The 137,681-nt window shown below is 46.0% G+C and overlaps 5 protein-coding genes across 5 annotated transcripts; 3 read left to right on the forward strand and 2 right to left on the reverse strand.

Annotated features, from left to right (window-relative positions):
• The first annotated feature begins 9,427 nt into the window (after positions 1–9,427).
• Positions 9,428–99,440, forward strand: LOC128717907 (protein winged eye). The gene is made up of 15 exons (XM_053811583.1): positions 9,428–9,522; positions 38,840–39,168; positions 71,240–71,370; positions 72,470–72,595; positions 73,557–74,546; positions 77,468–78,068; positions 78,566–78,718; positions 92,025–92,144; positions 92,767–92,987; positions 93,080–96,523; positions 96,591–96,813; positions 97,745–98,430; positions 98,501–98,686; positions 98,784–98,945; positions 99,027–99,440. Exons 2-15 carry the CDS (start codon positions 38,856–38,858, stop codon positions 99,438–99,440), a joined length of 7,770 nt encoding a protein of 2,589 aa, XP_053667558.1. The 5' UTR covers positions 9,428–9,522; positions 38,840–38,855.
• Positions 99,441–102,409: 2,969 nt separating this feature from the next.
• LOC128708273 (proteasome assembly chaperone 2) lies at positions 102,410–103,141 on the reverse strand. The gene has a single exon (XM_053803233.1). It carries the CDS (start codon positions 103,139–103,141, stop codon positions 102,410–102,412), a length of 732 nt encoding a protein of 243 aa, XP_053659208.1.
• Positions 103,142–103,569: 428 nt separating this feature from the next.
• Positions 103,570–104,552, forward strand: LOC128707753 (dnaJ homolog subfamily C member 17). The gene is made up of 2 exons (XM_053802711.1): positions 103,570–103,647; positions 103,716–104,552. Exons 1-2 carry the CDS (start codon positions 103,570–103,572, stop codon positions 104,550–104,552), a joined length of 915 nt encoding a protein of 304 aa, XP_053658686.1.
• Positions 104,553–104,718: 166 nt separating this feature from the next.
• Positions 104,719–106,998, reverse strand: LOC128707713 (conserved oligomeric Golgi complex subunit 2). Its single transcript, XM_053802672.1, has 3 exons — positions 106,897–106,998; positions 105,100–106,829; positions 104,719–105,034 (listed from the first exon to the last, which is right to left on the reverse strand). Exons 1-3 carry the CDS (start codon positions 106,996–106,998, stop codon positions 104,719–104,721), a joined length of 2,148 nt encoding a protein of 715 aa, XP_053658647.1.
• A 1,565-nt stretch (positions 106,999–108,563) lies between these two features.
• On the forward strand, positions 108,564–110,970 carry LOC128719579 (WD and tetratricopeptide repeats protein 1). The gene is made up of 7 exons (XM_053813205.1): positions 108,564–108,878; positions 108,957–109,346; positions 109,445–109,699; positions 109,785–110,062; positions 110,143–110,434; positions 110,497–110,609; positions 110,679–110,970. The coding sequence occupies exons 1-7, from the start codon at positions 108,564–108,566 to the stop codon at positions 110,968–110,970; spliced, it is 1,935 nt and encodes a 644-aa protein (XP_053669180.1).
• The last annotated feature ends 26,711 nt before the right edge of the window (positions 110,971–137,681 follow it).

Genomic DNA, 137,681 nt, shown 5'->3' on the forward strand with positions numbered 1-137,681 from the left:
GATTTCCATAGGAATTTCGTTTTTTTTCGTACAGAAGACAAAATGAAGTTTCTTAAAGGGTGCCTTTTTTCGCCACGTTTTGCTTGCGTCCATATTATCCCAAAAAGAATGGTGATAAAGGGAAGCCAATTTACCAAAACAACCCATTGATTCGTTTGAAATGGGTAAAGGTAGCTGTAATAATACATTGCTCAGCATTTGCTTTTCGGAGAATAAACCCCGCATTTGTATGAGCATTTGCTAAGAACTCTTTTAGCTGTGATTGCGTAATTCGGATAAATGGACCCCATAAATAGTGTTCTATCAATAAATGATTAGCGCTTTACAGCGAACGAAACACAACCGAACAAGCTTCGTGCGCCGTGTATTTGATAATCCGTTTTACCCTTAAACATACCCATTAAATAATGCTCGACAGGAACACATTCCATTAATCACTTACGGGCTCAACAAAATGATGAGAATAACCGTCATTAGTTAGTTTGGTTGCGTCTTTTGCTCTCGTCCGGAAGTTTTTTTTTCTTACGAACTGCAAAGCTTTGTCTGTCATAAAAGATGCTTTAATTGGTCGTGTCGCCTAAGCGTTGGACTTCTTTCCAGCGTTCCCTCCGAATGACACTTTTCGCGTCGATCGTTATGTGCACTCAAAGCTATAGCGACGGAAGGTACTGCTGTACATGTAACTGTACGTAATGCGCGCGTATCTGCTGTTTGCGTTCCCAAACGCACCCAAACCCACCCCTAGCAAAACCCGGGTCTCCATCCCGTTGATCGATAACGTACCATGCGTCCCGCGTCCGTTCCCTCCATTCTCTGTCCCCCGAAGCGTCATCATCCCCCAAACCCGGGCGGGGGGGAGGTTGGGTGTGTTGTTGCGTAGAATGAAAGAGAGAAATAATGAGGGTCGAGCAACGGGAGGAGTACTTTTTCATGGAACGAGTCTCCCGAAGTGTGCTGTCAGTCAGCAGCAGCAAGGGGGGGGGGAAGAGACCACCGATGGATGATGGGACGCGAAAACCGGGCAAAGCTGATTGCCGTGGAATGCCGCGGTACTGAGAGAGGGTGTGCATGCGTGCGTGTGTGTATGTGTGTGTGTGTAATCAGTAAGCCAAATAGATGCACACACGCACGCAGTGCCGGGGCCGTGCACACTCTCGTCGGGGGCCTTATTTGACTTTCAAAAACTTGACACAAACCCACCCAACACCACCGACCCATTGCCGCCCACCGAGGTGGGGTGTTAGCCGTCATCATAGTCGTCGTCGTCGTCGTCGTCGTCGTCATCGTTGTTGGGCGCAAACCTGTTCCTTTGCCAACTGTCCTGCAATGAGAATGTTGTTAGAACCGCACGAAAGAGAGGCCGAGAGTTTGTGCGTTGGAAGGAATTGGCAATAGCCAGCGCGAAAGTGTGGCCTGTCAGTCTACGGTGAGCTGTATCCCTTGACCGAAATTTCTACGCCCTTAACAACCCCCGAAACCGGACCGGTTGTGTCTGAAGTTCACTTCAGTTATTCGCACTACTCCACCACTCTTGGCCGACAACTTTGGCCAAAAGGAGACCCGCAAGGTAGAATGGATCGAACGGTTAAAGAAAACCTAGGATCGTAAGTCGTTGTCCCGTGCTTTCCGGGCTATTCGAGGAGGTCACTTTAGATTCTGGCTGAAGTTTGCTTTCAAAGAGGGTAGCGTCGTACGCGTTTACATTGGGTAAAATATTAGTCTCATCAAAGTTCCTCAACTCATTTACGATCCAAAACATAAATTTATGCTTATTTGAGACTGTGCAATAGTGGCCCAACATGGATGGGAAAGTCAAGTTCCCCAAAAGCTAGCTGATTTTAGACGACTGCTAATCGAGCAGCCGCAATCTGTCCGCGTTCCGGCGAGGGAAGTTTTACCGACGGCTTTTACTAGAACTCGCGTACAGTCTTGAATGTTTTGCGCATCGGCGATGAGTCGGTTGCGCAGCGGCAAAAAGAAAGGCATGTGTCGTTGGGAGATTATGTTTATGAAATTTTATTACACTGTTTTCCTTGCGTACATCCTGCGACTGATAACGGGTGCAAACGCACATCCTCTCGAGGCAGTGAAACCTTGTTTCCATTTATGTTGACGCTTCCTAAAGCTGTTTTCAATTGATTTTTTTCAATTCAAGGTTCACATTTTTGTATCTCCGACAAGGGACGAAATGGGTAGAATGTACGTTTTGGTGCTCGTAGTACAAGAAAAGCGAACTCCAATCCATCACCTGGCACAATGACGACACCCGTAATCCCTTCGTAACAACATTGCAATACGAGGGTGTTGGGGATTTCACTTGCCCCGGAGGCTGAAGAACTCGCGGGAAGGAATTATGAGACACCACGCTTGTGTAGCATGCGATTATACGACTCCGGTAGGATAAGAATTTGTCTTGCAGCAATATCAGCAGCAACAGTGTGCACCCCTGTGCTGCTTGTATTTTTGTTTGTTTGTTGACGCACTAGTGACAATCCTTATTGATTGCCATCTTTGTCGGAGGCATTTGTCGGATAAGCGTTACAGCCGACCGAAAGGCAATAAAACAATGTGTATCGGGTGGTGCACGGTGAAGGTGTAACATTCTAATGGCGTAGAAAAATGGTGACTTATGCGCAAATCATAAGACACATACATTGCTTCGCCGTTTCTTTCTGTCCCAATCCGGTTCGTTATCGGACGCCGAGAAAGTGTAAAGTAAATACGTATCGTTTTTTCTATAAAAAAAAACACAACCATTTTGATAACCATCTGCGTCTCAGTACATCTGCCGCTGGTGCGTCAAGCTTAAAAAAACCGATAAGATTAGGAGGACTCAGTTTTTGAACTCCGCTAAGAGGAACATTTGAAACTGGAGAGCAGTATACATGTGAGTTTAGACAACTTGTTTTGAACGGCCATTTGCACCTTCAGCCAACGCTGTAAATTAATTACGTAGCGAATAGATTCTTCTGCCTTATTGCGCCGAACAACAGACAAGCACGTGTTATCACGCAAAGGAGGAAGAGCGTGGTAAAAACTGTGAAAACATTTATTTGACATTGGACCCCATGTCCAAATTGTCCATGACAGTTATTAGAGCGCGGGCTCGGGGAGAGACACTCCCGGTGTGTGGTGCCGCCAGAGTGCAATTCGCACCCGTAGCACTTTAAAAGCCATTCATTAAACCATTAGCTTTAGCCGAGACCATCACACACATCGCCAGGTTGCCGGGGGTCGTGGCGGGGAAAACGGGGTCCCTCCGATCGTGGGGCGAAGCAAAACCACCAAGAAAACAAAACCACCGAACCCGGGCGAACTTTGACCACGTTCTCTAGCAAAAGGGCGATCTGTCTTCTGACCATCCAGCGCAACCCACCCAGCACCACCTTCTTCGGTGCTTTCCGTTTTCTTGCACTGGTCGAGGCGTTGTTGCGGGTGGTAAAAGCAATTAATGAGCTGCTAGCTGAAAAATGACCTTCGCGCGCCACATGCGCAACCCCTTGGAGAATCGATGCATCCCCCAAACCGGTAAACTCGGACGAGCGAAGCAACATGCAGCACCCGCAAGCAGCAGCATAATAATGTTCCAAAGGGATATTAATTTACTGCCCTGCGAACGGGATTTGAAGAAAGGGTGCAGGGGGCCAGAATTCTTACACGCGCACAGACACCCTAGACCTTTGTCTATGCATTGAAGGCTAAGGTAGCCGTTCGAATGGCTCGGAACGGTTGCTCTGTTTTGGAGTTTTGTTTTGACCTCGGCGGAAACTACATTTCCTGCCGAAGCCATATCCTTGTTGCCCTTTGCTTCGTGTGACTCATTTGGTTTGCCCTGGGCTTTGCCGGTTCAACCGGCGGAGAGGACATATGTGCGCATCTCCTATGCATTTGCCCGTTTGCGCTTGCCGTTTGCTGCATCAGCGCATGTGTTGCATGATGAAACAAGCGAGAATGCAGCATGCAAGCGCAATATGTGCATCTGATGTACACTTACAGATAGAGCCCCTTTGCAAGTTTAAATTACGACAGTCTGTACTTTTTCCAACACACGAGAAGAAAGTGAATCGAAAATGGTGAGCTCTTCTAAAACAATACTGCTGCTCATTGTTCATAACCTGATGCCGCCTTTCGGAAAATCCTGTCCGAAAGATTAGTTTCTTTTCACTGTTGCACACTGATGAAACCTGTCCGCCAGGAAGATGAGCACTCGGTTTCTCTATGGGCCTCCCCTTCGTTCCGTATTATTACTGGAACGCTACATTTAATGCAAATAATGTTAATAACAATAATAAGAGTCACGTTAATAATGATAATAATAGGCCGTCGGAGAGAGAGCCCGCATTTGAAAAAAAGGGGTGCTTAGTAATATGAGAAACGAACCAGCGTTGTGTGTTCTGTTTGTATGGGTGGCGAGAAACACGACGCAGCATTAAGCAGAGCATACGTATACGGGCCCATATGTAGGGTTCCGAGTGGTTCTTTCCAGTTGGCAGGAAGGCATGCAACGGAACACATCATCTCCTTCAACGCACACACATACACACAAACACACCAACGTTCCGTCGTCTTCTGTTCGCGTAGAATGGCAATGTCGCGTCGTAAACATGCTTTCTGGTTTTGGGATCGTTTGCTTGTGCCTGGCCGATGGGAAAATGTGCAGGCCTTGCGCTCGCTTAGGATGCAGCCCACCGGCCACACCGTGGCTGATGAGGCACAGAATGAAGGGGGTAAACTATATTTTTATTCTTTCGTGTTCCGCGGATCACGTTGCGCGTTCCACGGGGGGCCACAATGCTTATCGAATGCCTGCCATCGGTTCGGCGAGGGGTTTTGCCCGCGTTTGCTCCCATCCCCCAGGCGAACTTTTCCTGCTTTTTACGCGATCCGCTCTCGTGATCTTCAATGCGATCGATGCGATTGCAATAAAGGAAGGGTTCTTTAACTATTTTTTGACTCGGTTGAAGATCGCAAGAGATCGCGCGCGGCTTGATTGTCGGATCTCTCCCGGCCGACGTGTAGTTGCATATTTATTTTAATCCAACGCCAGCATAGAGAGCAAACGGGGAGAAGGTCAATAAAATATTGCGCCAACCGATGGGTTCCACTTATTCGGTGCACAAGGCGTGCGTGCAAGTGCTTATGAGCGTGAGAAAACGTAAAAAAACCCCCAAAATAAAGGCAAATAATGAACGAGAGCATAAATGGAATCAAAATTAGTATCATTCGCCTAATAAGCGAAACGATCAATAGCCGTGCATGTGATGCTACCGTTTGGAGAAGTTTAAAATCGGCCAATCGGCACTCTTTTTACATGGGAAAATATGTTATGTACACTCCCATCTATGCCCGCCCCAGTAATGAACGCAGTGAAAGAAGTTGGCAGCTCGTTTCGTGTTACGCGCGCGTAGTTAGTACAGACGCACGCATTAAATCGATCTAAACATCCGATGCCCCCGTGTCTGGCATGTTTCTAATTTTTCTTTAACACCCTTCACGACACACACAAAAACACCCACGCCTGGGGGTCGAATGTCGTAAATAAATGCAATCACAGGTCGCTTTCACACGGACCGGGTTGGTTGAATCGCATCGAGAGCAATGCTGCCAAGTGATATAAACCAACATGTTTCATTCAAATAGGATTTTTCCTAGCGCTCGTGGCCCAAGCATATCAATGTGCTTCTATGCTTGGAAAAGTGCGTTAAATAGAGAACAGTTTTGCTATTTTTGTTTGATTCCGAGCCTTCCTTTTCGACGCTGGAGCTTGTTTTCTCTCCTGTCACTCAGCCGACGCGTACGAGCGATTGTCCGAAAGCCCAGCAAAGCCCCGATCGATACATGTCAATTGGGAAAATGGCAAGAAGGGAAAGGGAAAATGTGTCATTGATCCTTTCTAAAACACACCAGTTTCATTGTGTGCTTGAATATCGGTAAAGTGCAAGCAAAACACCTTAAAAAAAAGACGAAAAAAAACCTTACTCCAAGTTTGGAATCTTATCCACCGGACGTGACAGCAAGGGCACTTCGATTCTTCATGAGTTTCCCCGAGCAAAGTATACCCGTCCGCAACCGACGCACACAGGCTCTCGAAGGTTTTGCTTGGTTGCCGCCGGTCGCACCCAGTACACCTTCCCGCGCCCAACCCGAACCAGCCACATTCCACGCAGCATAAAGCGGGACGAAATATATAGCAGTCATTAGAGCACTCTCGTGCCTTTTTCCGGCGGCAAAAGAGGAAAATTTTCCTTTCGATCGAATTTTCTATTATCTCCTCCCTCGGGGAGGATTTTTCGTGCCGCACCAACAGCAGTGTACACACACACACACACACACACACACACCCATCCACAGCCATTCGACATGCAACGCTTTTGACGATGCTGCTGGTCGTACACATTAAAGCACAAGGAATTACGAAACCAGCTTTAATGGGGCAGCGCGAGGCCAACGTGTCGAGCAAAGGCGAGTAGCCGAGCTCTCTCTCTCTATGTGTGTGTTTGCTCGTAGGCGCCTGCATTCTAGCGCACGAGATGGGCAATGTTGTTCCCCGGGACCTTTTTTCGAGAGAGTGTGGGGGGGAGGGGGTATTTTTCCACCCACCGGCGGGGCGGTATCCCGGACAAACGATCAACGGGCGTCCGTTGGTGCAGTGACGCGACGGCTCGGTGCGATATTACGGTCTAATCCCATTAACCGAACCTCGCCTCGCTTTTCACCGTCCCGGTTCCGGCGCAGTTTTTGCCAAGCTTTTGCCAACATTCGCAGGCCCTTTTTGGGCTTAAAGAACTTGTTGGTAAACAGCCGGGAATAAGGTGAAAAAACAAGAAAATCATCACATGCAGAATGGCAGTGCAGCCAACAGCAGCAGCAGCAGTAGAGACGGGTCGGTGAAGAGAGGATTTCCGATTGGAAATGTAAACCTCCCCTTCCCAGCGTAATGGAATGGGGCATAAGGTCGATCCGCTGAAGAAGAAGCGCGTTGTGAGGCGTGAATTGCAACCATTTATCTTTCCGCTTGCCGTGTGCGAATGTGTCCCCTGTCGCGTCATTCGCACAACGCCGGTCTTTTTTGTACTAAAATTTTCGAAGGCGAGCAAAAATTGCATCTGCTCCGGTCGACGGATTGGCGCTGCAGTACAGTCCAGGTCGTGGAGATGCGTGGGTAAAACCTTACTTACATCGTACCGGGTTAAGCCAACGCGGTCCATTGCCTGATGAGCGGCACAGTTTGAGCCGAGAGTGCGCGCGCGCGCGCATGTGCACTGAGCAATGAATAATAGAAACAATTTGCATCGTTAATTCACGAGCACTGCCCCTGCGCGGGGCAGAGACCACTCGCGCAGAAACCGTCACGGGAACGATTTTCTTGCAGCGTGTGGGACACTACTCCGGGCTCAAATCTGCAATCGCGCCCCGTTCGACTGCAACTGCGGAGAGGAAATTGTGCATTCATCGTCGTGGCCGAGTCATCGGCATCAAGGCCGGTCCGACCTCGGTGACCGTTCTGTGAGTGTGGTATGTGTCAAAAATGACATCGGCTTATCCCTGCGTAACACACACAAACACACTTTCGTTGCGGGAACTTGTCGTCACCGGCAGTACCAGCGATTTGATTTATGTTACATGCCCAGAAGCTGACAATCACCAGCAAAGGCCCACGATATTCCGCCCGGGGTACACACACGACGCAGTACACGGGACACTTGCAGAATTTATTTGTTCAATGAAGTTAAAGCACAGTTTTATTGTTTTTGTCTCATTACCGTTTAGTTGTTTTGTACCGAAGGACACAAAACGACAGCGAACTGAGATGACATAAATGCCTCAACGTATTAGATCACCTCTTTTCCTTTTCTGCACCGTTCCGGAGGTGTACTTGATTCTTACAAACAGCGCTACTTCAACCTAAGCGAAGAATTTGCATTGAAAGTTGGAATGTGTGCTTAAATTAATCTGAGAGGCATTCATTGGAATGGCGAGTGTTTATGAGATATGACCATGTGTTATTATCGTCGGAAGGTGCTAATTATTCAATATTTAAAAGAGCCTTGCCATTCGCTGAACAAAAGACGGGAAATGTTGATTCCTGAAACAATAGGTCAAAATTATGGTACATATTGGGAGCTTGGAACTCGTACAAAGCTGTGAAACCAAACGAATAAGCAAATTAGTATTACGAACCGTGGTTGTAATAAAAGCTTCTTTATAGAGATATCAGAAATATTCCTATACCTATATCTAGCCGTACAATACAAGCGATTCAAATTTAATTGCAGAGTCGTTCTATACATTAATTTATAGACATTTAAAATAGACAGAATCGTTTCATAGAGCGCAACGTGTAAGTTTCTTCATAATTCAAATATTACATTGCTGCTACTACTGCCAAAGAAGCTTCCCGGAAGTGTTCAATATGTACCATTTGCATATCTTTTATTTATATTGCCCTATTTTCCTATCTCTCCGACGGGTTATGATGCAACCCAATTTTCTTCAGGTGACCCTCAGAGAGCTCCACACACTGTGGTTGTTTACAAGTTGAAAAAGAATTGCCACAAAATCGATTGGCATACACAACAACAACCGAGTCGAAGCAGTGGGAGACCCATCATCAAAGCATAAATCAACACACAAACACAGCGATATCGATCGGGAGATGCAAGAAGGATGCAGCAGTACTGGAACTACGGTGAACTAGCATCCCGTACGGGTTAGCGCATGAAAAGATTCCTGGAGGTCGGATATTTATTACCAGTCGTTCGACAAAAACGGAAATTGCATTGATTGCATCTGTTAAGTGATTTAATTGTGATTAGAATCTTGCTAAGTGCGGTGATTAAAGTGCAAAACGTGCCCGCTGATAAATGGGTGAGCAAAGCGTTTAGGGGGTGCCACAGTGTGAGAGAGTAGCCAGCAGCCAGCAAGGGAAAAAAGTGAATAAAATTCATCGAAGGTGTGTGAAAATTGTTTGCGGACGTGTTCCCATAGTGCAAACGGTCAGAGCAAAATCCATAAGTGAGTCAACGGAAAACGAGAGCCCCAAGAAGCAAGTGGTAATAGTAGGAGTAAGAAGCAAAAAAAAACATCCGGACAGTGATTTGTCCGTTCCCGTAACGTTGACGTCGTCGTCGGTGGAAAAGCGGAAAAAATCAAATTTAAAAAATTGATCCTCGTCTCTAACGCAAGAAGCAAAACAAAAAAAAAAACCCAAAACGGTCCCAGTGAAGCCAAAACCGTTCGTTCGTGTGCGGGTAAGGGTGAGTGATTTGCTGCAGTCACTTCCGGCGGCTTCCCAAGCGCGACTTTCGCGTCGTAAATTCAGCGTCCACCTTCAACAGCGCGCGGTCGAAACGAGGAGAACGCCAGGGATTTTCTCTGCTTTTTACCAAAAAGACCCGACGCGTTTCGCAACGGAACACAGATTATTCGTCCAACCCCGGAACCAAGACAAGACAGTTTCGCTCAGCATGAACGGATACATTCGTGGCAAAGCGTCCTTTAAGCATCTTTCTTTTGTTACCGGTAAGAATCGCTGCAATGCTTTTCCATTTTCCATGTTTTTTTTTTGTTGGTTAGCTTCTTTTGTTTTCTGGCTTTTGCTCTCTGGATGCTGAAGTTTTCGATATTTTATTGGATTTCACAGAGCGTCCTGCCTGGTTTCGCTGTGATCTTTTGCTTGAACTTTCCAATCGACTTCTCGAATCCACTCTTTATCGATCTCGGACCCGGCTTGACTAGTTTCTTTTGACTTTCGGAGTATTGGTTTTTGTTTGTGCTCGTATACCTCCACTCAAGCAGTGGGAAAGCTGACCGGGATATCAATGTACGCTGGTAGCAAACACGGTGCAGAAGTTGACAATAGTGGTGTGGAATGGTGCACAATTTAGTAGCGTTTTCCCAAATAAGAATCAAGATCTGCTCGCTGAGCGGTGCTGTTGGACTATGGTGAGTCACGATCCGTGAGCCACATTTGCTTGCATGCCAACCCTCAGACGAAGATGTTTTTCGATTTCTGTGCAAATGCTCCATTGGCCGGTTCAATCCAATTTCATCTCTTTCCCGGTGCTTGACATTTGCCGTGAGATTTTCCTTCGTGCGAGAGTGTTGGTTGTTTTGCTACGCTTAGAATACGATTTCCACATGCAAAGCACAGCAGTGTTCCATTTTATTACTGTATTCTGAAGCTTTGAATCGTTCCGTTGTTGTTGGCGTTTATTTCACCTTGTGCTACTGAAATACCATCCTTCCCCATTGATGGCGCACCGACGAGGGCATCATTTGCAATCAATTGACGGGACGACATAATCCTTTTCCTGAGTATGCGCTCCCCTTGTGTATGGCCGGTTCCGGCCATTTGCATGGTACGCTTGCCCGGAACACGGCGGAAAACAGGACCCTTCCACACTCTAATACATCCCTCCCTGCACCGACAACCCGTTCCAAACACAAAGGCTTCAATTCTCCGATCATCTTCAGCTTCATGCAACCTTCGCATCCCGGAGGCAAATAAAACACCTTCTTCACCCCTGGCGCAATAAAGAAAAAGGGAGTCGTTATGCTTTTGTTGTCCAGCTGGGGTCGTCCCCGGGAAATGGAGCCCGAACACAGAAGGGTAGGGCCTTTGAACGACGTGACAATTGAGCAATCTTTTTCCAAGAATCCTTCACCCCGTCCGGAAGACTTTTCGAGCGGTTAAGGGAAGAGAAAAAAAACCGATATTATTCTTCACCAAACACGAAGAAAGCTTCTTCCTGTCTCGACCGTGTGCCAACCGTGCTTAGCTGTTTAGTCTGGCATTAGTCGTGTATTTCCGATGCTATCCGGTGATTGTCTCTCCCGCATTGGGATGTGTATGCGAAGGCTTCGCACACCGGAGTTTGCCGTCTGCCGAAGAGCAAAACAAACCGCAAATATATAACAACACCGATTACCTGAACGAATCCTGCCGGGTCAAATACCAATCGTCCCATTTAATCCGTTGCCGCTGCTGGTGGACTATTGAATTTGGTGACCCATGTCCCAATTCCCCCTGTCAATGTGTTTACGGTTTTGCACCGTGTTTTTGCTCTCAATGCTTGTTTGCTAAATAGGATTTTAGGCAGGTCTATAATTGATCAATTTTATTGTGCCTGTGATTACCAGCTTCTGATGATAGACCACAAATTATGTCGCTTCCACCCTCCCCCGGATGGCCAGATGGATGTGTCATTTTTAGCAAACCCCGTGTCCCGAACATTAAACACCGAACATCACGTCAACTCCATGATTCACTGTTTCGGATTCCCTTCAAAAAGGCAAACCCATTAGCCATCTTCCGTGTAGCTTTGGTTGTGAATGCGAGTCTCCATCTGCTGGGCTGATAGTACACTACACGTTCTGGAAGATTACAGACCCAGACAGGCAGACTCTTCGGTAGAGTCAATTTTGGACTTATGCCCGTTAATTTGAACTCGTTCCGTTTCATTATCTTTCGTAGACAGTTGCACAAAATTGGACAGATGTTCCGTTTGGCACGTTTGGCCAGCGTAGCTTTGAGGGGTATAGCAAAACCAAAAAAAACATCATTTTCATCACATTGTTATTATGACCGGTTAGAAGTGCATAACTCCTCTCCTCTCACAGCTGGCAAGGGAGGTGAAATTTTGCGAAACTATCAAACCGATTGTCGTACGAACGGTTGTGGAACGTTCTAATCATTGCGAGCTGATAGAATGTAGGCAAATTAACTTTTCCGCTTTCATTGCTGACGGCGTGCTTTTGCTTCTCAAGTTTCCTTCCCGCACCAAACTCCAACTCCCACTGCCACAGTGGAAAAAGGTTCGTTCGAGTATTGGGTTTCGTTCTCGCACAAGCTCGGATGCCTTTTTTTCTACCGAATTTTTATGGATGTTTCAGAAACTTGTTTTGCTTTTGACATTTGATTTTAAGATACTGTGTGGAACTTTGCCCAAGGCTACAAGGGGTAAGAAACAATAAAGACCACCGAATTTCAACGAACGCTTGTGTTTAGTCTGCTAAATTTCCGCACATCAAGATTTTTTTTTTTTTCTCAGCTAAGTGGTTTCTTCCTTACGGCAAGCGAGTACCGTACGCAGCTTTTAACTGGCGACTGTTGGAAAGTGAAGGAATTGTTTTATTAAGCGTAATAGTAAACGCGCCCTGTAGTGTCATTCGCTTACGAATGACTGGGATGTATAAACCTAGCTAGCGGCTGCTGACTTAGCGCCGAATGAATAATGCAATTCCCAAAGTTTTCCCGCACCAGCAGCAGCAGTGGAAGTGTGTACACATGTTTGAAGAATGCCCCCGGGCTGATAATGGGTGGAAGAATTTATGTTTATTTCTCTTGGACGCATTGAATATTCTACGACCGTAATTGATGTGCTTCTTTTCGCCTCAATCACTTTGCGTTTCGCCTACGCTTCCATTCTCTCCGTCCAGCAAAAAAAAAAAAAAAAACCGAACCCGGTTCGATCACTTTCATGCAATCTAATAGCGATTTAAGCATCACTCTCCGCCATAAAACCATAATCAGTATTACAAAATCAACTTATCTGCCCGTCCGCAGCCATCCGCACGCTGCTAGGCTAGGCTCAAACGACGAGGCTGAAGGTGGTAAAAACATGGGAAAACCAGCGACGGGGAAAATGAGAAGCAACATTGGGGATAGGAACAGCAACTGCACAGAAAAAAAGAGAACTATGTCGAGTCATTCGTTCCTTCGGAATTCACACCGTACGGTGTGCTTGGTGTGCCTCATGGCTCATCGCAACTCTCCAGCACGCGGAAACTCGGCCCTGTAGAGCACTCGCAGCACACGCGAGGGAAGACCCGAAAGAAGCAATATACATACAACAACAAGAATACAAAAAAAAAAACGTATAAAAAACATAACAAAATAAAATTGCTAGGCAACCGTGGCTCGAATTTCGAGAGGTTAACTTTTTATTGCCTCCCGCATTGGATACCACCCCGTGTGTATACCCAGGCCTGGTTGGGGGTAGTCCGCTACCCGGCCGCGCGTTGGTCTCCGTCTCATGTTCGTTCGACAAGCGGTAACCCCTTCTGGAACCTGTTTTATGCTTCTACTGGTGCTGTTGTTCGTGTTGCTTATGCTGCATCCACCGTCGTAATGTTGAATTCCTTCTCCGCCGTGCTCGTTTCTACGCAAAGACCTTCTTTCCGTCTTTTTGTAGCGTGCTTAAACTCTTTCCCGCGGCGCGTGTTTTCCTTTAGACAGCAGTCGTCGAGTCGGCCGGAGGATCATTGGCGAGACTCGTTTTGGGTTCTGTTCCATCGGAGGGCCCGCGATCTTGGGAGGCGATGCTAGAGCAGCGAACCTACCGCTGCTATCTGCTTGGGTGAATGAAATCCCCAGCGCGGTTGAGTAAGATAAATTTGAAAACAATTTGGTTTAGTCCCGAGGCACAAACGAATGGTTCATAGTTGTGCATTTTACTCTACGCGATGTGTAGCAATTGTTTGATGTCGTTAAATCATGGAAATATTGCGAGACGAATTAATCTCCTGCATTTCAAACGTAATTCAGGAGGAGCAAAAGCAAAATCCTAATGTAAATAGAATACAATTAACAAATAAATTAACTAAAAAATATAAATGTGAAAAGAAATTAAACAGCATTTAGCAACCAAAGGAACCAAATGACAGGTCAACGAAGAATAAAGGCATCTTAAAATTTGGAACATTGCTTCCGTTCGTTAATGCCGGTAGTTTATTTGGATCGCTAGCAACGGAGCACAGTTACATTAAAAGCACATTGTAAGAACGGGATTTATGGTCAGTGCGTAGCGTAGCAGAAAGATATTCAGCTCCAGAATAGCTGCCAAGCTCAGTTTGGACGTGAAGTTTTCAACCGTTTGACCGAGGTATTTTACGTTGCATCACCAGCAGAACTAATGCTATTCTTGAACGAATTTATTTCCCAACGTTAATCGGCTTAGGAAAGAGTTACCGAAGTCGGTTTGTTGACGTGTCAACGGGCACCGGGGGGTGTGAGGGAGAAGGGGTGGCAGAAAAAAAGGATACCACTGGCCGATGCCAACGTTAATAATAATGTTTTCATCCTGCGCTACTGGACGACATGTCATGGTGTGCTGTCACTGCCAGTAACGAAGGATTGCCCGGATACCTCAGCTAATACCCGTATTACTTATCCAGCGTGGTTTCGGGCTGAAACGGTAACAAGAGAATGGCACTCTATCCCTTGCATTATGGTCACTCATCTTCTGAAGCACTGGAGACAGCTCGTGACAGCTATGGTACTCGTGTTCAAGTTTCATCCGCTCAAATGGCGTGGTGCGAGAAGCAAACCGGTGGTGGTAGGTGTTTGAAAGTTTTCTATCTTTTGTTTTTAGATGTACTTTGTTTCGTTTTTGCTCAAAACTTTTGGAAGCAGTCCTTCATCTTCCGCTGACCGCGGTTGGTCATCGGCGCGCTTCTATCGCTCCCTGCTGCAAAACACCGCGAAGGGTGACACGAAACCACAACCGGACAAGGTCGGATTTGTCGTTTTCGTTAGCTTGTGGAGGTTTCGTCGTTGTATAAACATCAAGTTGGTTGTTTTGACGAATTAATTAAGCCGACCTGGTGCTGCTGTTGCTGCTAAAACCTGTAACTGGGAAGCTAGCATTGGGTTCGATCGAACCGGTTGCGAAGGTACGTTGGGCCTTCACCATGTGCGTCTGGAAGTGAGTGGTAAACTTTCTTCTTCGCGCGATAGATCTCACGACGAGAGTTTCCAGCCGTCTCGACACTCCCGCTTCGTACGCGAAGCTTCCATACTTCGTCCATACTCCGTGCCAGTTCGTCGGAACGATTTAAAGCGTCGTAAAACTCGAACACAGCCAAGATAGGACGGACCGGGCACAAGTCATTAGGTCTTGGGGCTTTCGTACTCTCGCATTTCAGGCCTAGGTGCTGATTAAGGACCATAAAAGCAAAAATTTTAGGACCACCACAACCAGCGAAGAAACGCTAAAGAAGGGTGGAGGCAAATAAAATGGAGAAGATATATCGGAGAACCTCGGTTGTGCGAGCCTTATGTCGAGCCTGTGTATGCTGAACCAGGGGAATACAATCGTGGCGAGGCAATAGACTCAAGGTTTTTTTTGTTTTCGGAGATAAATTTCATTGCTGGTCCGGAATTTTACTGCACCAAGTTAAACAAAAAAAAAATTAGAACAAAAATACCAACATGTTACTCATGATGACCCTGTGTGCATCGGATTAAGCTGGCTGATGGTGTTTAGGAGGCTTTTAAAAAGAATTGCCTATTTATATGCACTGCAATGTTATTCTTTTACGTTTGTGCCTTTTGTTCGCTATATATAACAGTCACTCAAAAGCTTGTTGTAAAATACAATAAAGTTATGTTTCAGTAGGAAAGCTACACCGGAATGCTGAACCGTCACTGTTTTCCCAATAAATGCTATTCATATTCAAATTGATCCTGCCCACATGCGTTGGGGTACAAAAGATTTATGATAGACCTTCATCAAGGTTTCGGAATGCTCTTAATGATTCGCGAATGCTATAGCCCTCCGAGAGGCGCACGCTCTTTGTTGCTCTTTGGGCAAGAGCACAGCTGCTCCATGCTTCTTGCCACTTCATCACTCCATCACGAGAGATAGAAGCACCCCATACATCAATCATGTTCAGTGATGTATTGAGAACGTAAAGAGAACGTCCTATCTAATATCGGCATCGCCATCTCGCACGCTGCTGTCCTTGAACCTCGCCGTTGGGACTCAGCCCACTTTACTGGCGTTATTGATTGAAGCTTCAAAAATGTCCGCTTCACGATTCCAGCCATTGAGGATGTTTAAATAAGGCTATTTCTTAAGATCTCTCACCATAACCGTCCTGACGATTACATCCGGAAACTTTAATCAGTACAACGAAATAATGTGAAATAGAAATTTAATTCTACCAGCGTATTATGCATGCAACGCCGCATAGTGATGCTTCCCCGTCAATGTACCAAACCATTTGTGCGACCGGGTGGATCAGTACGCACAACACCAGCGCCACGACGCAACAACCGCCGCTGATCGCAAGAATCGATCTATTTAAGAAGATAAAGATAAAATAAATATGATTAATTGCATGCTATAAATCATTCAGCCACCACCACCACTACCACCAGTGCATGCGCGTGTGGTGCAGCCATTGCCGGCTGGGTAGGGTGGTAAAATTGCCGGCCCTTGCATGATGGTGGTGACCGGGATGGGCCACAGGAAGGATGGAAGAAGAACAGCGGGGCCTTTTTCGTGCGAGCCAAATGCACGAGCAAAGTTTTTGTTTATGACGGTAATGGAAGAGTTTTTGAGTGTTTCTTTCACGTTGAAAATTTGGTTGCACTTTTCCTGTGGAATAGTTCCCGTATTCCCGCAGGGTGGACGGTGGAAAGGTCGCGATCTAAATGCATCTAAATGAAAACAAAATGTTAGTAATAAAGCTTCGGTTGGTGGATGTGAAATAAAGTTGTCATGTGAAGGTGTATCAAGAATTTAATAGATAGAGGAGATATTTTAAATTTGAGCAAGTTTATTATTATTAAAACATTCTCATTAAATTCCTTATATACGCTAGTTGGATGTGTTTCGTAAATAATACCACGTCAAAACAAAAACGGCTGTGAACTTGAGGGCCTATAAATATTGTTTTACATATTGATTAGCTATTAAGAACGGGGCTTTATTAGCTCATCTATCAGTCAGCACGCAGTGTGCGTGTTCCTTACCCTTCGGTTAGGCCATATCGTTGCTTTGTCACTACATTAATCGTGTGTTTTTGTTTTTACCCCCATTTTTCTCCACGACAATTCTTCCAACGCATGGCTCCCACGTACCACCGTTCGCTTGCCCCCGATGTTATCTGATCCTGCCCGCCCTCGTAGGTGCTTGAATTGTTCTTTAATTCGAAAAAGAAAGTAAACTGTCGCACGGGTTTTTTTCTTCAAAATATCGCCTTACTTTAACCACCAACCACCGTCCCTCCGGAGGACTGGTGGAGGGAAAAGTCGTGAGATGAATATTCAGTTCCACCAGTCCAGACGAAACGACACATGAATTACGGGGACACGTCTTCGGCTAGAAGCTGGTACACCCTGTTCAGAAGCGCACGTCTTGCTATGAATGTGTCTACGATCATTTCTTTAAAGTTGACGTCGTTTCTTTGTTGTTTTACGCTGTTCGTTGTGTGCGCGTTGCTCTTTCTCCACCAGTTACGCATCGACGGTGTGGTTTCGGATGAGAAAAAAAGCCATAAGAAGATGGGAAAACAAAAAAATAAATGCTGGAATAGGAGTTGTGTTTCCCCGGCGTACGCTTGTGGCGCGTTTATGTTGCATCGACGATTACGGGGAGTGCATAAATTTCCGGCTTTTATCATCCCCCGAAACTGCTCATGAGATAGCGGAATGAATCTTGCCCTCCTCATAATGACGATAATTCTCCGTCCCCATGCTCACTACCGGGCATGATGACACCGGGTCGGGTGATCGGTTGGTGGTGGAGAATAAAACAAAAGAAAATTGATGACGCTGTATTATCGGCAGGCGCTTGCCGCCGGTTTTTTCCATTAGACATCGTTAGGATGCCTTGAACGATGGGCAAAACGCATGCCAAGTGGAAGAATCGTTGGGTGTAGACTGTTGGTGGAAGTGGCGGGGTAAAGGATACGGTTGGGTCTCGTTTTGCTGTGGGATATTGAACGATGGATATTTAGGATTCATTCCTTGAAGAATGGTAGGAAATAAATCTATATTTCCTTACAACGCATCACAACCAACCGTCCGCCTTCGGGGAAGGCTTCCGTTTTGAGCGTCGTTTGATACCGGCTGCTCCTGAGATCAATCGAAACCTCGCGTTGAATCGTTCGAGGCAAGTCCTGTTGAAAGCTTAACCATGTTTATAACACGTGCTGTAATTCGCAAATGTTATTAGGCGCGTGAAAAATACAATCACTCGAGCGAGAGGGGTTAACACACACACCCACCCACGTGGACAGCCGCGAGTGGCAACAACATTGATGTTTATGGAGTGCAAAGCGCAAATATGTTTCTGGGTGGAATATGGGTTGGTATTTGGCGTTCTCCTCCCCAAACCATTGCGATCGAGTGGGTTTATGTGACATCAAGCGAAAGCAGTGCACCAGAACAGAGGGTCCGTGTTTTGCCGTTCTTTTCCAACCCAATGCAGCCAACGGCCCAGTGCGCTTAATGGTGGAAGCTACTAGGGAATTGGTGCGAACAATTTATATTAATTGATTTATCATTATCATTTTATGCTGCGCGCGATGGGATGCTACCTCGGATGTACCTCAGCAAACTTTCCATCATCGTCTGTGGTTGCTCAAAATTTTATTCATTACGATGTGCGCCTGTGCCCGGTAGGGTTTCTACCAGCACCCGAGGCTGTGTTTTGCTCCCGTTCGTAAACGTCCTCACCTTTTGCCGGAAGCTGAATCCCATAATGTTCCAAACTGGACGATAATGACGTACCGCATACCGCAGCGGAAATGCACGGATTCGAGCGCTCTTACGTAGCACACGACTGGCAGGAGACGCCCCAGCCCCCCCCGAATAGGTGGATTGGGTGGCCTTTCTGTCAGTTAAGCAAACTGACAGCACATCCCCGTAGTGACAGTTTGCCATCGAATGATGGTGATTGATTTTTCGGGATGTGAAACCGGCGCGCCACAGGCGTCGGAGTGTGTGTTTGTGTGCCATGTGTATTTGCATGTTGAAGGCAAACCGAAAATGTGTATATTATGTTTGTGTCTGAAATGGAGATGGGGGGGGGGGATTGGAATCTGGAATGTACGCGGGTGTGTAATGAAATTATTTAGTCAACGAGCCTTTTAAGCTCTAACCGCCAAGTTCCTGCAGCACCGTCGTCCGCTCGCATGCGTACCCACCATCGGGTCGACACTATCGGGCTAATCAATCACTTTGGAAAATGCGTTGGTCGCTTAAAAAATAAACCCTCCGACCGCTCGTTATCGCCATTTCCCGAGTTGGAGGTTTCAAGGGGAAGGGGGGGGAGGGGCAGTTTCGTGTGTTTGTGTATGAGTGCCATCATTAGGCAGGATGGAGGAAAGTGGTTTAGGTGGCCGGAACGGAAATGAGCCTTGGAACCTCTCGTATCCGGTGGGACTTCTGTGAGCGATTAGCCGTGATACGCTTGTGGTAAGGCTGGAGTTTCACAAAAAAATGGCAATGAATTTTTTTTTCCTATACCACAAAACAGATTAACAAACCTAGACATTTGAGTGGTTTAAAGGTTTAAGGCAGCTTTAAGAACTAGGATTTAGGTAAGCAAAACAAAAAATGTTTTTCTTGGGGGAATGAGTTCATTCTACGAGTCTCCATTAATTGAGTATCAGAATGTTGGAATCTTGAGTCGTACAGTCCGTCTAATATATGTTTTTTTTCTATGTTTTCTGTAATATAAATTTAGAATTGGAAAGCAAATACTATTTCGGGATGTCACATCTAACGCGTCCCAACTTTGACTGAAAAAGAAAAGCCTTGAGTGCTTGATAGAATTTCGATTAGATATTTGGAGGACGCACAGCCTAGGTCACAGGAAAATGGTCAAACTACTGTTGTGAATAAATAAGCCGACATATCTCGCCTTGGGATCTTTTACCTGGAAGAATGAAAAAAACACGAACCACTAACATTCCGTCCGATCGGTTCCAAGTAATTCCCTTGGGGGAACTGCGTGCAAACTCGCCGGACTAACTCAAGCCATGCGTCGTTACCATCGGAAGCTTTATTGAGTATGGTTTTCCTTCTAGCCAACTGGATGACCCAGCATAAAACATAAACACACACACACACATCCCTCCCATCAATAGTCGATTGGAAATCCGGTTTTTGTTTTGTCACTTGGCCGAGGTCGTTTGTCTGTGAGATGGGCCCCAATTGTTGCTCGGACTCGGCGACCAGCTCTGTTTCTCTGCCGTCGATACTAGCGAAACATTATCGTGGTTCAGTATCTTCCAGGCGTATCGGTCACTTCGCTCGGGTGTCTCTGCGTTGCTTGCATGTTTCGTTGGTCATCAATTTAATGAATGTCGTATATTTTTTATCACAACTCTAAACGCTCTGGTGGTGTTCGGGTCTCGGGTGAAGGGGATACCGATGGTGGGAATCGGATCGGGTCAGCAATGGTCAGCGGGCCGTCGAATTCAACAGGCAGCGATTTGCAATAAATCACCGAAATTTGACAGTTTCGATTCTGTGCCGCGGTTAAGGGGTGTGTCAGAGGTGACGATTTTCTTCCACGAGAATAAATACCGTTCCGTCGGCTATAGGTGGGGTGTCTCTTGTATGAGTTCTCTTGGTCTATGAGTAACCTTTATGAGAAGTTTTTTTTTTTTAAGCAATACTCTACCATGCATGGTTGTGCTGTGTCATCCTTTATGTGTCCAATATATTAATTTGAATAGTCAAGAGTCATTTTAAAAGGTTTCAGCGAGAATATTAAAAAGCTGACAAACCGATAAAATATCTCCACCAATTAACAGCAGCATTACTGCATCACGTATTGACAAAAGGCGTAGCTGGAGCTGCAACTCGAGCGGTGTGTTTTTGCATGGTCATTTGCAGTATGGTCATGCGGGATGGCACTAGCATTGAATTATAATGGGTTTGAACAATTTATTACCACTCTTGATGCCCATAAATTTACTCTTTGGTTTCTGGTTCATCTTCCACGTCTGCTCCCCGTATCATCCCCGCACAACGTTCTAGCTTTCTAGTTCCTCTCCCGGGGATGCTGTTGAATGCTCCCGAGACGGAAGCATATAACGCTAGCGTTCAAAATTTACGATCGAAATAGGCAAAGCATTAAAACTAAATTTACTGTCCATTCTCTGCAGCGCCATTTTCTCGCCGTTTGTGACATCGCTGTATGTTCCCCAGCCAAGTGGTCGATAGCCATGCAATGCGATGAATTGACGCCATCATTGTCGCCCTTCTCATCATCATTATCGACCGCTGGGTGTGTGCATTGCACTTATTGCGTTTACGGGCCAACTCCTAACAAACTTCCGCAATGCGATGGTAAACATCTCAAAACGAAGAATATAAATTCCCCCAAAAAAAAGGGACAAACTTTACACCCTTTCCACTAAACTGTGAAGCGGCCAACGGACGTCTGGGAGGATTTCCTGGTAGCATTCCCACTCGCGTACACAGCGATGCTTTCCTATGCCGTCTAAAATGCCACCATGACCATCATCATAATTCACTCAACCGAATGTGCCAAATGGAATGGCTAAGATCGTACGGTTTGTTTCGCTTATTCGTATCAGGAACAGGGGGGGAAGACCTTTTGGCTATTTTCGCACTCACTGCGCCGAACTGCATTTGAGACGTATCGCCGTTTCTCGAGCTTAAGGTTACCACTATCCACCGAAATGATGGTGGTGAGCGAGTGTTCTTGTGTGTCTTGTACGCTCATCGCCGAGGGAAGCAACTATTCCAACAAACAACACATTTGTTACAGCGCTGGTCCTGCACTGTACCGTGATCCAATCCGTCAGGTGGAAGCAGGATTGGGTGGCAACAGTTACTTAAGCACTTTTAAGACTGATGTATTTATTGACGCCCGGATCGAAAAGGGTGGCCTATTCCCATCCTGCCTTTTACCGTCCCGATGGTTCGCAAGCAACCATTGTAGCATATTTATGGCGTCAGGCAGCAACAATATTTACAGCGCCACTATCTGTGTAACGGCTTGACCCCCGCGTAACCTCTTGTCTGGCCGGACAAGCCAAGCCGCCTGCCGGATCGAGTGACGGGCATTAATCATGTTGATTAGATATCAAGCCGATTGCAGACCGTCGAGGCATCGAGGGAAAATGACAGCAAGGGAGAGCCGTGAGGATGGTTTAGATTTTATGGCTTCAAAAAAAAAAGATCCCCCCTCACTCAACAGGCAAGAACGAATTGCTTCGGGTGGTTCCAGAGATCACCACCGACATTCAAACCGTCTTCCTTCTGCTCAAACACTTCCGCCAGCAAGAAAGCGCACGCCATTACGCATTCGGGCAGTCGTGCACTAAATTTGAAATCTGATCCCAATCAGGCTGACCAAACCGTCATTTGCGAGAGAACTTTTTGATAGACATCCATGGCGTAAAAAGCCTCATACAGCGGTATGCTATCGAGAACGGGAACTGCTGCCAATCATTGTCGGAGTTTGAAACTTTGACAACTGAGAGCGCGTTCCAGTTCGAGGCGCTCGGCCAGACACCATAAAAGTCTCCCGGAATGTCTAGATGTACTATCACAAGCACTACACTACGACGGGGCCAGCATGCAAAAAACAACCCCCTGTTCAACATTATGCATCAATTAGGTTCATCTACTGCGGAGCTGGAGAACTGAGTCGCTCCGACTGTCGAAATGTGTTCCCATCTTTGTGCTATTTGCCGTTTTTTTCTGTCTACCGTTAAGCGGGTCCTTACATTGTGTGGACGAATTTATACAGTTATACATATATCAAAACCCCAGCATCGTGTCACTCTGCTTGTTTAGGTCGTTTTTCAAATGTGTTTTCCGAGAAAAACAGATCCGTTTTGACAGGTGTTAGTTTCAACATATCTCTTGCCGTTCCACAATCACTTTCTTCTTCGTTGCGTCACCCATCCGTACGCTGATGCTGTTTGGTCGATTGTTTTCCGACACTGTGTTTTGTTTTTTTTTTTTTTATTTTGTTTTGGGTGTTTCGTTTTTCCCAGTTTTGTTTTCACTGTTATCTGTTTTGTGTGAGTCTTTTACTTTCACAGCACGCTTCTTCACGCTACTGCCTGGCATGGGGATGGGGGGAGACGAGTTGTGCCGGTTCCTCCGACTGATGACGTTTTTCGTTGGGTTTTATTATGCTGCGATCAACTGTTGGACATACCAGTTGTAGCAACAGCAGCAGCAGCCAAACGTGAACTTGTTGCTTTTTCCGAAACTGTATCTTGTTTATTTGCCCAAGCACAATGTTATCGGGTTGGCGAGAATGGGAGAACGTGTTACGAGGGTTACTGTTTGCATATTAAGGTTAGTTTATTTGTGTGCACTTTTTTTTTATTGAACCTGCTGCATAGCTTCATGTTCGTTGCTCGAGTTTAAGTTGCATGTGGGACAAATATTCTATAAGATTGAAAACGGTGGCTTGACCAGCTGGATGGTCAATAGTTGTAGTCATTTTCTTCTCCATAGCGCTGTTAGAAATAATCTAAAAGACTTTAATAAACAACACTTTTGTTTAACTATTGTTTAACGAAAAATCAACTAACTTAGTAACTTAATTTGTTTGTAGCAGAGCGATGAAAGAGTTTTTTCTAACTTTCCCGACTCAATGTCTGCGTATTATCATAGTCCCTCGACTTAGCTTTCATCTGTTTTACTGGTGAAGCTGCGCCCTCTAATGCGTTCCATATGGTGCAAAAGGAACTGTGAAAGATTGTTCCACCAACTCCGCCCTCTGCCCTTTTGGTGTGTAAAGCATCGAGTACATATGGTACGCGCTTGCTCTCTACAGATGTAATTAGTGAAAAGTGTTACCAAGACGTCAAAAGGTATGAAGCAGAAAAGCAAACGAATGGAAGCAAAACTGAAACTGTTCTAACGTGGGGCTGTGCCATGCCGCTTCTCGTACACATACACGCTCCGGTATGCCCGATTGAAAAGGCCCGATGTCAAGTAGAACGAAGGCAACAACGGTGAACAAAAAAAGTAGTACGGATCTTAACAGTTTCTTCGCCAAAACATATTTTATGCGGCCAATGCAATTTCGTAACTTTGCTCGAATTACGCACTTGAAAAAGTTTTGCACCATATTTTATCGTTGCATGGCTTTTTTTTTGCCGGACTACGCGCCGAACGGGAGTTTTTGGTTTTGCTTTTGTTTTAATGTTGAGCCATGTTGCCTATTTGCTTGAGCACATTTTTTTTGCTGGTCGCTATGTTCTGGCATGTTTGGCATCGGGGGTGAAAAGCAACTCAAAAAAAAGCCTCTTATCATCAGTACGACAGACGGGTGAAAAATTATTCACCCAATCATGAAGTTAAGCATGATTGTGTGGACGCTTCCCCGTCCACGTTTTGTCCGATGATTTACAGTTAATTTGAGTTTCGCAAACTTTTGCGCCGTTTCATGATGTCGATCATGCGATGTTTTTATCAGTACTTGAAGGTACTTCCTCCGGCTCCCACAGTCTTCCTTTCCTTCACATCCATTGCTTTGGTGCGCACATGCGCATAGACGCGGAAAATCTTTAAAGTTTTGACGACAGAAGCGTCGAAGGTGAGTAAGATTGAAAGCCCATTTAAAGGCACCGACAGTTCTTGCTCGACAAATGGTTTCTCGTACTCATGTTCCGGATTTGATGATGCGTGTTCGGTGCGTTGTATGGAGCGAGAGAGGAGGGTCAACGCCGACAACGTTCCGACAGAGAGTCGGAAGGAACATTGCATAACAAAACGTCACCGGAAGCGGACGGCTTGTCGACTGTGACGGAATGATGACTGTGACGAGTGTGGATTTATGTTGCACGCCCCCCAACCCCCCTCGCTCCCACCGGACGGACATTTTCCGGCACTCGACGAACGAGCGCATAAAGGACATATGGCCTATAGATTTTCCAGCTCTTCTTGTTGTGGGTTAAGGGAGTGTATGTGTCTGTGTGTGTATGTATAATTAAATCAGAAAGTTGTGCGATTAAATTTCTTTTCCGGACCATTAATTTCGAACGCGGGCCCCGTTGATGGAGGCTAGACTTGGGTCCCTCTTTCGGGGGACCGAAGCGCTCAACACATTTGCACGTTCGTCCATGTCGCGAAACTGCAGCCTCTCCGGTGGTAGCTCCTGGTCTCCGCTTTTGGGACGAATCCTTTAATCTCGGCAGTTTTGCCTTTTCGCGGCGCCTAGCGCCAGTACAATTCCCTACCCGGCGGTGCGTACTTTCGCAAAAGGGGTTGAGCTTTAATTGCTGTGACGCAGTATGACAGTGGTTGCGACAAAATAAGCGCTCGCGACAGCCCCAGTAATTGGAAAATAATATCCGTTGTCTTTTTTTTCCCCTCCAGTTCGAGCTTGCTGTCCTCTAGACCTTTCGTTTGATCGTTTTTGTTCCCAGGTTCTGTTTGTTGAAGGAAATTCTTCGCTGAGAGTGATATGAATTAAACTGATTTTACTTAATAAAATATTTTTTTTTACTCTCTTAATGTATAACGTTGGTGTTTATGAATATTTCAACTGACTTTTATTTAAATATTCGTTTTCCATTCAATTCCGCGCATTGAATGAATCTCAACAAAAAAAGCAAAAGAAACATTATTGGATTTACGTTGCTTGTTTTGGCCATCCTTTCCTTCATTATTGAGATGGGATAAGTCCGGCGTTGCTGTACCGATACTGCACTGGGTGGATGGAGATTGGAATCGTGATCCGGATCCCATTCCACTTCGGGGGCTCGCACGTGCCCACACATTCGGGGTGCCCCATGGGTAATGTAAAAAAAAACAAACGATCCAAAAAAAACCTGTCCCTGGAGCACACATGAGAGCGTATAATGCTGATGGAGCGAAGGTAGTAAGGGCTGTCGGTACAATTTTGATAATTGGAAAAAAGCTGGTTACTGCTGCGACAGAAGCCATTCACTGATGACCATCGTTGTAGTGCTTTTTTTCGCCTTACCCGTGGGTTTGCCGTGTGTTACAATTCACGATCTTTTTTTTCTGCTCGAGTCTTGCACCAACCCAACATTCCCATTGACGTAGTTGGGGATTTTGTGTGTGTGTGTGTATGTACTTTATATTTTTGTACTCATTCTTCTTGCACATTTTCATCAGTCACATGCTTTTGCATGCTGTTTCGTATTATCATTGCGATCATAGTTGGGCAAGCAGTTTTTTTGTTGGTGACCCTTTTTTTGTTGGAGATCAATGACGACAGTGGGAAGGAACAGAATTTGTTGAAGTGAGGGCACTGGGTAGTGTAGTTCAATTTTAATACTTTTAAGAATGCTTTTCGCTTGATTTATTTTAGCGCTGTACGTTATTATGTGTGGTCAACGAAAGCATGCGCAAAAGTTGCTCCTATTTCAATTTCTTCTTTATGTCCTTTTTCAAATGCAATGAATATTCGATTTTCGCTACAAAGAGACATAGGGGACACTTAGCCACAGTTAAACGTAATCAAACTCAAAGATTTAAGGTTATATATTTTTTAAATTACGTTTGATTTCGATTTTGTTTTACATACGTTTTGATTCCGTCTCGCAATAATATGTTCGTCCAACCTTTAGACCACAGTTCCCAATTATTCGCCAACAACATCCACTAAGCTTGATGAATTTGTCATAAAAGTCAAACATCGTGAAAAAGTATCGTACGAATTACCGACCCACCCACATTTAGCCCAACGCTCTTTCATCCGAACGGCACAGACGTCGAATGTTGTGGAAAATTGATTTCATCCGCATCGGGGGCCGGCTCTAAACGGGTCGATTCGTTGAACGTTGGCGGCAAACTGTATGCGCGACAAACAAGCACAACTTTCGCTGCCCGCGTCTGTGAGGAATTGCTAGACACCCCCCTGTACATCCGGAAGGAAACACCCGGACATGGTTGAAAAATTGGTGGAAAAAAACCCATAGCATCACCATTTGGTCCCGAAGTTGGTGTAGCTGGCCGTGACATGGATGAATTATCTCATTCCCCTCGACAGCTCTATCGTGGCAAGCTTTAAGGAAAATACTGCATCAGAAAAAAAGCATAGTACAAGCGTGCAAAAAGTAATCCATGTCCGAAGTACAGCGAGTTCCCGAAACGTATGCGGCGAACGTGGAACGTTTCAAACCTGGCGGCACCCACCGGTAAACCCCACAGCGCGTTGCATGAGGTTATCTTGGGCGAGCGATTCGGAAGCCAATTTCCTCCGTTTGACTTCCTTGTGATTTCAACGATCCAGTGAACCAATCGTTCTAATTTTGACCGAAGCTAAGAGAACTTTTTTTTCTGTGCCGGGTCCAGCTCTGAAATTGCCCTTTTGCCAGAAAGATCATCTTTGACTTTCGCTTCCTTGCTTCTCGGCTTCGTTGGCTTCCTAGGGATACAAGAAAAAAAAGGTAGTCAAACTGTTACGGAATCAATTTGTCGCACTGCCGCCACATACGTCCGCCACGCTTTTGTTTCCCTAGCGTGGAGCTAATCCCTCGGTTCGCTTGCCGGGCTGGCCGTGGATGCATCTAGAACAATTCGCTTTGGCGAAGCAGGAGCACCGAGATAAAGTCACATGCCCACAGTAATAGGCCATTTGTAACAGTTACCGTGGTCTGTCGTGCTATTATTACCGGAGCAGGCCGGCAATCACATTTGCTTTTTGGAGGCACGATCATGTCCAACATAATCTCGTTCTTTATGATACTGCCATCATGGTGCAGATGGAACTGCAAATCAGACTAGGCAAAGCAGTATCAGACGAAGATAACAGCGGCTCATATACTGGTTACGAACCATAATCCAGGAACGGTTCGCTGCAGTGTAACGCAACGTGCAGAATCACGTCTCTTCAAGGAGGGTCTCTGTTTTTTTTCCTCTCTGTGTTTGTTTACCATATCTTGGTGTACTTTTTTTCTTCCAGTATATTATGGTGGAAGTGCCCTTATTAGGCGAGCAAGTCGACCATGCCCAGGGACTATAAATATGAGCAAATGTTTGTACATCACGGTCCGTTCGTTCTCTGCTCCTAGGACGCCGTTATCCTTCTGCTGCTGCTGCTGGCCACTGCTGGCACTGACAGCCATTAATTTGTGATACTTTGGAGATCATTATATTCCACGAGTTCGTACAAACATTTTCGCAAATATGAACCGACGATGTGTGGTTGTTGCAACCCTCGCCATTTCGTTGTTTGTTTTCTTGGGAAGTTTTGCGTGTTTTTTCTCTCGTCTTTGGTCCATAGTCTGTTCGTCCTTTTTTTTCGAGCCAGAGCCCTGCTGCTCGTTAGATGCGCTCTGCCATATGGAAAATGAAGGGTCGATCTTATCATGCTGTGGATTCAACTTCTGTCGATAGCAATAAAACAGCAAGAACAAATCGCCCTTCCACACACAGGCGCGGTACACTGATTCTGGCCTCATTTATGTCATGTCATGTGTGTGTAGCTTCTCTCTTTCACTCTTACTGCCCCTGGAAGTCTCCGGAGGGTAATTCTTTTTCCGTGTTCTGCTCTAGTAGTTCTTCTTCGCCAAGCCGATATGTCCTCATCTAGCCTGTCTCATACTATGTGGCAAATTTACATACAAATTTTTCGTCCAAAAAATTGATTGATGAACCATTGCGAGACCCGTAAGAAGAGAGCTGCACGGCAGATGTGGGATGCGTTGGAAAATTATCACAAAACACAAAAACCCGTTTGAAGTTGAACCCATTCTGACGATGCTTTTCCGGTTTTCATATCCGGCCAATGGTTCATCGGTTGAATTTTTCATCAGCCCCTGCTACATTGATAGTATTTGCTCTTGATGGACCCTTCCACGGTTGACACCTGTTGTTTGATCACACCATCGAAATGTGTGGAGCGGCAGGTTCACGTCCGATTTGTGTGACGGCAATCAAAACCGTGCCTCCGCAGGACACTCGTCAGGATATCCGGGTTCGATGATAACGGAAGAACAGCAGCAACAGAAACATACAGCAAGAAACAGACAAACGGAACATGGTTGTGTGTTTGTGTGTGTGTGTTTTTTTCCTTTCTCTCGGCTACGGCTGATGTGTTTGCCATTGGGAGGAGGCTAACGTTCAAACGGGCAAGCACGAGAAATGGAGGCTCCCAGCAAACTCACCACCACCACCGCCACCACACTGTGTTTGTCACACCGTTTTCGACCGGAAACTTTTTCGATCTCAATTTTATTTGTTTTTGATGTCGATTGTGTTGATTGCGAGCAGCGAATTGTGTTGATGCTGCCGGTCGGTTGTAAAGTGTTATCACTCGCCATGCCTCACTGCAAATGGAGCTCGGCACCGTATCCGGAGGAAATATCGGATGCAAAACGAACGCGAACCCGTTGCGAATTGGCAGCAAGGAGGAGGGAGCACAAACGTTGCGTGGGGAAGGAATCACACGCGAGGAAAATAATTTCCATCCCCATTTACACATCGTTGTTTGCCACACACACACACACACACACTCCCGACCAGGGCCTCTCGTGTGTTTGCCTTGCAATTGGCAAGCACGGTAAATATGGATTAAATGATGTGATCGTACAGGAGGTAATGGCGAGAGCGTATCCTTTATGTTCGCTTTAGCCTTTTCGTGCGGTTCCGTTTATTTTTTATCAAAATGTCTGCATCTTAAATGGATGTTTCACCCGTTCGGCATGATATGCCGATGATAAATCGTCTAATGATGAACCATCAACTAAGTTTAGCGTTCCGCCTATTCTGCCCCGGTCTATTAAAACTTCCACCATTATGCAGTTACCCCAGCGGAGCGTTGTTTTTCGCAGTCAATTGTATGAAAGGCTTATGAAAAGGGGAGCCAAATGGGGAGTACGACAAGAAAAAAAACCCAAAACAACCCACACACATTTCCTTCGTCAGTCGAACGAAAGTCCGGGACGTTCTTTTGCGTTTGGCGTCTGATGAGACATCAAATTTGGTCTTGAATCGTTTTGTACCATCAATGAATGGACAGTTTTCGGTGTGCGTGTGTGTCGTTGTGCCGGTAGATGACACAATGGTTTTCCCCATTGGAACTTGGCTCGGATGGCGTTCGAGTGTGAAACAAAACGGCAATATAAATAAGGGATATAATTTGGGGACAAATTCGCTTTTGACGATGACAAGTGGATACAAATTGCAGGGTTTTGGCCGGCGTGTAAATATGCTTGATAAGACTGAGTATGTAAAAGGAGTCGGAACCGAACACACCTTCTACATGTGGCGAAAGATGAACATATAAAGTAGAAAGTGTGTTACGGGACACGGGCCGCCGATACGTTGAATGATTGTACACTTTTCACTTTTGTGTTTTTCTTCACTACTCACGTTGTGCGTTTCGTTTCGTGTGATTCTTTTGTTGTTGTCTACTCTTGATATTTCTTTATTTGTTATGTTTGTTTGTTTGTTTGTTTTTTTAACAGCCCACAACTTTTTTTCCACATATTTCCACAGATAATTCACGCGTTCGCGGATAAATCCTTGTGTTCTAGCTATGTAAATGCTGGTAAGCATTTCTCTTTTTTTTACGTTTTGCTCCTTCTTACTCTTCCTCTTGGGCACTGTTTCAAGCAGACTTTTGTAGCTTGTTTGGTTTGTTGTGGTGTGGTGTGTGGTGGAAACTGTTTAAAGATTGTGAACTAATTTTCTTTCTCCTTTTTTTGTATATTAATATGTAGTACTTTTAGTTTAGGGTTACATTATTGTGATAAAAGCATAATTTATTTTTTCATACAAAAAATTTAATCATATTACAACCAATTTGAACCGTTTTCAGCTTTGTGTTGTTGTATTGATGTCGGTTTAAAAAAAATAATTAAGTTTTTCACACAACTATTTAATTAACGTCGTGAACGCCAGGGAAAAATGGAATATTGTTTAAAAAGTAAATTAGTTTAACACATCGAATAGTAGTTGATTCTATTTGAATATTTGCAATAGTTTCGCAAAAGAATGTAAGAATATTGTATGCTTTCAATCGATAAAATGGACACTGACATGGCAATGTGTACCGACTTTTTTGGTGTTTTCAAATCAAACATTGGGACTATTCGGTCACTAGGGACACCGCGCAATTGGCGTAACAATTGAAGCATCAATGCGCCGGCAACAATTGACAATTGCGCGCCATGTGGCAAATGCGCAACGCCATACTATAAATCGGGACCTCGCATTCCGACAAACAAATGCATAAATAAAACGCTCATTCTACAGCACCACCATTGCCGATCCCGAATAGGCGAACGGTTGTTGATTGTCGGGAGCGGTAAGCTTTAAAACGGCAGGATCGAGATGCACTTTTGGGTGTGTGTGTGTTTTTTTTTTTATTCTTCGGGCAGTGTTTTTGTTTCGTCTAATACATGCAAGTTTTCATTTCATGCTGCTGTGGCAAAAAGCTTCCATTCGGCATATGTTTGCACGCGGAAGATTGCGCCCTGGCACCGGCACGCGCTTTATGCTGCTTGCAATTTATGCGCAGCCAATTCGCTTGCAGTTGTGGAACCAGTTGTGATATGGCTGGCTTTTTGCCAGGCGTAAATAAATAATTCATATTTCGATTCCGGCCCGGTGTACGGGCGGTGGCCACGTGTGCACTTCGAATGATGAAAACGGGGAACAAACACGCAGGACAGTGACAACCGATGGGAGGATAAAACAAATTACTAAAAAAGTATTAAAAAAAACAAAACACCTAAAGAGAAGTGGGTTTGACTGCCCAAACCGGTTTGTCTATTTTTAAATGTTTGATTTTTGCCTTAAGCCTCCCGTCCTATTAGTGGCAATGGATATATAACGGTTGCTGTATGCGGGAAAGCAGAGGTTGTCTTAACAAAATGCATTAAAGTTGAGATGCAACCTAAATATGACTTTGTTTCTTACCTACACCAATCATGCCTGTTTGGCGTCTCAATTCATGTCCTCAACGGAAGTCTACGTACCGTGCTCGTCCGAAGACACCAAATTCTTGCAAGTTTTCTTTAACTTGTCGTTTAACAAGTATGTAGCGTCGTTTTGAGAATTTTTTTTCTTGCAAAGAATCCGATTATGTCTTGCACACGGAAGCTTCCTACAGTATGCTCATAACGCTCATGTCGAAACGAACCGCTCTGTGCATCTTTTTCTTGTTGTCTCTCACAGCAGATGCATGTTCACGAAATATGCAACCAGAAATGGTCAACATAACCACTTCGTTTTTTTTTACACGCCATCATAAATGTGTGTTGCTTTTTTTGCGAAAATCCCCCCAAAAAGGTGATACCTTAAGCAGCGCAAAAATACACACACAAAAAAAAATTGGTGAGTGGAACAGCAAGGCATCATCGTTGCACACTTCGACACAACATGCTAAACAATGGCATGATGGCGACAACGCGTGTACATTTTTGTAGAATCTTGCAGACCGAACCGATTTCCACCAGTCATCTTGAAGCGCCAAAACCACAGCGCACACCAAGTACGGCAGCAAGTATCCCGCGGGACTGATTACTGTGGAGAGGTACTTGTAAAGCAAAGAACGAAAACGACTACACTACACAGGAAGCGTCAAGATAGCCCGTCATCATCAGCATGCCATTATGTTGGCACATTATGTTGTGCGCGCCGGGCGATAAAGGGAGAGGGCATTAGTGCGGTAAGAAATTCAAGGAGCAGGGCGACACGACACCGATCGGTCGTTGCGAAAATAAGGACATTCGCAAGGATTCGCCTCGAGGCGACGTTACCCCCTTGAAGATAGGAAATGTGACATGTACATGCTATATGGATTGTGCTGTGCTGTGCCGGGCGCCCGGGGCATGATGGCGGAAGTAGTTTGTTGAATGGGGCACTACCGGCATGACGCCGCGCGCGCCGTATGTGTGACAACCGTTGGTCGGACATGTTCGTCCTGTGCATGTTCTGTGGTTGCGACGAATTTTCTGCTGACGCACAATTGCCACTGCATTGATCTTTCATTGAGTGGTCGTTCGGTTATTCGGTAGGCAAAGCGCCCAGCCCAATCACCCACCAAAAGAAGTCATTCTCCGCATTGAAGTGACGATATTTTCTATCGACGATAGTGCACCGAGCGAAGGAGACGTTTACCGTGTATGCGGGTAGTTTTACCGAACGAAGTTATTGCTTTTTGATGCGCACGGAAATGAAGATGCTTCCCCACAATGCCAGGTTTTCGATGAGTTTTCATCGGTACGCTCTTGGTACGTGTTACATGTTTGTGGTTCTTGGTGTTACATGTAAAGGGACGAACCTTTCGGCATGTGCTGATGCTTGTTTACGCTGCGATATATTAAGCACGTGGAGCACGTCAAGGTACTTTGCAGGGGTTTTGAGCTCCAACGACAAAGAGCGAGCTATTTGTGGATTCTTTTCAAGTTGAGCCAGGTTGCGGTAGATGTGGAATTCTCTGGAACTTTTACTCACAGGAAAAGCTTTGCAACATCGATTATCGACTTGCATAACCTCTGTGGGGGTAATGTTTGCCAAACGCTAAAGTAGGTAGGGCTACAAATTTTCTCTACTTATTCCTCTTAAACTTCCTTAAATTGTTATAAAATTGAAGTATTTTGCTACGAATTTTTTTATTGTAGTAATGGAAAGCAAACAATGAATGATTTGTTGAATTCTGTGCTGGTATTGGTTGTTTACTGTCCCATTGATTTCATTATAATTGATCGTTTTGATATCATCGCTCTCCTGGGTTCCTTTCCTAGTACCAAAGTCAGTTAAAACCAACCACCCTCCTCCGACCGGTCGACTGTTGTGCAGTAATGCTATTGATGCTAATTAATGCCCCCCGAACATCCACCAACACGGGCGCACAGTTTGATTCGACCGGTGGAGCAAACTAATGAATAAATATAATGAAGAAGTACTTCAAGCGCATTAGAGCTGTTTTGCACATTGCGTGATTATTGGAAAACATTCACTGTTGCAATTAAACAATGAATGAGCTCCACTATGTTGAGGCCATAAGCTGATGATGATGATGATGATGCGGATAGTGTTGTTATGGCTAATAAGATACCATAGAATGTATTTAGCAGAAGCGCACATCGAATGTTGCATGTTTTTGTTGCAAGGCAATTGCAACGAAAATGTATCTATTGGCTATTGAAGCTTTAATCACTGCTCGCATTAGCTGAAGTTTGTTACATTTTCTATGAATATCTGTGTACACCCTAGTTCACTTGAATTATTAAAATGTCAAGGTTCAATTACATGAACTACACTAATAGGCAAGTTATGATTATGATCGCGAGCAATGATGTTTGTTGGGAAAGAACTCAACAGAGAACTCAACATGTTTTTCCACCGCGCTCTGCATATTGGCAGATAGCCCATCGGTATTGTACTTTAACGAACTATTCGTAAAGTTCTTTCTAGCTTTTTTTTGTTCTGCCCTTAGTTCAAAGGTTTTGTGGTACGAGTTGAGGCAGTACTTGTTTGAAGTTCCAACCATTCGCTAAACCTCATCTCAGCTTAAGCCTTCCACGCTTTCGCTGCCCCGGTTCGGCGGGTCCTCTGAAGATGTCTCGTACCGTGGGGGAGGTGGGATTTTCAGAATTTGCATTTTATCCGCTGCGGTCACGGTCCCTTGTGTGTGTGTGTGTTTGTGTGTGGGGTGCGGTGTGGTTCAAACATATAACAACAATAAAAGAAGGGAAAGGGCACCCCGGTAAGAGCCCGGTTGATGAGCCCGGCCGGGTTTGCATGTAGAAAACAGTGGGCTTTTGTTTTTTCTTTCGGTTTTCGCCGCATTCCACTACCATTTGAAACGAGTCACCCACTCGCCCAGTTTTGCCGGTACGAAAATTGTGCACCCACTGGAAAAGAAAGCAAACATAAATTTCAGTGCTAACCATTATGCAAAAAAAAGATAACGGCCCTTCGGGAAGGAAAGCGATTTTAATGGTCCTATCCTTGCCTTGTTTTTACCCTCCGCTCCAACCCACCGAAAGGGTGAATGCGTTCTAGGGAGTGGAAAAACACAGGCAAAATGAGGTTTAGTCACGATTTTCTGCAGTCAATGGCGTCCGTTTTTTGGGGACTAGGGATGGGTGATGGTTTTTTGTTTTGTTTTGTTTGTTGTTTGTTCGCTATGTGAAAGCATTGGCCACCGTAGCCACCGGTGGTGCATATTGGTCTCAAACCGCAAATATTATCATCGGTCTTGAGATTAGACGATGGCGATGGTAGATAGCGAATTGTGGCTAGTTTCTCCGGGGTCTGTAATTTACTAATTAAATTAGCTATTGCATCGTTTTGTTCTTTAATTTCGATTCCTCATCCTGTTCCCATTGAATTGAACATTAAGTTAATGTTAAACTTGTACTAAAAATATAATTGTAAGAGCAACATCACAATAAGCAGTATGTCTACCATGTGTCATCTGTACACGGAACAATTAACTGTCTAGCCCTTTTGTATTTAAAAAAAAAACCAAGAGATTATCAAAAACCGACCCCGAAGTGTGTTGTTTAATTTCAAGCAAGATGTATGCGGGATGCTCCCTTCTTAATACATTCAATCTTCAACCGTATCGTTGCGCTAGCGAAACAATAAAAAATGCATCCATTGTTTTTAACCTTTTGTGCGACGGTTCCGATGGACACCGGTGCCTCTTCATCCCATGATCCTAGAGAGCGTGTTGCGGGTTTGGCGAAAAGGCGAAGCCGAAACACACCAGATTGCATCGCACCGTTGTGCATCCTGGGGCGATGTTTTGTTTTATTTGAAGCGTTTTTTTATTTTCCTCTCCCGTGCTGCAGATGATGATGATTGCAGATAATTCGCAAACATCGCAACAGACGGGGTCCGCCCGCACACCCACGACGTTGATGAGCTTATCTGCCGTTTTGCTATACTTGACCGCCGCCGCCGGATGGAATGAAAGTGGATGGCATTGGAAAAGCAAGTTCCGCTGAGGGCTACAAACATTTCCACGAGTCCACGAGTTTGAACCCGAAAGGGTAAAGAACCGGGCCGGTTTTTCTTCCCCGAGCTCCAATTAAACCTGTCCCCGGCCTGGCTGTGGGCCACAAAGAAAAGGTGTGTGTGGACATGGTAGAAACCGCCTAGGGAAAGGGGGTTTCCCTGTCAGCATAATGCGTGAGTGGGTGGAACTTTTCTTTGAATTTTCATTATAATCCCTAACCTCAACCAGTAAACGCTAGTGCTCCGCCCCTGTCTATGGCCCCCGGATCTTATGTTTTGCACTGGGCGTTTTTCGTACGTATCTGGTGTGTGTGTGTGTTGTGTCTGGAGGGTGACCTGTTTCTTGGGGTTGCTGCCCAAGAAACAGATGGCAGAGCGTATTTGGCGAACGTTAACTAACGAACCTCATCCTCCATCACATAGCACGCTCGCCGGGACTGCAAGATGCCTGTCCAGGAAATAGCTTGCAACAGTTTGTTTGACTTTCTGCCGGGTTCTTTGTGGTGTGTTGTGTGTGTGTGATTAAAAACACGATCCAAACTACGAATGAACCACCACCTTGTCATCGATTGCAAAACCCCTTTTTCGACATGGTGCAAATGAGGTTTGAGGACAGGATTTGTTGATTACTAAAAACAAACTATGATTGATCGTGGGAAATACCGTCACACCTGCGTGTATGTGTGTATAAATGTATCTATTGCTCAACTTCCTTGCCCTTGACAATCAGAAAAGAAAGCAGATGGCGGTGTTAATTTAAAGCCATATCGATCGGTTTGCGGGAAGCATCTCACCTTGGCAGCCATCAGTGAGGAAAATATCTGTTTTTGAATTATGACTCCGGTTGCGCTCCGAGCGAAACCTTCCCCCAAGGCTCTCGTCCCACATCCGACAGCTGGATTCGACTTAACGTTAATGATCGAATTATGTCATTTCCACCCTGCTTTTGGACGTAATTGTCGTTGCATCCAGCTGTTTTGCAATCAATTTTCTTCCCGACGGTTTTCAATCACAGATTTTCGGTTTTGCTTGAAAGCGCTTCGATGAAAGTGCAGATCGCGCTGCCAGTTAGCCAGCCGTGAGAAGCTGCGGATAACGAGCGTCAGCCTGGTGAGGTTAACCAACAAAACCAACGCGTTCGGCACTGAGCATACAGTTTGCTTCGACTCTGCGAAGGTTTCAAGATAATGATGGGTGATGGTTCACTGTGGCTGTGTTTTTTGTATCCTTCATTGTTCAGCCGTTTTCGTTTTTGAATTGTTTCTAGAGCTGCTATCTTTTGCGGTTGGCAGAACCTTTTTTTCATCTTGTCGAGTTGTTGGGGTTTTGCTTTGTCAATCATTGTTTGCTGGTGAATGCTTTTCTTTCTTTTTTTTTTGGTCGATTGATTATGGACGTAGGTTTCATTTTTATATTTTCGAAAACTTTACACGGGTGTGTGTGTGTGCGTCAGTTGCAGCTTCACCGTGGGGTGCACCATGCAAGAAATATCCGTCGCAAGGAGCTGTGCTTTGAATCGCCAAAAAAACCTTTCCAATACAGACGTCACAGGCAGACAATGAGGAACCTTTTTTTTCTCCCCTTAACGATTCTCTTAGGTTTGATTGAAGAGATAAATAAATCCAGTACGAGGACTGATTCAATATTGATCACGTACCGCCGGGCAGCTATAGAACCACGTGTGTCGGTTAACTAAATAATCAAAATAATGAATTTGGCTTGGGTTATTTTTTTCCCCTCCCTCTCTCTCTCTCTCTATAAAAAACCGTATGCCGCGTGCCCTTATGATGTGTGTATTGCATTTCATTTAGTAAATGTTGTTCTCAACTCCTTGCTTACGGTATGAAAGTATTCCCTCTTTCACGCACCGTTCGCTTGATATTTATCAGCTTCTTCGTTCGATTGCTTCCCACATTACGTTTAAGTGGTTGTGTTGCTAAGTAAAATAGCTTTCGGTAGCAACCACCCCATGGTCATCGCAAAACTGTCCTCAGGAATATCTCGTCTTTGTTCTGTTCGTCGCCCATTCACTTCGCTTCCCATTGCCCACCGCCGGCGCCCGGTTGGTTCCGCTCGTTAAGCGATCCATTACTTTAATTAAACGTTAAAACTGCCCTCAGGACGTCAGTGCGCGGCTTTGGAGCGTCCGACTGAACAGCTCAGAAAATACCGAAAACAACATCTTTTTTCACTTAAAGGTAAACGCTGAGCCAAAGGCAAACAGAGCCACGAGTCCCCTTTCTATGGAATGAATTGGAATGCCTAAGAAACCCCTTGGACAAGACCGAGTCGAATGTCCTGGGCCGGTGGAAGTGTTTGAATACATTTTCCTAAAAATGATCATTATCATGTGCAATATTCATCATACTAAAATATAATGAACCTTCGGTCTCTCCTTTCTCTCTCACCTTTGTGTCATAAACATAGCTCTAGCCGAAAAATCCTACACCCTTTAAAAGAAAGCTGCCAAGAGCATGCGAACAGCGGACACCTTCTCTTCTGGTTCTTAAAACCCGTTCGGGGCGGGAACAGGTTCTTTCGCGGGTGGGCAAATGGAAAAACTGGTGCAAAACTCACGTTCGCACGCGAAAGAAAAACTTTACTTCCCCGAAACCTTCCCCGTGAAGGGACACAAATAGGGCTGCTGTTTGTACTTTCGAAGACATAAATTCATTGTCAAGAAAAGAATCCAACCATCGGTGGATGGTTTTTGTGCTGCTCGTATCTTAGACTACGCCGTGCAGATATACAGCTTAAGTACAAGTACAAATATTTGCTCCCAGCGTTAGAACCAGTCGACGCAATGTTGGCAGAAATGTGTCCTCACTCGCTTTGGAGTTGGAGTACGTACGAGAGTTGTACGATACATTTAAGCTGTTCAGCTGATAGAAGGTAGAATATTGAGAGTGGTATATTTTTCAACATCACCGGGACGATGTGACTTTTGCGATACAAAACCCACAGTAATTACACAGCGGCATGCAAAAGGTCCCGAGGAATGGTGTTGGGGCTGTAAATTTATACTAACATTTTGAGTGGATTGTAGATGTACATGGCGCAGCGCGCCTTGTAGATATGTGCGATATTTCGAGTTTTTAATGTGTTTTGTTACCAGTTTTCATGAAGTTTTTATTCTCGATTTCATTTCAGTGTGCCTTGCAGAGGCATGTTGGGCTCTACTGCTAATGGTCGTTTAATGGGCCCTGGTGTTGGTTCATCAACGTCGTCGTCATCGTCGTCGTCGTCACTATCTGCCGCTGCCGCACTGCAACAGCAGCAGCAACACACGCCGCCACAGCAACACCAGCTTGCCCACCATCCGTATTCGGCCCTGCCGTCACACCACCATCACCACCATCCGCTGCAGCCACAGCATCCTGCACTCGCTGCCCACCATCATCATCGGAGCATATGGCCATCGTTAGGTGCAGCCACCGGCAGATCTGCATTCGAGCTACAAACCGCAACCAATGGCGAAGGTATGTGCATGGTTTTTCCTAATGCAAATTTAACCTCTGCTCTTTAACCGGGGTGCAAGATTTTATTTTGCTGTTAGCTGAATATATTGCTATGAAAAATATTAAATGCATTAAAGTTTGGTGAAGCAAAGCAACGATGCCTAACGATGGCTTTTTTTTATTGATGCATTCAACCAGCTATCGATGGTCCATAGACAGTCCACAAGAGTCACTCTAAACGTTAGGTGAAAAATTAATTGGCTCTAAACGTTGCGAGTTTCTCGATGACTTCTACCCGTCCGAGGAGGTCGTTTTTAGATGTTTTGTTTTATGCCTCACAATGACAAAACATATTAAACCTTTGCAGAGGTGTTTAACCCTCGGTACTGGGAGGGGGCCAGTCACGATGCATTCGGAGCGTGGTGTGGATAGAAATTTGAATAATTGTACCGCTTATGGCCGCGCCAGGTGCTAACTTTCACGCCATTCCGCTAGATTTCGACCTCGACGTTTCGTACCTGAGTGGCGGCAGTTTCCTTTTTTCCCCCTCGCCGATGCCCGTAGTCATGGATCAGCAGGAGCATGAAGGTTCAGCTGCCGGTCATTGCTTGCCTTCCCTTTTTTTTCTCGCTGGCGGTTCGATCCGTTTGCATCATCGGCATCATTTCCGTCGAGAATTGCATTCCGTACACGACCATAACGAATAGTACGCTTATTTTCCCTTCCTTTTTCCATTTCTTTTTTGTGTAATAGGTTCTGTGTTTTCCTTTTTTTTTGTTTGAAGGTTGCTTTGTTTTTGGGGCACTGCTCTATCGATTCCCTAGCACTCCGGTTGGCAATAGTTCGTTTTTATTTCCAACGTCGGTGTGTAGAAAAACGTACATTTTTCTCCCCTAGCGGGGCAGGGTTCGACGGGCAGCATGATGCAGCAGGACATTCAACGGTCCGTTGCATGTTCATTGATGGGCGAACGAGCCAGGGCGAATCACTTTGGGCGAGGGTGTAGACAGATTGGAACATTTATCATGGGTCTGTTTGATGGGTTCTCTACGTTCGAAATGCTTCACTGCTGGCCGGTTGTTACCGATGCGCGTACATTTGATCTTGTTTTCGTGCCTATGACTGCTTCACACTGCAAGCAGTCGCTCAGTTACAGCAGTTTGTCTGTTTGCTAATGATGGCTTTAAAAAATGCACATTTTAACATGGGACTATTTGTCTACGAATTCCGTTCTTTACAATTGAATAATGTACCTTTGAACAAACTGTCGATTATTTCACCTCTTTTTCGTTGACGTTTTGTGTTCTTTTTACCATTGCTGTTCTCAACCTTGGTGACCTATTCGGTTGCATGTATTTTCCATTACATTCAGTAATGCTATATATTGATTAGCCGGGTATTAAAGCTGTAAACTATCGATGGAGAAAATTGCTTCCCAATGTTTGGGACAGTTCAAGATTAAAAGTAATAAAACTTGCGTCCAAAGAGCGATTGATGGATGACACTGTTCCCGATTATCCTTTTGAATTTGAACAACTACCGGTGCATCGGAAACGACCTTCTTTTCAGCATTTCTTCTATGTCACGCACCCTTGCCTGCAGTGCGCGGGGTAGAGTGTAATGCGTCACGGCGATTGAACGAAATTTGTCCAAGGAAACCATTTTCGGATGGTATCGGAGAGAAACGAGGAAAGCCTACGATTAAAGTGATTAGAATGACTGTGATGTTTTCCGTTTCGTTTTGCATGCCACTTCCATTAATCTGCTGTCGAGTGTTGTTGTGATGCCGAACGGCCCGGCTAGCCCGTCAGATGACTGCGCTTTCTTGGAAACTTTGCCGTAACTGTGGGAAGTCCTTCCGGTGTTGCTTTGGCAATACATCACAAAATCGACCGAATGTCTTTCCAGAGGGACTTTTTTTTCTCCCGTTTCCCTCTTTCGTGCGTTACACGGCGTAGATATTCTTATATTCAATCGGCGTAAATGTCGACGGCGTCGTTCGTGTGAGTTCATAAATCAAACTCGTCCGGCGACGAATGGGTCATCCCGGGGAACGGTGCGGTGCGGATGTACTGTATGTCCCCGGTTGAGAATCCCCACTCTAGCTATGAGGGCCACGTTGTCAGTTTTTTTTTAACGAATGCTAACAGTATGATGGAGAGAAATTCTGTTTTAGCACCCCCAGGCTTTGCTAAAATGAATATTGATGATCTCCAGACCCAGAAGCACTCAGGCCTCAGTTCGGAGACACATCCGATACTGGGGATACTGTACGTTTTTGTCCACCGTCCTTTGCTAGCTTCTGTTTGTCACTGATCTCCGTATTTGCGTAACGAGTACTGGAAGTATGTCTAGCATTAGATCACGGTCATTCGGAGTTGCGAGCAATTTTACCAACCATAGAGCACGACCAACCGTGCCCAAAGTCCCTCCAGAGTCATCGATTACTCTAAAGATTAAATTGAATGATCTGTAGCACTTGAGAGACGCAGACCGTGTAGGCCCATTTGCTCCTATTTTGCGCTTTTGTTTTATTGTTTCGCAAGAACCTAACGAAAATGTGCTTGAAAAACCGCACATTTTAATAAAGAAAAACCAAATTAACCCTTGGGTAAACTGATGAACCGTTTCACACCGTTCGCTCGTGATTGGGTCCGAACCCACTTCTGTCCACTTTGTACGAATTTTAATGCATTTCCCATTTTTACGATACTGAGGATATACTTTTTTATTTTATGTCGTACAGCGGAGCTGTGTTTTCCTTGTGAAAACAAGTGTGAGATGGAGATAAATAACGTATTGGTAAGCAGTCTGAGCAGTCCAGAAAAAGAAATCCATTTTCAGGCCCTGGTGGACCACCACAGGACGCATTCAATGATGATGATGATGAAGATTTAACCACAAGCTCGATGGAAAACCACAGCCTATGTGCGACGCTTTTGCGTACGGTTATACGGTCTTTGAACAAACGGCTATTTTCAGCTTCAGGTTCTGGTTGCTTGCGGTATGGAGATCGACACAGTGGGAATTGGGTTCTACATACCGAGCGGCGGTCGACCGAATCCAATCGAATCGTGTCCTGTTGTCCAATGGTTCACCACCGTACCTCTGCGGCTAAAACATCCAGATGCGTGGATGGTGTTCCTTTTTTTGCATACTTCTGCTCTCTTGGGTAACAATAATCAACAACCAAACATAGAACCATGTCCAGACAACCAGGTGCACACAGATAGCTGTAGGTATTTCGAAAAAAAAAAATACCACCGAGACGGTATTGAAGTCGAAGTTTTGTTAGTAAATCATTTTTGTTCATTGATTTTAATACGATTCCGGTGGTTTTCCGAGTACGGTTGCTGATGTATCACTTTTCCGCTGTGTGCCAGGTGCGCCTGGGCAGAGCATAGTGTGAAATGGTCATTTGCCAACCAGAAGGATGTAATTTTGTGGTTTAGTTTTTGCGCCCTCGGCCACGTGAGTTTTATATCAAGTAGATGTCTATTGGCCGAACGTATTGCAGCAGGCCGAATGTCGATAAGTTTTGTGAACACTTATTGCTAGAACTATCTATTCTACAGCGGTTCCAGACATGATTCTCTTGTTTTTGTGGTTTTGTGATTCATAATTTGCTTTGCAGGCTATTAACCATTCGAAGTCTTGATCTTAATTAACCCATCACCGGAAGTGTACCACAATCCTGAAAATACCTGCCCATCAATCCGTTCGAAAGAGCGTTACCAATCGATAGTAAAAGCTGCCAAGATGATGTACCACAATGGGGACGCGAGTGAGGCAACCAAACCGAATCTATGACGAAAAACATCCCGGTTCTGCTTCATGGCAGCTTACTCCGATTAAATGTGTGTCCGCACCACCCTGCCTGACCGGTGTCGTGACGAATAGGCCGGGCTAGATTCTTTCACGATTCGATGACTTGTGGCTTTGCGATGCATTCTTTGGAGTGAATCTATAAACTGACCGTCTCTGCAGCTTTAATTTTACACAAATGGGTAATGTGAGCTTTTATATCAGGTTCTATTTTAATACCTGCGATAGTGCTATTTGATACATTTTACTTTTGTACCATAACGATAAACAAACGTAAAGTGTGGTGTAGGTCATTCGCTGTCGGTTTCGGGATTGGTTTCGCTTGTTTACCATAACTGACACCGCGACGAAATCGGACATGGGATGTGCATCTCGTACTTTAATCTTTGATATTCCCACTTCTCAATAATCCTTGCAGTAAATACTGCTAGCGCGGAATATGCCTTATGCAATGTAATATTTTATGCTACAACGTAGTCTCAAGCTGACTTGGGGGAGCACAAACCGCCGGTTCGTCCGGGCAACAGTGCAGTGCATTAATTAAAATACGATTTTGGAGGATCAATTTTTCGGCAGGGGGGCATGAGTTTTATCCAACGTTACAACGGGAACGTACGGTGGTATGTTGTGTCTAATATACACACAGCCAAGGGCGCACAAAATCCGCACACATCCAAATGGGAATGAAGAGCGTTGAACATTGGGGCCACTGGCTGATATGTTTCGGTATATTGAGTGGATTATCTGGAGATTTTTGTCTAACCCATTGTCCCAACCTGTCATCTAACGAACGGCGCTCTGGTGTACGGTGGGATTACTGGACTGGAGAATTGATTGGCTTCGAAGGGGGTTGCCGCTGCCGATGGAAGCCATTTGATGACGGTTTTCGTGATGATTTAACATTAATTTGGGATGGTGATGAGGTAGATCTGCAGCTAACGCTTGATGAGATTTCCTATCGTATCCATGATGTTCTCGTCTTATGTAATTCATTTAAACACTAATCCTGCACATCCGGAATTGAGATACAGGGACCCAATATTCTACTGATCATATCGAGTCGAGAAAGATACCAATGATATGGTTCAACTTCAACTTTAATTTTTGCAATTATGACCGCTTTAAAGCACGTAAATGTATTTGGAAACGAATATTCTTAAACACATTCGTAGATGTAGAAGGCATTCCGTAAATATGGCATCCTATTCGTTTGGAATTTGCTAAAATTAATATGGAACTTCATTGTTACATAATACGGTCCATTTTAAAATCAATTAAAATTTTTATTTTTTCCTTTTGAAAAGTTAACAAAAGTTGAAATTGATTTTTTTATCTCTTCACGAAACATTGCGCGCTGGTTGCCAATTTATAGCCGACAAAATTGAATCATCCAGTGCGATAAACTGCTGCAGCATAAACGACACCAATTTCGAATGCATCAGCCTATTTTCAGATGCATTTCTGTAACCGATGAAATCTGCAAACAAATAACAATAACCGTTTGAAGCAACAGAGGAATTTCCTGGCCCTTTTTTTGCCCACACATCGTCCCAAAGGGGGAGTATCAATTCGTGGAAGTGCATTCTCTAGGGCTGTAGATGCCTCAACTCGTCCATACGCGTACCCCCGTCTGTCGATTTATGGCAAACCATCACGGCTCAACAGCGCGATGCATCTACCGCAAAATGCATCCGAAATGCGTCCCATAGTCGCCGAAGTAAGTTTTCGCGCAATACCGTATGTGTGTGTGGACCACGGACTGCTGAATGTTGGCAAAATACAAACGATTATCGTAAACTAAATAATAAACACTTGTCCACTTTCATCGGTTGTGGCCCCGGTTAAAAGTGCAGTGAAACGAAGACAGAAGCTACCCCCGGTTGTAGATTGGATGTTTGCAGTGTTGGTCAGGTTTCAATTCGCCGGTCAACAGCCATCTGGTCGTTTTCGGCAAACTGCAGCTGCAATCCTATGCGGAAATGCATTGCGCAACCACACGCACACACACACACACCCACACTGTGAATGCACAAAATAATCGTTATTCTAATTTTATCGAGACAGTTTAAAACAATCAATCGATCGACCGGACCGGACCGACCGGAGTTGGCCGAGTGTTGAAGGAAATTATGTTATTGATATTACGGAATTCTCGACCCTCTGAGTTTGTTTGTTTTATTGGGCGATATTGGTAAGTCTTTTAATGGCATTTTGGTGCTTGGACATCTCGCAATGATTCGAACTCTACATTTTTACATGCGAAGACGGCTGTACCGAATGCTTATTTATTGCACCTTTTTAGTGTTTTCCAGCTGACGTTATCTTCGCCATTCGTTGGTACGGTATTCAATAGTCACAAAAGTTCGCCCATTGCCATTTCTCGATACGAATATATTAAACAAAATCCACTTCCGCCATTGATGACGGCGAAAAACCGTAGAGGGTGTTACAAAGGCAAGAGTACACACTACAGCCATTTCTCATTTCAACATCGGCTCATTTTTATTCTTTAAAGGGTGTTGGAAGGCTCTCTTCATTTTTCCTCTTTGCTAAGCAAAGACCGACTGGTTTTTTTTTTGTAATTCACTCAAAACACCCTTCTTCCGACAAATATTTCTACCAAAAAGCTCCTTTCTTGAAGTAAAGTGTAGGCTTTCTCTGAGACGATCCCTTTTCAGAAATGCCTCCCGAGACTTCTGACGACGCAGGAACCAGGAAAAGGAACAAAATTTAAATTTATTCACAAACTCGTCTCAAACGACGTTGGAAGGCGACGGAAAAGTTTTCCCTATTTCGCGTCGCTCCGTGTGCTTGGTGTTTGATGAAAGATTTTTCGGCGTCGATGAAAGTCACTTGTATGTATGAAATGATTTTCAAGCCTAACAGCAGCGTTAGAACGGGCTTTGATGGTGACGTCCTTGCCGTCTTGGGTTCGGAGGAGAAAAAGGGCCATAAAAATTACTGCTTCACTTACTTGCCCGGGGGGAGGTTCGGGGAGTGATTGTACTGTACTGGGTGAGATTTTAAATCAACTCACTCTGCGTAACCGGTAAGGAACGCACCAGCGGAAGGGAAGCGATTGATTTATGTAAAGGATCCACTTCAGTCGGTGTTGGGGGACTTCCGGTACAGTGTAACATCCGGCTAGCTGGGTGCCACCTTTGGCCAGCTCTCCGTGCGGTAGTGAATGAAAACTTTTTGCTCTTGTCGCACACCTCTCAGGCATATAATGGCTTTAATTTTTCGCGCCAATTTTTCGTGTCTTACCTGTCATGTTATGAGCGTTCGATGCTGATCAACCGAAACCTTTCGCAACCAAAATCGGGCAGGATTTATTAGTGGAAAAGAATTTGGAACCACTAAACCCGGGGAGCGTAAATTTATCGCCCCACAAGACGATGGCGCTCGGCGGGCTCTTGAGGGGCGCAAAAAGGCAAAAGTTCGACACAAAGTTTGGCGTTCACGTCGTGTACACGGGCTGACAGTTAGAAAATTGGAAACCTCACTTCGCCCTAGCCCGGTACCGCCAAACAGGATTGAAGAAGTACCTCCAAATCCACGGTCACATTTGGCTGCTGTACTGTTCCGAAATTCTTCAAAGCAATTTCCTACTGAACAACGAAAGTGGCTGGAAGCGACGGACCGCTTGCAAGTCGGAAGTACACTACCAAAATTGTAAATTTCCAAAAGCCGTAACTCTTGCGACGTTCGTGGATAGTTTTGGGTTACGGAAGTTCAAAGTACCAGCCAGGGTTAACGCCGCTGCCAGTTACAAACCGCCGTCGTGCAGTGTGCTTGAGTGCGCTGATGCACTGTACGGGAAAAATCGTACTACCTTAATCGAATGTAATGAATATTGATGACACTTCAATCATTTTGGAACAGTTTGGTGGTTGAAGTATTTCGGACAGAATAAAAAAAATGCTGATGTAGATAAAATCATCATTCGACCATTCACCATTGTAGACAACGCTTAACGACGCCCTGCATTCCCAAAACCCCCTTCCAGCCATATTAACATATTTAAGTCTCGTTCGTAATTGTATTAAGTTTTCAAATAAACTGCAGATTTATTCTGTCCATTAAGGCGTACATTCAGGGGCCTGTTAATGGAAGAGTTTCACATTTTCGAGAGTCATTTAAAACACTCATTTAGCGCAATCAACGCGCGAAGAATAGAGTTACACCGGTGGACCACCACACACACTATTCAAATGCAACCATTCCCCGAAAATTGACCCGCAAAACAAATTTTCAGTATTTTAGATGAGGTGCTTTGGCTGTTTTTTTTCTTTTCGCTCTTTTCGCTTTGTTCTTTCCCACCGGCGAGGGCGTTTGATGTTGATGGCGAGCCCCCCCCCCCTCCAAAATTCTATTTTGCTCCGCATGTCCATTTTCACGTGTTTCCAGGCACATGCCAACTTCGGCGACTGGACGAAATGGGGCGAAAATGAGGTGAAGGGAAATAAATTTCAAACGGTGCGCTAACGCGCCCAATTGCCCCTTTTACTACTTGGTGTGCGGTGGCTACTGCAGTTTAACCGTTGGTGCATTTCATTTGATTTAATGAGATGATTCCTGCCCACCCCTTGGGTCCCGCTTTGTCCCATGCACGGTTTGGGGGCGTGGGAGTTGTTGGTGTGGCACCTCGTAGTCAATTGGCGATAACGATAACACACCGCACGAACACGCGGGGCGCGTCTGGCTCGTTAGCCACCGGACACACACACGACGGGGCTCACAGGTTGCAGAAGCGGGAGTTCCGCGAGGACCGAGATTCGCCGTTTGATACGCCGGGAACCCAATTTGCATATATCGGTTTCAACTATTATCGCTCGCTCGTCGGCACCCAAAAGGCATTTGGTTTGGGGAGTTAGCTTATCTAAGCGCACTTCCGGAGAAAGCTCGCTGGGAGTACGAGGTGTTGTGTACATCCCGTAACCCGCAGTTCCCACTCGTGGCGACCTTCCATCGCCATCGTGACAGAAGCGGCTTTTCGGTGCAAGCTTCCGGTAAGCGTTTTGAGCCCGCTAAAGTGGTTCTAAAATAACAAACCGAAATCGAGTTTCGGTCACTTGTCGAACTCGTAATGATGAGAGCATGCCGATACTGCTGTTTCCGATAATGGCTTCGGTGGTTTTAATTGTGGTTTGAAATACTACAAATGTTTACCCAATTCTTAATCACATCAAACAATTCGGACCAGGTGATTATTGAGCTATTCCAGCTTCACCAAACAGCTATTACGTTTGACTGATGTATTTTTCTACATGATTATATGTAGGGGTGGAAAACTCGAAATCATCGCACCTGGATGATTTTCTGCATTATAATAACATTAATTGAGCATAACATAAGTTGGCAAACAACCTTGATGCGATTGAGTGATTCGGAAAATCTTCTAATCCTCCACCAACCAGCCAGATGCCAGATGGAACGCACCCGTTCACGATAATCGCCACCAACAGCGCGTTGGTCACGTATCAGCATAATGATGATTCTTCGTTATGGCAGACGAAGACACAAAAAAAATAATGGAAAAAGGCGAAGCATACAAAAAAAACAAGCGAGTTCCATAAATGTAGAGATTTGCTAGCCCCCGCCGGGGCTTCTCCGCCTGCGAAGACGTGGTCGTGATCGTGCTTTTGCTGTTTGCCATTTCTTATAGATTGTTGCTTTTAAGTCCAACAAAAAAGAAGCACACACACACCAGGAAATGACCACTTCCGTGACACCAGCAGGGATAATTTTTATTTATTTTCTTCGATGGTGCAACGCGAAAAAAAAACAGATTGTTTTTCCTTTCATTGGCGGTCGGGGATGGAAAGAAACATTCCTACCGGTGTTCGATAAAAATGGTCAATAAACTCCATTTGTTATCGTGCGCTAGCTCGCAGCACCTCCAGACCCCATCCTTGGGGGGAGCGGGGGAACAGCCCATAGCATTGGGTTCTTGTGCGATATTGCCTGTCTGCCGGTGCTGCTTTGGATCACTCTTCGATGGGTTTTTATTTCGTTATGGTTGGTTTGGGTGGAAAATCAATCGCACCTCCATGTGTGTGTGTGTGTGAGTGTGGTCAGCGTGATCCCGTCGTCCGTCGTTGTTCCACCGGCGATTTGATGAGCGTAGGGATGTGAGCAAATTCGTCTATCATCGTACCATAATTCATCCATTCTAACGATCAACTTTTACCACCGGTCCCAAGTGCAGTGCCAAGTGGCCGCAAGCGGTACCATTAATTCCGCCGGACAGCCAAGGAATGAAGGCGTTGTTTTTTTTTGTTTCTCATCCTCCTCCCTCCGGTACGCCCGGTGGAAAACAAACAGATGTGTTTGTGGATATTTTTCCTCGATTTCCTTTCGACGCTTACCGTGATGGTGCGCGCAAATAACCACTCCCCGATTCCGTATGCTGGTGGCCGTTCGGTTGCAAGGTGGCTGGAAGGGAAAATGCTTTTTAATCATGGTGTGAATTTTCCGGCCACTTCCGGCCTTTGGCTAGCAAATAGCAGCAAGGAAAAACTACCGGCCAAGAAGTGCACGCCACTGCCAGTCATCTTTCGCCTGGCATTCGATGGTCATCGCAGTCTTCGCCGATTGTTTGGGATCGTACTATTTGATTACACTGTCCTGGTCCGGATTTCATCCAGCGGGCAAAACAGGCAAGAGAAGCCTACGAGCAAACTCCAACAAACAAAACTATTGGCGAAATAAGCGGGGCTCATTTTCAGCTCGATAAGACTTCTTTGCTTACCATTCGAATGTATTTTGACGTAGGCGGCAAGCAAGACCACCCACAGAAAACTTAGTTCACAAGCAGTTGAATAAACAGTTTTCGATACGACGGAAAGTTTTCCCTGACGGGAGGGACACGGTCCGTTTCGTTTTCCTTTGCCGAGCGTGTATTGGGTGTAAATAAAACGTTTTTACCCCATGTTGTTCTATGTTGTTTTCTCGCTTCTGGAAAGAAATTGAAAAATTTTGCATTTAAATCAATTTCTTTAGAACTCTGTTTGGGAAGTACTTCAAGTGTAGTTAGCTTGAAGTTGGTGCAGTATGGTTTCCTTCTCAGTTTCGTATTTTTATGCAATATCCCACTCAAATATTAAACTTTTTATTGTTTGGTTCAAACTAAATGTCAAATGTACAATGCACAGGCAGAGTTTGTCGAGTTCAGCCCTACCAAGCAACGGTGGATGAATGCTCGATTGTGAAAAAGTTAATAAGCCTTCATTAATACGATATTCATGGGATACAATGTTGCAAATTTCCTATCTATCCACCGTTCAGGGCTTAAGGACAACTACGACTGATAAAACTGCACAGGACCGTGGTGTGCGATGGCAAACACAGAGATGTATGGGGTGCGAGAATAATAATAATAAATGATAACGCCACAATCAGTGTGTCGCCGGCTTTGAGGTTTCGGTAATGAACTGCAAACAACCGAAAGTATAATCGCACGCAGTTCCCATTTCGTTGGTGCCCTATGGGGCAAATTGGAAGGGCATGGTTGAAAAAAGTCTGAAAAAAGAACGTCGCGAAACATGAACTGGGCCCTGGGTATTTGCATTAAATTATATATTTTAATTATGGAAAACCTTGGTGCCGATTGGAAGTGGATACTTTGTATTTTGATTAATTCGTTAAAGTTTATATTATTTTCTGTAAAGATACAATGAAAAAGCAACAAGAGCTGTCGAAGGAGATGTTAAGAATGGAATAGTCCAAGGTCAATCACCATCGCCAGATGCAAAGTAAATGCTGGAGTCAGTCAGAACACCTCCGATCGACCGGCACCAGGAACATTCGGGCGTGAAAAGATAATGAAAAGTACAATAAAAATTAATATAATTCTTCACCTTTTCCCGCTCCATTCCACAACGGTAGTCGGCCAACAATTGGCCAATTGCATTCAGGAATTTTATGAAAAATCTCCCAAACGAAGCGAACTGTTTCTGTTCATCAGTGTTGTTGGAAGTGGAAAATGTTAATCGGGTTGGGAAAGGGTGTGGGCGGATGGTGAAGAAAAATATAATTTTCCCCATGCTCCCCAAAAATCTCCAATGTTGGGCAATGTTGGTGGATTCCATTCCAATCGTGCCCCGGACGTATATTGAAATGCGGTTAAGGATAATGATTTTTGTGTGGATTTTTCACCGTGCAATGCATGCAAATTGGGGATTCGCTTTTGGGGACACCCTTTTGTTGTTTTGTGTGAATTTTTGAGTTATGATAATTTTATTCCGCTTTCACTCACCGAATTGGCGCGGGTGGCTCGTTTTATGGTGCCTCAATTTCAATTAATTACAAAATCCCTCTTTACCAGCAAACATACGCGCATCGAAACACACGCACACATTTGCCGGATGGTGAATCAGTGGTAGAGATTCGTGAAACCGAATAATCTCTTCTTGTGTCACCCTGTCCCAACGGACGGGGACATGTTGTAGTAGAAGCATTGACTGGTAGATTTATCAGGATCATTACGTTGTTTTTTTTTTATTTTATTTTGGTTGTCACAGTTTTGCTTTTTTTGTGGCGTCAGTCTGTGTGATTCGTTCACCGGGCGTGTGTTGAATCATTTAAATTTCATTGCGTTTTAAATGCTTTATTATTTGCAACCACCGTTTTGCGCATGGGGTAACAGGTAAAGCTTACTGTCCCACTGTCCAGCAGCAGCCACAGTAATCATAAACATAAATCGCAACAATCCGATATGCGCCGGAAAATGGCCTCGCCATTCGCCAGAAGTGTGATAATAATTTATTAACGAATGCCTCCGTACCGATCCTGGTAGGAAAAGGGGTCGTTGAAAAGCTTTACTTCTCACTGATTAACCACAGTTTAATGCCTTATTGTTCTGCAGCGTTTAATTACAGCGTGTTAAAACAAAACAGAACCGAACAAAAAAACTCTCACATTTATGTTGTTTGACACCAAACCGGGTTTGATTGCCTTAGGCACGATTCAACACAACACGTACTTAATGATGCCTTTGTTTAGTTTATTGTATTTATGACGCTAATCCTGCCTTGGAAAATAAAATCGTTCCTCAAACTGGGAATGAAGCTTTCGAACTGGATTATTCCAAGACACTAATCTCCTGTCGAAAAGAGTGCTTCATGCACTTCGATATTGATTAAAATCGATTGATGAATTGGTTAATTCAAAAGTCTTGTACATGTCTATGCCTCACTTGCTCGTAGCACTGGATTGGGGGCCGGCCAAAACAAAAGGCCATCCCCATCGCGTCGTCATGATCATTCTCATCGCCATCATCATCATCTTCATCGATTGCATGCTATGAATAATGCATGATTTGTTGCGGACGCAAACGCACGGCAGGCAAGAAATAAACTAATTTTCCATCTTTCTTTGGGCCCCGAAAGCCGCGTGTGCTGTCCGGGAATTTGGACGCAAAAGCAAACCTCAACCCAGATTTCGCCCTGCAGTTCTCGAGCTCCCGGCAGCCAAAAAGCTGTGTTCTCTGGAAGGAATGTTCGGTTGCCTTCCTTCCAGCCCCTCACGTGTCCACCTTTGAAACATTCACAAAATGTCGCCACGAAACCCAGCCAGCGGATAGCGTGTGCGCGCACACCCGGTAGCATACGCTCGTCGCGCACACTACACTGCACCGACCGAAAACCATGTTGAATAATCACCCAAACAATCGGTTTTCGTCATTCCAATAGGCTCTTCTCTTGAGCATAATCCAGCATAATACATTATTCACGACCATGCCGTCCATTGTTGCCGGTGGTGCGCTAGAGTAACGTCCATCGTCGATGTGTCGCTCCCGTCGTAGACGTACACTTCACGATGTTCGGGTGTATTGGCTTGCATTGTGCCCGAAAGAACGACGAGACGATCCCCGGGCCCGGGGATCGGTTCAAAAGGAGTTGCCAGGTTGTAAATGGGGGGGGGGGGGACACAAAAACATAAAATTAACCTCCATGTCACGGCGGAAGCGGGACTCGCGGGCACGAAACACTGGCGAGGGGTGCAAAACGAGCCAAAGTGTTCGTTAGAAATAGTGCATGTACCAGTCCATTTCGTAATGGATAGCGATGGACGATGCGTAATGTATGGATCTCGCACTAGGAGGTAATCCTTGTTCTTCTTCAATCACGCCAGCACTAGGCCTTTCTTCTGCCAGTCACTCTCGCAAATGCGGCAGGAGGAAGCTGATGCATCGTCGTCGAGCTTCAAAAGGACATTAATAATGCCTTCATTCCCCATGGCCAATGCCTCCCCGGGCCCTGCGTATAACTTTTGCCCAAGAGAAAAAGGATATACACAACAAACAGTGGGTGTGAGGCACCGGAGTGCTGTGGAGTGCAGGGGAGGTGTTGTAGGTCTGCGTTCTTGATTATTGATTCCGGGCGCAAGGATGATCCATAACACAATGTCCCCCATCGGTTCGTCATGGCAAAAATAAACGCCTCCGTACCCGTCAGCCGCGTCGGATGGATAGAATAGGGAATTCCTTGCAGTCAGTTCATACCAGTCAAATCCATCCCGTACAGGGATGGGACAAGTGGAAGCATGGGTTGTACAATGTTTGTTCGCCTTTTCTGCACCACGTACGCTGTCATTACTCATCAGTAGCCCGTCCGTGCGTCCATGCAATCAACAACTCATCATCAGTATCATCACCGCTCATCATCAGTGCCATCATTAAGGATATTGTTGCAAGTTGCAAATGGCCAAAAGGTGCAGTACGGTGTGTCTATGTGTGTGTGTGTGTGTGGGACTCGCTTATTTCCTGTTCGCTTTCCATTTTTCATCCCCGGTGTTGTTTGGTTCCTGATGGTGCATATTAATATTTATCGCTGCACTTGTAAAAGTGTCATAATCAACAATTTATTTCGAAAATTTCCTTTGCACTTACTTAGCACCGTTCGGTGCGCAGGACCCTAGCGGAAGCTTTTAAGGAACTAGAATGAAATCGTTTAGATTCGTAAGAGGGGGAGGAAAAGTAAGATAACGATCAACGGACACCGTCAACCTATGCCTAAAACCCCTGGCTGCACGCCACACCCCAATGCCTGTTGGACCATCCTTGGGCATTGTTTGCTGTATGAAAAATGATTTTCCATACCATTACTGTGCATTGCGGCCGGAACCATTTCTACCCTGGCTCCCGGAGGGGTTGTGGGGTAAAACGCAACGAAATACAGACGTTCGGCACGCAACGATAGGCCATCGGCATCGATGGGAAATAAATCCTTTTTTCTCCATCTTGAATCCATTTTGTCGTTCGGTGCCACCATCAGTCAACTGTCAGTGCCGTTCGGTAGGCTCATAGCTTTTTCCCCTGCTTTTTTTCTGTTTCTCTGTTTGTTAGAAACATTGTGCTGTCAGCTGTTCCGAGTTGGGAAAATGGGAATATTTTCCCGCACGAGAAAACTCAATTAATATTCTTCTGTAAGCCACTGGAATCCCTTCGGGATGTAGGTTCAATCAATCTTTTTTTATGCTTGTTTGATTAAAGAAATCCTCATACGACACGTTTGTTATATTTTGTAAAGATCCTTTAGATGTGCGGATTTACACCTTTAACTAGGCACCATCTAAACGCTTCCTGTTCATTACTTATCAGCCCTTCGCGTTTCGGGAAGTTGCACCGTTCCGAGTTACAAAGTGCTAATCGTTTTAACACATACTTCCTACGATCTTAACATGGCCATGCTTCAAAATGTAACAATAATGCACAACTCAATGTACACCCCGTGGCGTGTAAATGTTTGCACCATTGCCATCGTAGCGAAACCTGTGCAAACCTGGTGTGATAATTATTTCCACTACATCTCCATCATAATCTGCTCGACGACCGCCCGCAACTCACTGTAAACAATACCCGGAATGGAGCAAACTATCTCGCCCCGTGCGTAAAAGCGTACATTTTCGTGCTCCCCCTCCAATTCGGTTCGGTATTTGCGCTGCTCCTCGTTTATGTGTATTGTACAAATTTGTGCTGTTCATAGTAATTATGTGAATATTTGTCTAATGTTAGGCCAATATCCAATGTCACACTATCAGCAGAACACACGCTCACGCACGAGTGTGTGATGATAGGTAGATGATATTTGTTTTACACGCATCCTTCCGTTCGAAGATCTTCAACGCTCCATCATCACACCTCTGCGGCAGACGGAAAGCCTTCTCCATCGTAAATCACTATCAGTCGCATGGCCATTGCCAAACTCTAATTGGAGACTCGACAGGAATCGGACAACTTCCGAGGTGTAAGGTGTACAATTTCTACAAATAGTTACAACCATTCATCACCCACCACAGGCGGATCCTTTTTGCAGCCAGTAGTCTCGGTGCCATTTGCCGGCCCATTTGCTGCAACAATATGCATGCCCGTGCACCATGCATCCGTGCAGGGATCGATGGTGTAATGTGTACATCGTTAGTCACCTGGCGCCTCCATCCGGTGTTGGACCGATTACGAAACAACAACAGAGTTCACAGAGCCGAAGGTAAGGTAGGACCTCTGGATAACAAGCGCATCAAAGACACATGTGCCAAGTGCTCTCAACGTGATGGACCCGATGATGGACCCCTCCTCCACGGGACTCAAACAGGGTGGATGGATGGGGTTATGAAAAGCCAAACCTGATTAGCTGCTGTTATGCGCTCCGATTACCAATGCATTCCGCGTTCGGGCATCGCCTACATCCGGGAGTGCATCATTGGAATAAATTAAACAACAATCGAAACGATCCCCACAGTCCGCTCGCAGCCATTAGTGCAATCACTCTCGGTTTGTTTGAACGTAAATTTTCACCCGATGTTGCTTCTTGTGGGCACACAGCCTACAGGTATTTCCTTTCGGTGCCGTACGCGTGAGTTGCTCTCGTCGCATTCTAGCACACGTCCGGTCGACAATGCTCACGTGCATGTGTTTATGTTTTTGTTGGAAGTTGCACCCGAAGAGGTTTTTGGTTCCGAACCCAAATGGGGAAATTCTCCGTACATCGCTGTTCTGTCTGCGTGTGCATTCTGCTATGTTATGCTGTGGTTTTGCCATAAATAAGGCTCCACCACGCACTGGCGCACGGGAACGCGCGGAGCCACGGAGTAGACGAGTTCCTCTCCCGCACGGCCGATGATGGTGATGATGATGATGCCTCCTTCTTTATGCCCGCCTGGGGCAAACTTCATGCACTTTCATGCCCGTGTTACTTCCCTTGATTAATCCCCCTCAACCTTCCTGCCGATGCCCCTCCTTTCAAAACCCCGTGACGGCCCATTTACCAAAATGAAATATGAAACTTTCCAAAACATCCCAAGTCTCGCCCCTCCATCATTCGCTTTTGCGGGAGGGCGTAGAATTCATTTCGTATCAACAGTAGCACCACCATCATCACCATCGTCATCTCGTTGCAGGGGATGCTATCGTCATTATGCCGCAACGCAACGACAAACTGTATTTAACAAAACCAAAACTGACCGAGTTGTAAATTTTCTGCCCTACACTCGTGCTCTATTCCTGGGTGAGTGTGGAAACGTTACTCGAAAAGTGTGGTGCACCGGGTGCAGCGATTGCATTGGGGCACACACCCGAGGGTTGCAGAACCCCCGTGTACTACACCGTGCAAAGGTTGTCTGCAGTCCGTTCGATGGAGAACGCCCCGGGACGGGCTACTGGTGGCCCGGTCGGGCTAGGGGTAAAGGGCCTATGCAAACATCGAGAGTAGATTATAAATGTAAATTAGAAGAAGAATGCATGCCCTGTGACACGTTTGCTACACGGCGACCTTCACCCACCTCTTGGCCCGCTGGATCACCGTTCGTTTTCCCATGGCGATGACGCACAGTCGACAGTGTGACGTACAGTGCAAACTTGAGTTCGGTTGTTTTCAACCATTTCTCAGCAAACCGGCCCCGGAGAAACAAACTAACCGACCGAAATGCAATCCTGCATCCTGGTTTCGCGCATCGAATCACTTCGTACCGGCCGTCGGTACGTAGTCCTTCGACGCACTCGACAGGACGCACTTCCCGCACATCTGGCGTGTGGATGCAGTTGATGGCTGATACGGTGCGTACTATCGGGCGTTTTTGCCAACAAATCGAGCCATCTGCGGAACATGCGGAATCTGCAGACAGCGCAGACATCCCACGGTGTTCGTTTCCTTCCGTTCCCTTCGCTGCCATTTAATATTTAACCTTTTGCGTGCAAAGAAGGGGTACCAGGTGTTGGGGGGAGTTAACCTTTGCTCTGTCGTTCTTTCGGCTGTTCCAGAAAGCGCGAGGGATCCAACACACCAAGAGGCATCGGTAATTTCGTGCAAAATATATTTAATTTACCGAAAACCTCACATCCACTCCAATACTTGCAATGTGGCCAGTCGGGGTTCTGGTTTTGTATTCGGCATCCACGATCCGAGATGCAAGTTCACGCCACAATTGCATTCATCAACGGGATGCGCACCTGGCACGGTACCAACTGTGGCACATTAGCGGATGGTTCGTGCGCGACATCAACACCCGCCGATAGCGTTGGGCCCGAGCTTTGGCACGAGTTTTGCCATTTAATTTGTACACAGGCTCACACGGGATCGTTTGCTGTTGGCCAGAAGGTCTGGCAAGGTCCAGTTCTGAAGGCTCTCGTACGGTATTGCCTCTTAATGTTTCTAATGCAATAGGAATTCGTTCATACGCCGTCGGTCGGTCAGATGCCACACCGTGCGTTACCAATACTTCGGGTTGAACAATCATTCGAATCACGCTGTCTCTGGTACACCGGGGTCCGGCAAAAGCTCGAACGGTGACAAACATTAGCGAGTTGGGCCGATCCCTTGTCTAACCGGGGTTTTGGGCGGGCGCAAGGCTGCAACGACCGATAAGGTCCGGCGATCCGTTGCCATTGCAGGATGCGTTCGGATTGTTTAAGCATGCTGCAACTGGCCGCTGTGCCCGGTGGGTTGTGCAGCACAGAATGCAGCAAGAAGCAAAACGGAACATATTCCGCGTTGTAGAGGCCAGCCATGATCACGATTACGTGCATGTGTGTTTGCGTTTATGAGTGTTGCAGCGCCAACGTGTTCGCTGCAGTTGACGCTGTATCGAGGGCTCATTTGGTGTGCGACCTGCCTTCACTGGACGTTATGTGACAGTGGGAAGGAAAATAACAGCACACACGCACAAAAAAATTACCACTGCTCACTTGCTCTAAAACAAGTAGAAAGATGCGTTGATACAGAGGGTACTGTTTCCCTTGTGTCATGACACGGACATTTCATGTGACACTTTTTCGTGCTGTTTTTATTTCCGCTGCATTCGGCACCCTAGAGCTGGTGCTGCAAACACGGTGCCAGCTACAAATGCAATGTCCCCGCCAATAGTGGGTACGGTGTGGGTACAACATATTGAAGCTGGTTCCATCCCCCATGTCTACTGCCTGGGGAGAGATTGAACACGCTTGCATCACGGCGCGCGTGTGATGCAAAATGCATTGCAATAATGAAAAACAAATGAAAAATCAACAAGCATCATCCTCATTTGATTTTGTTCATCCCCAATTGAAGGGGTGTGTTTTTTGTTTCTTTGGCTACACTCTATCTGGACGATGTATCTAGGACTTGGAAGACAGGGCCCGCTTCCCACGATACTTCACGCCGGTGTCTGCATCAAATTACACATACAGCTTTGTGCTGGGTGAGCTTGGTTGGTCTCTTCAGACTGCATGGACACAGTAACATCACGCCACGTTCGATGCACCCGACTGACACCGAAAGCTCCTGCTTTTCCGGCGGCACAACAGCGAAACCCAGTACCTTTTGGTGTACGATCGCTTCGAGCTGCAAAATATTAGCCCAGTTCTGCTCGTAACGGCGAAGGTCTCGGGTCTAATAAACACGGCCCACAACGCTGCATTTGTTGCGAGTGTTTTGAAAAATGTTGTTTCCTGCAAATGAAGCATTCGCTCGGCTAGCGAGAGTGCGTACCAGACAGTTGGTTCAGAGCCTTTTTATTACGGATTCAACAGCATTTAAAATGGAATATTTAATCCGTGTAGACAAACGATGCATGCGCCGCTGGATGCATCTCATCCAACCCGTACCGACTTACGGCCCGATAGACGGTCGGTTTCTTTTTGCATATTAGAAATCACTTACTTGTGGAGGTCCATGGGTCGATTGAAGGTTGGCAACCGAAGGATTCGTACATCCGTCGGAATGAATGCACTCTATTGAATGTTGCTCCATGCCGGAACTCCCTCGGTGCAACGCAAATTTGTTCCTCAAATTGCAGTTATTCATCGGACGACCACCACATCCGTTCCATTTGTATTTACTCTCGTCCGGCCAACTTTACAGACGCTTTACAGACTACAAGCTCGGCTTTAACGTCGTGCCCGGTGCCCGCCAGAAGGTATTCCCGGGGATATGGAATCTTCGGCCCATCCGGTTCTTTGGTAATGGTAAATTCTTGATGCACCGTTGCTTCTCGGCCCATATCCGGTGGGTTTAATTTATCACATATCGCATCATAATATTGAATGCTTCGGCCTCGGTGCAACTTGCACAACAGTACGGGGTAGGTTAATCCCTCCCTCTGTTCGGAACTGCACTGCACTGCCTTTATCAATGCTTCCAAGCTAAACTGCTAAGCAAATGTGAAAATATGAATATGCAAATTAACAATAAATAATATATGTTTGTCTGTAAACTGGATCTTAAACCTGGGCGGATACTCTTGGGGGAGAAGACCAATCGGTCCAACAATCGTAGATGTTGTATACAATTTAGCAGTTCATGTTAAAGGTGAGCTGGACAACAACACTACTCGCTGCTCACTTTTAGTATTTCCCTTGGTTTTGGGTTGGCAGATAAGTTTTAATTGAATCCTTGAAAATATGTATAGAATCCTTATCCTTCTGTGTGGTATATATTAATGGAGTTTGGCAAAACATTCGCTCTAAATACATGTCTATCATAATAATCTAACAGAAGACCATCTTTAAGAAAGGTGCGAAGAACAATGTTGACCTGGTGAGAAAATCACTCGCACACACGGTCCAAGATTCCTTAAAGTCTTTGGCGTGGCTTGCTGCCGGTTGTAAATCTTTAAAAGTGACTCATCCGAAGGAGAACAACGACGTTGGAACTCTTCTTTCTTCCCGCACGTGCTCTCGTTTCGGTCTACTGCCTGTTGGCTTCCCGGTTCTCAATAGTAACACCCTGCCATTTCTGCGATGAGAAGCCACTTCTTGCTTCGTTCAAATCGGCCCACTAGCTGGGGAATTCTTAATTTTCGCCAATGAACTTCCCTCGGCTGTGATCATCATCTCGTAGCTCCCCAAACCGGGCAGACCAAAGACAGACTGACAGAGACCGTAAGACACCCACGCGCTCTCACGGTGTAGTACGGTTTCACTTTCATTTGGCGGCATTCAAGCCTGCAGAAGAAGTCAAGATTTAATTACACGCCCGTTGGGAAGGGTTATTACTTGCGTCCATGCTGCCATGTTTATGGTGCTGATCTCACTTGCGTTCCTTTGCTGCCAAAAAAGGCCTGCGAACGGGTCGCGTCGCGTTCCGCTTTGGCTACAATTTGTCGACAAAAGAAATCGAACCAGTGGAGAACGCCGTTCGGTAATAGAGCGTCTAGGGCAGGTAGATTGAAGGGCTAGACTGTTTGTTGATGCTATACGGGCCCAGTTCTGGCATACAGAACAGGTCTTAAGTTTACGAGCACTAATTAACTGCACGCTGCTTGGGAGGTGAGCGTTGATGAAGTTAGTTTGAAACGTGAACCATCCAGACGATCGATGAAATTTACTCCCCAACGAAAGTACAAAAAAGGGAACCCTAATAATCAAGCCTAAAATCAATCACTGGTATAATCAGTAGAAACGGGACACGTGTTCATATGCAACAATTCACATGTGAATGTTGCCCGAAGGCAATCCCACCACCCCACCGCACCCCTTTCTGGGACGCAATTTCTTCCAATTATCCATTGCACGGCCAGTGCAAATGCTTCGAAGCGAGAAACAGCAGATACCATCGCTTACACCGTGTTTGTCCCCCTTTTATGCTGCCATGTCCGCACAAGACACATTGTTTACATGTTAAGCTATTTAATTGTATGCAAATTGAGCTTGAATTATGCTTTCACCGAGCGGCGATATCTTCACGGCACTCGCCCGGAAACGGCACCGGCTAATTTCCGATGCATCCCTGCAAAACCCTGACTCCCGGCATCGGTTCGATACACCACTGGTAATCTCGTCTTTGTTGGACGATACCGCCAGCATATCGGCTGGAGCACAGCAAATGCATTCCCCATTTTGGGCAAGGCTGACGGGCCCTGGCCCCGTGAGAACGAACGGGAGTGTTTGGAAGTGTTTCATTTATTCATAAACTGCAACCTCGCGAACTCGCGGGACGTTCCGCTGCCCCGATGGCTTCCCGAAGCAGAGGCATCCAAAAAACATGAGCTTTCCGGACGACCAGCAGGAAAAGTACGGGAGAGTGTTGTTTCTGTGGTTTGCCCCGAGTGCTCCACCCGAGACCCGGCCCGGCCCGGCCCTTTCCAACTCCCATTAGACGAAGATGTTGGAAGGCGTATGCTGGGCCGATGCGCGGTACCTTAGATAATGTAGCAAAATAATCATAATTATTACTCTTGCCCACCGTGTCAGACAACTGGCAACTACCCGTCCGCGGCCCTCTCGGGCTGTGGTTGGCAACGAATCGAAAGCAGCAATCTGTGGGCCCCAGGTTGGTTCGCTGACTGAATGGTTGGAAGACTCGACATGACAGCGTTTCGCGTTTGGCTTCGTTTGTTGCCGTCCGGTGGGGGATTGGGCTAATTATTTATATAGTCTCTAATTATTAATGCTATTGTTATGCGGCACTGGGTTCCATCGTTTCGTTCCGCATTGCGTTACGTTGGGGGATGGTGGCACGGTGATTGGCTGCTGTTGCTGATCGGCTCTCGGTTGCTTGGCGCTCACGTACTCTCATCCGTCCTACGTAAACGTTTTGCTCCTGCAGCATCCCGCCTGTCTAATGGCTAATCTACACGTCCAGTTCGCCGGGTTCGTGTTGATTACCAGCACACCAGAATCTTTCGTTTCGGCGGGATAAGCCAGCCACCCCCGCCGTGTGCTCCCGGAACGCCATTAAGCAGCTTCCAATCAGCCAGAAACGATTCAATCGATTTTGCAAATAGTTTGTGCAGTCGCTGCTTACACACGTCGAGTTGCGCTCGTCTCAATGCTCACCCTTCGCGTGTGTGCCTAATGAATCGTTTCCGCGCCTTCCGACCATTTCCGACCTAGAGGGTGTGTGCCTGGGGGGAGGGCACGTTAGAAGGCACCGGGTGTATTTTTTTTTCTTTCTATCGCCACTAACGCCACTCGTGAGTACATAACGTGTCGATGGCCTCCAATGGCAAGAGTCGGATTCAATCGACTCATTGTCAGTTTGCTGCGAGGGTGTACGTTAGATCCATTTAGAGCCCTCCATTGCTACCACTTTCCAAGTGGGCTGGCGGAAGCTACTCGCTAGGACTAAGTATGGTAAGGTAACTTCAACAAAAAAATCCATATATTCCGATCAAAATACTGAGGGTGCAACCAGAAGACGACTGCCTCGGAGGAAATAATTATGAATAATGATGATGGCGCCGCGGTCAGTGGTGGTGGAAGCACTTTTATCGTTCGCAAATCGCTTCCCTGGGCGAACCGTAGGGCGGCCACTATTGCCACGAATGCATTGGCACCCTCACGCTCGTGCCAAACGAGATACCCCAGGGGTAAAGGGGGAAGCAAACCATCGGCGGCAAGAAGAAGTATACATCGAATATTGGAAGTCAACGTTGATCTCGCTCGCGACTATCGATGGACCCATTCAATTGTTGTACAGCAACAGTCGCTGGCTTTTGTAGTGCTAGCGATGTGAGGGATAATTTTTCTCCATTCACAAACGTTCTGACTATCTATTGTTTCCACTGGTTTTCCTTCGCCATCGCTCTGTCACTTTCTCCTTCGTTGCTGGCTTTTTATCGCTTTTGCATTTATCTCTTCATCGTTCGGGCGGATGCGTGCGTGGAGTTGAGCCACGCACACGGCTCGCCACCCCGCTGGCCGGGCGCATATTTGGTGCCTGAAAATAAAATTAATGAGGGATTAAGCTATGACTTCATTAATCAAATTGAATGTCGGGCATTGATTATCGTCGCGAGACAGCCCGCGCGAGATCATCGCATTCGAGTGTGGCGCGTTCTTCGTTTTCGCCTTTTGTGATTTATGGAACATTTTTGTTGCGGAGGCCCACCCGATGCAACCGGGGCACGGTGTCGTATTAATTCGTACATATTGCCATCCTTATCTGTCAGCCGTGCCACCACAACGAACGCCCTTATTGTATTGGTGGGAAAAATAACGTAGCCCACGATGGTTTCAGCAAATCGAAACAGTCAATCGAAAGTGATATTGATTGTTTTCCATCATCTCGGATTCCACGATTGTTGGATGTGAGTGTCTATGGATATCGGTGCGGACATCCGGGCCTGACACTAAGCTGGAACATTTAAGCTGCAACGTTTAGGCATTATGATGCTATTAGTATCCTCCACCCAAGTATGGATCAATTTTCCCACCCGGAGGGTGAACACCCATCAATTGGGACAACAAACTGCAATCGAATTACAGAAAGAGAGCCAGCGAACGAATGGCTAGCATCAGCTTGTTTCGTTACAGTTCCTTAGTATTTTTCACGTCTCCATCACGTTTGTTTTGGTGGTGGGTATTGATTTGCGTGTTGCCTTCATTTGTACTTGTTGTTTTGTTGGGGGTGTCTAAGCCGGTGATAAGATTAATCGTGAGTCATTTCTCGTAGAACAATAACGATCCGTCGTAATTTGCCTGGGCCCGTACGTTTATCTTGTTTGAAGCAGTTTGAACGAAGCTTTTTTTTTTATTCTTCTTCCCTTCTCCCCCTCCCCTGTCCACCACCACACAATCGGCCATTCAATTATATCCGGCACATTCAAATGTGTTCTTCTTGCTTCTAAATCCAGTCTAATGTCTCTATCGCCTCGCATCATCCCCATCAACAGGGCAGTTAGCTAATGTACTGGGCGTTCGCTTACGGTGCAGAGCTGCGCTGCGCTGAGTGTGGTATGATTCTCAGGCCGCGCACACACCAAATGTGTGCTCCAACCGAGCGAGACCGACTTATGTTTACGCGTGTTATCCGCTCCCGTATGGCCGCACTTTATTGACGCAAGTCCGGACACCACCAACACTGGGCTGGGCTCGTAAAAAAAGCAACCCCCTACCACCGGGGTACGAGAAAAATGTAATGTTTAGTCGTTATGGTGAGTTTTTACCCTTCGTGCGTACCTCCGCGTGAGTTAAAACCTTTACCACAAACAACACACGGCGAAACAACAACGGAAAACCCCTGGACAAACGCAACGTTAAGACATTAAACAGAGCACAAGCACCTCCCAAATGCACTCTCGGGCGCATTGCGCGTACGCCTTTTCGCGGTGAAAGGTGTTTACGACTGACCGATGGAAGACGGGCGAGAACCAACCTGTAAGAAGAAGAAACCCACAAAAATCCCAAAGTTCGTATACTAGCGCGCCTCTAATTGACATGCGCTGGCGTGTGTTAGTCTAGCGAGTTTACGAGTGAAGTTCCCATTTTACGATTAATAAATCAGCCGATAAGCCGCCAACGAGCGTAGACGAATGGAATTTCCTGTTGGATTATTCATAACCACAAAACATCGCCCCACGGTAAACGAATGGTCACAAGACTTAACTACAGTTAGAGCCGTACGATGTGCGATGCTCTTGCCGCTGCTAAAAATGACCAACCAATTGTGAGTGGTTTGTCCACTGCGTGTGTTGTCATATGTGTAAGCGGTTTTAACGAAAGTTCGAACGATCGAATCGATGATGAGCACTAAGCATTTGATTATGAAAGCGTCATACCCCCCCGAATCATTCATCGTCATCATGGACTGAGGAGGTTGTACCAAACATCTTTTATCGCATAACCGTCATAATGTTTCGTCTTTCATCTTATTCTTTACGACGGGCTGATAATGACGTCGTCGCTTTCAGGACGAGCAATTAACTCATCATCGTTCGACGGAGCGTCTTCACCACTTATCGGGTGAAGCAAGTCAACAAACATGGCGTGATATTTACCAAAGATAGGATAGTATAGCACATTTCGAATGCAGCAGAACAACAAGTTTGAATGGACTTTAAAAAAAATCGCTCCAAATGTTAACGTATTCTGTTGGCAACTCTGCATAATTTATTGAATTAGTACGCCATAAACATGCCCGTCCGACGTGTTTGGCTGATGTGTTCGACGACATCGTTACAGGAAGGAGAACAAAAAAAAAACACATCCTCATAAAAGAACATGCTGCATCCTTTTTCGTCCGGTCATAAATAAGCTCTCGCTTTCGGTGCAACCCGGGGGTTGTTGTTGGGAAATTTCGCAGCAGAAGAAGATATGCTGGCCTAATATATATATAGAACTTTCTTGATTATCGGCGAGCGAGTCGCCCGCCTTCCCGCTACGCACCGCTGAACCGAAATGCAGGTAGCATCGAACGAACTCCTTAATTATAACGGAACGGCAAGTCAACAGAATCAACAACCGGAACTACAAGCCGAACGAAAGGGCGTACACACGTTATCCGGGCACGTTCCACACGGGCTGCATCCAGCGGTGCAACACCACACGGGACGCCACGGAACAGGATCACAAATTCTAGAGAGTTTCCAATAAATTTTCCGGACTCAAATTGAGTTGTACGGTAATTACGAAAGCCATTAGCGGAACGAAAGCATACTACGGAGGCTTTCCTTTGGCCGACACTATTCGTCGTCGTCGTATCCAACCTAGAAACCTAGTAGTTACACGCTAGGCCTTACACGCCCAGTTGGAAAGCCAAAACCAACCAGTTTTGGGAGTTGGCTCCTTTTTGGCTGGGTGCAACAAACTTGTGCTTGGATCCATCGCAATCCGGACCGGCGAGCATAGTGCAATCGATGGTAATTTATGACTTTTTGGGGAACCAACAAAACTTTGCACGCCAATGCCCATGGCAACTCGTCCTTAATTTAACGAAACAGTCCCGCTGCTTGATGGATGAAAGGTTCTTTCATCGATAAATGGCGGTACGTGCAAAGTTTTAATGTCTATTTTGCTCCCCTTTCGCTTTGGCCGAATGACGAAACTTGATAGAACGACGATGCAACGACATTGATAAAAGTGGAAAAAGAAAGAGAGAGACAGAGAGAGCGAGAGAAAGAGTCGCTAGACGAAGGGAAGGGAGACCAGTAGAATCTATCAACCTGGCATCTATCTTCCAGCAGGGGGCAATCTTTTATCCTCTTATCGCATGCCGTCAATCTTGAACCAAGTCCTTTCGCTACCTTTTTTTTTTTTGAAGGCGTTATTTCGGTACCCTTTTTTCTATTTATTTTATTCAGCTGGCTCGATGCTTTTTTCAATTTTCTACTTTTTTTAATTCCATTTTCTTTGATGTTCAACTTTCTAACATGCGTGGCTTGGAACGTTTTGGGCCCCGGTTTGTCTTTCGAAAAACCAATTTAGCAGCAAAAATCTTGGAGAGACAGTTGCGTTACTGCTTTAAATAACAAGAACAGCTGCAGTGTCAGACCTTAGTAAACTTAAAATCAATGGAAAACGTTCATGAATTGATTTTTGTGATGAATTATAAATATTTTGTTTTTGATATTTCATTGCCAGTGATGAAGTTTAGTGTTTTGATTATAATGTTCCTTTAACGTTACTTGCTTCTTGCTGTGGTATCTTGGTTTGTTAGTCTTCAATCACGTGAACGTGAAAAGGATCGGACGTTAGCACAAGAAGTTACAACCCAAAACATTCCGCTGTGTTCTCTCGACGACTCAATGTACATGGGACATAATCTTGCGGTTTGGATGGAGCTTAAAATTATTATCTACAGGACCGAGCTGACAAAAACAAACCTTTGACCGCACTCTCATAGTGGAAGACACCCCCTGCAACCCCCTGATCCCCACGCACGAAGAAGAAATAGTTTTCTCCATAACGCCCATTTTCTTCGCAGCGTAAGGGGAGTAAAGATTTATTATAAGTCTGTCGACGAGACGGTCGACGTTAGACATTTACGAAAATAAACAAACTTCCCACAAGACCGTCGGGTTCACGTTCTTTCGGATGGAGCGACCGTCTCCTTCGACTAAACCCGATTCAATCGGAGTAACATATTAAACACGGCGGAAGATAGTCGACCCGGGCAGAAGGCCGGTGCGTTGAATTTGCATTGAGCTATCGGTCAGAAACCATGCTCCGTTGATAAGGGTGTCCCGGAACAATCAGCTCACCTTGTGTCCGGACTGTCTCATCAGCAGTACGACACCGAAACCTTGGAGGAAGCGTTGTGTCACATGGCTTCTTCTCGAGGCCTGTGGCTCTCGACCAAACAAGCAGAAGCTTGTTTCTTTATCTGAAAACTAAAATTTTTATTGTTCTTACTCGTCCGGCTCGAACCGGTATTGTTCTGAGTGTGTGTGTGTGTGTGTGTGTGTTTGTATGTGGTCGGTAACTGATAGGCCCATCGTTCGCTTTCGACTTCCCGCACACCGTGGATCAACCGAACCGGAGGCTGCTTTTCTTGTCGAGTTGTGTCGAATGCGTCCAGGTCCGGCAGTATCTCAAGATAAACAAAATTTCCGGGAGCTGAGATAAGTGAAGAAAGGGTAGTGGGAGGAGAAGCTGAGGGAACTGAAGAAGCGGGCGAGATCTATGGTTCTACAAGAAATTCTAAGAAGGAGGCGATCGTCTCGAGAAGGTGTCGTAAAATTCGAACCACCATGCGAGTGTGAGTAGTCCAATCTACCGGCAATTTTGTCTTCATCATCGTTGCCCTGTGTCTGTTGCCGAACTGTCTGCTTAACAGTATCTCATTTTCAATTTCGTTTCACACTGCTGAAATAATCACCAACGTAGGGGATGGATGGTATGCTGGTCAACCAGCCTACGACATGATGTTAGCAACTGGAATTTGTCCATCCTGTGCTATGTGTCACGTCAAAATCCTTTCCATGTCCAGCTACCTAACCCGTGCTATTATTGTAAGTTGCGACGCAGAATTTTGTAACGTCTGATATTGCTAAGAGCTGTCTGTAGTCGTAACCCGATATAAAGTTGGGAAAGAAAACTCGACACATATTTTTTCTGGCCTTGAAAGGCTTTCGGTGCTGTCACAAAGCACCGACACCGCTGTAGACGTTAGCTTCGTCTACTGCTGAACCACACCAAAGGTACAAGAATAGAAGCCTTCTTTGGGTGCGCTGCTACCGTGTGTCGTAGCGAAATCCAGATGGAAAAGAATTTCGTTCGGTTCCTTGCGTAAAGTTGTTCTAGACATAACAAGACAGCAGCAAATGCAATATCGTTTGCATATTTATGTACACTTTCTTGCCATAATCACCGATTCTTTTGACATCGGGTAACTGTTTGGATATCCAGCTAAAGATATTGTGCAACCAAAGCTTGTTGGTGGAGGATTTTTGAGGAATTTTTAAAACATTTTCTCGTACTTTACAGCAAGTGGGGGGCAACTGCATCCGATTTAAACGACTCAACCCCCCCTCGGATAAAGAATGGTTCCCACTAGCTCTATTGTGTAACCGGTGTCTGAGCTCTCAATGCCCGTCAAACCTGTTCTAGTTGACTAACGTCGCCATGTAATCATTGGCAGAACAGAGAGTGAGATCACCTTACAATTCCGATTAAATCCTACACCCACCTACGGTGGTACGAATTCTGCATTCTTGCCCGTTTCTTGAGAATGACGAAACGCACCCCCGGTCTAAACTTGCGATCGTAAATGAGATTTTCTTAGTTCCGGTTCTCACAACAACGAAAAGTCCACCAACACCCCCGGTTAGCACTCCTGTCAAACGCAACCGGGAATTTATTGGTTTAGCTTTGGTCGACAAGCCGAACCTCTGTAACGCTGCAGATGCACACACCGCCAAGTGCGTTTCCCGCACGTGTACAGCCTCCACCGAAAAGAAAGATTAATGAAAGCCAGAAACAACCGGTCAAGCGGTAAAACTTTCCCATTTAAAAACCGGTGTACTCGATGGGCGATTTCAAGTTTCCGACCAGTAGGTAAAGTTGCGCGCAGGAACTCCTAAGCCGCCCTAGGGGGGGTAACTTTGTATAACTCAACGGTGGTACGAGTGCCAAAAAAAAGGCCGATATCAACAGAGCACCAACGGCAACAGAATGCTAATCGAAAATTTTGACAACGTCCCTCTAGTTACGATGTCCCTTGTTTCTTTTGGTGTAACTGTGTTCCAAGTTCCCCTGTGTAATGCGGGAGCATACATACACATACATTTACGTACTATGAGCCGTTTGCATACTTTGCCCTCGGTGTGTAGTTATTTCCCCCACGCCCCAAAATGCAATACATGGAGCACGGGGCTGTAAATCACCTCCCATCCAATACACTGGAGCAAACTTCGATGGTTCCTTTTTCCACAATGGAGGGGAGAGGTATTGAAGGAGAGGTGCGAAGTTAGCACCTCCGAGTACCAGATCTCTCGAATGGTGGCGCTTAATCTATGCACCCCACGGGTTACATTCTCTTCACCGACCAGCCTGGCCAACTTCAGCAGCTGTAGGAGCCAGCAACTATTTGCAGTTCGTTATAAATTATCAGTACACAGTCGACATCGGCAGCAATCTCAAACAAGCTCGTTCCTCCGTAAAGATCCCGAGTACGATTCCAATGTACGAGCTCTCCCCCGAAAAGCCTTCGCCGCGGAATAGGCAAACGTTTAAGCCTGCTTATTTACGATGTGTTGTGTGGGGCAGTGTGTGCGCCGCCACAGCGACCGAAACGAACGAAGTTTTAAATAAATTGGCATGGCCATTCCTTATTTGTGATTAATTTTTGTACTGCCATAATTGCGCTATTGGATGTGATTTTTCAAATAAATCCAAACATTTCATTTGTTGTTTTGCTCTTGGTGCTGAATAAAACTTTATTTTTTGAGGAAGTCCGGATATAAATCTAATGCCAGGGAAGCGGTATTACTGTGCACATTCTCGAATTCGGAATTGTTCTCTGTTTTGTTTTCTTTTGAAAACCTCATAAAAAGCCTCTCGAGTTGTGGGCTTTTTCCTCCATTTATTCATCAAACGAATCAAATAGGGCCCAACTTCCTTTTACCCTTGAAACAGGCACGAAGTGCTGCACAGCAAAAAAAAAACCACACTCCATGAATGAACGGATGAACATTCGTCCGCTTACGTAAGTGTCCTTTCAAAAGCTCGTAACCGTGGTCTGGAGCTACCCAAAAGCCACATATATCTAGCTTGCCTGCCGGTTGCGCGCCCTAAACCTTCGGAAAACCCTTACCATTATCCCCCGGCACGCCACAATGCAACGGTTCGCAAATAAAAAGGAGGTTCGTCTTATCTCCATCTCATTCCGTTCGGTTTGGAGCGCGAAGGCTGCCGAGCTGCCCTTTTTTCTGCTTGCTGCCTTACACATCGTGAACCATACCGCTTCTTTACGGGCCGTTCGTTCATTTATTTTACCGCCGTCTACCGCCGGTGGATCTTGTGCGCTCTAGCCTTTGTAACGCCATCCATCGTTGTTCGGGAGAGGGTTTAGGTTTAGGCGGCAAAGAGCCCACAAATGTTCGTCCGGCACACGGGCACACATCGCGGCATGTTGTAGTCCGTGACATGCATTCATTCGGGTTTGGGTCGTTGCTGATGCCCGTGCCCATCGGATTTCCAGCAAATCCCTTCCGCAAAAACCGGTCGAGACCCGTTCGCCGGTTATGACCATGACTAGTCAACCCGTGTCAGCATGGCAGAACCTTCCGCACGGATTCTGCTGATTTGTGTGCTTTGGCATTGGAATTTTCTTTTCCGCTTCGTTTTTCTGCTAGCTTTTGCAAAATTGGGCCTCTCATTGTGGGAGCTGCTTTTTCCATTTCGAAGCTTATTGCATCCACGGCGCTTTCTTTGTTTATCTTTCGTTTGCGTCGAGCTATTCTTCCTTACGCAGCACTATTCGCGAAACAACGAATGGCGAAAACCCTAATGGCGACAGCTAATTCAAATGTTTATTGAAATATATTGCCCGACCATTCCGAACTATTGATTTAGTCCTGTACGCCATCCAATAGCTCTCTAATCAAACCATTTTCATATTTTTATTTCCAGTGACAGAATCACTTTTTGCCGCCGGAGGATATAATACACCACCCGCCAGCTCACCATTTCTCCCGTGCTCTCCATTGGAGCTTGTGGCCAAAAATTTTCACAGCACCGGAGCTGCCCTATCCTTCAGTCAGGTAAGTTACTGGTCGAATTAGTGGTTTACTTTCATGTGGAAGTAAAGAAATTTAATTAGCAGCACATTCACACGCACAGTTGTATGCAACGAAGCAGCGATAGAGAAAAGAAATCCGGTTGATCTTGTTTGTGCTCGCTTGAGAATTCAACTTTGCCAGAACTTTGGAGGAAATCCGCCAGCAAGAGTGGAAGAATTTACGGGCATCCCGTCGAGTTTCGCACGTCAATCATGGCTTTGCATTCGCACGCGCTTTTTTTTTTATTTTGGCGGACCGGATCGTGTCCCATGTTTCCCTACTTGGGCCGTACGAAAAAGCATCGCGCGCCGAAGATCGATGAGATGGTGGTGATGTTCGGTTTTGGTTAAGAGAACCCTGCTGGCGTGACGATTGTGTTGTTTCCTTCCTTTAACATTTTATTCTGTGCTTTTTTCTTCTTCTTCTGGTTCCTGGTTCATGCGCTTGTCACTATCACTGGAACCGCCCACCTTCTTCCTCAACCCCCGAATTCCCACCCCGTTCGGCAAGAAAAGGAAAAGTGTCATTAATCAAAGCCGGCTCTTGCCACGGTTTCGATCACGTTTGGACAAACTCTCGACGCGGTGTCGAAGCGGAACGCACACATTGTTCGTTTGCTTCCGCAACCCTCCACTCTGGTGGGTCCGGTGTTATATGGCGTTGTGTTGGTTATACACGTACACACCGACACGGGGCCAACATTATTGATGAGCTGTGGAAACGACTTCTTCTCCGCGCGCGCAAGGAAAGTGCCATGTTTGCCACGGCCTATTTGACTTCTTGTTTGGGTACCGATGCGAGCCACGGTTCCTTAGCCCGACGAAAGCTTCTCTACACGAAACGTTACTCCTGCTCCATCTGCAGAATGTCTGCTGACAAAATATTTACAAGCGTGCAGGGCTGAGGGCCTCCTCCTGAGGTTGTGAATGATTGGGTGACAAAGGGTGTTAGAACATAAGAACCCGTTCCCGATGCTTAACACCGAATTCAAAACGAGCCTCTGTCGCACATGAAAACGTTAACCGTTCTAACATTCTAACCGTTTCGGTGCTTGCCTCACTCACTCTCTCTCTCTCTGCAGGCTAACAGCAGCATCTTCGTGCAGTCGCAAACCGATTTCATCAATGGCACAACAGCGGTCGCGAAGAAAACCGAAACCTGCATCGGACGGTGGGAGCACGGCCACATAGAACCACTGCAGATTCAGGTATGGACCAATGCGTAACATTCACAGCTTTAGTTGCACACGACTAGCATTCAAACGCGCATGAGTTACCGAGCGTGTTTTTTTTAGATCTCATAGGTTAAATTGAATGGCCCGCAGTAAACGCCATATGTGAACGGCCTAAACAACGTACAATAGTCCAGTACATCATATGCAAAATTGATCAAAACAAATAAAAAATCCATTCGATCACATTCGATGAACGGCTAGAACCGTGGCAAGAAGTTGTAGTTCTATTCCCATTTTACTAAGTGTTTCATACTGGTTCTGTACATGAGTGCGTGTATGTTTGTTTTTGATTGAATAATACACATTACATTCATCCATTCCTCCTGCAAAAAGGTAAATACATCGTTTGGGAGTAATGATAATTTGATGTGTCGTTTCACATTACAATTTCCAATATTCTCCAAGTCATAGAATGTTGGGAAAAATATGCTGGTAAATAGATAAAATATGAATTATTGCCATTGGATGTAGGGGACATTGGATGTTCGGGTCCGGAGTGAGCTGATGATATGGCGTAGATCAAAACATTTCTGTCCGCTGGCACAATTCGGCCATGTTGTTTACCAGCATGTTGTCACCCATCAGGACCATTGTAAATGTCGCTATCTTTAAATGAATTTATTTTCCAAAAAAAAGGATTTTACAATCTTTGTTCTATGCTTCATTTATCATGAACTCATTGGCTTTTCCGTTGCACCCATCAAAAAGCTTCATCTTCGTTCATGCGTTGCTAAAGGATGTTTTCCTTTTCATTTATATGTTTGTTTCTGTATGTACGTGTGTGTGTGCGTGTTTGATTGATCTCGGTTTTGTCCTTAATGTGCTTTCGAATTTACTGTTTTTGTTTTTGCACTGCAAATTCGAATATTCCAACAAAACAAACCAAACGAGTGACATTCGTTGTCATATGTGTTCGCACTTGTTCTCAATGCAGGTACCATCGAACTCATTTCTGCCAACCGGTACCACCACCGGCAGCTTCGCACTCAATTCTCCAGAGAGCGCTAGTTCCGGCGAACGGTTGCCAGTTGGTGACCTCCCTCACCCGTCGTATCGCACATTGAAGGCAGACGAAAACGGCAACCATTACGACGCGTTCCTTCGCAGCTACTGCATCGAGCGTGAGTTTCATCACCACGAACAGTTGCGGGCGTCGCTTGGCACGGACGGTTGCAAGCCTAAACTCCACCTTCCACCCATCGACGATGCGAAGCTCCACCGTCGGGAGCATTCGGAACGGTCGTCCACCTTCGCGACCCGTTTCGATTCGACGGCTCTGCTGAGTCCGACCTCACCCACCACAACGCCACCGTACGAGTACGGCAAGCTGAAGCGCAAGCTACACTCGCTTCTGCTCGAAACGGGCCATCACGTACCGGTCGCGTCGACCGTTATCGATGATCGATCGCCAACGGGGCTTCTGCAGACGTCACACACTCCACGGCAACCGGCTTCCGGTCCGGACCAGCGGTACCTTGAAGCAACACCAGCGCCGGAACTGACGAGCGCACAGCAACCTGCCACCGGTGGGCGGCAGCAGTGTGAAACGGCCGCATACAACGCCATCACCACACCGTCGCCAGCACCGGCACGTGAACCAACAGCGCCATCGAGCGAAGCCGTCAATCATAGACCACGGCGCCGTTGGGCAGCATTACATTCGGCACACGCCAAAGCGAACGGTCACGGCAACGAGAACCGTGTACCGACGCCACCCCGTTCTGGCGCTGCCGCTGTAGAAGCAGCACCGTCAAACGAGTCGTCCGGCGGTACCACTTACCGGCCCAAGTCACCGGGACAGCAGCAGTCCGCAGCTCTGCGGGCGGTGCAACGTCTTCCGAAGAAACGACGCTCGATAAGAGTCGATCGGGTTGAGGACTCTGCCACGGTCCACCGTGACACGGACAGCAAAACCGTTGTTCACGTAAGTGTAAACCATTTGGGGACGAAATTTGTTTTGTTTTTTTTTTGTCGATCATTCTTAGCAAAATTGGCAAACAATTGGCGATCTCCCGTGTCGATAGCGATGCTGGGAATCTGTCAGCTAATCAGGCAGACAATTTCCAAACCAAAATTTTTTTATGAGAAAATGTCTCATAATTTTACAAATATTTTTATACATTTCGCTTAATTATCCCGCCTTATACAAAATAAGCAAACAGTTACAGGATTTAACGTTAAAATGGTGGAGTTTTTTTCAAGTAGAAGGGTCTTGACTTCATCTCCTTATAAGTGTCTTCCCAGAAGTAACTTCAACGCTCCTCATACTGGTTCCTGGTGTCTCTACCATTATTTCTCTCCTCGTTAACTGGAAGCTAATACGCATTGACGGAAGGAAAAGGTGAACAAAACAAGACAAGAGGAGCAAGAGGATTTTTTTTTTCGTATCTAACTACAAAACTTAATGCAAATCAACGGTCTTGGAATTCTGCCTTACAGATGTAATTAATGTTCACCCGGGTTTTGCTCGTTCTGTTCTGTGTGTATGATTGTATGTTTTATTTGTTTCCCTGCACCATCCGTACCACGTGTCCCTGCATACATCCCCCCTTCTGTTCATACACGCGCGAATAAGTCATTTTGGCGTAGGGATCCACTTTTGTTCGTGAAGAGTTCGAGAGTTAAATTTTGCTTCAAACCAAATAAAAAAAAATACATTAATGTCCCGACGATAGTGTTGGACTGTAGGAAAATATTTCTGCTCATGCCGCTATTTCCATTCTCAGACCATCTCGTTAAGGAAATTGTAACAAAACTGTCTATATGTTTGTATGTGTGTTTTTGTGTGTTGTTTTATTTATTGGTGCATCGTTTTGTCGTTTGTTTTGTCATACCAACCATACCAAGGGGCAGTAGAAACAATTGCAATTATAAATTCACAACGGAGTGAAATCTCAGGCTTCTTCTTTGGAGGTTAATTCCAAATGTGCCCAATACCCAAAGCGTTGCAACCGGGCAAACATGCATGTCATTGCGCTCCAGTGAGCTGCAGTGAGCTAGTGCAACCACAACCAAAAGTGCATTGAGTTAAGGTGCACAGAAGAAAAAGAGAGCGAGTAGGAATGTTTTAAGCAGGGAAAAGCACAGGACGTTGGACAAACGGTTCCTGAGAATCGCGAATTAATTCCACCATCGATTCATTACATCCCACGAGAGGTGACGATGATACTCCAGCCAGCCTGAAGACACTTTCGGTGTCTTCGTCTCCTCAATATCCCCAGCACTTCCAAAGCACGATGGGGGCATTTCGATTTCGTTGTAGCACTGAGTAGCACTTAGTAACAGCAACGAGGAAACGGGGAAAATCTCTATACTTCCTCACACGAATTTCGTACAATTTCGTATTCCATCCATTCGTGGACTTTTATTATGCAGTCGCACTCATGCTATAACTGCATAGCTGCTCCTTGGCCACACAGACAAACGCAGTGCGATCTTCCATCCCCGGGTAGTAGAAGGTTTGACCGATGCGAATGGGTTGGTTGTTAATTTTTTAATTGCGTTCTTCGAATAGCTCATCGCATTCGTCCGGGGGCGTACCGAGGGAAGAGAAGGAGGACAAAGCGAAGAATTGCGCACCGGGTTTTATGGTCCCTGAATGTTCAAGCCTCATTGACTATTCCGTCCCCTTTCGTGGGGGTCGTCCGCGTGCTAAATTATGAAACCGCGCGTTGACATTGGATCGTGATCCCGTACGCCAGCTGCTGTACGTTTCGTTTCGGTGCAGTTGCTACCGCTGCGAATGTGACCCATGTTTGTGCCTCGGGTAGCAGCGTCGGAAATTCATTTTTAATTTCTTTTTTTTGGTTGTGTTTGCAAAAAGTCATTGCAAGCTGTTAAAAATGATTTTACCTGTAATCTCAAATCTTAGCAGCTATTTTTTTTTAATGTGGTACCATTGCTGCACTGCTGTACGTGTAATGTAAGCTGAATCTCACGATCATTAAACCGCAACCGTAAAGCCAATGGTGATAATGCACTTTAAAAGCATGACGGATTAATTCAATCTTTCGTGTAATGCTTCGTGCTTTTCCGTGGCTCTTAAATGCACATCGCACTTGTGCCTCCGATGGCTTGTGCCGTTATTGTGTAAAAGGATGATTTTTTGTTTTTTTTTCCATCTTTCCAAACAAACCACAATAATATTATACTTTTACTAAAGCGGGGATAAAAACCTTTTAAGTACGAAGCATGCAAGAGTGTGATAGTTCGTATCTGGTGAGTTGCTGATTTGGATTGTCCTGGCCACAACAAAAACCCACCCTTTAGATACTGTAAAGATTGTGTCTGTTTTTTTTTTCACGTTTCTTTACGGTGTACCTTTGGTTGGGCGTTGTTGAAAGTACACGGTTCAGCATCGTGTCTTCCGGCTACGGTGATTTTGATTAATTATTTATAAGCCCTTGGGCAAGAATGTGTATAAAAAAAATAACACCCGAAACTCCGAACGGTGTTGTGGCGATCGCGGAAAGAAAGTTATCCACTCGCCATTGTTTGTGGTGGACACACCAACTCTGCCATCACACCAACTACTACCCCACGCGGTACCGTTTGTTTCTCATTAAATATGTAAGATTCACCGAATGATTGTATTTATATGGTCATCCAAACATTGCTGTGTGGTGCTATCCAAACAAGGGAGAGCGCTAAGGTATTGGATTTGGGTGAATGTGTTTGGGTACGACTGCCTCAAAGGAGGTACACGTGACATGAAGAGTTAGCAAACTACTAGAACCAACCAAACATATTAGCAGATTTACATGAATCAACTTCTGAAGATTTATATTTTAATGCTCCAATTTGTATTGAATGCATTATTAAAAGTATTTCTCTCTTCCGTTGCAGATCAAACGTGAACCGTGTCAGGTGTCGGAAGTGACGACATCGAACAGCTTCGAAGCGACCACCAACACGACGGCCCTGAATGCCATCATAAAGATCGAAGCATCGTCACCGAAGGCCTTGACGGCTGCCGGTAGCACCAACGGCACCGGCAGTGCCCCGAATTTCTCCAGCAACTCGGCAGTCGCTAGAGGCAACCTGCTGACCAGCGCCAGCACCATCATCAGCAACGTTACCGTGGGTGGCAGCAGTGGTACCACCGTCAGTTCGAACATCGGCACCAGCGGCGGAGGTGCCAGCGCCGGCTCGAGCACCGTCGCCACCACGATGGAACAACTCGGGCTAGCGTCGGCCACCAACAGTCATCATTCGGCAGCGCAACAACAGCCCGGCACGACGACGACCGCTGCCTCATCGGCCGCCTCCATTCCAGTGGGCATTGCGGTCGCCCGCCAACGGCTGCAAGAAAGTTCGGCCACACCCGCGCCCCAGCTGCACCAAGGCAAGGAGCTGAATCGGTACGGCTTAGGGCTGGCGGCTGCTGCAGCCGCGGCCGCGAATGGTGGCTCCCTGAATGGTACTGTCGGTACGACGGCTGATTTGGGTACGTGTCAAATTCCTCCAAGATATAGCGAGAACAAATTCTTCTTTTCGTTGTGGTGGTCGATATCTTTTTGAGAAGCTTTCCATTATTCTTCGCCATTCATGGTTCGAAATGTGCGTGTAAAAAGGCCTCCCTCAAAGAGGCCCAAAACACGCTCTCTTAACCAGCACACATAATCCTCATTATCGATCAATCATTCATTGAATTGTTTTTGTTTCTTCCACTACCTCTCTCTCTGTTTGGCTCCGGCTGTTGCGTCCGTTATGCCGCGGGTCATAACGATCACATGACGATGATGCATTCGTGCGGGACCCATTCATATGCGCACCGCGCAACCGGCAACGATACATCAACTCCGAACGCAATTCATCGCGGCATTACCGCACTCACCGGGCTTCGCCCTTCCAATCTTGTGCCACGCAACGCCGCAAACAAACCGGCACACGCACCAACACATCACACAACCCTGTGACACGCGATCGGTTCGCGCTCCGCAGGCTGCGCAACGCCCGGACTAAGCCAGAACATGTTTTTCACCGGCACCAACTCCACCATGATCCCCCTCGCACCGGACGCGGTTACGATGGGCGTGACCAATGCGGCGGTTCAAAACGCCGTCCGCACACCACCCGCCCTCTGGCAGTATCCTGGTAAGTAGGGGACGCACTTTCTTTCCACTTGGTGTACGAATGCACAGTCACAGCGAGCCCTCAAAGGGGAGCGCCCCGGTGACGGGCGATCCTCAGTTGTTGTGGGGAGATTTTTTTTTGTTAATCGATGTTTTGTCCGATGCACGGGGGTTGTTTGAGGATCGACGGATCGACTCAACCTTGCATGGGGTTGGAGCGCCATTGCTCCTCCCATCGATGAATGCGCCAATCGGCAAACACGACCGCGATCGCGTGAACGACCAAGCGTCTCCACCTTTTTGTTATGATCATATGTTTTGTTTGTTTGTTTGTCAAGTTGGATGGACTTGGTGGTTTGTTTATCTTGCATATCTAATATAAAGACAAGCTAGAAAGTAAACCAACGGTATTTTTAAATAGAATCTTAAAATAATTTATATGAGTTGAAGTTTAGAGAGAAAATAACAAACTTCTTTTAACCAAAACATTTTACTTATATTCCTTAAAATAAGCTGTTTTAACTTATTTTGCTTTATAAATATTTCATTTAACTTACTTTGCATAACACTTTTGTCTTACTTGCGTTTCACACTGTGCTGGAAACGACTTATTCACACCTTTTAGCGATTTACATCTCAACGATCCGCGCGCACCCGGCTGAGCGTGTATGCGTGTGCCTTTGTGTGTGTGTGTGTTTATGTATATGTGTGCAAATGGTCACGCAAAAAGCTCCCGAGCGCAATAAAAATGCAGCACAGCGTGCGGACAATAAAATTGTAATTAAATTCTCAATTCCACCATGCATGCAACGGGCCCGGCAGCCGCACACTCGGGCGGAAAAGGCGTACCATGAATATGTATGACCGTTTGATGGACAGTGGGAGTACTGGATGTGGGTTAGAGATCTCATTGCATTAAATCTTCTTACATTATCCAAAGATTTCATTACCTTGCTAAATGCACCTTCAGCGTGTGTGCGTCTGTGTGCTAGTTTTGCGGTAATATTACTCGCTTAGTCCATTAGCATGTTTGCTAGGCGTTTTGTTTTTTGTTTTTGGCATGCATTTGGCAGCGTTGGCATGCGTTGCAGCAATAAATGACGCTAAAGTGTAGGATGATCGAAAAATATTCGCCCGAACCGACAGCAAACTCTTTCGATCCGTTTCGATTTCTTTCGGGTTGAAATTTATTCCACGCTCAGCTCGTCTTGTCCGCCAGCCGGGTTCGGTGATCATCATCACCCCACCGGCAGAGCAAGAATATTTCGGCAGCAAGCTTCCAGTTTCGGGCGCTTGCCAATCTACATGACATTAACATATATTTAACACAACATTTAATCTCAAGGCGGCAATTAATTACATCATCATAGTCGGCGTTTGACTTGTTGCCTTTGCTGCCGTCGCTTTGATGATGAGATCTGTCTGTGGAGGATGGTCCGTATGGCGCTGATTGCGAGCTACGTGCTAGAATCCGTACCGCAAATCGTGAAGGGTTTTTTCTATTGCTTGCTAAACTTCAATACCACGATCCATCCCGTCAACTCGAACGTTGATCGTGGTGGAATGTGAAGCAACAGTAATGGAAAGCAAGAGAAAAAGCGTTAACGTCACCGAAACCTGCCGGTATCATTATTTCATTAAGAAAAATGGTCATCATTTCACATCATTCGCGTTGTTGGCAGTTTGCCGTTGGGCAGGTTTTCGGCACTGTGCCCGGGATGTGTGAGAACCCGCATAACTTGCGGGTTGTTTTCGACTCACGCAACGGTTTTATATTTTAATATGATGGGAGGGCATTACGAGTGGCAAACGTAATCTAAAGTTAATGAAAATGATGCTTTCACAACAGCGGAACACATTGCTGTGCATCGTGTACTAATAACAACGAAAGCGATATTTTTTTTAATCTGCGTAAAAGCAATGTTTTGCACCCAACAAACTAGTTAAACATTTGGGGAAATTAATTCTTCAATTGTCTGGTCGAGTTTTTGATAGAAGTGAAGATCAGCATCATAGTTCAGGGTCAGCTATATTGTTAGACTTTAAATCTATTCAAAAACTAAGGTAATAAGCTCAATAAAGCTCGCAAGGTTCTGTTGGAATACGGCTAGACAGTTGATGAATGGAAAGAAGCCATTTTATGGACTTAAATAACAAATTTGCTGAGTTCAATAGCATGTTGTCGTATGCATGACAACATCTTGCACGCCATTTCTTCATTTACGACTGAATACGAAACCTCACTTCGAGCAGAGTGACAAATAAATGTGTTTCATTGTGGCACTTTGTATGAACTGTTATAATTGGAACGGCTTGGAACAGCACAACAACAAACCAACTGGCAGCAGTCACACAAACACCCCAACCCACTCGCGAACAATGCTCCGGCGCCCAGTGCTACGGATACATTTCTCAAAACCACAAAATGATTATCCCTCCTTTTTTTTCCGAAGGGTCGCATCGATTGACGCTGATAAGATTTCACTTGCCATCAAATTTTGCGTCCCCTTGTTGTTGCTGTGCGACCGTGTCCCCCGACTCCCTTATCTCGCCACACGCACACACACTCTGGCCGAAATATTGAATGAAAAGAATCCGCACGGGACCACGGGTGGGAAAATGGAATGAGAAAAACGAGGGAGGGGAAAAAAACAATATGCACCCATCGAACGATGCAAAGCTGTCACTCAACCGAGATTTCATTAATTTTCACCCATTTAAACCCGAATCCCGTAGGCCGACTGGAGAAGCCGGAACGGTGCCTGACAATGTGCTCCGTTCCATCAAATTATCGTCCACGAGGAACCAATCCTTACCACTGTCCGGTTTTTTGTCTGTGTTTCAATTTTCTTCGCTAACGAGCAAATCGCGAGGGTTGTTTGATTCCTTATCCCGCTGCAGAAGGGTGCAGAGAACACTTGCAGTCCCAACACTCTCACGTCAAGGGTTTTCGCGACTCCTTCCAAAACGCGTGCGTTTGCCCACACGGGTGTTGTTCCGTTCCGTTTCACAAGCATGCCGAATGCATGTTGGATGCAATGAATGAGCGTCTCCTGTCGTAACCCCCTCACCCGGACCCTTGCTCATACTACAGCCGGTTTTTAACTGGCGGGTGTGCGAGTGTGGCGATGGACGCCCGAAACGGAAAGCGGCCGGCTGCGTATCGAAGACAATTATCCACATCATAAATGTCACATTGATTTGTTTCGATGTTCTATCGGCCCGGCGGGAGGATTGCGGCAAGCAAGCGGTGGCCTTTTGCCTCTGCGAAGAGGAGAGATTGTCGAATGAGCACAAACTGGCGCTACACAGTTGACGTTACTTCATTAATCGTCTAATCGACTGCTATCACCTGTGTAATGTCACGAAACGTGTTTAACGACACATTAAAACGATAGTTTATGTCACCGGATGATTGAGAACAGATCGAAAGCTGTGAGGACAACTTAAAATTACATTTCAAAAAAAAAACACACATTCAATTATGGTTCTAAGATATGGTAAAAGTGGGCAAAAATATGTCCATAACTCAGCACGGAATTAAGTCAACTAAATTGTGCTGTGACTGGGTAATAAATTTTGGCATCTCCAGTAATCCCTACTCGCTATCGGCAGTAATTGGCAACCAGCGAGGGAAAGCGCTGTTAGTGTGTCGTTCTCCAAAGTCCGAGCTATATTGTTAATGGCTTTGGGTTCTTCCTTTAGCAACCTATTTAGACTACGGTCCTTTGAAACAATGGAGCAAAAAAAACGATTGGATACCATCGGCTGAATTACTTTCCGTACTTCCAATTCTGCTGCCAAACGACCACTTGCCAAATTACCATCGACCACTAGTCCCTATCTATCATAATATCGGTCCTCGGGCCTGTCCATAGCGACACATACACACACCACCCGGTTAGGGATAAAGTTTCATCAATATGCCATAAAACATTGATTAGCGAGTTTGTCCTCCGTGGGATGAGAGTTTTGTTTTAAATTAGATTTTTTCCACTATACGGACGAAACGGCACGGAGGCAACATTGGCCACCGGTAGACTAACGTTTAATGCAATATTTGAATGCCCCCCGGAAATGAAAAGGTACTTATAAAGCACGGTGGTCAGCGACGAGAGAAAAACAACAAACAACAGGGCTGTCACAACTTCAGCCAACAATCTCGGTGGACGATGCGAGTCTGTGAGGTGAATTTTGTGATCGTGACAATGCGAAAGGAGACGTCGCGTCGACAAGTTTCGGAACGATGGGCAAATTAATCCTTTATTGGATTGTTGCCCGTTGCCCGGGAGACATTCCACCATGTGGACAACGGAAAGAACCCCAACCCCTAAGCTCTCGTCCCGGTTCTAATAAAAATGGTTCCCCGCTTTACAGCAATCTACTCCCAAGCGGAGACGACTGCCCGTTTTCTGTTCGTTTAATTCCAGAACCGAATTCGGGCAAATGTTGTCTCTAACATTGGAACTGAGGATTTTTTTTTGCGGTGTGAAAGTAGTGAGGATGTAAAGCAAACGTGCACATCCTCGTACACGGCTTTATATTTGCCAACCAGTCACGTCTTTTAGTGAAAGTTTGGCCACTTGAATTCCTGAGGCTGTGTTGGTGGAATTTGCGCAAAAAAGATCTCGAACTCTCGAAATATTGTTGCCAATGGTTTCACCAATTAAAATGGTTTGGTGAGATCTGCTGCTGATGTCGAGTTCTCGCCCATTTGTGACAAGGTAAGAGTTGCTTTTTGAGGCACGTTCTTCTGCAAGTGGTCAAGAATGGTCAAGAATTTTCGTTTGAAGTTGGTGCCAGCTGTTGGTCGATTTGCAGAATGACAGAAGGGAATTCTTGATTTTTTCCCTAATTTTTTTCATACAAAGAGTAAAAGTTCATTTGTAAAAATTACATTAAGACAACTTTTATGGTGATGGTTTTGTTCATTCCAGGCAACACTGGGCACCATTTCATTCCATTTTAAAAGGCACTTTAAACAATCCCAAATAAACCACGTCAAACTTCCCAGCTTCCAGCAAACTATGCACAACCATTGCCACCAGTTAACGTCCCGAAAATCGCCCATCCAGCAGCAATAAAGTGATCCTTCCCGGGGAGACCAAATCGTAAAGGAATCGTAGCGAAACAAAAAAATCGCTCACCAGTGCAGGTGCACCGAAAGGGATCAGTAAATTGACGCGCGTTAAGCAACGGACCGGGCCTGGCAATAAAGCTTGCTCCCATCAACGGCTTGCACGTGCCATACCGTTGTGATACGTTCACGATAATGCTATATCCAATCCATCGGGCAAGAAGAACATCAAACAGTCTTCCGCCGTCTTTAATCGTGGGCCTGCTGATTTGCTGATGCTGTGTGCTGCAGCGAGTTAGCGGCTAGCAAAACACGCACGCAAAGTGGGCCGACAATGTACCAGGAGGAATCAGCCTGGCGTAGAATAACCAATTAAGTGTAATTGGAGGCAGTTACATTGAGCCAGGGCTTGATGCTCACAGGCGGATCATGCAGTACCAGCAGTACCGGCAAGCGATGCTTACCATCGCCTTTTCAGCCTAGCATTTAATTGCATCGTGGTATGTTGTGTGTGTGTATGCTGGTTCCCTCCAAGTGCTTTTAGATCATTGGAGACTACACGATGGATGCTGCACGAAGGATTGCAAATTATTTGACAGTGCTGAAAGCAAAGTGCTTCTTCGAGAAATTCAATCCCCCCGTTGCAGCTTAGCGGTGTAATTAAACGGGTTTTCGATGCATGTGTTGTCCCACCAATCAGTCTGGCCCTTCCGCAAAAAAAGTTGGGCTAATGGAACTCTTTTCTACGGTCATCCTATCCGACGAGTGCGCATAAAATTTGATGAAAGCACCATTTTCGATTAAAAGATAAAATAGAAACTCCACCAGAAACCAACAAAAAAAATGGGAAGGCACTTTGCAACAACTCCCCCCCTCCAGGGCGTCTGATGATGGTGGACCGAAAATAGTTACATCATTTGATGCAACAAAGGACAGCCCGGGATGACATTTATTGGATTGTAGTAGTACGCGATAAAAAGGACAAAAGCCGTGTGGCCAGAAACGGACACGGAAATGGTCTCCTGCTGCTCTGCTGCCTAGTAGTAGAGAAGCCTATTTTCGAGCACCGAGGCCTTCTTTTTTCACTTTTTTGCTCGTACTCCAATTCTCCATTCGTTACTTGGCCAGTGCAATGGCGCAAACTATCTTCGTTGGTGGGAAACGGGGGGAAAAAAATTGGAACCACTCCAAGCACACGATCATAAACGTCGATCGATTCCACCCATAGTTTCCCATCGAATGGGCTAATGATTGTTGGTAGGAAGCAGAAGCAGAAGGAAAAAAAAACACAGAGCGGCCCTTCAAAAAGGCGGCCTTCAAAGAGCACTGGAACTCAATACCGCTAGAGCGATTTTTTTTTCGCCTTTCAGAGCACTAACTTTATCTGATTCGGGTGCACAATTGTCTGGAAAAGTTATAGTTCCACCATACCCCCTCCCCGAGCATGTTGAGCCTCCCCGCCGTGTGGCGTTCTGTAAAAGCTCGCCTTTCTTTGACCGTTTTTTTCTCTTCTTGTTCCTCAGCGCTCGCGCGTTCGGCCGTTAAACGAGTTAGTTTTTAAATGGGAAAACACTTTGCCAAACACGGACAGGAAGGGAGGGAGGGGGGGGGGGGGGCAGTGGAGGGCCGTTTTTCCGAAGACGAGTGCCACTAATTTTTATGATGCTATCTTTCGTCCGTTTCGATTTCAGCCGAAAATGGAAACAGAGAGTCGCTCACTCGGTGTCTGGTGGAGCCCTTTTTTTTGCTGTTAAGCCATCGCTTCATGTTGTTTGAGGTGAAAGATGGTAAATTGGTTATTGGAAGATTTTTATGCCCGATTGCATTGCTTCATATCGTGCGGTTTTATATTTTTATTCACGTTTGTTTGTCATGAATGGAAGCAATCATTTGTGACCCGAGAGCCGACACATTTTTTTTCCGGGCTTTTGGAGTGCCAGTAAAGGTAAAGATGGAATCTCCCATCTGGATTCTTTGAAGAGGAAGGTAAGCTTTCGTGCTTCGAGCTTTATTCAGATTTTAACGATGCTGATCAAAGTTTTCTCTCGTATGAGAAATAGGGAAGGTTTCTACACAATCAATTTTATACTAAAGTTCCTCCTAAAGACATCCTTTAAATCGAATTTATATTGAACTTTTGATAACTTAAAGCTCTTGTTTGGTTGTACAACATGTTGGCATAAGTGATTTTTTGTTTATGACAATGTGTAAATCGTGCGCAGTTCGTCCCACTGTCGCCAGTAATATTTATTTGTGCCTAATGCATAGCAATAAATACTCCACTATCAACTGTGCAATCCGGTGGGTAATGAGTTCCCATTTCATTACACAGCGGCTAGTTTGCCTGCTAATGCACCAACCTTCCGTTACGCGCCGTGTGAGGTTAAACAGCGCCCAACTCACGCTGCAAACAAACCAATATATACACACATGCACGGGCAAGAAACCCCAAGCAGTCAGCATAAATTAGTGATTTATCCAATGAAATATTCATATTAGACTTTGAGTGTGTGTGTGTGTGTATGTGTAGGCGAAAATGTCTCCCACCAACAGTTGAGTGCGGTGGATATTGTACTAAATGCAAAACTTTGTCCTAAGCCAACGGAGAAGCTGGTACCTAATTCCCGTGTATCCCGTGCTATCTGATGCTATTTCACTAGAAGCCAACCTCACCCAGTGTGACAGAGATAATTTGCTCCTCTTGGTGTGTGTGTGGTGTGCCTATATTGCAGGAGTGTTTTTTTTCTAATTTAGGTTTTCAATGGAAAACTCAGAAACGTTCTAAGCGTTCGTTCCTAAGCTCCGATTAAAAATCCCATTAGATCCGGTTTTCTTGTTGCTGCGCCTTCCCACACGCGTGTATCACCCAGTACGTACCTCGACCTGACTTCCTTCCTTTGCGTTCTCTGCAGTTTACGGAGTGTGTTTTGGAACGTTCGCTACTGCAAAGATAAAATAAAATCCACGCTCTGCGCCAAGGACCCTACGTTGTCGACGGGATAAACCGTCACTTAACGTCCGGATCGTGCGTAACACCCGTCGTCGTCATCGTCTTATTGGTGTCGTGTAGCAAGGAAGGGCCCACGAGCGATAAGGGTTTAAATTTATGAATTGAATTCTAATGAATCCAGCGAATATTTCGCGTGGCGGAAAAAAAGGCAAGCAAAAAACGAAAAAGCTCACACGGGGGAGCGCGCTCGTGCACAGGTGTTTTATGGCAGGAAACTATGATATTGTCATAAATTGGCACGCCATCGTATTTTTCATCGCGGCTTAGAGGGCCCGCTAGATAAAGGGAAAGGGGGGGGGGGGGGGGGAAACAGACAATAATAATAATAATTCAACAAAAGCCGTGGAGTAAAATCCCGCGCATACTAATTTTATTGCACCCGGGGAACATTCACGCGACTCACCTGTACAGATGCACTTTGGCTCAATAGCTTCTTATTAAGCGGGTTGAATGGAGCGTTGTTTGCAATATGGGTGAATGGAGATGTGCGTGTTTGGTTCCACTTCGAGGCCACTCCACCATTCGGTATGATCACGCAAAATCAGCTATACAACTGAAAAAAAAACGCATCCATGCTAGTCGTGCGTTAAAATCCGAAATGGATCGGATGAATACTGCCACAGCACCAGCACCACCAGCTCTATCTTATCCATTCCATCATAAAGAAGTGGAAAATAAAGTCGGTTTTTTTTTTGTTGCGTTTGCTCGATCCGAAACGTGAATGTGAATCAATCAAATGCATTCAACAGACAAGATTCAATTATCCATGCATAGTGCACTATCATGTACACATGGTTGTATGGTTTTTTTTTTCGGCCATTTTTTTCACGTCGAAGGTATGCTGAGCTTTATTTGCATTCAATTGGCGAGGAATATCGGTGCCATTTTATGCTCCGGTTCATTCACTAGAATTATGTATTGCATTCAAAGATTAAATTGGAATCTTTTTTCTTTTTCATTATTGATTGTGCGTTTTTTCTTCATCAATAAATGCCATCAGATTATTTCCTTTTTAGTCATAAACGTTTATTGTTTATACCGAAATGTTCTTTCGATTAGCTATAGATATACATTTGGATGATATTGTTGAAGTTGTCCAAAAATGCCCTAATACCTCTTACGTTATCCGGCAATACTAACACGATGATGTAATATGCTAAAAAAAATCCGTTCCTTTTATTGCCTTACTTTTGTAAATGATGAAAAATAAGAGAAAAATGAATGACAACTGTTCGGGTCCCATTGCTCGTCTACTCGGGCTCTGCACAACACTCCGCCAAACCTCTGCATGTGCATAAGTTGCATCACGATGAAATATGAACATGATTTTTTTTTGAAATATTTTTATTTTACTATAAATAATTTATTCCAAGCACCCTCCGGTCCTCCACTGAGTACTTCCCCTGTACAAGTGAAAGAGTGAGAGAGAGGATAAGGGATGACGCACACATGTGTGCGCTTGGGTTGTGTAACAGCGTGTGTACGATTGCATTGCCTTAAAAATGCATTCAGAAAATTGAAAAGCAAAAAAACACAAACGGAGGAAATAACATTTTATTGAGTATAAAAAAACAACACCAAACAAGAAAATAACCTTCCAGGGCACAATCGTGCCGTGTATGTGTGCGAGAGAATGTTTTTGATGTGTTTCAGATGTGTGTGTCTGTTTTTTTTTTTTAATGTAGGTTATTTGCACCATGCGTACAGCGAGTTCCTTTTTTTCTGTTAAAGCGACTGTAGATTTATGACCTAACGGGTGTGTGTATGTCGTTTTTTTTTCCTCGTATGCGTATTATGTGTAAAACGCCAACTAAACTGTGTGCCTAGATATATCCCCCCTGCGTAGCACCCTGTTATGGACGTTCATGTATGGTGGACATGAATAGAGGCTGTTTTGTTTTCAAACGCCGCCAGCACATAACAAACAAAAAAACAGTCTCACAATTTTAAATTATGGCTCAACACAAAGAGAGCAACAAAGAGAAGAGGAACTGAATAAAAAAAAAACATGTACTATTACCACCCGAAGCAATGCGATAGTAATTATGGGCATTAAAACAGTGAGAGTAGCGAGGAAAAGATGCACCAGCCACAACTTTTTGTTTCTTCTTCAGAATCATATCACTGAAGGGAAAATGCACATTTGCAGCAGTTAGCATAGTAGGAACGTGTGAGAGAAAGAGAAATGCAGGGAAAAACCTTCAAGCAAAGCTGACGAATGGTTTTTGGTTGTTTTTTTAAGCTATAAAATGTGGCAATAGACTCAATTTTTCAAATCAGCTTAAAACAATGTAGAAAAAAGTAGCGAGAAAGATACAATTAAAAGAAGAAAAACGAGAGAACGACAGAGGAAAAAAATAGGCATTGAGTCTTAAACATTGTTTTTTTTTAAATTCTACTGTCAGTTTGATCAGACCAGAGCACAACGGGCAACTGCAGCGAAATCCATTATGCACGCACACATGCACTGAAATGCATCATCATCATCATCAGCAGTAGCAGCCAACACACGGGCGCAACATCGGTCAGTTGACGGCGCCTCCCTTCGGGCGGCTAGTTTTTCTTCATCTCTGCACCACGGGGATGTGCAACGCGGCGAGATAGCTAATGAATATGCTAATTTTCGCGCTGAAAAGTAGTACCTTGAGCGGCGGGATCGAATTTGCACAGCCATGCCCTTCCCATCCGCACCCTTGCTGGGTCTAATCTTTGGCCAAATGCGTTGATAGGGGCGTACTGCACTCGATGGTCCCCCTCTTAACTCCAGCGTGGTGTCGGGAGGGTGTGTGTATTATGCCTTGATGGTGGGGAACCACTTGCTTTGCCCCGTGTATCGCTTGGAGACACGATATATGGTGGCCATACTGCTGTTGGCCAAAGGTGGTCACACTCACACCAAGCACCCGATGAGCGCAAAAGACAGACGACTCATTAACACGTCCAAAAGTCACCCAGCTCTCCAGGCTAGCTAGTGCAGCAGCGAGATGCAGCCGAGCATCGGGGGGAAAAAGTTAGCGAAATGTTAGACGAAAAAAAAAACCCCTGTGGTCGATGGCGCTAATTAAAAATCGGTTGCTGCGGTTAGACGCTTCAACCAGAACCCAATTTCCGAGACTTCCGAAAGATCCCGTGCCTGCCCCAAAACGTTCAAACAACAAACGTGTGTGGAGAGCGTGAAAGTGCATAACGTGCATACGCCGCCCTGGATGCACTTGTGCGTATGTGAATGAGTATGTAATTATGAAGGCACTCCTCCCTAATCATGTTTCGTTTCGGCAACATTCAGTTGCAACACACAACTCCCCCTTACGAAGTTAATTTTGCATTAAACGCCAATATTCACGCAAAGCGACCAAAAGCGCGAGGTTAGCTCTTTTTTTGTTCTTCCTTCGCCTGCTTTGTTTTGCATGCGTTATTTGCATTAGGCTGCGGCTCGTTTCATGATAATAAAGCGTTGTGTTGTGGTGCAGTTTTGAGCTCCAGTTTTTTCTTCTTCTACCGCTACACGTGATTTTATTTATTTTATTTTATTGAGGCATAGACAAAAAAAAAACATGCTCATTAAGCAAGCGTGCTTGCCCGGCGTCCATAACGCACGCATCGTTCTTTGGCAATGATTAGAGAAAGACTCGTTGCAAGGTGGCACGAAAAACTGCAACACGCGACGAACACTTGCTAACGCGGACGATGCATGCCTTGGTCCGTGCTTGCTGCCGGGGATTTAATGGGCCCAATATGTTCCACACGTTATCAGGTTATGTGTTTTTCCTATCTGCTAATCCGCTGACTGAGCCTGGCGTTATCCTCGGCGCAAAATTATCGTTACACGTAATCCTAAAGGAAATGCATTATTAATGCCACACAAACATGGTTCGTGAAGTTTCAAAGATTACTCGGAAAAATAAAGATTGCAATTAAAAAATATTGGCCAAGGTCCGATTCTCCGATGGCTTAGAGAATTGACTTTGATTCCTCTAGGAGAAATGTATTTATTTCACACGAAAGTCTGCGCTAGCGATGGACACAACTGAACACTACAACAGTCGGGGCGAGAACTTCAAGCGCTCACGCCACAAAGTAGGAGGAGCGAACGATATGAAACGAAAGCAGCGTTCGACCAATCCGGGCATTCGACTTCGATTCGGTTTCGGCCGCATGCCCAGGGAGCAGTTCCGAAGCTGGCACGAAGCGAAAGATTGGCCATTTTTAGGCCGAATAGCGGGCCGAATAGCAAGATTGTCCGGCCCATCGCGGGGGCCCTTGCGGGTGACCGGCTCTCATTCTCTCACGACAGCGGTTGATGGAAGCGGCCTAACACAACGGCTGCACCACAGACTGTTTTCGGATGCGAAAAGAAACACGCCATGCAACATGTTTTATATTATTTGATGTACATTTTCTAAATACATTATTTGAGATTTTATTTCATTTATCACAAGAACACAATTAAAATTGATTAGCCCATACACACACATACACACCTTCGACTGCACTTTTCCACTGCTCTTCTAAGTGGTTGCTTGGATGCCGTACGCCATGCCATAGTTGCCGATTAAAAGTTGTTCCTTGGATTCACTCCCGGCTTGCTCCGTTTCACAGTTGTAGCGAAGTAATTTGTTATAGTGTGATTTGCTTTTGATGTTGCTTCAGTGAGATGTTAAGGTAAAACTTATTTTCCTTAACATTTCAACTTGTATTTAACGATTCAAACCTGTACGTTTTATGATTTTTAATTTATACGTCACATAAAACAAGTCATCATCAACAGAAAAAAAAACTTCCAATTTCGGTGATCCGTAGCCACATTCGACTAGCATTTCGTTGTGATGGTACGGAAATTTCAGACAAGTTGCCCATCATCACCATACAATAAACCGTCCAAATGTCCTTTACATCGTGACACAAGGGCGCACGGTGGACAGAAACTTATATTGCCACCAGGCGAACACCCGCTGCTGGCACTGGTGAATTTATGGCACTCATTTTTATTACAACTTACAGCAACAGAGCGGACCTCTTCGCTCAAACGGTTCGCCAGCGATCGTTCGAACCCCAAGCGGCGCGGATCAGCATTGCGGGGAATTATTTAAAAATTCAAACAAACGACCGAAAACCCTCCGTTCTAACCTTCGCAGCCATTTTCACCTCTCGATCACCCGGGCTGCATTCCGAGATGGTCGTGAAAAGATAATTTATGACATTATTGGTCAATAATTTCGGTTCGTTTCTCAATCGTTTCAGCTCCCGTCCCCATGGAATCGATGCTACCAATGCCCCCGATACCACCGCCCGTTGGGTTCCAGCTGGTGCGTGATCCCACCACCGGACAGATTCTGTTCCTTCCAGCGGCGGCGACAATCGGTAAGTGTATTCCCGTCGCGTCATGGGACCGTTTTTTTTTTTTTTTGGGTGTTAGGTATTATAATAAGACACAATATTGCTAGAAAATTGATTATTAAAGGGTTGTTTTAATTGCTTCATAATTTTGCTTACGTTATACGTTGAGGGTTAGAGATAAAGTTGTTGTGGTGGGGTTTTAAATTGGACTAAAATACTCACGAAAGAACTCATGCTTGTCGTTTGGGATACTAAAGGTAGCACTAAATGTAGCATTCAGTTGGGGCACAGTCACATCTTTGGTTGCAGGACTCTCAAATCGGTGCACAAATCAAATTGTCCCTGTAGACATTGTTGTGTTATTGTTTCGTTTATTTTGAACCAATATCGTTTAATTCCCGCTTTGTATCGCTTCTACTTACCAGTATGTATTTTTCTTTCTTTTTTTCTTTCTTTCTTTTCTACCTTCCGTTTCTTCGATTATCGTTCGTTCGTTCTCTGAATCGTACTCTGCTGCGGCCTGTATAACAAATTGAAACAAAACAAAAACAAAATCCATAAAACTACACGAAATGATCTGATCAAAACGAAATCGACCAACACCAAAATATCAACCACAACATACCACAACATCCCCAAAACACAGCCAATCCGTCAAACCTGCTAGATAAAATCTATATTTCTTGTATAGAACCATTCCAACAAGCGGTCGTGTGGCCGTCGTATCCGCAATCGACCGCATCACTGCAGTCCCAGCATCTGCTGCTGCCGCAACTTCCGCCCCAACAGCTCCAGCCGCCACCATTGGCCCCGTTGCAGATGCTAAGCTCGGACTATCTGAGCACGGCCAGCACTACGCTCCATCAGGTACGTGATTCGGGTCTTTGCAACATGTTTTCATTATTGGCAATATGTCTAACGTGTCTTTTTAACATTCTGTGTCTCTGTTACGTTTATAGCAACACACGCAAACGCACCACAGTACACGATACCTAGCGCTGACGTCCGAATCGAATGGCAAAAGATCGTCCATCGCAAGCGGAAAGCAATCGCAAACCACGTCGGGATCGAGTAGTTCGGGACCGGCCAGTACCTGCGGTCAGCCCACGATTCCACTTCCAATTCCCGCTTCGCATACGTTCATCAAGATCGAAGATTGCTCCACTAGCGCGGGACTCTCCGCAGCCATGGGAGCATCCACCGGTTCGACCCACCTGACGACGTCGCTGTTCGGTTCGCTGAGTGATGTAGATAAGTCAAACCAATCGACTGCATCTGCCCCAAACTCACTGGCGAACGGAGCAGGACCTCATTCACATCTTGCACTACCGGCGGCCAGTGATCTTACGCCGCATCTGCTATTTCAACCGGCCAACCTAATACACATCGCACCGCACCATCCTGCCAAGTCCCATTCCACCGGACACACGCTTCTGGAAGCATCGTCTGGAGCCGGTGGAACGCTCACTACTTCCGTTGCAAACCCGACGCCACCACCGTCGGCCCTGCCTACGACCGTAACAACGGCCCTGTTAAGCGGATTGAGTCAATCGGCAAATGCTAGCAACGCTCCTCCTCCGTTGGTAGCTACGACGGTTTCTGCTACGACCTGTCTAACGCCTCCACCGGACACTACATCCACCATGCACTCTCAGACCGACGCTGCCGACGGTGCGTCCGTGGCGGTGCCTGAAGTAATCGAACCTCCGGAGGTACAGGACGCCAACATACAGACGGATACACCCATCATGAGCGAGGACGAGAGTACGCAGCCACCCGGTGGTACGGATACGGAAACGACCATCACCGAAGCGGCAGCTATCCTATCCACGGAAGCGACCCTGGCGTCTGCTTACCAAACGCTAGCAAGCGAACAACCTCTGTGCCATAGTACGCTTATTAACAGTAGTGGCGATTCCGCCATCGAGCCGGATATGTCCACCTCCGGATTGTTGAACGCCACGAACACTTCCAACTGTGATCAGGTCGACATGGAGCTGGAGCCGACCAACAAAAGTGCACCACCAACGCCACATCCTCAGCCACCCCAGGTTCCGGTGCAGAATGAGCCGGAGAATCTAACTGTCGCTGCTACTCCCGCCATCACTGCAGGACAGCAGCGAAGAGTGCCAAAAATGGAAATCCATTCGCCTACCGGACAAGCTCCAATTGGGGGAGGCTCTTTTTCCACGCCCAGAAGTGAAAAGGAGCCAGCGGGTCCAGCTAGACAACAAGACCATCCGGTGGATTTGAGCGGTTTAGAGCTACTGTCACACAGTATTGAAGTTTTCCAAAAGAAATCTTCGCTGATCAAGAAAGAACCGATCTCACCTCAGCTTCCAGCAGATCCTCCGCTCAGTTTAGTGCCATCAATAGCCGCAACTCCAGCAGCTCCCCTCTGTCCGGAGCTACCCCAATCTGCTGGCGGGTCGTGCCAGCTAGCACCAGCCATGGTTCCACCGACCGTTCCCGAGGCGTTCCTTCGAACGGATGAACCGATGGGTGGACTGAATCTGCTGTGTGCCCTCGCAGAACAGCGCTTCCAAGAGGAGGGTATGTTCAATAAAGATTCTCCCGCCACATCAAGCAGCTCGGGCAGTAGCAACAGTAGTGGCAGCAGCTACACATCGACCAGCAGCTCCAGCAGTACGGCATCGCCTCCCGCATCGCCGCCGAACACCTGTGGGAAACCCATTACCCAACAGGAGTTGCTGGGCGCCAGTATCGCTACCCACGCCAATCTGGCAACTCTGAACCCTTCCGGAGCGCACGGAATGGAATCAAATTCTCGCAAGCGAAAGCACCACAAACATTCCAAAGACTCAAACGGTAAAAAGTCGAGCAAAAAATCGAAACACGATAAGGAACAGCGGCGGGCGGAGAAGCGCCGTAAGCAAAACTCGGTGGGCGGTACGTCCCCCGATGGAGAGGGGGCCGATCTGGATGCGGAGCTGAAGGAGAGTCTAACACGTGTAAAGGCAAAGCTGAACCGGTGCAGCTGTAAGGATGGCGATGAGAAGGATCACCGATGCTGCCGTACCCAGTGGCCATCGGCGGACGAACTGTTCAGTGTGATCGAGTCGGACATGAAGGAGCGTCTGGAGCGGATAACGCGACAGTGCGAGGAGAAAAAGCGCGAACTCGAACAGATGAGTACGGCTACGGTGGCGAAGGTAAAACCGCTGGCCAACAACAGCATGGTGCGCATCCCGGAGATGGGAAAAACGTTTTTCGGAGGATTCGGAACCGTTGCGACTGCTGGCGGTATGCTGAATACGTTCGGTTCGGGAAGTGGTGTGCCCGGGTCCGTTCTTGGGCATGGATTGGGAGGGCCGAAGTTTAGTACGATCCCGGCGCTATCACCCAACTTTTCATCCTCGTCTAATTCTACCACCTTTGTGGAGTTGCCGAAGCTGAGCTCGGATACGGATTCGAGTGGCAAGCGGGAAGATGATGATGCGTGCTCCATGGAACGGTTGTCTTACTCGAAGCGCAAGGGAGGCATTCCCAAGAAGCACGACGAGCTGACACTAACCGAGACGATCGTCGCGAAAAAGCCCAAGAGTCTGGTCGGCTATATACTTGCGTCGAAGAATACACGCGTCACGGATAGCAACGTAAAGGATGCGGCACAGCAGCAACAGAAGGTGGAGAAGCAACACCACAACCATTGGAGCCATGTGCTGCATCAGAGCGGGACGAACGGAACCGCCGTCGGATTGGGTCTGCCCAAACAGCACCAGCAGCATCACATCAGTGAATCGAAGTTCAAGAAATCGCCCATCCATTCATCCAAGTTCGAGAGCACGACCAGTGACGACACTAGCAACCTTTCGGACAGCTCACTGAAGCCCCAGGTCAAGATACGATCACCCGCCGGCGGAGTGTTTGCGTTCGAGGACGAAAACAGCAAACCGTCGGATGCGTCCTTCTCGATCTTCGGTGGTAAACCGTCGATCTTCGACAAGGTGAAGACGAACGCTACCGTGGGTCACCACCATCACCACCACCATCAGGTAGGTGGACTCGTCGGTCTAAAGGTGTCCCCGGTGAAAGCGGCCGTCGTGACACCGCTGATGAAGCCACAGCCACATTTGGTTGGAAACGGAGGAACGGGCACCAATGGTAGCTTGGTCGGTAGTCCGGCGTTGAAGCGCAAGAAATCACGCAGCAAGGACCGCAAACGGCGCAGCTCGGAAAAGAAACGCATCGATCAACGGTGTCTGTTGACTAGCGAGCATCTCGGAAAGGACAAGACACGCGTGCTCACCGCCATGGGTGGATTGTTTTATGCTGGATGTCTGAGCGCGGTTCAACCGCCGGACATTTACGCAGTAACGCTCGATGGCGAACGTGGCAATCGGCCCCATATTATGTCCCGCGAGGAAGTGCTGCGCGATGCGGTAAGTAGTGTTGATGGGATCGAGCACGATCGGTAGGAATCTTAACATTCTCCGTTTTCCTTTTCAGATATTGGAAGTAGCACCAAAGTCCGTAGATGACATCATACCCGGGACGCGTCTGTGTGCGTACTGGAGTCAACAGTACCGTTGTCTGTATCCGGGAGTTGCAGCCGAACCCGCCTCACCAGATCCGGAAAAACGCTTCGTGAACGTCGAGTTTGACGATGGCGATAATGGGAAGATCGCACTCGAGGACATCCGCTTCCTAATGAGCGACTACCCAATAGTCGGTAAGTAGCGTGTGGTAGCGTTTTCCCTTGTCATACCCCGATTTTCCCACGTTGGACATAATCGTAACCTCTCAAACCCTCCCGCAAGTAGTTGTTAGACCCTACCCCTACCCCTTTAGATCCTTCCTGAGTTCCTTGCGAGTGATAGTTGCGGTGTTTCTGTAACAATTACACGTTGAACTTTTGTGTGTTCAGTTAGACGTAAGTTTGCGCCGAACTCACCGATTCTCCGTTCCCCGGGATACGGATTTGTGAGGGCTGCATGGATAACCGGCGACACCGGACCGCTACGCCTCCTCCTGAGATACATGATGTGAAGTGAGAGATCGGCACTTTGAGTCTTTTTCTTGGGTTTGCCAACGATATCTTCAGTTTTGCCGCATGTTCTTCTTGCCAGTTCCTCTCGTCATCTCATTCGATCTCTCTGTTTCTCTTTCTCTCTCTCTCTCTTTCTCTTCCTGTGTCCTTCCTTGTTGTTTTTTCCCCATTTTCCTTACTACTAAAAGACCGTTACTACGGTGCGGAGTGTTGAGTTTTCCTTCGGATGGGAGAAAGTGTTTGGGTTTTGTTTTTTATGTTTTATTGTTTACATTTTTTCCTTTTTTTTCTTTTTTCTCGGGTTTTGCGTTTTCACCAACCAACCAACCAACCAACCAACCAAACAACCAACCAACCAACCAACCAACCAACCAACCTGCCACCTCTGCGTGTCAAACTCCTCGCCAACTACTACCACCGCCTGCCAATATTCGTTTGTGTCCTGTTGTAACGTTTGTTGCGTGCGTGTGTGTTTGTGTATGTGTGACAACCCAACAATAACGACCCAACGACGACGTCAACAACACAACCGTATTCCTCTTTATTTCACAAAACCGCCTACACACACACACCAAAAAAAAAAAAACAATACGTCAATCGAACAACACTCCAGAATACGATCCCAATCCTCTTTTATCGCTAGGCAAGCGTAAGCGCCAGCCAAGCCATTCCGAACCGTGTCCCCAGATCGGAACGCTCGGTCCGGCTTCTTCGATGGCGTCGCTCGGGACCATCAGTCAACCGGTCTCGCACGCCCAACCATCCGCCACCCCACTGACGGCCACCGTCACACCGATGATCTCTTCGTCGTCGCCGCTTGCGGGCGCGTCGACGATCAACAGCTTCGCGCTAACGACGGAACGGGCCGAGAAGCGACTGCACGACGAAGCGTACCGAGAGGAGCGTCGTCGGTTGAAGAAGATACGCAAGGACAAACTGCGCCGGTTGGCGGCCAACAATGCGGAACTGCAGGCTGCCGGTGGTGGCGGACCCGTCCACAAGCACAAAAAGTCCAAATCGAAATGTTACGACGAGTTGTGCAAACATCGGAAGCATAAGAAGCGACGAAAGCATAAGAAGCATCACCGGGAAGCGGTTCCTTCGTCGCCGGAAGGAACGGCTGCCGATGCAACCGGTTCGATGGACGATGATATTTCCCAGGGTGACAGTGCATCGCAGACGGCCGGACCAGTACAGCGCGAAGGCGACGCCACCTTTACGCCAGCGGCCGAGAAGGAGGACACACTAACGGAGGAGGAAGTCAGTTCCTCCGTAACGGAAAGCTCCGGATCGTACTATGTGAGTACCGTGGGATGCACGATTCTCACAAAGATCGTTTGTGCTAATCTTTGCCGTCTCTCATCTTTAGCAACCCCAAAAGAAGACTTCAGCCACGGAACGGAAACCATCGACGGAGCAGAATGGGAGCAAAATTGCTGCCTTCCTGCCAGCGCGCCAGTTGTGGGCCTGGTGCGGCAAAGGCTATCGTCGTTCGGCAGGTCGTGTGAAGAAACAGTTCTACAAATCCATCCAGCGCGGCAAAGAAACCATTTCGGTCAGTATCGGTCGTGCCAGCCAAAAATTGCAGAGAATAAGAGCACATAAAATTAACATACGATTATTTGTGTCCTGTTCGGTTACGGTGTTTACAGGTGGGTGATTCTGCCGTATTTCTCTCGACGGGACGACCGGATCGACCATACATCGGACACATCGAATCGATGTGGGAAACGTCCACCAACAACATGGTGGTACGGGTCAAATGGTTTTACCATCCGGAAGAGACACAAGATTGTCCCAATCTCAAATATCCCGTAAGTGGAGGACTGTTGCATATTCAACATTGCTTAGTAAGATTGCGTCTAACATCTCGACTACTGTCTTCATGTTTTCAGGGAGCACTGTTTCAATCACCACATGAGGACGAAAACGATGTGCAAACGATATCGCACAAGTGTGAGGTATTGGGGCTGAGGGAATATACCGCCAAGTTCGGTGCCGAACCGAAGCAGTACACCTCGATATACGATAACAATGATACCTACTATCTGGCCGGGTACTATGATCCGACGGTGATGACAATCAAAATGCAGCCGGAGATCGAAGTATTGCCCCCGAACGAACGGTGGGTAACTTCAACTACGGGAACGACAGCCATGGCGACTACTACGACAACGGCTGCGCCCTCTACAAAAGCGACCACAACGGCAGGCTTAACAGTGAAGTCAAACGCTAGTAGCATCAGCAGCAACGGTAACACCAAAGCAAGCAATAACGTCGTTCCCGGCCCCAGTGTCGTGTCTGCTTGAACAGATTTCAAGCCACGCCATTTCTTAAAGCAAACCGTTCCCCGTACCAGGGATAGCGTTTGCTGAGAATGGCCACCCCTGTACATATTAGATCGCTCTACAAGAGCAACAGCACAGCAACAGACGAATGCAAGCGGTGAGTTACGGAGATCACAACAAAAGCTCTAAACCATATACAAATCAACCCTTAGTACAGTCACTTTGCAAAAGTGTCCATAAGACGTCAAGTAGGTTAAGTTGTAGCATAAGCCTTGCTTTATAAGGACGGGCGATTGCGTTCAAATTCGATTTGACCAGCCATGTTGTCACCCTGTCTGTAGATATATGTGAAATACTTCCTTAGTCGTAAGAAACCGAGCGAATGGAACTCATGCACGGAACAAGATATTCGCCATTTGAGCGTGTGTTGAACAGGAGAATGGCGCATTTTTGTGGCAATTAATTTATTCATTAACAATCTCACAATAACACGATGATTATTGTGTGTAAATAGTTAACAGGACGTATGGGAGAACAGCAAGCAGACACACACACACACACATGAATCGAAACATCCCGAAAGTGGGTAAACCTTATCAATCAATCAGTAGAGTTGAATGTCTATTTAATAATTGTTCCGTAAAATAACGATAACCCTTTGCCAAACGAGGATCAAACGGATGGCTTATAGAAGTGACCGCATAAAACCATCAACTTGTGAGATACAAAATTAATAACAAACATAATAAGTTGTCCTCGGGATTGGAGCTATATTTTTCTACACGGTACAAGCAGAATGGAGATGGCGTGATACTTTTTCTTGTCGCGAGAGGTTGTGGCACGATAGAGGCCGTGGGTTATTAGCAGAAAATATGGATGTGATTTTTCGTTTGTTCGTAAGTCGCGTGGTGTTTGGCAGCGTACCTTTTCGGATGCAACAACAGCAAGAAAAAAAAAAAACTATTTTGGAATAAAACGTATAGGGAGAAACAAAAGAATTATCATGAAAAAAAAAACACGTTTCGGAAGAGCTTTTTTGGAGAAATCGACATTACCTCTGATATACACAAAGTTTATAACAAAACGAAAAAGAAAAACAAAATTATGAAGCATACAAAACAGAGCATATGAACGTAAATTAAACATTGAAGGTTAAGAAGAAAACTTAAAAGATACAAACAAAATTGATACCACCAAAGTTTTTGGAGCCCGAGGCAAACAAAACACATTCGAAGAGAAAATACTACGCGTCAAAACATGGCTGTTTTTTGCTATATGTGAAGTGCAATATTTGGAATTAAGCGAGACACACACACACACACACACGACGGTAGACAACAATTAGCATGGAGTGTAGTTAGAAATGTGCGTCATTGAGTTCGATTTCCATTCAGTCGATTTTGCTACAACACTCTTACTTGAAGTTCATTCCAGAAGCACTTAGTTGAAGAGTCATTCAGACAGTACGTATTATTAGGGTTTGATATTCCGAAGGCGATGTGAACACATAGGGGAATTCAAATCAAATCATTCGCTACTCCATAGTATATACCAACAGATGAATAGTGAATGTAAAACCCAGCAACAGCAACAGCAACAAACCTTATTCGAAACTAATGGGTTCCTAAAGCAAACGCACTCCAGCAGAGGAGTAGTAGTGCAGGTTTTATCAATGCGTAATTTCATTATCAGCCTAAGAGGGCCCTAAGGTGTTCCTAAGGGCGTCAACAAACGGCTGCGGGGATTATTCCTGTACGATAAAAGGCATGTAAATAAGTTTCTGTACATTAGGCCGTCTGTTTTGCTAATTCCTCTACCATTATACTCCCATTTACTACATCTGCTGTAAATAGCTCTGTGCACTGTGGTGTGCGCCGCGTGTTGGGCGAAACACACCCACACAAGCGCGCAAGGAAAACAGTTTAGTATATCGTTTAAAACACCGATGACGAGCTTTCATTTCGAGTAAGTAATTAAACGACTCCGATTTCCCCGATCGCACTATGGCGCCAGTGTTTTGTGTAATATGGAATCGCTGTGAGAAAAGTAAGTCTGTGGAAGGGATGCTAACTGCGCATAACACGCGCGCGGATCGCGAAGAAGATCGCGTCGATCAATGGTCTCTGGTCAAGAGTGGAACGAGGGCGTTTCTTAACACATTAAGGTACGGTTCGATTAGATGTAATATGTCTTTCGCAAAAAATTATATTAAAAAAACACGCAATAAGATTTTTTATTCTATACATACATTGAAAACTCATGGTACGGTTTTGTCCTGCTGGTCCTATCCATCCGAAATGACGATCAACGGAGACGGAGAACGGTGGTATGTCACATACTGGGAATGGAATCTTTCCTCTCTTTCCACTCGTTGAAATCTCTCTTCTAGGTCGTCAAAAGGAACTGGTCGCTTAATCATTTCTGATGCCAGGAGAACATCCTGCCGAGGAGGTAACGCCAAGGCATGCAGCTATTCCGTTTTGGCATGCAGTCTTTGGTATCGATCTCTTTCATCCGTATCACCTGTACTAGTCGAAGGAAGGCGATCGATAGTGCATGTTTCGTCTCTTTCGTTTAATTTGCCCGTCGTCGTTCGGCAAAATCCTCCAGAAAACACCAGTTTCATCATTTGTGGTACCAAGCGAACATCCACGCAGGAGGTAACACTACCTCTCATCAGCTGTAGCCATACAGTTGTCCCATTTCGGCATGTTATCAATGCCCGTGATTAAAGATCTTCTCCTTTTTGGGCTAAATCATTAAACGGATGATCGATCGTGTGTTAGACAGAGAAGATGGTGCACTTTGTCTCATTCATTTGTTCACCCAATACAGTGCGTAACATAAGTATAGAAACCGCAATAAATTTACATTATCGAATATGATTTCGAAGCACGTACATACATTTTTATTTTAATATTATCGCCCTTTACCCCCAACAATAAAATTCTTTCAAGGAAGTGTTCCACGATTGTGTGGCTAGCATATTCTCAATACAACGATCTGGGATGTGATGTGCCGAACAGATGCTTCCATGAGTTGGGCCACCGGAAGTCTGACTTACCGGCCGGCAACAATCGATCGCCCGTGAGCGCATTCAGCATGCGAGCTAGCAACAACCCTTCCGCCGTATTATCACCCTCCGAAACGTACATGAAGAAAATTACGGCCGGAACACTGCGTACCGTGAGTGCTTCCAACAGTTTTGTCGCGTATCCTCCACCGTGTATAACGCCTCCCACATGTTTTGTCCACCGTTCGTCCTGCAGACGACCAGCAGCATCGCCCGTTTGTTCGTACAGCTCGTTGGCAACGTACCGGAATGGTCCGGTGCGTATGTCGAACTTTTCGTGCGAGAAACAGCTGGCCAGAAGGAACACGCGCGAGAATTTGCGCTCACGCACAAACTCGCTCAACTCGTCCAGGAAGGATTGCCGGAGTGGACCGACCAATGGTGCTCGGATTTGTAGCACCAGCAGTTTCCCTGCCTTCGAGATGTATAGCTCGGCCGTGGTGGTAACGGTGTTGTCGTTGTTTGTATGTTCGAATGCTGGCGCACCGACGATAGGAATTAGAGCGGGAGACCACAGCAATCCAATCGGTTCGAGTTGCAGCGTTTCGATCACGGCATCGACTGCAAGCTGTGGAACGTTTCCCACACTAACAGAAGGCACAATGAAACTGTAGCCGGTGAAATCGATCTCTACTTTGAAGGAAAACATGTCCGGTTTGCGGAGACAATCACGAAAAGCGGGATGTTTGTATCACTTGCACAGAACAATTTGAAGGACAAGAATGAGTCGACTGTTTTGTTTATTTGCTTCCCGGCAGATGCGGTGAAATGACAGCAACGCACCACGGTTTAACCGCAAACAAAGGAAGCGTTTTATTTCAAGCCAAATCTCAAGTCAAGCTAGCTTGAGTTACGTGGTTACTCTAAACTTCAATACATTTCGTCGGTGAACTCATTGTCGAACCTTTCGGCTGTATGGTGTAAACGTTATTGCCAAGCGTTTGTTTACATTTTGGTGTCCGCCAGCAGCGCTCCAAAACAAAACATTTCCTTCTTCCGTTTAGTAACGATTTATGAGTAAAATTTCGTCTAGAAACTAGCGGCAAGTTCCATAAATAGTGCTCAGATAATAAGGAGATGGTGGACGTTAAAAAGTTCAGTGATATTGACATTTACGGTCTGCTGGAGGTGGATATAGCGGCCACAGAACAAGAGGTACCGTGAACGTAAACGTGAATGGTCAAAGTCTGTCTTTACTTATATGAAATCTTTCTTTTTTGCAGATCCGTAAAGCGTACCGTAAAAAAGCCTTACAATGCCATCCGGACAAGAATCCCGACAATCCGAAGGCGGCCCAGCTCTTCCAGGAGCTATCGAAGGCACTGGAAATATTGATGGATGTTTCGGCGCGCACTGCCTACGATCGGTTGCTGAATGCAAAGAAAGCTGCCGCATTGAGAACGAAACAGTTGGATAGTAAACGGCAAAAACTCAAGGCTGATCTCGAGGAGCGGGAACGGCAAGCGAAAGAAGCGGCCACCGGTGGCTATAAAAAGGCTAGCAGCAAAACACCGGAGGAACTGTTTCAGGAAGAATTTGAACGATTGCGTAAAGAGGGCTCAAAGTTGATAGAAGAAGAGCAGGAACTGATGCGCCGCCAGCTAAAGGAAGAGCTACGCATGATGCAAACACCAAACGCTTCTAGTTGGGATTCTTCGCAGCATCGGATAAAAATACGCTGGAAAGCGGACAAGAATGATACTACCAACGGCGGTTACACGGAAGAAATCTTGCGCAAATTTCTCAGCAAGTACGGTGATCTGAATGCGCTCGTTATGAGTCCGAGGAAGAATGGAAGCGCTCTGGTGGAGTTCCGCACCAAGGATGCCGCCGAAATGGCTATAACGTACGAGAAAGGTCGGTTAGATAACCCTTGCACGTTGGAATGGATTGGAGAAGCACCGGTACAAGGGAAATCCAAAGCGACGGCTGGCAGTACCATCACGGATCGGGATTATGAAAGTCTTGTGTTACGGCAACTGCGACAAGCCGAAGAACGGAAACGGCTGATTGAACAAATGATGAAGGAAGAGGCCGAAGCCGAATCATCGGCCCAATAAGTATGTTATTGTTTTGTCTGTGTTTTTTTAAATATTTATTTGACTATGAGCCGAAAGAAGTATGCCGACCCAAAACGGAATCTTTGGGCAACAGGGTGTGTGTGTGTGAATAGGGAATTAGGGGAGACTATTTAACAAGGCATTCGACGATATGCACCCGATGTCGTTACTGCGTCTGTTCACTCCCGAATCGTCCTTTGCTAGCGTCCTCCACAAGCTGGATCAGTTGTGGCAGCTGGGTCACGTCTTGCCGGCCGATGTGTGCCTGCTGCTCAACAAATCGCACATAATGCATGACGTCCGCCTGTAGTTGAAGCCGAATTTTATCATCATCCGACGGTGCCTGAATGCGATCGGCATTGTTCGTGGTGGCCGCAGACGACGCAACCGTTCCCGAGCGATCTCGAAGATTCTTCAACCGCCTCAACGATTCCTCCGTCTTTTGAACCGATGTCAACACTTCGTCGATCATTTGGTAGTATCTGAAATTAGGGGGGAAGATGAGCAATAACTTTCAGCGATAGAAAATGTTGCCAAATCCACTTACTGCACTGTCACGTGGTTGTAGACACCGGTCAGAAAGTCGCGCATCGCATCACCCCCGATCATGGAATCGTAATTCTTTCGAAACGTATCGGTCGGTGCGAGGACTTGTTCGACGTATGCGCAGCAACGGCTAGGCACGTCACGATTCGTTTTCCGGTACAATCTCGGTATGTCGCTCACTTGACGAAGTTGCGGTATGCTGGCGGTGATCAGTTCCTTCACAATCAAATGCTGTAGTTGCAAGCGCCTTTCGCCAAAGATGGTTCCACTTTCGCCGATTATTGTTTCAAGCTCATCCCGGGACGCTCCGGGTGGACTCTTTTCCACGGCGAGGTTGACGATTGAAGGGATTTTTAATTCGATGTTTCGTATGTCCGAATACAGCGCTACCAGAAAGCGAATACGTTCCGTACCCTCTTCAGAAACCGCGTCCTCTTGGTTTTGGGCAGGGCGGAATACTTCTGCACACCACACGCTCAACCGTGCCAGAATCTGTAGCGTGAGCTTAAGGAACCGGTGGAACAACTGGGGCAAATATACACCATCCTGCCAGCATCTCGATATGGCCGTCAGAGCAGCGGAGAATTGCGCTACGTTAAACTGTGATGCGGAAATACTGGAGACCAGCTGACGCGATGATGCCGACTCACTGCAACTCGCCTCGAGGCCAGCGCCGATCTCCTGAAACCGTATCTGGAAGTAAACGGGCAGATTCCAGCGCAGTTGAAAGCTACGATACTGTGCGTGTGCCTTGAACTGGGCCACATCGTCCGCATCGTCGATGATCAGCTCGATGCGCTCCAGAAACTCAAGCGTACACTTGTACTTCTGATAGAAGGCATCCGGATTGCCGGGCGCAAAGATGGACGACATGTTCGTCTCCATCCGTCGCTCAACTTCGGCCCAAAAGCTGTTCACAATAAAGTTGTATCCTTTCACCTTTCCGTTGCGCTTCGTCAGCTGACAGAGCTGTTTCATGTGCATCGAGACAAAGTCCAAAATCTGATTGTAAATGCCGGTCAGCCCTTGGGGTGAATTCTGCAGGCTAGTCTCCGAGATGACACGGTTCATGAAGGGGGCCACAATTTCACCTCGAAATACTTCCTCTGCCGTACGGCATTCGTCCAGCGTGCAATAGATGCGTAGACAGCGTTCAAGCTCCTTCGGTTCCGGTTCTTCCAGGGCACGCAGCAAGTAACTCTTCAACCGACCCAACAGCTCACCCCAGAGATCTTGCGCGAGTTGGCGCTTGCCATCGTCCAGAAAGCTATGGCAGAATTTGCTATTAAATTGCAGCTGAATCGATTCCAGTGCGGCACGCTCGAGCAAAGTTGCATCGAAAGAATCCTTTCTTTCGCTCAGTAGCATGTCTTCCAGCTTTTTCAGCGATGCTTGCGCTCTGCCCAAACTCTGGAGCGATTTCTTGTAGGAACGAAGGAGCTTTTTCTGCTCGAGACAGCTGGAAATTTCGCTCATGCTTCCTTCGAGTGCGCCCTTCACCTGGTCTACTTCGTCGCGCAACTTCTTCAGCGGTCCCTCGATGGCATCGATTTGCTGATCCAACCCAATGAGGTTCGCAGATAGATCGACAAAATCGGCATAATCCTGGTTGATCAGTTCGATCATCGCTGAACGAAGCACCTTCAGATAGAGCCCCAGATCATCGCGGATGATTTCCAAACTGCCGGCATTTCGGTTCTCGTGCAGGAATTCATCGACGGAAAATGTTTTCTAAAAACAAAGGGAAGGCAAACAATCAAAGATAGAGCCAGACTGATGTACCTTCATGCGTACGTACCTTCATGAATTCGTTCTTGTCGAAGCACAACGTTGCCGGACCAGCCGGTAAGCTGAACAGCTCGCCACCGCTGTTGACCGGTGGCGTGGGCTTTTCCTCCATCGCTAGCAATTGTTTGCGGTCTCGTACGCAAGCACGTGAAACATTTAGGACGATCCACGAAGGACGAAGCAAACGTAACACCGCGGATCAACAACACTCGCCAGTTTACGACATAATTTTGTTAATTTTTTACTACCTTTGACACATCATCAACAAACCCCGGTACAGTGGTTCGTTCTAGTGGTCATTTTTTCGATTTTCGCGTTAAATATATCCAACAAAGTTTTATTTCGAATGGTTGGAAATTAGGAATTTGAAAATAAATTTTCAATTCCTAAAATGCAACATAGAATTCATATTAGAAAATTATGTTTAATAATTTATACAGACCGATTCACACTGTGCATGTTTTGCAAAACTGACAGAAGAACAGCTGGTAAGGTAGGTTATAACGGTTGTAAAATAACCGCGCCTTAGTAATTTATAATAAAGCTTTTAAAAAGACCTAAATCATTAACAATTGGTTCTTCGAAGGGTCCGTAAGACTTAAAATATATTTAACAGTTTATCTTTCTGCATAGAGGTATGCAGCATTGCTGAATTTTTCGATGCGGCCAGTTTTTGTCAACGAGTGTGTAAGCGCTGCTTAATCGTCTGCACTGGGCGAGATGTTTTGATTTGTCAATGCAATTAAATCATTTGTTGTCATCGGTGCATTGGGACGTCTTCGTGGACTGGGATTGATACGGTAGGATGGGATGTGATTAAAATAAAAGAAATCAACACAACTTGCAGTGGAACATTATGCGGTGCAAAGTCCTCTTCGGGGGTTCTTTCCGGTATTTGTAATCTGTAAAATTGTCCAAAGTGCTAACGGACACAATTCTTCGGCTTCGGACGAATACGAAGAACAAAAGGCTTGGATTTCCTGAAGAAAAGCATCGTCTTTCTAACCTACTCTAGTGAAGGTTGACACATTTTCCGAGAGTTCTTATCGTTTCCTTGTGGTACAAAGATCTCTAATCAGGAAGAGTAATATTCCGTGGCGATACCCTCCAGCGGTGCATATCGAGTGTGACTGTTCTACCCCTAGACACTGAGTTCGCCAGGAGTGTTTGCCTAAAATCTTTGAATGATTCGCCCGTTGATCACGACATAATCATTCGGCCAGCATGAAGGTTCTGGAAAGTTGTACATAATAAGGGTAAACATTCCAGTGCCTATCGTAAAGACGAACGACACAAGTCGGAAGAAGTGCGATTTTGCTGTTTGTGTCGAGCGATAGTCGCCAGCAGCAGTGAGTGCGAAAGAGATAACGAGCGAGTGGGTGCATCTCGATTGGAAAGGCAGCGGTCGGCTCGGTGTGTCCCCGGCAGGTAAAGAGGTTTTGCAAGAAAAACAGTCTACTGTCACAATGACGTATTGACGTCGTTAAAATCCTGTTTTTGTTTGCAGGAGCTGGTCAGCCTTCTTCCCAAAGTGTGCTGTGGATTGCCGAAGATTAGAGGGTGAAAAGTGTGGACGACGATCCATCTCAGCCGAAAATTTGGCACAGTTGTAAACAGTGCGTAGCCATTGGTCGTCCTCCAGCGAGCTGCAGAGGGAAAGAAAAACAGTAAGCAACAATGAACATGAAACCGAAACAACCGTACGGAAACTCGCGAAATGTGACGAAAATACTAACTGGCCGTGCCTACTGGGATATGGAGCATGTGCTGCGGAAGCGCCTCCGAACAGCGCCCCAGTTTGTGGATAACATCGAGCTCGAGGCGGAACTGCGCGGCCACAATGGTTGTGTGAACTGTTTGCAGTGGAGCGACAATGGGCACATCCTTGCGTCCGCGTCGGACGACTTCCATGTCATGCTGTGGGATCCGTTCCGTCACAAGCAGTTACATGATCTGGTGACACCACACGAGGGTAACATATTTTCCGTAAAGGTAAGGGGTCCATCACGGTTTGGAAATGCCTACTAAGATGTATTAAAAGTAATCTTTTACGTTGATTTTTCCATATAGTTCCTGCCGAAACGAAACAATTCCCTCCTGGTAACTGGTGCCGGCGACTGTAAAACCTTCGTGTTCGATATCAATCGACAGAACGATTATCCGATTCGGCAGTGCAATTGCCACACGCAGCGTGTTAAACGCTTGGCCACATCGCCTCGCAACGTACACATGTTTTGGTCTGCCGGTGAAGACGGATTGGTACTGCAGCACGACCTTCGGCAACAGCACGACTGCCGTGGTCAGGACGCGAACGTCCTGATCGATCTGCATAGCGAAGTGCTGGCAGCGCCGGAAGTGAAGTGTATCGCTATCAACCCACAACGGCCGGAGCAGCTGGCTATTGGAGCAAACGACATCTACGCTCGGCTGTACGATCGGCGAATGATTTCTCCTGGCAAGGTAGGATCAGGTCCGCTTTTTATCAGCGGTGATCTAAATGAATGTCTTGAGTAGAGCCATTCATAGACTAATGCCTTTACGCTTTGTCCATTTTGTAGCTTGATCGAAGTGTGAATGCTATCGGTGAACCCGCCAACGGGTCGGAGGTAAGTATTCCAAAGGATGGTTGCGTGAAATACTTTTGTCCGGGCCATTTGGGGAGCAAGTATCAGGCGGCCCATCAGCTGGGCGACATTTATCAGTACAAAGCGGTCACTTACCTCACATTCAGCCCGGACGGCACAGAGTTGCTGGCCAACATGGGTACGGACCATATCTACCTGTATGACGTCACCCATCCACGACATCCACTGGTAAGTAGACATCGGGTTTTTTGTACAGCAATGTGACTTAAATATAATTCGGACGGTTTTCTTTCGCATTATCATAACAACACAGTTTCTAGAATTGCCAAAGTTCCCCAGTACGCCCGAAGGTGGTAATGCGAATGATGGCGACTGCAATGGTGGAGATAAACTAACTGTTGGGGCAGAGAAAACGAAACACAAGTTCCCACCGGATGTGGAGCAGCTGAAAAAGGAAGGCAACGCCAGTCTGGAGAAGGACCAGTTCCTGCAGGCAATCAACAAGTACACACAAGCGATACAGAAAGTAAATGGCAAGGACTGTGCCATATTTTACCTAAATCGTGCAACGGCTCTGATGAAACGCGGTTGGTAAGTACACGAATAATGACGGGTAGAATAATGGCCAAACAGTGCGAGTTTCCTGATAATAAACGCGAATTTGTTTACAGGTACGGAGATGTGTATGCTGCGGTACGCGACTGTCATACGGCGTTGCGCCTGGATCCGCACTACGTGAAAGCTCATTTCCGGTTGGCTAAAGCTTTGCTCAAGTTGGAAAAATCGAAAGAAGCACAGATCTGTCTGGAGGAACTGGTGCGACGGTTTCCATCGTATGCGAAGAATCCTGGCATCCTCATGCTGGAGAAGGATATAGGGATTGAGATAGAAAAGGCACGGCACCGGACCACGTTGGGTCGAAACCCGGATCTTGAAAACGAAAGCTACTCGGAAAAGGAAAAGGTGTGTTTTTATTGCTTCCGTCGCGTCTCAGTTTGGTGTCTCACACGTTTAGCTTTTTACAGTACTGGCGATCGATGTCGATGGATTACGAGCAGCGTTACATCGGGCATTGCAACACGAAGACCGACATCAAAGAGGCGAACTATTTTGGAGATTCTAACTACATCGTAGCTGGGTATGGTTTATAGTAGATTCTATGTGTGTTGCAAGATTTTGAATGTCGTCCCATTTCCCAAATTTGTAGTTCCGATGATGGCAATTTCTTCATCTGGGATCGGCACAGCGGTATCATCCATTCGATCTTTCAAGCCGACGAGCTGATTGTCAACTGTGTCCAGCCGCATCCGTTCACCTGCATGCTGGCGACGAGTGGCATTGACCACGAAGTGCGCCTCTGGTCACCCCAGTCGCCAGAGAAACCAGCCATGCGACGAGTGCTTAATGTCGACAATGTCGTTGACGACAATCAGACTCATATGCAGATCGATCCGTTCGATTCGATTGCACCGGACCAGGCAATCTGTCGGGCTAGTTAGCTTCTAGCGCAACTGGTACTGTAACAATTTTTTAACGAATACTACCTACCGGCAGATGCTAATTCGTGTTACTTTCTTTGTTCACAGATCGGCAGTATCATACATGTGATTAAAGCTAGCATTAATAAATTATTCGCAAGAGTTCCGTTTCTGTAACTGAAACGGTGCGCTGGCTGTCTCGAACTGAAGGATTATACCGCAGGTAAAGGAGAACACATACTTGCCAGTTCAACGGGCACTTTCCGCTCCCGGTGTAGTACACGATACTCAACAATTATGAATGCTGATGGTGTTGAGTGGCAACAAGATTAGGAGATTAGCTGCCATTGCTTGACTTCAAGACCGATCTCTTCCGCGTGGAACTATTTAATCACCCCGGTCGAAAAGTATGTGATGGTAGAGCAAAACACCTTTGCGACACGTTGAACCTCGCCTGGGACGACAAGAACCGCCCGGACCTGTTACTACAAAACCAACCGATGCACGTGCACGTGAACTCACCATTCACTCTCTCTATGTCTCCAGCATCTTCCATCCATTATGGAATCGAGAAATATCTTTGTTTTGTTATAAAACCTTGTTTAATCCTATAGTTTAAAGTGTTGTGGAACACAAAAATCGAGCATATGTTTCGTGAAGCAACGTTCATAAATATTTAAAGTCGAATTTAAATTACATAGTTGAACTTTCGGATTTAACCATCCTTTCGATAGGGTTTTATAAGGGAACTTTTACTTCCAGGAAATTAATATGGTTCTGTTTCGCCACAAAAAACCGCTTTCGAAAGCTTATATGTTATATCTTCTATTAAAAGATCGCATTCGATCGATTCAATAAGTATCAGTTTTACGTTGAAACTGGAAAAAAGAACATATTTAAACGTAATACCATACTGGCGAACGAAATTATATCGAATAAACGCAAGTTCCCCATCCGAACGAACCGGAATCATTGGTGCAATAGTTTACCAAAAGAGAAGAACGTTTGTTTGTCGGTTTTTAAATATGTGATTGTCGCTAGTGCGTGTGGCAGATGCGTTCAACCAATATCGATGTGTTGCTGTAACAGAAGATTAAATGGCCCAGCAACGACAATGTTGCTACCTCGATTGGTTATTTCGTCCGCTGTGGCAGAAGAAGACTACTTTCAACGTTAGGAACAAACCGCAACATCCGGCATGGCGAATCGTTGCGTTATAGCGATAGGTGACCCAACTTCCTGTGACTTTCCTTCAACCGCATAAGCCGCAGTGCCAGATCATAAACCATCGTTTGGACAGGTACATGTTGGGTGATGCCCGTTTGCCTTCGCTTGGGCAGTGGCAATATTGCAAGAAAGTCGTAAACATTTCTGGCCCGTTTGCTCGGTTTGTTCAATCGATCAAACCCGGACCCCGTTGGTCTGCGTGATGTTCGGACAAAGGTGGTGCGAGTGAAAACTAAATTGTGTTACGACGTTAAAGCGGTTACGGGGAGCCCATAATAGCTGTTTTGCTCGTTGCATTTATTTACACAAAACAACCCACCACAAGGCAAAGGAAAGTAAGAAAATGTAAGCCATTTACTCTCTGTGACGGGCACCTTGAAACATGCAAACCGTTCGGTAGAACGTGCAGACCTAGAACGTTGCCTCGTTCGATCTTAGCCGCAATTTCTTGTGTTAGTCTTTTACCGAGAAGGTTCGCTGCTGCATAAGAAATGGATCTCTTACTTTGTCCGTTTTCTTCATCTTTCTTGTTGCGCCTGTTTCGCTTTTACGCTTGCGAATGTAATAGATTTTAATCACTATCGAATTAATCATTCGTCAGAAAGATTAACGACGAATAATGGAATATAAACTGCATCGCTTTTTGTGCGCTCTCTTCACGCTTTGCCGATCCTTTCCCGACACCAAGCGGTCTCCGGCTACGGTCGTGAGAGGGCCCATGTAACATGTTTCTCCTTGTCGTGGCCTTTCCTCTCAGCACGGAGGTACATCTGAATGGAACTACACCATGCAGAATTGTTCGTTCTGCAAAGTGATCCGGTATCTCTTCCGTACCATCGGGATCTTCGGTATAGGCAACCTTTCGATTGGATGTTCTAGCCAGCGGTGTGAAGATGCGCTTCGTTCGTCGAACTACGTAGAGTGAAGGCCATGCGGATGGTTGTGAAGCAAACGGCAGCCAGTGTTTCGATTATTGATGTTATTTCGGTTTGTAGCTGAAGATCACGATCGTTAGGTTGGGTTTTCTTCCTGAACTTGAAACCCTCTTCCTGAGCTGCACGACACTGAGCTTATGCTTGAAGGGTGAGGATGTACCAGTAACGCCCTATAGTCTTGGTCGTGTGTAGTATTTTTTTTATCTGAAGGTAATTGTTTTTAAATCTACGATAACAACCCAACAGCACGCCACGTTCGAACGTGAACTAGAAAGAAGTAAATGGCTTTGTTGAACGCGACTTGTGAAACATTTGAATTGCATGTGTGAAAATGTGTTAGCAAATGTTGTGACATTGGAAATGTTACATTCGTACGTTTTTTAGTTGCAGATACCATCTTAAGTCAATAAGTCAATCCAAATTGTATCATACGTTAATAAGATCCTTTATAAGATTATCGAGAAGATCGAGAAGATGGCACTACCAGAAGCTCTGCTCACAAATCACGAATGGGTGATATACAAATAGGTGATTCAACTCCAGTATTTCAACTTCCTTGGGTCAGAAGTAAGCACTGATAGCAAGTTCGATTCTACAGTCTAAGAATCTCCAATGAGAGTAAACAGTTCTCCATTAAAACACCTATCGCGACGATAGAAGATGGGACTATTTGAAGTCTATATGGTTCCAGTACTTACATCTGCCTCCGAGACATAGAAGTTGTCCAATACTGACGAAACAGTCGAAAGGAAAAAAAAAGGTTCGAAAGGTTCGAAAGGAAGGTGAGCTGCAGGATTTTTGGCACCGTATCTGCAGACACGATGACGAGCTCTACAAGTTGTATGTTGGACTCAGTATCGTAAAACGAATGACACCAAACAACCGGGTAAATTATATTTTAAATAGTCCTCATTGCACGGAGCAGTTGCGATAATTTGGAGTGATTCCGCTGGTACGTCCATCATAAATATCGAAATGCAACAGGATAAGTGTACATGTGTAAATTATATGTTTAAATTATTAATTTAGTTAACTAAGTTAAAATTGGTAACTAAAACGCTGAAATTGGATAACATTTGTATCAGCCATTTCTTCCAGGGCCAATGTGTCTCGTCTAACTGCCTCAATCAACTAACGTGTCATCACACTGCGATGCCCTCGAGTCATTCAGGTCTGCCAGACACTATCTCTTCAAACTCCGACGGAACTCTTGGACCCTTTTTCTGCATTACTAACGACTACAATCGTTTAAAGGGAACATTTGCCGTTCGATGCCGTCCCAACATTGGACAGGATAAACGCAAATAACATATGCCGAAGCGCACATTTGGTAGCCACGCTATGTTATTAAGCAATATTTCCACTGTTCATCAAACCATCCACCTGAAATTCTGGCTTTCCGGACTTTGTGGCAGAGCTGTGCGCTTGCAAAACCCAACCCTTCAGACTTGGCGAGGCGCAGTTGATGATGGTGCAGGTGTTGGAACCTATTGGCGAGCCGAATTCCCGCAAGCGGAATTCCCCCGAGCTAGGTTGTTTGCGCTATTCGTGGTTAAAGCCCAGCATCGCAGCACCGTTTAATTTGCATAACTATGCTAATTTGGGGTGCATTCTTTTCCGTGCCTTGTGTGCTGCGGTACTCGGGCACGGGGCAGACTGGTCGAGCGCAAGAGGGATACGGAATCCCTGGACTCTAGCCAAAAACGCGAATGATCTTCCCACAAAAGGGCGATCTTATTAAATTTGGTTTACAAAAACAACAAGCACACATCCATACACATAATCGAACCCGGTCCTGTTCTGCTTTTTTTTGGGAATGTGTAGCAGGAGGAAGAAAAATTACACCGAACCGATTATGGACGGCGTTCGTTTGGAGCGTTTTGAATTGTTTTTATTTTTTTTTTATTTGTTGTCTTACATTTCAGCACCAGCATCCTAAATCAGCGTCCAGCACAAAGGGCATAAGCGCAGCAGCATAAAGCATAATCACACGGACGGACGCAACCGTCCACCGCTTCAAGTGTTGAAAAATGCTTCTTAAATGGATTCTCCCGTTGGACGTGGACGTTCCATATTCTGCCAGCTCGGTGCGAACATAAAAACAAGAAAATGTATCAAGAAACAAAAGAAGAAGAAACTGACCAATTCTTCGCCACGTCCTTGTTTTACGAAGCGTTCTAGAAATTGGAGAATGAACAGGAAAAAGCGAAAAAAAAAGAAAAAAAACGCTCCGAGCTCGAAACACACATGCGAAAACCTCAAAGGGCACACAAAGGGGCTGCCCTTGCGCAAACAAGGGCTTTCGCCCGTTCGTCCCTCTTAGGGACCCGTGTGAAAGGGGTCGCCCCGCGGACGAAGGTTCACGGAGAAACCATCGGAAGCTGCTGACCATGTCCTGCTTGCCTGTCTGGCTTGGAGCCGTTCGGTTCCCAGGGCTACACGGGCGCGCACACAGCGCAGTGAAACTAAAACCCATCGATGGCGTGGCATTTTAAGGAAAACCGGTTCTTCGTGTGTGTGTGTGTTTTTTTAGAAGGCTTGTTGAAATTCCTGCACTTTGGTAAGAAGCGAGACGGATCACGGACGGAAGGACTCTGCGCAAGGATGGAATGGGAACGAAAGGAGGGAAATCACTTGGCTTTCGGACACGGCCAACTACCAACCAACCAACTGCCCTTTTGCCCTTGTTTTTAAGCAGCTTCTTTCTTGCGACGGTTGTAGTGGCTGTCTTTTGCGTTCGAATTCGTTTTTTCTCCGGTCGCTGATGAGCTTATTCTTGAAAAGTTGGATTGCGTTCCGAAACTTCGCTGTCTGGCTGCTGTGAAATCTCTGGATGTTATTGGAATTGTGATGGGAATTTTAATATGATGTAATGATGGTTATGAATTCTTCAACACAAAACGGTTTGTTGCATTAACGTTCGGCACGCGGAAACTCCAGCTCCCATTGGCAGTCAAATTCAAGCCAACGGTGGTGGAGTTACCAAGCTCCGGAAACGTCCTCTGCTGATCGATTCCAGGTGATTCTGAATTATTACTCACTTTTCACTGCGTTTTTATTAGTTTTGCTTACTAAATGTCTTACCTTTCTGTTGTGCAGTTGTGGCCGCGATTCTTGTTTGCATAATGCCGTCATCGCTTCCATGCACCTCAAGTCCTTACCACATCTCTCCTGTCCTGTGTCGATGAGAAAGAGAAGAGGGTGAATTTCTGTCCTGGCCTAACTCTTCGAATCCTCCAGTGTCACTGCCCGCTGCTGGACGGTTGACGAATTCATGGCTACCGACGCGAGCGGTAACGTTCGCCACATTATCGCCGGTGATGTGTCTCCAACGGACGAACGTGATCGCGTTACCAATCGGTGTCGCAAGACCGTATCACCTTGCTGCACTTCCTGTGGATGCACTTCATGCTGCGAATATTTGCTGGAATTCTCAATCGCAGCGATACAACGTTTCGTGCCAGCCAAGGCTTGTGGGAACTTGTGGGTAATGTAATGTGTCGGGAAATCGATTTAAATTGCGAGTACACACGCAGGATAGCCAAAAAGCAGATGAGGGTTTGTAAAAAAAAAGCACATCGCATCCCCAATCATCCAATCTTGTTGGACCCGAGGTCACAAAATGGCTGACACATTCCACCGAAGGGAGCTTGAAGGGAGCGTAAATTGGCAACCATTTTCGATTGATCATTACAGTTGGTGGGTAAAAAATTCGCACGTACCGTCGTTGCTTGTGTGATGATTACGCACCTTCAAACCATCCTCCAGGGAAAGCGGCCCGCGCAGTGGGAAGGCAACATCAAGGTTCCATTTATTTATTGCACCATAATTTCAGGCGCCCGATTCTTCGTGGGCAACGTTTCACTCACATCGATGGCGCGCCCGTATGATCGATCGATGGGGGAAGTGTTTCGATCGAGAGCCACTTACGATCGAAGCAGACGTGTGCTGTTATCAGCGCGCAGTTGCAACTTTGTTGCAATGGACACGGTGCAGGAGATTAATGGGTCCGTCGGTCCGTGGTATGGCGTGCCGTTTGGTAGGCAGTATGTGCAATGCTTGAGGTATTTCATTGCATCGAAATTTGCTAGTGGAAAGAGGTGTTCGTGAAGATTATTTATTGGACTGGTATGTTTTATCGTTTTGCACACCTTAATGTTTCATTAAACATGAACCGAGCTGTAACAACTCGAGTTCCTTCAATAAAAGCAACGTCTGGATATATTGCTGGACGAGTTTAAAAATATTGGAAGCAACACTACTAAGCAATTTGTTGCAGTTCTCGAAGAATAATAAGTTGGAGGTTTAAGACTTGAGGACACAAACTTGAAGACCCCAAGGAAACGGATATAACTCGAAAGGTAGAAATGGATTCTAAGTTCCCTTTTTTCTTGTTTCTATTCTTATAACATATCTATTCTTATTCTTTAAGTATCATTGAAAGGTACATGGCTCGACATTATAAAGACACCAACTGCGGATAAACAGCATCAAACATCCTCTTGAGGGTAGCTGTGTTTAGTCATCGCGATACTCGTTCCAGTTCCACGGTAATGAGCACCAGAAGCAGTTGCACGCACGCACCGCGAAGAGCACGCTGATGATCAATTCATTAGCTTAAGAGGAAGACTCCCTGTTCGTAGAGAGGCCGTTCGTAGCAGCGTCAAAGAACAATCACAAACGAAACATCAGTTCCCCTAAGAAGCCACCATTGATTGCGTACTAGAAGCGAAAAAAATGAAACCCCTCAAAGTGTTCCCGTGTCGCACGCAGCCCGTACATGTGTCTTTGGAAACGTTGCATGCGTGACGCGTATGCATAATTGCACCAATTCGCAAAAAGGGGCTCGTAAGCGGCAGACGCGGAGAGTGTGTGGTACCGGGTAGTACGGACGGCGAGACGTGTGTGTGTGGGGAACGCAATAAATTTGCTCGCACCGAGTTTCGCTTTCATTTGGCAATAATTTGTACCGGTGTGCCTATTGTCGCGTCCTCCTTCGCCCCAACTTTTCGGCTACAGAAGTGCCCTTTGTCAAAGTGTGTGCTCACACATGTCTCACCGAATTCATTTTCTTTTCATTTTCCATTAGCAAAGTTAAACAAGAGCGTACGACATCAAGCAAAACATGCAATCCAATGGCAGCCGGGGGGGGTTTTTTTGTTTCTTCTAACCCTTCTCTGTCGGTGTTGCGCCGTTTCATCCACCATTCATCGGGCACAATATCGTCTGCAGGGTGCAGTGAAGTGCATTTTTCAAGTTCACAGTCAACCATTTTGTCAACCGGCACCGGTGGAGGAACCCCGGGATATGGCGAGCGTTATGGGGAGAGAAGCGAAAGAGCAAATGCTTCGTCGTGTGTTGGGTTTCATTTTGCTTCGAATGCTCCCCCCCTTGCTTTGGACGTGCGCTTCGGTACAGTTCCGTACGAAGGAACTTGTATTCGTTTCGTTTTCCTTTATTCTTGTCCTCTTTTGTAAGCATCGCATTGTGCAGATTTGCTTGGAGAACCTGCGACAGGCGATAACATTTTTGAATGAACATTTTTGTGGTTGTTGTGATGCTTTGGAAAAAGGACAAAAATAAAGATCTTGGCTTTATAAATGGGTAGAAAATGTGTGCCTTTATGTACTTTCATAAAAAAATATGATAGAAAATGGTGGAAAAGTTCGAAAAATTGAAAACCATTTCCACACCAACAACCAGGCGTCTCCATTGAACTGAAGCGCACTGGAGAATGCATGCTCTAATTAGCATTGTGCGCTTGCGTTTGGCATCGTCAACATGTTTAAGCAACGGCTTTTTTAAAACCTTCTTCCAACAATCTTTACACTGCTGTACATTTACCCTCACTTTTAGAGCCATTAAAGGACGCAGAGAAGAGAAGGAGCAACATTGCAAAAAGGCGCAGCAAGACCACGCTGGATCAAAAGTGTCGCATGGCAACCGATCGAAGCAAGCCTGTGTTTTACCGCTTCCTTTTGTAGGCTCTTTCGTGTGTAGGTTTTGCGCAACAGTGCCTGCGAGAACGGAGGCTACGGACAGGGGAAAGGGACACGAATCAGGACTCTACGATCAGGTGAGGTGATCGTGATAGAGCCGAAGAAGGACAACCAAGCGAGAATCGTCCCATGGAAAGGGAAGCAACAAACATGAAGCAACAGAAAAACTGGTAAAATTAATGCAGCCCTGTGTCGATCGCCTGGATGGCGGGAATGGTACGTATGCCCACCGGGGGGAGGGCGCGGGTATGTGTTGGTGTTTTGTGCGGCCAAACGTGGCCCACGAAGCCGGCAGGCTGTAATTTGTGCTCTCACGGCCACGGGAAGGTTTGCGAATGCCGAGTGGAGAAATGATCGCAGGCGAAGCGATTCGAGCAAAACGTTCCACAGCGTCGTGGGCACTGAAGGATGGAGGGCGTGCACGTGAGTAAGTCTGTGTGTGTATGTGTGTGTGGGTCTGGGAGGGGATCAAGAACAAAAAGTAGGTCTGATGTTCCCGGGAATGGGAGGCAACGGGAGGGAGATTTTCTTTATTCGCTTCGATGCACAAAACTCTTGCTGCTGAACTGCTTTATAAACGTCAATCGTGGAGTGGTAAAAACATCGTTTGGACCAAGATGCGCTTAAGAATGATCGACTATTGGGGGGGTCGAATGTTATGGCAAACATTGAAAGAAAGAAAGTAAGATAACGGAAAAGACATCTCCGTTTGCAATAACTTTCATTTATAATTTTCGTTTATAAATATTTAAATTCTTCGTATTGAATGGCCAGATCTTTTGTAAAGTTCTGAAGTTTACACAAACACTTTCGCTCTTTCAAAACCACCTCCTATCCGCCAGTCCGTGCATTTTCTTCCCCCGTTGCACCTCATCAAGCTACCAACTCTCATCCACGTCTCTTTCATCTCGTACGCCATTTTTAATTTCACTGCTTCTTCCAGCATTGCATAAGTCTGGTGCCGGTGCGCCGCCTACGGTGCATCTTCGCGTTCGCCATGCACACCATTTGCCCCAGACCGTGTAGCGCCTCAGTCAAGTGCGTCGGCCATAACAATTGGCGTGACTGTGATCCGAGGGAAATAAAAGGCTGTAACTGTGCGAATCTTGCCGTCGAAACGCATCATCAAACGTGTGTGTGAATAAGGGGGGGTGGGGGCAGGCCGAAGAGAGAGAGGGGGGGTTTAGAGGGGTAGAAGTCGCGGGAGAGGATAAACGGCATTCAAGGGCCGACCAGACAACACAGAAAAAAAAACCAACCACAGTCGGAACCGACCGAAAGGGCGAAACTGCAAGAAGCGAATCTTTCCAACTCCTCGCCTTCCCTACCCCTCTCCATACACTCCCCCTGCCCTCCTCCTTTTTTTCCTTCAGTCCGCGAAGGGAAATGAAACGGAACAGAAGCGGAAAGGGGGACAAGTAAAAAAAAAAAAGAACGAGACGCGAGACGGGCGCGGTGTAGTCTGGCGGAATCGCCGGAACGGATGCACGAATGCAGCCGATTCTGCGAATTGACGAATATCGGGTTCGGAGCCAAGCCGGGACGGTTGTCGAGACAATAAAGTGACCTTGACTCCCTATAATTATGGCCCCGCAGTGGCGGTGGTGGGATTTGTTGCGTTGGTCGTTCCGTCGGGCGGTTTTTGGGCGTCCGTTTGTGCCGTTGGCGTCGGGGTTGGCGCTTTTTTTATTTCGCCTGGCGCTGTCCTCTTGTTGGTGGGCTGTCAGTGTTTCGCGGATGTCTAGCCTTTGCAAGCTGCAACGGCCAACCGTTTGGCGTCTCGGCACGTTTCGTTCCACGTTTTTGTGGATTGTTAAAACGGTTTGCTGGGTGGCGTTTTTATGACAATTATTCATGACATTAAGTAGAAATTTGACTTTAAAGGAATATAATCTATTTAAACATATATAACGTCAAACTTTTTAAGAAATTCCTTGTTCTTTCTCTTCTGCTCCTAGCTTTAAATTTACGATGCTGTTTCTGCTTTATATGGTCTTCAATCAAATCGGTCCTACCCGAAGGCCCGTCCATAAGGTTAGATTGGCTGCCATAACGAAGACTGACAGCGAGCAGTTCGAGCACACGGAAACGTCATTAACGGCAGCTGTCCGGTGTCCAGTTCGGAGATGCAATGAACTTCTCCAAACTGCAGAACTGCAAAAGGACGATTAGCGAAATGCCCACTTAACCACATCGGCAGCTCGCCTTATGATGGGGCCGTACCCCGAGCAACCCCATCTCGCAAAGATGCGATTGCGAACAGCATCATGCCGGCGGCCCGGGTCTCGGGTATTTCATTTGAACCGGTTTGCCGAAGCCCACCACGCGCGTCTTCGCAACGGGGCCGGCCGGTTTCGCGCTGCCAGGGCGGTGAAAGAACCCGCAAATGCATTTGCATCGTTCAGGGGATGCATTAGTAGGTTCGCTTTTTTTTTGTTGTTGTTTCACGCTTAAAAAGAAGCCTCCTCGCCGGGCTCGGCTGCTGTCTGCTCTGGATATTAGAGATAAATGCCCGCAGAGCACAGGGGTTTTTCGAACCGGCCAGAAGGTTAACTGCAGCTGAGGTGAAACTTTACGCGCCCAACCGTCCGAAGTCCGCAGTTACCTGCCGGGGTTCTTGTGTGGGGCTGGGCATGATATAAAACTGCAGGGATTTACTCACACATACGAGGGGTTTGACCTTGGTCGTGCTTGCATCCAGACTCAACCCCGATAGAGAGCCTTTTCCTCGAAAATGGTGCATTTCGAGGCAGAAAGGGTTGAACGGTCCCGAGAGCAGAATTCTTGACCAACTATCCGGTTCCATTGGGATTTTATGTGTTGGTGCCAGCGGTTCGTTGGGTAAGTTGTTTAACCAGAAAATAAACATGGGCGTTTTATGGTGCCTCTTTACCTGAACCTGGACGGGGCAGACCACGTCTAGACGGACCGCCACGTCCTACATTCGACTCGTTTGCACCAGGAACATCCCGACCGTTCGTGTGCGAAGAAGCCCTCCCCCCACCAGGAAGAAATCCTTTACGGAATGACAGAAAAAGTAGAACTTTATGTAAAAATTATTGCTCCGTTAATAGAGTGATGATGATCGGAGACGCGGAGAAGACGCGTCTTTCACAGCCGCTTACGAAAAACATGCGTAAAAGACAAACAAAGGCACCCACGGCGTGTAGGTGCGCGTTGTCTTTTGCCTGGTCGACAAACTTTGCCCTCGTCTTATGCGCGAAGCGACGGCGAACGTCGGCAGCACGGTGCGTTCTTCTTGCCGGTTCAATAGACGATGATCATCGGCATTGGTTAAACACTGGCCGACGTTCGTCGTACGTTTCTCCGGCCGGTTCACTGAAGGGTAACAAATGCATCCCGATGGCTATGGTCCATGGGTGGAGGCGATCGGTGCCGATCGGCCGATGGACTTGGCCCTGGATGGAAGCCCTGCAAGCTGTATCCGCACGGACGGATGTAAATGACACTTTATTTGTTCACTTTATTTATCCTTCTACTTATCGTGCAACCTTCGAAGGGTTCAAACACATTAGCTTCCCTCGATCGATGGACATTCGGTTTCGTTCCGTCCAGACGGTTAATGGGGATTTGTGTGTGATCGGTTTACGTTTAAATAAAGAAAGACATAAGGCACGTTATTTAAATAATGGTTCCAAACCGAGAACCACTGGTGCAATGACGTTCAATATAAACTTTTTAGTTCAAAAAGAAGTTAATACTTTTAGCTTATTACTTAAATTCCCAATACGACCAAACAGAAGAGCGACATTAAAAAGAGGCAGAGAGAAAGAACCATGATTGAATTACGACCTCCCGACACGTTTGTGCGTCCCTTGCTTTTGGCACACTAAATTACTTTGACCATGAAAATTACGTTCGCACACCAAAGCAGCAGCATTAAGGGCCCGAGAGCCGAAGGAGAACGATAACAATCACACGTACATGGTAAAATGCAAAGAGCAAAGCAAAAAACATAATACATTGATGAAGCCCTTTCGCTTCGTAGAACCACACGGCCCTACTCTGCATTGCCATTCATGCTTTTGCAGTGCGATCGAGCGCAGCAAAGCATGTGCAAAAATGCCCCCTGATCTTCGGTGGACAGCGGAAGAATTGGTAGCAGAGGACGAAGTAAAAAAAAATACCCCCGAGAGAGAAAGAGAGAGAGCAAAAGTGCGGGGGGGTGTTCATGATCATCACCGTGATCCTCGCGTCTGGTCCGTCTCCAAACGCCATCAACCGGCGGATGTACGGATGGTCACAAACAATATGTTGTACGATTGTCCGCGACGGACGGTAGCATAAACGCGGGAAGCTCGATGCTCGGGACAAACATCGAGTAGAGGCGAATAAAATAATGAACGATTACCCACCGCGTTCATGGCGCACGGAATGAGCGTGTGGCGTTCAGAAATTGAAGGTGAGATGTCCAGAATGTGATTTGGTGACAGGGTGACAGTCGAAGCTGACCTACCAAGGTGGGGTCCATTGTGTGCGCATAGAGCCCCTAGATGCACCCTGTTTGAATTGCGGATTTTTGGACGATTCAAATTATGCCTTGCCCAATCATCAAATGGGGCCGGATGGAACCGAATTTCACTGCAACATAAATGCAGCAGCAATAAGTTTTGCAGCTACCTGCATGTGGTGGTGGACATATGGGGTCTCTTTCATTCAGAACTTCCAGCTTTGTGGGTTGAGGTGGCACATAACTGCAATTTGCATTTTATATTCTAATGTTCTCCCACTTAAAGAAGATTTTATGAGCCTTTCTTCAATATTTTTTTTTAAGTTCTGATAAGTTTATAATACAAACTTTACAAATAAAGAAATTAATTAGACGAATTTATTAAAATTTGAAGAAATAGTCCAGCTTCAACTTAAAGTAACAACAATTCCATCCTCCAAATACAAGATATTGTGCCATGGACGAGTAGTAGGCTGTGAGAGGACTTATTTGACACAACACAAATGAAGGAAAATTCCTTTCTGTCCAATTTTTGTCTCATGCTGCCCTTAAAAATTCTTCTTGCAACCAGCCATGCTAGAATGAAGTCACTCTTAAAACAAAAGAAAACACCAAGAAAACGCTCCTTCGAAGCGAATGTTGCTTATGTTGCCCTGTCTGCATGCCCCCGTACGTGCTGCACTTGGCAATCGGGGGTTACGCGATGTTTTCGGTTCTCCTTTTGGCTTCCGCCGCTGCATGATCGTATCCACTTACTGGCGTTACTGGCGCATTCCCTTTCCAACCCTTCCAATTTGGTTTTGGGTTCTTATTTTTTTTTGTTTTTGGTTTATTTCGTTCACTTTTTGTGCCTTACTTTCGCACAGTCTGGCCCTGACAACAGCGTCAGGCCCCAGCCGGCATGCCAAAATTGCAAAATGGCCGTACGACCGGCAACCGGATGCAGTGCCGATGCATAGTTGCACACGCGCGGGGTTGTGTGTAAACTGCACGCCCCGCGGGAGTTTCACACATGATGGGTTTCTTTTGGCGTGTTGTTGATCGAGGAGAAAATGCGTTTTTTTTGTTTGCTACATACGCCAGTGCACAATTTTGCTGTACCCTTGCGCTAGAGGACATTTTCTTCCCGAAATACCGAACGCCGTGGCAGCTGGTTACGCAGTGCACTGGGTGTATGGTAGGGAAAAAAAAGGTCGTTAGCATTCCATCCCCTTGCCATATTGCGAGCTTGTTGCGAGCAAAATTGTTTGCCCGAGTGCTAATAATTTGTGTGGCGGAAAGCGAAAGCGAAGTGGGCTGTTGCACGTTCGACCAATTTTAAAGGCGTATGCTGTTTTTACTCAGCAGCAATAAAGAACGTACAAGTAATTTGCGCTTGGGAAGATGTAAAACAGCGTCAAAATTGTAGAAATAATCTTTTGGAACAACTTTCTTCCTAAATTTAGTAACAAAAACGATTCTTTCAAGAAAAGAAAAGGAGTTGGACGGGGAGGGAATTGTTTAAAGCAATGTATAAAAGGACGAAAAGCTTCATTTAACAATATGATACACACCTGTCTAATTGGCACGCATAAAAACTGCCAAACGCTATCAGTTCTTCAATTCCTGCAACTTAAGACCAAGAGTTTGGGACAACCGTTTATCCGCAACTCTAACGCACAACTTCACTCTCCACGGGTGCACTGGAAGCTGTTACGAAGGCACATCTGAACCACCGAACAAAACTAAAACCACACCAAAACTGTTCAATTTCCACCAGGCGGATGTCCACTGTTTTCGGTTTTTTTTCACAACTTTGAAGTCGCCTGCTCGGTCCGGGTCCTGGGTCCGGGTTGTTTCCGTTTCACCAATCACTAAAGGCGTTGGCGCTTGGTTTCGCTTCTGCTTTGGGGAGAATCGAACGGCTCTCTACCGAACGGAGGTTCCGATTTTTTAAACCTCATCCTAGAAGATCCACCACGAGACTGATCGTAAAAATTGAAAAATCTCTTATGCAATGGATCGCCCAACGTTCTGCGTGCAGCCGCTTTTCCGCCCGGTCCCTCTGGACCAACGTCACCCCAACACCATTCGTCCATTCCACAGAAAAAAAGGGGTTCCTTCTCCACCACGGCACAAATTCCCAGATCCCGGTGCCGTTTTGCGTTACCCGTTCTACTGTGTTCGTGTATGTATGTGTGTGTGTGTTTGCTTTTTTGCACAACTTATTACTTCTCTTTCTTTTTAACGACTCTTCCCGTGTACGTTTCCCTCTGTTTTGTCATCGTTTTCTTTTTTTCAATGTTTCCTTCCCTTTCCACTTCATTCTCGTTTGTGTTTGTGTTTAACGCTTTTTTTTGTCCTCTTTTACGTGCTTCTTTCATTCGTTAACCCTTTCCCCGTTTCATCATCATCATCTAGCTCTCTCTTTTATTATTCTGCTTGTTTTTTTTTTTAATTCTGTTCGGTTCGCTCTCTTTTCTGATTCGTTTCGAAATGCAGTTCTCTACCTTCACACTGCACTGCACTCCGCTGCATCCTTCTGCTCCCAATGTTTGATGTGTTAGTGTACAGGCACGTATGGGACCATTATGCTACCAGCCGCCGGGCTGTATTATGCTTTGCCGAATGCAACCGGCGGGCCCATTAGACGGGGGTTTGTGCTGCCAAGTTGGTGGCATCCGATGCATTGCTTTCCCCCCCCCCCCCCCGCCCTTGCGACGATGTTTTACAAATCCCGCAAATTGTGGCAGAAATGAATCAACTACTTCCTTCTTGTCAAGACATTCTCGTCAAGCCGGCTGTGTGTGTGTGTATGTTGAGGAGTTTTGAAGGGAAAAAAAGTCTTCAAACGAACATCAACCCTCTACCGTACCAGGGAGGCCCTGGTGGGAGACCGTGTATCGTACGCTCTCGGTGAACTTCCGGTGCGTGGTGTCGGGTCTCGTGGGGTACTTAACGAGGAGAACCAAAAAAGAAAGGAAAAAAAAACTCTTATACTCACACAAATGCACACACACATACACACACATCTTCAGGCACGTACTAACCCTTGCCTGCTCAAAATAAACCCTTTTTTCTATCCCGGGTGTGTGTGTGTGTGTGTCTAACACCTTCGCGTCAACCTTCTGGAGCAGCCAGATCCAGATAAAGGGGGACCCCTGAAGAAGTCGCACAGTCCCGCACATTTCATCCTCACGGATCACCCAGAGCGTGGTCCCCGCATTAAACTCAGTCCACGGATGCAGCAGCACGTCGACCGACCCTATTCCCCCCCTCCTCCCCTCCTCCCCTCTCCCACCAACAACATCAGCAGATCAACACGCGGGCCGAAGACCGTGGCAGCAATCGTCGGCGTTCGCTTTGTGTCTGCAGCATGTGTTTTTTTTTTGCGTTCGTGCTTTTCTTATTGTTTTGCCAGCCCCGTCCTTGTCGCGACGGTGCGCGCGACATTTTGACCATGCAGTTCCCACCCTCCCTTCTTCTATGCAAACGCAGACGCCCAGCCGCAGATCTTCGTTTGTGACGAGCGAAGGGTTTCGGTGGATAATATATCCGTTGAAACAAGTGAAAGAATACGGCAAGGAGGCATGGAAGCAGCGCGCCGACGGGGTTTTTTGTTTTGTCTCAACTCGTTTCTCTCTCTCTCTTTCTTCGTGAATCAAGAACCAGTGTAAACTAAACTTTGCTATCCACTTTTCAATCAGCGCCCGGTACGACAGCACAAACCCCGCGATCGAAAACCCGCGAACTCCACGCAGGTACCTTTCGCGCTCTGGAACGGAGCGACAAAAGAACGCGAAAACCTTTCGCATCGCAAACGTCAGCGATGAGAGTGAGGTGAGAATATTACTCACCACGACGAAGTATGCTCACCACCTCACCGGGAGGTGCATTAAACCGTTGCTATGGAAACAACCGTGCATTGAAATGCAAACAGTTAGCTGTGCTTCAAATTAACGTTTGATTCGCAAATGATTGCCTTTGAATAATTTAGCTAAACGCATCGAAATATTGTGCGTTTGTTGTTCGAAAATGTAAAACTGCAACGCATCGTCTCCATCTTCTATCCTCGGGCGGGCTCGGGCCCAACCTCCCTGTAAAATAAGACCAAAATCGAAAGAAAAACTGACGGGGGAAGAAATATTCTTTCTTAAAAACCATTGCAAAAAGTGGTGCATTTTTGCGAGGGCCAGAAATACTGGCATGTGGAATGAAGTGCAACATAAGTGCAGTGTCTACATGTGCACTTATGACATGCTCACATTCATCACCTACTTCAGCTCGCAAACCAACACTCCTCCCTACCAACGCCACAGCCATAATCGTGCCAATATCGTCTTTCGGGAAAGGCGGGAAATTCGACGGTCCCACCAGAACGGTGCCGTTGGTAAGGGGCAACATACCTACAGGCATGGGGAATTGGGTGTTGAATAAGGACGAGCAAATTAAGCATTAATGAAACACGACCAAGTCGGGGTCGGGGGACCAGCCAACAAAACAAAAAATGCAAAACGAACGAAAAATTAGAAAATGGTGACGCACCGCTTGACAGCACAAACAGGGGGAAAACAGCCGATAACATCAAGCACACAGACCAGAACAAACCGAGAAGGGGTACGTGCGTTGATTTAAAAACTCCCAACCCCCGGTGCAGAAGTGTTAATCATAATCGTGGGCTTTAGGGGCACTAAGCGGACAGAAATAATTGAAGGGAAGACTCCAGCCCAAGAGACAAAAGAAGTCTTTTGTAATTAATAAAGGAAGGAAAATGGAAGGAATATAAATTTCAGATTTGACAATCCTTCTTTCCTGGCAACATTAAGCAAATAAAACATTGTACAGTTTTTTTTTATGAGACTAATCTCATAAAAATGTGACCCGCAGCTGAAGTTTGTTTTATCCTCTCCAAACTGACATTTCCGTAAAGTGAAAGATTAGGCACGCCAGTCCGTTGGCGTTGTCTTACGGTAATGAAGCTCCACTACCTTCATAGTTATGCGTTATACAGCCCAAGACACGCCACCCAGCGGTCCCGGTATGGGATGATGGTGGAGGCATTCGGGGTGAGTTTCCCGTAGGTACAGTTATTGACATTACCGTTGGATGTTTGGCATAGTTGCACTCATCTAACAGCGTTCCCTCCTGGCCGCCCGATGCGGGAAACGGGGCAAATGTTCTTGTTTTAAGCGCGGACGACAGCACCGATCAACCGGTGTGCCCGGGGTGGTTTTGTTGCTCCGTTCCCATCGGATAGAAATCTCCCGAGATCCACGCCGCGTAATGGTGTCGTCAAACCGGAATCCGTTAATGCGTGCGTGGCAGAAGCACTTGGGAAGCGCTGGCGCATCGTTGCGAATAGATTTTTTTTTTGTTAGTACAATGCAACGATGTGAGCCGTGCCTCGCGCAACCGGGTCCGAATATAATTAATTTCATGCCAGCACCGGGTGGATGTTTTAATTGATTATTTTAATATGCCCCAATAGTTGGACGGTCTTACGGTGCACGACAAAGTGTTGCAAAACATCAAAAAGTGCATCTTGCGCTTGCTTACCCTTCGATCGCTTTTAGCGGGTCGGTAAAACTTTTGCCCGGGATGATTGGTTCGACTGCCGACTCCTTCCCGGGAATTGCACCAGCGCGAATGTGCGTTGGAGTTAACAACGGTTATTTTATTATCTTAAGATGCATGGAAACAGGTTCCAGACATTCTATTCTAGCGCTCGCTTGCAATAAAGTTTAAGCTGTTTATCATGATTGCAGTGGTGGCTGATGCTGCCGAGCCCTATTATTGCCAACCATTTATCAGTTCTGTTTCCATATGCTGGAATCGTTGATCTTTGCTCGATGTCTTGTTTATTTCTTGAGGCGTTTCTATGTTTTTTTCTGGCGGAGGGAGGAGGGATTTGGGAATGCAGTTACAGTTAGCAAAACGTACTCGGAGGGTAAAAAAGCAAATTTGAATATTGATCATGTAAGCTACCCACAAGAGTTAAGCTGTTTTGCACAAATTTGGTGTAAAATTGCGAAACGAAGACTTTCGGGCAATTTCTGCAAAGAGAGTCCGCAACTGGTTTTTGTCACCGGTGCGCTCCGTTCTCGGTATGTCCATCGCCAAGGTTGGACGTGCAACTAGTCCCCGACGATCTCATCCATAGCCCAGCAACAGATCAGTGTGGTTGCCGCATTGTTCCACGTAGCCGCACAAGCGTTCCACAACTTCCCAGACTCCCGATGGAGCGCGCAACGGTGGATGTCTATCCGGTCAAGAATCCAAGTTCGTTCGCCCTGGCAGAATGTTGTCCGCCTGACGTTTCGAACCCTCCTGATCCGTACTCCTGCCATTCAGGCACCAAAACGGAACGCTTCGATCGATCTACGGCCATTGCCATTCCCGCTGGTATGTGCGCGTCGAAGCGCGTCGTAATGTTGGCGCAATTTCTGTCCAAAGCAAACGACATGTATTATTTATGGTTTGGTTGCCGCAACATCGTACGTTCCCGGACGTGTCCCGGGCGGTACCGAACAGTCGGGGCCCCCGATATGGTGTCAGCAACCGGCAACCGGCTGGACGGGTTTGAGTAGCGCGGGATTTCGCGTATGGCACACCGACATCACTGGAACGCCTGGATTGGGAATGGGCCGAGGATAACTTCTTGGAAGTTGCTGCCGTAGCTGCGCAGTGCGACGGTAGAGCTTGATCGCCATGGCGGGTTCAAGCCGCGATGAACGTCCCCGGCGACGCGTCCCGTTCGGTTCTGAAGCCTGAAATGGTGATTAATTAAAATTATTCCTTATAAATCATCGTCCCTTGTCGATCGACCGGCTATCGATCGATCGAAAACCCTGGAGAAGCGTGTCCATCAAGGATACTTTGTTTTTCACCGCATGCTCACGCATGGCGTGATGGGGGGGGAACGGCCGGGACCCAGGAGCAAACATTTCCCTTCCCGAAAGCGGTTTGCCGTTGGGCGAGTTCTTATTGTAGTGCTACTGGAACGGTTTCCCTCCTATTTTAGTACCAGCAGCACCATGTTCGTTCTCCACATGTCCACATTCGGGTACGTGCGGTTTACTGCGTGTGTTTAGCGATGTGTCGATTACAAGTGTCCTTCTTCTACTTCGGCGACGGTCGCTACTTGTCCGAGAATGTCACCATCAATGTCGCGGTGCACCTCTTTCTCCGTTCACATCGTGTCCATTTGTGCGATCGAACCGACCGGATGAGATCGATCAGTCCATCGATAAGCTTCCGAGCGTGGGGAAGGGGGAATTGGAACGGGAACGGCACCACATCCCGATCGATCGTATCACACAGATGGCATGCAAAAGGACGGCTATGTCAAACCGCTTCCGATGGAATTTGTTGTGTGTCGCTGATGCTGATGATAGGACATGTGTACATGGTAGCCGGTACCAGGCGACCGAACAGATCAATGCTAAGTGTTTGATAAGCTTGCGAAAGCTCATTTGCATTAACACCGAGTTGAGAAACAGTGTATCAGACGAGAAGGTAGTATGCCTCCATAATTGTTTGACTGTTCAGATTTTCAGCACGATTTAGCAGATCACGCTGTATATTCCACTTGCAGTATGTTGAGTATTAAATAAAGTATGATGATCTATTATTTAATATCTTGCTACAAAGCTCTCTAATTCCTACAGAGCACCTTCGGAGAACATCTTCTGTGGCTCATCGTCTGTGTCTCCAGACATCTTCACGGCACTAGCACCGAAAACCCCCCACTAAGTGCAACGTGAATTTTCAATTAGCTTGAGCTTATTTGCAATCCCTCGCGGGATGGTTGGTTGGTTGGTCGTTTGTCTCACCAGTTGTCGCTAGCGCACGGACAGAAGGATGGCTTTGTCTTGTGGTGGATTTCTGCTGCTTCTATTATCATTGCCCCGAAGGAGCGCTAAGAAGAGTTGGAAAAGTGATGCACCGCCACACTTCCCGAGCGATTCTAGGGCTAGGTTAAGTCAATCGGCCATAAATAAGTGAGTGTAAATAATGGCCCCGGTCAAACTGAGCGATCCGTCAAGTCGGGTTACATCCACCTTTTGCCATCTGGGAGCTTGCGGAGCTTTTTTTGTTTCGTCGCTCCAACCCATCTGTCCGGCCACATTCTTCAGCTGGTTTTTCGAGAGAGCAAAATCGTGCCCCGGTTCCGGGCGATTCCAAACCCGTCCCGTCCAGGTCCTGCTCATGGCCAGGGGTAATCGTCACTCGACGCCACTTGGTTTTGCCAACTGACATGCCAATTGTCATGTGAACGGAACGCTGGTTAATAGTTTACCAACCTTCCCCTTCCCTTCCCACCTTCCGCTACCACGCAGAAGATCAACAGTTCGTGAGTTCCACGGGCATCCTGCCTTCATTAAATAAGAATCATAATTCATTTTTGCCGCACATTCTGGTGGAGAGAAAATTTCTATAATTTAATTTTAATTACAGTTAACAAGGTGTTTGCATTCGGTGCTCGTCCGTTTTGCTGCGGTACGGTGCTGTGAACGATCGCGATCATGAAGTGGTGCGGTTTGGTGCAGAACAGAGGGACGTTGACTTAATGAATGTAACTGGCCAATGTTTGTTGGGAGATTCATGTTGCTTGTTCGTATTAGTTCAAGTTTTTGTTACTACCGTTCGATCGATAACGACGATGTTCACATGTTTTTTTTGTAACTTTGTCCAAATATCCAAGTCCAAAACTATCAATACGTGAGTATAGCTGAATGTAAGCAGTTTACGTAAAATATTGATCGATCTTTTAGTATTGTAATGAGATAAAATTATTAATTCTAAAGTAGTTTAAGCAATTTTGTGATAATATAATTGTCTGTAGGGACATGATATTGGGTTGGAGTAGTACACTAGCTACTCTTGGCACTGCTTGAAATGTCGATGAAACTTCCATTTAATAGTTCATATTTATTATTCCCTTTTTAAGTATCTCCAAAATTAATATGCTAGCAACTAGAAGGACATCAGGTGCATGCAGTAATAAACTAATGAAATACATTCCAACCATCTCAAAATGAACACATAAAACAGAAAGATGTACAAAACCTGTTCACACATCTTCGAACCATCAACCCGAGCGAGAGAGAGAGAGAGAGAAAGAGGGTGGACCTTTCTTTCCCTCGTATTCATATGGCGCACCATGTGATGAATTTAATAATGAAGTATAATGATAGTGCACTGGTAAGCATTAAGGTGCTCGTCGAAATCCGGACCGTGGTGCCGCGGCCGAGTCAAATTTTGCTGGGCGGTCTTGGTTCTGCTGCAACGACATTGCATCGCAATCAGTGCAATTTATGTTTGCTCGCACTTGGGCCGAAGTTGCCGATCGGGAACTGGTTTGCACGCGGAGGTTAAATTGGTTCGGTGTGGTTGGGGATCAGTTTTTGCTGCTCGCTCGCTGGAGATCGCGGCGAATGCTTATGGAGCTCATCAACGGTTTGACGAACGACGTCCACCGTTTGTCGATGGCCGTGATGAAGGGGATATGGCTGTTCTTCTTCTGTTCTCGTTTTACTGTTCGGCTGCTACTAGCGGGTTTCCAAGTTCCAGTGCCAGTGGAACGATCGAATAAATCACTCAGAACTTACTGCCGGTGTTTCTGGGAGGGAATCTGCTAGTAGGGATCAGGCACATGAAGCGGAATTTATTAACTCATCCGGACTTTATTCTGATTTATTCTGCATCGAACATTGAAGTAAAGTTATCGCATATGAATGGAACATCGCTGATAACAATTGTGGAAATGGATGAGTTTTCCGCATTATCCTCTGCCAACATTGTAGAGGTGCAATAGTGTTGGAATGTTTTGCACTAATAAGCAAACTTCCACAATGCGTTTGCTCCGTTGCAGAACAAAAAACAGGTCAGACGGACGGACTCATCATCATCGCTTCCCGACTGCAAATGTCGCAAGCGCCATGGAGACCGTGAGAGGGTGTTAAACAATTTAAAAGCTATTTTGCGGACATGAATGTCACACAGGTGTCCATAAACTTTGCACCCAACACAGAAGGGCCCGGTAGCGCAAAGGGTAGCCACGGGACAGTTTTGTGTATTGTGATAAACGAGCAATTTAATTATCACAACGCACGATTAACTGACATTGTGTCACGGGACGCCACCGGGAGCGTAGTTGCAGCCACGGTCAGAATTCAAGGTCCAATCGTCCAATCGATGCTTCGGGGGCTGATGCTGAACACCGGTAGCAAGCTGTCCGTCAGCATTGCTGTCGACGCACTTGCTGCTGTTCGTCGGTTGGATGAAAAACTTGCTCCAGGGTTGTTTTTCTCGCCACACGTTCCTTGCCAGGGTCGCGTACACGCAAGACATTCCGCACACCCTGGTGCCCCATTCGGACGGGACTGGTTGACGGTCGTTTGGTGACAATTTTTTCTCCCCCGGACCATACTTTTCACCGTGAAGGATGGAAAAATCCTTCACCAGTCGCGTACACACAATCATCGGTGGCATGGTATTATTAATCAAATCAGCGATGAACGGCTGGTAGGCCGGTAACCGACGGAGTTGATTGGCCGGGGGTTGGCGGAGCTAAAGCGTCGTTTCTCGCCCAGAACGCAGGGATCCGCGGGCTGGCTGGCATGTTCGATTAATTAAAAGTTCAGTGAATTTATTACCTTTCCACGGGACGGGGCGGTTGGCAAACGTCCAGGGGGCTTGCGAACGGGAGGCCAAGGGATATCCAACCTCTCACATCTTGGATGGCCTTTGTGCAAAAGTGCAGCTCTGTAGCAGCAACTATCCCTACCGCAACGAATTGTCGGACCAGTGATCCAGCAGCTCATAATTAAAGCGTATGTACGCACTGTACGTTGAATAATTCATAACCGTCGCACGGCCACAAAACAAAAAAATGGCCCCGAAGACGAGGAAACTTGCAACATGCGCGCGAGTAGACTTTCCTCCGCCCAACCTTGCCAAGGACGAAGTCCTATTCGGGTTTGCTAACATGGCCGTCTCTTTGGGACCTTTCGATCGGTCCTGGTTTGGTGGAGAGAGAGAGAGAGAGAGAGAGAGAGAGAGAGGGGCGTCACGGAAGAAGGGAACATCTATTTATGGTGATGATAATATTTATGCTGATTACAATCAGCTCCGCTCCGGTGTGGTAGAATCTAGCGATACAAGTACTAGGCAAGTCATGGAACTGCTCTGTGGGATGATCAGAATAGGTTTGATTGTCCTGATACGCCCCCCCACCCGGATGTCCATTTTTTGGGGCTCATAAACGAAAATTCGATTGCACGCTAGGTATCGTAAAATTTGTGACTTGATAAATGGCCTTTTATACACCTTTTCCCTACCGGCTCGTGCGTTACAGACCGGTGAAGCTATGGAAAATATGAACGGAACCGATAAATGCATTACGCGGTCAACCGATTACAATTCGCCAATGCCACATCGCACAACGGTGGAGTTAACGGGTCGGGTATGGGCCGGTATCGTAATTAAAGCGCCCAAACTGATTGCAATGGTCATTTGTCACGGATGGAGTAGGCCGTGTTTCTGAATGGGACTTAATTTTAGGATTTTAGTTTTATTCAGCGATCAATTATTAATGGGATTTCGTAGATTACACTCATGTTTGTACTTACGTGTGTGGGAGCACGGCCTATGGACAATTCAATTACGCTCCTGATGCGCTTATTACCAATTGCATTAACATTTATTTTATTTTCGCCGTTCTTTCAAGCTCACTTAACCAAATGTGTGAATAATTAAATCCGCTTCCATACCGTGTTTCAACGTATCCGACTCTTGTTTCAGGAATTTTGCTTTTATTTGTGGTTTGTTTGTTTGTTTGTTTGTTTTTTTTGTATGGTTGTTTTTGTTTTTTACATAGTTGCAATATTCTTCAAATCGAATTTGATTTTATAAACATTATAGTTTTTTGTTTGGTTTTCGTTTCTATGTGCCATGATGCTAGGGTAAAACAGTGGTCTCTTTATTGTTCTGTGAATCTCCTTCAATTGGTTGCTTCATTTGGGTTTTCCCATTCCATGTTTGTGTTTTTTTTTGTCCTTCACCGTCTGCCTTGTAATACCTCCGTGCCGAGTAAAAGTGTGCTATGCTTTTACAAACTCGGGCTTAAATCTATAGTGCTGTCCACGCCACCGAGTGCTGTCACAGTTTAACTCTGTTTTGCACACCTTTTTCGCTCCGTTCCTGCCTTCCTGTGCTACCCAAACCCCGATAGATGCCGGCGGATGTGGTTTAGGTTAAATTGGTTTAAAAGTACTACGAAATACAAATCCGTCACCTTACCGTATTAAGAGGCATAACAAATTTAGCAAAAGATGGCAACTGGTTTTTACTGGATGGAAAATGGTACTTCTAAATGAACTAACTTATAGGAATAGTATTAATAAATTGGCGAATTTAATAATAAAAAGTACTTTAACTATAACAAAAAAAAAACACAAACACAAACGAAGTGAATTCACTTAGTGAATAAAAGTAAAATGTGTGAAAAAACTCAATCAGATCACAGTTTCCATCTGTTGCTAAACCAGTTAAACTAAAGCTATTGATGTTTGGTTTAGTAGTTCTGCTTAACATCTCTCATCTCTCATCTCTCATGTTGTTCTTTTGTTTGTTGCTTCTACCCCTTTCACTAGCGCCCTTAATCACCTTCACCTTCAAATATGTTTTTGTTTTTTTTTGTATTTTGTCTCACATTTTTCGGCATCCGCTGTCGTTCGATATTGGTCTTGTTGGTGGATCAGTATCTATAAACCTATTGTTTTGTAATGCTGTCTAAATTAGCATGCGATTATATCCTGTCTGTCGTCACCATTCATCCATATGCGTTTGTGTGTGTGTTTGTGTGGTTTTGCTAATTGGCAAAGTTAAAGTGCTATTTATCATTTCCTTTTTAACAGTATAATATTCATCTACACTAGTGTTTCCTATCTTCCCTCCACACACACCGTGTGTCATTCGTTCGCTCTTAGTTCATGGTTGGTACTTTGGTAGAATTGAAAAGTGTTTACTAGTGAGAGAACCTGGGACGCATTAAACATGTGGGCTAGCAAACGGTAACATCGGGCAAAACAAAAACAAAAAAATCTGTTAACAAGTTCTTCATTTACAAAATCAAAAGCAACATCATATAATTATTCAACTGCACAACAATCGGTTCCTACTGGTATCGTCCCTAACGAGCTTGTCCTAGTTAAAGGGTAAAAAACGACGGGTCAGGAACATGTCCGGAAAATTCGAACCACCTGCTCATCACTCACAATCCTGCACATTCCTAGACTAAAAACGATGAAAAGTGCTGTTGGTCGTTTTTGTTTCTGATTTATCGTATTATAAGTTAAGCTTCGCCCACGTCCCATTCCGCATGCATCCTTGCGTTAACTTGTCCTACCTTAGGTCCATCCTTACTATGATACAAACTATATTTGTTGCCATGCACGCTGTAACCTCCTCCAATCTCATGTTAAACTCTGTGTTCTGCCTAATTCCGTGTGGATTTGGTGGAACTAGTACTGGTTTGCTTAGTTTGCTCTCCCGAAACGAATCTGAACTGCTGTGTGTCTCATGAGCTACTTTGATGTAGTGAAATGTTCCCTCCCTCCCGTATAGAAATCGTATCATCGTAAGTGTGTCGGGCATCACAATTTAAACGTCGATCGAATTACAACAGTTTGTCGCTAGTTACACTATCGGTAAAATAATGTCTAACCCTACATAAACGGAACTTCGCTTCAACATCCCAACCCGAAACAGGATCTGGCACGGAAACGCTCGACAATCGGGAGCTGTTTGCTTTGCAAAACGGGAACTCACTGAAGCCGGGTTGATTCGTTTGCTTTGTGCTAGATATAATTCAACTTCGCTAAAGATCACCGATAGATGCGCGTACAGCGCTTGAAGAACATTGCTATTGCAAGCGTGCCGTGTGGTGTCCGTAAGCTCAACGATTTGCCTACATGGTTCGTCTTCTAGTGCGTCTATGCTTCCACAGGAGGCTGCATGGGGTTACGATAATTAGTACGATAACGTGAAATAAAATCAACATAACACTCGTGAAACAACATGCTACGCATTGCATCTGGACGGGAATGGGTACGAGAC

Source organism: Anopheles marshallii, chromosome 2, assembly GCF_943734725.1.
Source record: "Anopheles marshallii chromosome 2, idAnoMarsDA_429_01, whole genome shotgun sequence".
NCBI lineage: Eukaryota > Metazoa > Arthropoda > Insecta > Diptera > Culicidae > Anopheles > Anopheles marshallii.

Coding starts and splice junctions, on each gene's coding strand:
- LOC128707713 (XM_053802672.1), bottom strand. CDS start 106,998: ATGGAGGAAAAGCCCACGCCACCGGTCAACAGCGGTGGCGAGCTGTTC. Junction 106,830..106,896: donor ACAAGAACGAATTCATGAAG/GTACGTACGCAT, acceptor CTTTGTTTTTAG/AAAACATTTTCCGTCGATGA. Junction 105,035..105,099: donor TACAACCACGTGACAGTGCA/GTAAGTGGATTT, acceptor CCCTAATTTCAG/ATACTACCAAATGATCGACG.
- LOC128719579 (XM_053813205.1), top strand. CDS start 108,564: ATGAACATGAAACCGAAACAACCGTACGGAAACTCGCGAAATGTGACG. Junction 110,063..110,142: donor GCTCTGATGAAACGCGGTTG/GTAAGTACACGA, acceptor ATTTGTTTACAG/GTACGGAGATGTGTATGCTG. Junction 110,435..110,496: donor GCTACTCGGAAAAGGAAAAG/GTGTGTTTTTAT, acceptor AGCTTTTTACAG/TACTGGCGATCGATGTCGAT.
- LOC128708273 (XM_053803233.1), bottom strand. CDS start 103,141: ATGTTTTCCTTCAAAGTAGAGATCGATTTCACCGGCTACAGTTTCATT.
- LOC128717907 (XM_053811583.1), top strand. CDS start 38,856: ATGTTGGGCTCTACTGCTAATGGTCGTTTAATGGGCCCTGGTGTTGGT. Junction 92,145..92,766: donor TCCAGCGGCGGCGACAATCG/GTAAGTGTATTC, acceptor CCCAAAACACAG/CCAATCCGTCAAACCTGCTA. Junction 98,687..98,783: donor GCGGCAAAGAAACCATTTCG/GTCAGTATCGGT, acceptor CGGTGTTTACAG/GTGGGTGATTCTGCCGTATT.
- LOC128707753 (XM_053802711.1), top strand. CDS start 103,570: ATGGTGGACGTTAAAAAGTTCAGTGATATTGACATTTACGGTCTGCTG. Junction 103,648..103,715: donor TAGCGGCCACAGAACAAGAG/GTACCGTGAACG, acceptor TCTTTTTTGCAG/ATCCGTAAAGCGTACCGTAA.